Source organism: Bombina bombina, chromosome 1 (assembly GCF_027579735.1).
Source record: "Bombina bombina isolate aBomBom1 chromosome 1, aBomBom1.pri, whole genome shotgun sequence".
Lineage (NCBI taxonomy): Eukaryota > Metazoa > Chordata > Amphibia > Anura > Bombinatoridae > Bombina > Bombina bombina.
The window spans coordinates 1,480,762,325-1,480,906,503 of record NC_069499.1 but is presented as its reverse complement, the minus strand read 5'-3'; the positions used below and the strand labels follow the sequence as shown (position 1 = coordinate 1,480,906,503).

At 40.4% G+C, this 144,179-nt stretch overlaps 1 protein-coding gene across 1 annotated transcript; it reads right to left on the bottom strand.

Moving 5' to 3' along the window:
- Positions 1 to 40,242: 40,242 nt before the first annotated feature.
- Positions 40,243 to 115,276, bottom strand: LOC128653703 (uncharacterized). Its single transcript, XM_053707153.1, has 4 exons — positions 115,053 to 115,276; positions 101,259 to 101,301; positions 92,223 to 92,423; positions 40,243 to 40,960 (listed from the first exon to the last, which is right to left on the bottom strand). Exons 1-4 carry the CDS (start codon positions 115,101 to 115,103, stop codon positions 40,590 to 40,592), a joined length of 666 nt encoding a protein of 221 aa, XP_053563128.1. The 5' UTR covers positions 115,104 to 115,276; the 3' UTR covers positions 40,243 to 40,589.
- Positions 115,277 to 144,179: the final 28,903 nt, after the last annotated feature.

Here is a 144,179-nt window from a genome sequence, read left to right as displayed (position 1 = left end):
CGCTGCTCCATAACCCTGTCCGCCTGCTCTGAGCAGGCAGACAGGAATTGCCGGAAATCAACCCGATCGAGTACGATCGGGTTGATTGACACCCCCTGCTGGCGGCCTCTGCAGGGGGCAGCGTTGCACCAGCAGCTCTTGTGAGCTGCTGGTGCAATGTTAAATGCGGAGAGCGTATTGCTCTCCGCATTCAGCAAGGTCTTGCGGACCTGATCCGCACTGTCGGATCAGGTCCGCAAGACCTTTGATAAATAGGCCCCTTAATGTCCTCCTTGAGGTAAAACAATGAAAAAATGACAACAACGCCCTTTTAAAGGGAGACTGAACCCAAATTTTTTCTATCGTGATTCAGATAGAGCATACAATTTTAACTCCTTAATGACCAAGGACGTACGCCACACGTCCTCAAAAAAAAAAATACAGTTAATGACCGAGGACGTGTGGCGTACGTCCTTGGTCTGGAAAGCAGCTGGAAGCGATCCTGCTCACTTCCAGCTGCTTTCCGGTTATTGCAGTGATGCCTCGATATGGAGGCATCCTGCAATAACCCCCCTTGGCCATCCGATGCAGAGAGAGCCACTCTGTGGCCCTCTCTGCACCGGACATCGGTGGCCGGTATCGTTGGTGGGTGGGAGCAAGTCTGGGAGGTGGGTGGGCGGCCATCGATGTGCCGAGTGGAGGGAAGGGGGGCGGGATTGGGGGCGGAACCGTCGGGAGCGCGCACGGGAGCGTGCGCGTGCACGGGGGGCGGCGGACGGGCGCGTGCATGGGGCGGGAGCGGGAGGGAACCGCTACACTAAGGAAAAATAAAGCTGTTAAAAGTTAAAATAAAAAGTTTTTAAAGTTAGAAATAAACAGCTAAGGGATCTGGAAGGGGTGGGGGGTTGGTCTTGGGGGGGGGGGAAAGCTACACTACAGAAAAGGGCATTTTTTAAAAAAAAAAGGCACATTTGTTACTAAAATGGGTACTGGCAGACAGCTGCCAGTACCCAGATGACACTCATTAAGGCAGAGGGGGAGGGTTAGAGAGCGGTTTGGTGGGGGATTAGTGAGGTTGGGGACTAAGGGGGGATCCTACACAGCAGCATATGTAAATATGCCAAAAAAAAAAAGCCCAAGTATAGCTTTTATTTTAGTACTGGCAGAGTTTCCGCCAGTACTTAAGATGGCTGGGACAATTGTGGGGTGGGGGAGGGAAGAGAGCTGTTTGGGAGGGATCAGGGGGTCTCATGTTTCAGGTGGGAGGCTGAGCTCTACACTAAAGCTAAAATTAACCCTGCAAGCTACATAATTAACCCCTTCACTGCTAGCCATAATATATGTGTGAAATGCAGCGGCATTTGGCGGCCTTCTAATTACCAAAAAGCAACGCCAAAGCCATATATGTCTGCTATTTCTGAACAAAGGGGATCCCAGAGAAGCATTTACAACCATTTGTGCCATAATTGCACAAGCTGTTTGTAAATGATTTCAGTGAGAAACCTAAAATTGTGAAAAATTTAAAGTTTTTTTTAATTTGATCGCATTTGGCGGTGAAATGGTGGCATGAAATATACCAAAATTGGCCTAGATCAATACTTGGGGTTGTCTACTACACTACACTAAAGCTAAAAGTATCCCTAAAAGCTCCCTACATGCTCCATAATTAACCCCTTCACTGCTGGGCATAATACACGTGTAGTGCGCAGTGGCATTTATCAGCCTTCTAATTAATAAAAAGCAACGCCAAAGCCATATATGTCTGCTATTTCTGAACAAAGGGGATCCCAGAGAAGCATTTACAACCATTTAAGCCATAATTGCACAAGCTGTTTGTAAATAATTTCAGTGAGAAACCAAAAGTTTGTGAAAAAATTAGTAAAAAAGTGAACGATTTTTTGTATTTAATCGCATTTGGCGGTGAAATGGTGGCATGAAATATACCAAAATGGGCCTAGATGAATACTTTGGGATGTCTACTAAAAAAATATATATACATGTCAATGGATATTCAGAGATTCCTGAAAGATATTAGTGTTCTAATGTAACTAGTGCTAATTTTGAAAAATAATGGTTTGGAAATAGCAAAGTGCTACTTGTATTTATGGCCCTATAACTTACAAAAAAAGCAAAGAACATGTAAACATTGGGTATTTCTAAACTCAGGACAAAATTTAGAAACTATTTAGCATGGTGTTTTTTGGTGGTTGTAGATGTGTAACAGATTTTGGGGGTCAAAGTTAGAAAAAGTGTGTTTTTTTCAATTTTTTCCTCATATTTTATAATTTTTTTTATAGTAAATTATAAGATATGATGAAAATAATGGTATCTTTAGAAAGTCAATTTAATGGCGAGAAAAACGGTATATAATATGTGTGGGTACAGTAAATGAGTAAGAGGAAAATTACAGCTAAACACAAACACCGCAGAAATGTAAAAATAGCCTTGGTCCCAAACGGACAGAAAATGGAAAAGTGCTGTGGTCATTAAGGGGTTAAGCAACTTTTTAATTTACTCCTATTATCAAATTTTCTTCATTCTCTTGGTATTTTTATTTGAAAAACAAGAATGTAAGTTTAGATGCTGGCCAATTTTTGGTGAACAACCTGGGTTCTTGCTGATTGGTGGATAAATTCGCCCACCAATAAACAAGTGCTGTCTTGTGTTCTGAACCAAAAATTGCCTGGCTCCTTAGCTTAGATGTCTTCTTTTTTAAATAAAGATAGCAAGAGAACGAAGAAAAATTGATAATAGGAGTAAATTAGAAAGTTGCTTAAAATTGCATGCTCTATCTGAATCACAAAATAAAAAATGTGGGTTCAGTGTCCCTTAATTGGACAAAAAAAAACTGAAATTTACAATGAATCCATTGGAAATCATTTAGGAAAATATTTATTTTTGCTAAAAATGTGCCTTTTAAATGTTTTAAATGTTAAATGTGTGATATATTTTTCTGTGCAAGCAATCCTAAACCAAAATGGCCATACATCATGTAAATTCTGCATAAGCATCATGTCCCCAGCAGCAAGACTTCTGATTGAGATAGAAAAACATAAATTTAGCAACCCTATTGTTTTCCTATAAAGTTAACAGCATTTCTTTTTTTAATTGTTTTAATTTTGCACCATCATAATAAAAACACAAAAATATGATTGCTGAGTAGGACAATGCCTTTTAACAAGATTTAAAGTGATGGTAAACTTCAGACTAAAAGAATGTTGCAAAAAAAAATATATTAGTTTGCAAGTAAAACCACATATATATTTTTTTTAAGTCTATATATATTTTATAATAAAAGATTTATAATCCTAATTGGTATTGTCTGTTTGTATGTATAGAGCAGTCCAATCAAGATTTCAAGATTCTCAAATAGCACACATGTGGATTGAACGTTCACTGGATTTGTCATTAAAAATAAAAAAAGTGAATCCATGTGGGCTGCATAATATTGCAATAGAAGCATTATTATATGAACTAATTTAACCGTTTCACAGATGGATTAAAAACAAAAAAAACATACCTTTTAAATGGCAAATAATACATTTATGGCATTTGATTATTTAAAGTTTACCATCACTTTCATGCTCTTAGCAATGATCATATGTGCGCAAGAAAATAAAAATACAACAACCATGGGCCCGATCCGATATGCGGCGTCGACCGCAAAAGCCGGCGATGCCGAAATTTGCGCTGGTTTGGTATCCTATATATGGCGTAACCTAGAAGTTACGCCCGTATATTTCTGCCTTCGCCCGTAGTTTTTTGAGCCATAGGCAGGTATACCAAACCAGCGCAGTTTGGTATCCAATATACAGCGTAAGGACTTACGTGGCGAAAATGGAGAAATCTTACTCCATTTTCACCTCGCCACAAAATGCAGCCGTAGTAAGCCTTACGCTGAGTATTGGAGCCCCGTAACTCCCTAAACTGGCTGCAAAATAAACCTAACTCCTAACGCAATGTCTATCTACCTGTCAACAGCACTCCCCCGCCACAATCCCTAATAAAGTATTTAACCCCTAAACCGCCACACAAGGACCCCGCCGCCAGCTATATTAAATCTATAACCTCCTAATGTGATCCTCCTACACTGTCGCAAGCTACATTACATACCCCCTAATGTGAGTCCCTTACACCGCCGCCATCTACCTTACCTACCCCCTAAAGTGAGCCCCTACCCCGCCGCCATCTATCTTACCTACCCCCTAAAGTGAGTCCCTACCCCGCCGCCATCTATCTTACCTACCCCCTAAAGTGAGCCCCTCGCCCGCCGCCATCTATCTTACCTACCCCCTAAAGTGAGCCCCTACCCTGCTGCCATCAATCTTACCTACCCCCTAAAGTGAGCCCCTACCCCGCCGCCATCTATCTTACCTACCCCCTAAACTGAGCCCCTTACACTGCCGCCATCTATTTTAGAAATATTAACCCCTAATTTAATCCCCCTACACCGCCGCCAGCTATATTAACTATATTAACCCTAATTATATTAGGGTTAATATAGTTAATATAGTTATTATATTATATATATTAACTATATCAACCCTAATTATATTAGGGTTAATAAGAGTTCGGCCCGGCTGGGTGAAGACAAGGTAGGGAGATCTTCAGGGGGGTAGTGTTAGGTTTTTTTAAGGGGGGTTTGGGTGGGTTTAGAATAGGGGTATGTGGGTGGTGGGTTGTAATGTTGGGGGGTGGTATTGTGTTTTTTCTTTACAGGCAAAAGAGCTGTTTTCTTTGGAGCATGCCCCGCAAAAGGCCCTTTTAAGGGCTGGTAAGGTAAAAGAGCTTTGAATGTTTTTAATTTAGAATAGGGCAGGGAATTTTTTTTATTTTGGGGGGCTTTCTTATTTTATTAGGGGGCTTAGAATTGGTGTAATTAGTTTAAAAATCTTGTAATTTTTTTTATTTTTTGTAATTTAGTGTTTGTTTTTTTTGTAATTTAGTTTAGATTATTTTATTGTATTTTAGTTTAGATATTTGTAGTTTATTTAATTTATTGATAGTGTAGGTGTATTTGTAACTTAGGTTAGGATTTATTTTACAGGTAAATTGGTAATTATTTTAACTAGGTAGCTATTAAATAGTTATTAACTATTTAATAGCTATTGTAACTAGTTAAAATAAATACCAAGTTACCTGTAAAATAAATATAAACCCTAAAATAGCTACAATGTAATTATTAATTACATTGTAGCTATCTTAGGGTTTATTTTATAGGTAAGTATTTAGATTTAAATAGGAATATTTTAATTAATAATATTAATATTAATTAGATTTATTTTAATAAGAATTTAGTTAGGGATGTTAGAGTTAGATAGGGTTATTATACTTAATATATATATATATATATATATATATATATATATATATATATATATATATATATATATATATATATATATATATATATATATATATTATAATAACGATATTAACCCTAATATAATTAGGGTTGATATAGTTAATATATAAAATATAATAACTATATTAACCCTAATATAATTAGGGTTGATATAGTTAATATATATAATATAATAACTATATTAACTATATTAACCCTAATATAATTAGGGTTAATATAGTTAATATAGCTGGAGGCGGTGTAGGGGGATTAAATTAGGGGTTAATATTTTTAAAATAGATGGCGGTGGTGTAAGGGGCTCAGTTTAGGGGGTAGGTAAGGTAGATGGCGGCAGGGTAGGTGCTCACTTTAGGGGGTAGGTAAGATAGATGGCGGCGGGGTAGGGGCTCAGTTTAAGGGGTAGGTAAGGTAGATGGCGGCGGGGTAGGGGCTCAGTTTAGGGGGTAGGTAAGGTAGATGGCGGCGGTGTAAGGGACTCACATTAGGGGGTAGGTAAGGTAGCTTGCGACGCTGTAGGGGGATCACATTAGGGGGTTATAGATTTAATATAGCTGGCGGCGGGGTCCGGGAGCAGCGGTTTACGGGTTAATACATGTTTTATTGTTAGGATAAAGAAGGGGGATAGCGGATAGAGGGTTAGACGTGTCGGGCTATGTTTGGGAGGCGTGTTAGACAGTACGGGGGATTTAATAACTTTAGTCAGGTTTTGTAGGCGCCGGCAGTTTCTAAAGTGCAGTAAGTCACTGTCGACTCCAGAAATTTGTGCTTACGCAGATTTCTGGACATCGCTGGTTTATCCGACTTACGGCACTTTAGCCTCTGACGGCGCCGTATATAGGATAGCTCGAGTTGCGAGCTGAAACTGCGGGCGGCGGGGGTTCCCTCGCTTGCACCGCAAACTACGATCTTTATCGGATCACGCCCCAGATGTGTCACATGAAATATAATTTGTTTAATTTTTCAGTATACTCCCTTATCTGTATATACTCAGGCAAACACAGATCTATGGGATCAGCACAAAATGTGAGTAGATATTGCTGCCAGGTGATTATTATTACAGAAACAGCTATAGGGACTTGAATAACCTTTCCCCCTATCAAATGAAGGGTTTTAGAACATATTTATATGCATAGAGTGATGTTAAAGCGTCTTTGAACCAATTTACAAGTGTATTACTGCTGTGAAGTTTGTGATCCATTACAGCAGTCACCGGAAATAATTGAAGGACATAAGAATGCTCATTTAGAAAGAAAGAAAAAAAAAAGATGGAACCTCATCTTTATATAAAGTGATCTCACATTCCTCTGTGCATTGCAATAGGTGGGGGAGAGGGAGGATACCCACTCCCATGGTTATGTTATATATGCGTGCGGTTGTATAAGGTGATGCTATTGCTGTGGTGATCATATGATAGATAGAAAAGACTTACCTCTTTCTTAATAAGGGGTTACTTGCCCCATTTTGGTCTTTAACTGATCCGCTAGTACTTATTAAGGCCCACAATAATGTAAAAATAAGCAGAAGGTGGTTGTTATTTCTGTATGAGTCATCTGCATTGCATCTCCCCATCTATATTATTATTATTATTGTATGTGTAATGTGCCAATAGCTTTTGCATTGCTTTATAATGGTACAATAAATAAAAAGAAGACTGGGAATGAAGATTGGGACAGAAGCATTACAGTGTCTTGATCTCTAGAGAGCTTGCAATCTATTAAAAACACTTTAATAGGAATTAGCCAACCAATGAGAGGAGCACAATCTCACTCACTCATGTTATGTTTATAGGGGATATGGGCTTTGAAATATTAAACTCTTCACTGATGCCTAGTGGATGGAACAGGTATTATGTATTAATAGTGGTAATTACCTGCATTGTAAAAGGACTTAAAGGCTCGATTTATCAAGCCCCTCTCCTCCCTTTGACTGCAGGATCACACAAGAGATCCTGTCACCATGATTTATCTAGCAGCGGTCATCAGACCGCTGCTTCCCTAACCTGTTCTCCACTTCTTAGGTGGAGAATTTCAAACTCCCCAGTCTCGTCTGACCAGGAGATTGACAGCTCCTGCCTGCACGCAGCCAATCAGGGGGGCGAGATCGCACACGATCACAAAGGAGCGCTTACGTGCAAGGATATATTCTGGCAGCGGATTGCTGCCCACCAGGGGAGAGCTTGGGAAGACAGGGGCAAATATGTATGCCTCTGCCCGCCATGGATTGATAAATCAAGCTCTAAAATATGATGTCTTTCTGTACAGATGGATAAGTGGAAGGTTATTTTGTGGTTTTCAAAAAGCCAAAATGGAAAGTTGACAACTGAAATAAATAAAATGTTAACAAACATACTGCTAGTATATGTAAATGAGAAGACAATGATATGTGTTCACAAGAGATGTTGTAAAAACATTTTACACTGCCAGTTTGCTAGTACAATTGACAAGTTTGCACTTTAAGAGCAGCTTAAAGGGACACTTAACCCAAATTTGTTCATTTGTAATTCAGATAGAGCATGCAATTTTAAGCAACTTTCTAATTTACTCCTATTATCAATTTTTCTTCGTTCTCTTGCTATCATTTTTTTAAAAAGAAGGCATCTAAGCTTTTTTTTTGTTTCAGTACTCTGGACAGCACTTTTTTATTGGTGGATGAATTTATCCACTAATCAGCAAGGACAACCCAGGTTGTTCACCAAAAATGGGCCGGCATCCAAACTTACATTCTTGCATTTCAAATAAAGATACCAAGAGAATGAAGAAAATTTGATAATAGGAGTAAATTAGAAAGTTGCATTAAATTTCATGCTCAATCTGAATCACGAAATTAAATTTTTTTTGGGTACAGTGTCCCTTTAAGGATATACCCCTTAAAAAAACATGAAGTAACCTGACAATAGTTAACTTAAATTGCACTCAAGCAAACGCATTTACTTTTTACTTGTTATACCAGCGCAATTTAATCTGCACACAAAAGAATGCGAAAACCCGATATCGCTAGCGGAATCTGGCCCTAAATATTTAATTATATGTAGTAAAAAAGTAGAAACCTTTGCAATATATTTTTTTAGATTGTTCCATTTTACGTCATTTAATTCCAAAAATATGGGCTTTCCAATTCCTTTTAGACTCCAGAAGTAACACGGCTATACCCCACACACTTGTTGCAACCCATTTATTACTCTCCCTAAACTTACTGACACTAAACTTTACACCTATTTCTTAAAAAAAAAAAAATTTAATCTGCTCATTATGCTAGGCTAACTTTTGCTTTGAATATATAACTCTGCCTAACATTTATTTAGTGTTGAATGTCCCTTTAAGTATGATAGAGAAATTGCAGCCCCTCTGAGGGGAGGGGGAAAAAGACACTTAAAGGGACAGTAAAGTAATAATTAGACCTCCATGATTTATACAGGGCATACCATTTTAAACAACTTTTCAATGTACGTGTACTTATTTTATTTAATTCCCCTCCTTCTCTTGTTATCCTTTGCTGAAACATTTATCTATGTAAGCTCAGGAGCAGCAAATAACCTAGGTTCTAGCTGTTGATTGGTGGCTGCATATATATACCGATTGTCATTGGGTCACCCATGTGTTCAGAAAGAAACCACCAGGAATGCATTGTTGTTCCTTCAACAAATGATATCAAGAGAATGAAAGAAATTTGATATTAGAAGTAAACTGGAAAGTTGTTTAAAATTGTAGGTTCTACCTAAATCATGAAAGAAAAATGTTGGGTTTAATTTCCCTTTAATGTATTTTACAGCAAAAATAGATATAAAACTATGCACATTATAATGTTGGTTTATTTTTCTTAATTTCAAATTTTTTAGTGCTATAATGTCCCTTTAAGGATAGAAGGCTCAGAGGAAGAAATCACTTGAACTGAAAAATATTCCCAGGCTTTATAAATGATACATTTTAACTGTGGTATGTACAGGCGAATAAACATGAAAACAATACAAATTTGAATAGGGTAAATTGTTTTTTTATTTGTAAAATTTGAATTAATTTCAGTATTTATGGCAGCCCTACGGAACTTAAAAAGTCAAATAAAACAATGCTAGCTAAAATATATCTTTACTCATAAATTAGTTAAATTATCTTTGAATGAGAGTAATATATGATTATTTGAGGAATTAAACCTCTACAATCTGAAAGGGACAGTGTACTGGAAAAATGGTTTTTCCATAATGCTTTTCCATTTGCTTGTTATAGCAGCTGCATACATATATGGGAATGGCTTGTTTAGCTTAATTTTTGTATGTGAAATAGACACTTTTTATTTGAAAATGGGCTGAGTTTGCAGGGACAGCAGATGTCCTTACTGTATCAATCTCTATAAACACAAAGGCTTCCTTATAACTGTATACACAAGACCTCGATTCTGAAGTATAAAGGTTCTAAAATCAAAGCATAAATTTCCTAACTTTTGGTATTATAGAGAATTTAGAGAGCCTGTTGCTAAAATATCTGAATCCCACCACTGGTAATATATAAGTTCTCAGAACAAATGAACACTCATGAGCCTACCACAGTATACTCTTAGGTAAAGCAGCTAAAAATACCAAGAGGCATATTTGATAACAAAAGTAAAGTGGAAAAAATAACCACATTTTATACAATGAGGCCTAGTTATCAAGCCGACAACCTCAAATACGCTGGAATTCCGCAGCGTATTTGTGGCGAGGCTGATTCGCCTAAGTTATCAAGCCCTACACACCGGCAAAAGTAGAATTTAGTGACGTAAGCTTCGATCCGCCGGACTCAGTCCGACACAGATCGATTCTTACGTCACTCCAGATGTTCCGCACACAAATTCAGCACAATCTGACTACTTTTGCTAGTTATCAAATGACTACTAGGTACGCTCGGCACTTTTCCGGCCCAGCGTACCTGGTTTTCAATCCGCCACCCTGGAGGTGGCGGATCCCATAGGAATCAATGGGAGTCTGACCATAGCAAAACTTGATGTTCTCTGCTGCCAGATATCCCATTGATTCCTATGGGAGATGTCTACACCTAACACCCTAACATGTACCCCGAGTCTAAACACCCCTAATCTGCCCCACCTACACCGCCGCAACTAAATAAATGTATTACCCCCTAAACCGCTGCTCCCGGAGCCCACCGCCACTCTAATAAACTGATTAACCCCTAAACCGCCGCAACTATAATAAACTTATTAACCCCTAAACTGCCGCTCCCGGACCACGCCGCAACTATAATAAACTTATTAACCCCTAAACCGCTGCTCCTGGACCCCGACGCCACCTATATTAAACGTATTAACCCCTAATCTGCCCCCCCTACACCGTCGCCACCTATAATAAATTTATTAACCCCTATCCTGCCCCCCCCTACACCGCCGCAACTATAATAAAATGATTAACCCCTAAACCTAAGTCTAACCCTAACACACCCCTAACTTAAATATTAATTAAATATCTAAATATTATAACTCTTATTAACTAAATTAATCCTATTTAAAACTAAATACTTACCTTTAAAATAAACCCTAATATAGCTACAATATAAATAATAATTATATTTTATCTATTTTAGGATTTATTTTTATTTTACAGGCAAATTTCAATTTATTTTAACTAGGTACAATAGTTATTAAATAGTTAATAACTTATTTAATAGCTACCTAGTTAAAATAAAGAGAAATTTTCCTGTAAAATAAAAACTAACCTAAGTTACAATTACACCTAACTCTACACTATACTTAAATAAAATATTCCTATTTAAAACTAAATACTTACCTGTAAAATAAACCCTAAGATAGCTACAATGTAATTAATAATTACATTATAGCTATTTTAGGATTTATATTTATTTTACAGGTAATTTTGTATTTATTTTAGCTAGTTAGAATAGTTATTAAATAGTTATTAAATATTTAATAACTACCTAGCTAAAAGAAATACAAAATTACCTGTAAAATAAATCCTAAGCTAAGTTACAATTAAACCTAACACTACACTATCATTAAATTAATAAAATAAATTACCTACAAATAACTACAATTAAATACAATTAAATAAACTAACTAAAGTACAAAAAATAAAAAAAACTAAGTTACAAAAAAATAAAAAAAATAAGTTACAAACATTTAAAAAATATTACAACACTTTTAAGCTACTTACACCTAATCTAAGCCCCCTAATAAAATAACAAAGCCCCCCAAAATAAAAAAATGCCCTACCCTATTCTACATTAAAAAGTTAACAGCTCTATTACCTTACCAGCCCTTAAAAGGGCCTTTTGCGGGGTATGCCCCAAAGAATTCAGCTCTTTGCCTGTAAAAAAAAAATACAACCCCCCCAACATTAAAACCCACCACCCACATACCCCTAATCTAACCCAAACCCCCCTTAAATAAACCTAACACTACCCCCCTGAAGATCATCCTACCTTTAGCCGTCTTCAGCCAGCCGACCACCGATGGAACAGAAGAGGAGATACGCAGCGGCCGAAGTCTTCATCCAAGGGGCGCTGAAGAAGTCTTCCATCCGACTGAAGTCATCATCCAAGGGGCGCTGAAGAAGTCTTCCATCCGATTGAAGTCATCATCCAGGTGGCGTCTTCAATCTTTATCCATCCGGAGCGGAGCAGAGCCATCTTCAGACGAGCCGACGCGGAGCCATCTTCTTTCACCGACGACTGAACGACGAATGACGGTTCCTTTAAGTGACGTCATCCAAGATGGCGTCCCTCGAATTCCGATTGGCTGATAGGATTCTATCAGCCAATCGGAATTAAGGTAGGAAAAATCTGATTGGCTGATTAAATCAGCCAATCCGATTGAAGTTCAATCGGATTGGCTGATCCAATCAGCCAATCAGATTGAACCGTCATTCGTCGTTCAGACGTCGGTGGAAGAAGATGGCTCCGCTCCGGATGGATGAAGATTGAAGACGCCGCCTGGATGATGACTTCAATCAGATGGAAGACTTCTTCAGCGCCCCTTGGATGATGACTTCAGTCGGATGGAAGACTTCTTCAGCGCCCCTTGGATGAAGTCTTCGGCCGCTGCGGATCTCCTCTTCTGTTCCATCGGTGGTCGGCTGGCTGAAGACGGCTAAAAAGGTAGGATGATCTTCAGGGGGGTAGTGTTAGGTTTATTTAAGGGGGGTTTGGGTTAGATTAGGGGTATGTGGGTGGTGGGTTTTAATGTTGGGGTGGTGTCAGGGTTGGCTCCTGTACCTTTAAACCGAACTTATTTATTCCTACTCCTCCCCCTTCCACCTGCCGATTAATGTTTAGTCTACCTGAATCTCATGTGAGAGGAAGCATACTCTGAACGTCCTGGCTATTTCTACAAAAGATATCTAAAGTACTGACTTATTTTCCTTCTACTAAGGACCTAAGGATTTATCCTTTCAAGATCTGTTTACAGTTTAAAGCAAAGCCGACTCGGCTCTAAATCCAAAGTTCTCCGCACTCTAACTGCAAACTTAAACCATTTCCACCTGTGGGTTAGATTCCATACAAAAGACTCACCGCTACCATATTCCCACTACAGTAGGATTACAATTGTTGTTCACGGGTGATACCCGCTCTCGATAAACACTGTGCTTGCTTTAGCACCGTTCTGCCTGCCAGCAAATCCTGCACTGTGACTGGAGTACAGCAACACACCTCCCGGTCTGTACACGCTTACTACCACATAGACCCGGTCGAGGCACATCCACGCTGACTGCCTGCCAGCTAATCCTGCACTGTGATTGGAGGAAGATCACACAGGTACAAGACTCACGCTGCAGCTGCTGCACGGACACCTCTCCCATTTACAAGGCATACAAGGTACGCTCACACTACGAAGTTGAACTGTTTGCTTGTCACTACTGGTCGATATAACATATATATATAAATAACAAGGTTAAGCATTGATAAGAACTCCTAAAGACTGTACCACTTATTAAGGATTATTTGTCAACACTGACATAAGGGAATTAAACAGACATTCATTCAGTAATACAGGAAGTTTCCAGATTACTCCTGTAACAAAGAAATATATATCACTTCTCAAGTTTGACATCAACTCTTTACAGAGCTAGTCTGCAGTTGAGATCCTTCAAAGTTGTATTAGGGGTTACTGCACCCTGACATATTAATCGGCCTTAACCATGGATCCAGCAGACCTGCCTACGGTTGTGTATAACCTGTCACAGAGGGTTGAACAACTCTCCCAAGGCTTAAGGGAACTTCAGTTGCAAAACGATAGTCTCAGAGCTACAGTTAGGGATAACACCCCTGAACCTCAGGTCTGTCTACCTGAACGCTTCACAGGAGACAGGAAGCTTTTCAGACAGTTCAAGAACGCCTGTTATTTATTGTTCCAGATGAAGCCTAGGACATATAACACTGAAAGAATTAAGGTTATGACAGTTATCTCTTTCCTCACGGGAGAGCCCAGGGTATGGGCGGATACCTTTCTAGAGAATGAAGACCCTATCTTGGGTTCACTCACTGATTTTTTCTCTGAAATGAGCTCCTTATATGAAGACACCCAAAAACAACTGACAGCAGAGGCAAAGATGCGCTCCCTCAGACAAGGTAGACGTCCTGTCGAGGAGTATCTTTCGGAGTTTAAGCTCTATACAAAAGATTCAGAGTGGAGTGAGATCGCTCTCCGTAACCAATACCGGATAGGACTATCTGACAGTCTTAAGGACGAGTTAGCCCGAATTGAACTTCCAAGATCCCTAGAAAATCTCATGGCACTCAGTGTCCAGATAGACAGGAGACTTCGAGAAAGAAGATCCGAACGCCAACAGGCAGAGGGAACCCAAAGGTACTACCCAGCACCCCAACCCAAGGATACCACCACTCCTATGGAGATTGGGTTTACCAAAGGACCACTCACGGTCGAAGAGAGACACAGAAGACAACAGAAGAATCTCTGTATGTACTGTGCAGCTCCAACCCATCTTGTAAAAGAATGCCCACTACTACAGCGTCAGAAAAGAAGTAAGCCAAAAAATGTATATCATTGCTTGACTAACAAAATCTTGAACGCTGCTTACTGTACCATGTCTCTCTCTTTACAGTGGGATCAGCAAGTGCTACAAGCTGAAGCAATCGTTGATTCAGGAGCTTACTCTAATTTCCTTGACCTAACACTTGTAAAAAAGAATAAAATTCCACTAATTCTGAAAGCAAAACCCGTCTCCATTCGTGTTATTGATGGCACCTATGTTACCTCTGGTCCTGTAACTCACCACACTATCCCTCTTAAGGTCACAACTGGAGAAGGTCATATTGAATACATCACCTTTGATGTCATTCCTTCTCCTCTTTATCCAGTAGTCTTGGGTCTCTCATGGTTGCAAAAACACCATCCCACCATTTCTTGGCAAACTCTACATGTTGATCTAAATTCTACATATTGCCTCAATACCTGTTACCCTCATCAACAACTCCTCCACACTTCACAAGGGGCTATACCCCAAGAATACGCTGAGTATATGGATGTGTTCAATAAAAAACAAGCTGAACACTTACCGCCCCACCGTATATACGATTGCCCTATAGACCTACTACCGGGTTCTGATATACCCTATGGGCACATTTACCCTCTCTCCCAGCCTGAATTAGAACATCTTAAGGAATACCTCGAGGAGAACCTCAAAAAGGGGTTCATCAGACCATCTACCTCTCCTGCTGGAGCAGGCATATTCTTCGTGAGGAATAAGGATAAGTCCCTACGCCCTATAATCGACTATAGGGAATTGAACAAACGGACCAAGAAGAATAGATATCCCCTTCCGCTTATACCCGAATTAGTCGAGCGGTTAAGCAAGGCAACTGTCTATACGAAACTGGACCTCAGGGGTGCCTACAATCTCGTACGAATCAGGGAGGGCGATGAGTGGCTCACCGCATTTCGGACCCGTTATGGGCTTTATGAGTATATGGTGATGCCGTTTGGGCTCTGTAACGCCCCGGCCACGTTCCAGTATTTCATTAATGACATCTTCAGGGACTTATTGGACGTGTGCCTTGTCATCTATCTTGACGACATCCTGATATACTCCGACAACCTGCAAGACCACAAGAAGCATGTACGGTGGGTCCTAGAACGCCTAAGAACACATCAATTATATGCCAAGCTTGAAAAATGCACCTTCCATACCTATGAGATTACCTTCCTCGGCTACAAGATATCCTTTTCCGGAGTACAAATGGAGGAAGGAAAAATTGAAGCTATACAGAAGTGGCCCACACCCACTTCCAAAAAGGATGTTCAAAGGTTTCTAGGATTCGCCAACTTCTATAGAAAATTCATCAAAGGGTTCTCCAATATCGCCAGACCACTCAGTGCCCTTACAGGCTCTCAGTCACATTTCCGTTGGAACGCAGAAGCACAATCAGCTTTTGATAGTCTCAAGACATCATTCACAACAGCTCCTATTCTCCAATTCCCAGACACTGGGTTACAGTTCATCCTCGAGGTGGATGCCTCAGATTATGCTCTGGGTGCCATACTGTCCCAAAGGAAATCTCCCTCTGATCCGATACATCCTGTCGCTTTTTATTCAAGACTGATGACTCCTCCTGAACGTAACTATCCCATTGGGGAGAAAGAGCTTCTCGTTATAAAGGCATCTTTAGAACACTGGAGACACCTACTTGAGGGAGCTTCGTTTCCAATTCTCATATATACGGATCACCGTAATCTCGAATATCTCCAATCAAGCAAAGCCCTCTCGGCACGTCAAGTCCGTTGGAGTCTCTTCTTCACAAGATTCCAATTTCATATCACATACAGACCAGGTGCAAAAAACGGTAAGGCAGACTCACTGTCCAGACAGTTCCCTCGTCCAAGCCAATCTTCACCGGTACAACCCATACTCTCGCCCCAAACATTCATTGGTGTAGTTGAAGATTCCACCCAAACCTTGAAGACACATCAAAGGAATGATACGACTCTCCCAAATCATAACCAACAAGTGGATTCCAGGGGTATAGCTCATGTACAAGGAAGGATTTACATACCCCCGGCATTAAGGGATGACATACTCCACGATCATCATGATTCTCCTCTAGCGGGACATCCTGGGATCAATAAAACAACTGATCTAGTCAAGAGAAACTATTGGTGGCCTAACATTCAACAATCTGTTGACCAATTCGTCAAGAGTTGTCGTGTATGTGCTGTGTCGAAATCCGAAAAGGCTAAACCTTATGGTATGTTAAACCCTCTTCCTATCCCAGACAGACCCTGGCATACTGTAGGGATGGACTTCATAGTTGATTTACCTGCATCCAATCAATCAACTACGATCATGGTGGTTGTGGACATCTTAACCAAAATGGCACACTTCCTACCCTACAAGAAATTACCCACCGCTGCAGAAACCTCCAATTTGTTCCTCTCACACATAGTCCGCATACATGGCTTGCCGTCCGTTATTGCATCCGATAGAGGTTCACAGTTTACCTCAAAGTTCTGGAGGCAATTGTGTAAAGTTCTCAAAATTGACCATCGCTACAGTACGGCATTCCATCCCCAAACAAATGGTCAGACGGAACGTGTCAACCAGTGGATTGAACAATACATTAGGTGTTATTGTTCCCACCAACAGGATCAGTGGCTGTATAACTTACCTATGGCAGAGTTTGCCTACAATAACACACTCAACAGCTCTACTAAGATTACTCCGTTCTTCGCCAACTATGGGTATCATCCAACCTTTCATCTCCACCCTCATCTCAACACTACATCACCTGTAATAGATGACACGACTAACACGCTTCTTGAAGTGTTCACCTTCCTAAAGGAGAATGTTAGGGCAGCCCAGCAGAGACAAAAACATTACTTTGATAAGAAGAGACGTCCTCCACCCAGATATCAAGAAGGTGATATGGTTTGGCTGTCAACTCGGCATATGAAGCTGAGAACTCCTAGTCGGAAGTTTTCTCATCTCTTTATTGGACCTTATAAAATCATCAAGATCGTTAATGTAAATGCTGTGACCCTTGAACTACCACCTGAAATTCCTGTTCATCCCACATTCCACGTTTCCTTGCTGAAACCTTATGTACCTACTCGTCAACAGGTTGCTTCTTCCGGCTCCCCACCTGTGATACAGGAGGAAACAGTTTACGAAGTGTCTGACATTCTCGACTCAAGACTTTCCCGTGGAGTGTTACAGTACCTCATTCGTTGGAAAGGATACTCCCAAGATGAGGACTCTTGGGAGCCCTCCTCCAACATCAATGCCTCTCGTTTGGTTAGGCGTTTCCACATGCTTCATCCAGATAAACCTGCTCTCTCTGCTGCGGTGCAGCACCTTTGACGGGGGGGACCTGTCAGGGTTGGCTCCTGTACCTTTAAACCGAACTTATTTATTCCTACTCCTCCCCCTTCCACCTGCCGATTAATGTTTAGTCTACCTGAATCTCATGTGAGAGGAAGCATACTCTGAACGTCCTGGCTATTTCTACAAAAGATATCTAAAGTACTGACTTATTTTCCTTCTACTAAGGACCTAAGGATTTATCCTTTCAAGATCTGTTTACAGTTTAAAGCAAAGCCGACTCGGCTCTAAATCCAAAGTTCTCCGCACTCTAACTGCAAACTTAAACCATTTCCACCTGTGGGTTAGATTCCATACAAAAGACTCACCGCTACCATATTCCCACTACAGTAGGATTACAATTGTTGTTCACGGGTGATACCCGCTCTCGATAAACACTGTGCTTGCTTTAGCACCGTTCTGCCTGCCAGCAAATCCTGCACTGTGACTGGAGTACAGCAACACACCTCCCGGTCTGTACACGCTTACTACCACATAGACCCGGTCGAGGCACATCCACGCTGACTGCCTGCCAGCTAATCCTGCACTGTGATTGGAGGAAGATCACACAGGTACAAGACTCACGCTGCAGCTGCTGCAAGGACACCTCTCCCATTTACAAGGCATACAAGGTACGCTCACACTACGAAGTTGAACTGTTTGCTTGTCACTACTGGTCGATATAACATATATATATAAATAACAAGGTTAAGCATTGATAAGAACTCCTAAAGACTGTACCACTTATTAAGGATTATTTGTCAACACTGACATAAGGGAATTAAACAGACATTCATTCAGTAATACAGGAAGTTTCCAGATTACTCCTGTAACAAAGAAATATATATCACTTCTCAAGTTTGACATCAACTCTTTACAGAGCTAGTCTGCAGTTGAGATCCTTCAAAGTTGTATTAGGGGTTACTGCACCCTGACATATTAATCGGCCTTAACCATGGATCCAGCAGACCTGCCTACGGTTGTGTATAACCTGTCACAGAGGGTTGAACAACTCTCCCAAGGCTTAAGGGAACTTCAGTTGCAAAACGATAGTCTCAGAGCTACAGTTAGGGATAACACCCCTGAACCTCAGGTCTGTCTACCTGAACGCTTCACAGGAGACAGGAAGCTTTTCAGACAGTTCAAGAACGCCTGTTATTTATTGTTCCAGATGAAGCCTAGGACATATAACACTGAAAGAATTAAGGTTATGACAGTTATCTCTTTCCTCACGGGAGAGCCCAGGGTATGGGCGGATACCTTTCTAGAGAATGAAGACCCTATCTTGGGTTCACTCACTGATTTTTTCTCTGAAATGAGCTCCTTATATGAAGACACCCAAAAACAACTGACAGCAGAGGCAAAGATGCGCTCCCTCAGACAAGGTAGACGTCCTGTCGAGGAGTATCTTTCGGAGTTTAAGCTCTATACAAAAGATTCAGAGTGGAGTGAGATCGCTCTCCGTAACCAATACCGGATAGGACTATCTGACAGTCTTAAGGACGAGTTAGCCCGAATTGAACTTCCAAGATCCCTAGAAAATCTCATGGCACTCAGTGTCCAGATAGACAGGAGACTTCGAGAAAGAAGATCCGAACGCCAACAGGCAGAGGGAACCCAAAGGTACTACCCAGCACCCCAACCCAAGGATACCACCACTGCTATGGAGATTGGGTTTACCAAAGGACCACTCACGGTCGAAGAGAGACACAGAAGACAACAGAAGAATCTCTGTATGTACTGTGCAGCTCCAACCCATCTTGTAAAAGAATGCCCACTACTACAGCGTCAGAAAAGAAGTAAGCCAAAAAATGTATATCATTGCTTGACTAACAAAATCTTGAACGCTGCTTACTGTACCATGTCTCTCTCTTTACAGTGGGATCAGCAAGTGCTACAAGCTGAAGCAATCGTTGATTCAGGAGCTTACTCTAATTTCCTTGACCTAACACTTGTAAAAAAGAATAAAATTCCACTAATTCTGAAAGCAAAACCCGTCTCCATTCGTGTTATTGATGGCACCTATGTTACCTCTGGTCCTGTAACTCACCACACTATCCCTCTTAAGGTCACAACTGGAGAAGGTCATATTGAATACATCACCTTTGATGTCATTCCTTCTCCTCTTTATCCAGTAGTCTTGGGTCTCTCATGGTTGCAAAAACACCATCCCACCATTTCTTGGCAAACTCTACATGTTGATCTAAATTCTACATATTGCCTCAATACCTGTTACCCTCATCAACAACTCCTCCACACTTCACAAGGGGCTATACCCCAAGAATACGCTGAGTATATGGATGTGTTCAATAAAAAACAAGCTGAACACTTACCGCCCCACCGTATATACGATTGCCCTATAGACCTACTACCGGGTTCTGATATACCCTATGGGCACATTTACCCTCTCTCCCAGCCTGAATTAGAACATCTTAAGGAATACCTCGAGGAGAACCTCAAAAAGGGGTTCATCAGACCATCTACCTCTCCTGCTGGAGCAGGCATATTCTTCGTGAGGAATAAGGATAAGTCCCTACGCCCTATAATCGACTATAGGGAATTGAACAAACGGACCAAGAAGAATAGATATCCCCTTCCGCTTATACCCGAATTAGTCGAGCGGTTAAGCAAGGCAACTGTCTATACGAAACTGGACCTCAGGGGTGCCTACAATCTCGTACGAATCAGGGAGGGCGATGAGTGGCTCACCGCATTTCGGACCCGTTATGGGCTTTATGAGTATATGGTGATGCCGTTTGGGCTCTGTAACGCCCCGGCCACGTTCCAGTATTTCATTAATGACATCTTCAGGGACTTATTGGACGTGTGCCTTGTCATCTATCTTGACGACATCCTGATATACTCCGACAACCTGCAAGACCACAAGAAGCATGTACGGTGGGTCCTAGAACGCCTAAGAACACATCAATTATATGCCAAGCTTGAAAAATGCACCTTCCATACCTATGAGATTACCTTCCTCGGCTACAAGATATCCTTTTCCGGAGTACAAATGGAGGAAGGAAAAATTGAAGCTATACAGAAGTGGCCCACACCCACTTCCAAAAAGGATGTTCAAAGGTTTCTAGGATTCGCCAACTTCTATAGAAAATTCATCAAAGGGTTCTCCAATATCGCCAGACCACTCAGTGCCCTTACAGGCTCTCAGTCACATTTCCGTTGGAACGCAGAAGCACAATCAGCTTTTGATAGTCTCAAGACATCATTCACAACAGCTCCTATTCTCCAATTCCCAGACACTGGGTTACAGTTCATCCTCGAGGTGGATGCCTCAGATTATGCTCTGGGTGCCATACTGTCCCAAAGGAAATCTCCCTCTGATCCGATACATCCTGTCGCTTTTTATTCAAGACTGATGACTCCTCCTGAACGTAACTATCCCATTGGGGAGAAAGAGCTTCTCGTTATAAAGGCATCTTTAGAACACTGGAGACACCTACTTGAGGGAGCTTCGTTTCCAATTCTCATATATACGGATCACCGTAATCTCGAATATCGTCAAGTCCGTTGGAGTCTCTTCTTCACAAGATTCCAATTTCATATCACATACAGACCAGGTGCAAAAAACGGTAAGGCAGACTCACTGTCCAGACAGTTCCCTCGTCCAAGCCAATCTTCACCGGTACAACCCATACTCTCGCCCCAAACATTCATTGGTGTAGTTGAAGATTCCACCCAAACCTTGAAGACACATCAAAGGAATGATACGACTCTCCCAAATCATAACCAACAAGTGGATTCCAGGGGTATAGCTCATGTACAAGGAAGGATTTACATACCCCCGGCATTAAGGGATGACATACTCCACGATCATCATGATTCTCCTCTAGCGGGACATCCTGGGATCAATAAAACAACTGATCTAGTCAAGAGAAACTATTGGTGGCCTAACATTCAACAATCTGTTGACCAATTCGTCAAGAGTTGTCGTGTATGTGCTGTGTCGAAATCCGAAAAGGCTAAACCTTATGGTATGTTAAACCCTCTTCCTATCCCAGACAGACCCTGGCATACTGTAGGGATGGACTTCATAGTTGATTTACCTGCATCCAATCAATCAACTACGATCATGGTGGTTGTGGACATCTTAACCAAAATGGCACACTTCCTACCCTACAAGAAATTACCCACCGCTGCAGAAACCTCCAATTTGTTCCTCTCACACATAGTCCGCATACATGGCTTGCCGTCCGTTATTGCATCCGATAGAGGTTCACAGTTTACCTCAAAGTTCTGGAGGCAATTGTGTAAAGTTCTCAAAATTGACCATCGCTACAGTACGGCATTCCATCCCCAAACAAATGGTCAGACGGAACGTGTCAACCAGTGGATTGAACAATACATTAGGTGTTATTGTTCCCACCAACAGGATCAGTGGCTGTATAACTTACCTATGGCAGAGTTTGCCTACAATAACACACTCAACAGCTCTACTAAGATTACTCCGTTCTTCGCCAACTATGGGTATCATCCAACCTTTCATCTCCACCCTCATCTCAACACTACATCACCTGTAATAGATGACACGACTAACACGCTTCTTGAAGTGTTCACCTTCCTAAAGGAGAATGTTAGGGCAGCCCAGCAGAGACAAAAACATTACTTTGATAAGAAGAGACGTCCTCCACCCAGATATCAAGAAGGTGATATGGTTTGGCTGTCAACTCGGCATATGAAGCTGAGAACTCCTAGTCGGAAGTTTTCTCATCTCTTTATTGGACCTTATAAAATCATTAAGATCGTTAATGTAAATGCTGTGACCCTTGAACTACCACCTGAAATTCCTGTTCATCCCACATTCCACGTTTCCTTGCTGAAACCTTATGTACCTACTCGTCAACAGGTTGCTTCTTCCGGCTCCCCACCTGTGATACAGGAGGAAACAGTTTACGAAGTGTCTGACATTCTCGACTCAAGACTTTCCCGTGGAGTGTTACAGTACCTCATTCGTTGGAAAGGATACTCCCAAGATGAGGACTCTTGGGAGCCCTCCTCCAACATCAATGCCTCTCGTTTGGTTAGGCGTTTCCACATGCTTCATCCAGATAAACCTGCTCTCTCTGCTGCGGTGCAGCACCTTTGACGGGGGGACCTGTCAGGGTTGGCTCCTGTACCTTTAAACCGAACTTATTTATTCCTACTCCTCCCCCTTCCACCTGCCGATTAATGTTTAGTCTACCTGAATCTCATGTGAGAGGAAGCATACTCTGAACGTCCTGGCTATTTCTACAAAAGATATCTAAAGTACTGACTTATTTTCCTTCTACTAAGGACCTAAGGATTTATCCTTTCAAGATCTGTTTACAGTTTAAAGCAAAGCCGACTCGGCTCTAAATCCAAAGTTCTCCGCACTCTAACTGCAAACTTAAACCATTTCCACCTGTGGGTTAGATTCCATACAAAAGACTCACCGCTACCATATTCCCACTACAGTAGGATTACAATTGTTGTTCACGGGTGATACCCGCTCTCGATAAACACTGTGCTTGCTTTAGCACCGTTCTGCCTGCCAGCAAATCCTGCACTGTGACTGGAGTACAGCAACACACCTCCCGGTCTGTACACGCTTACTACCACATAGACCCGGTCGAGGCACATCCACGCTGACTGCCTGCCAGCTAATCCTGCACTGTGATTGGAGGAAGATCACACAGGTACAAGACTCACGCTGCAGCTGCTGCAAGGACACCTCTCCCATTTACAAGGCATACAAGGTACGCTCACACTACGAAGTTGAACTGTTTGCTTGTCACTACTGGTCGATATAACATATATATATAAATAACAAGGTTAAGCATTGATAAGAACTCCTAAAGACTGTACCACTTATTAAGGATTATTTGTCAACACTGACATAAGGGAATTAAACAGACATTCATTCAGTAATACAGGAAGTTTCCAGATTACTCCTGTAACAAAGAAATATATATCACTTCTCAAGTTTGACATCAACTCTTTACAGAGCTAGTCTGCAGTTGAGATCCTTCAAAGTTGTATTAGGGGTTACTGCACCCTGACAGGTGGTTGTATTTGTTTTTTTACAGGCAAAAGAGCTGAATTATTTGGGACATGCCCCGCAAAAGGCCCTTTTAAGGGCTGGTAAGGTAATAGAGCTGTTAACTTTTTAATGTAGAATAGGGTAGGGTATTTTTTATTTTTGGGGGCTTTGTTATTTTATTAGGGGACTTAGATTAGGTGTAAGTAGCTTAAAATTGTTGTAATATTTTTTAAATGTTTGTAACTTATTTTTTTAATTTTTTGTAACTTATTTTTTTTAATTTTTTGTACTTTAGTTAGTTTATTTAATTGTATTTAATTGTAGTTATTTGTAGGTAATTTATTTTATTAATTTAATGATAGTGTAGTGTTAGGTTTAATTGTAACTTAGTTTAGGATTTATTTTACAGGTAATTTTGTATTTCTTTTAGCTAGGTAGTTATTAAATAGTTAATAACTATTTAATAACTATTCTAACTAGCTAAAATAAATACAAAGTTGCCAGTAAAATAAATATAAATCCTAAAATAGCTTCAATGTAATTATTAATTACATTGTAGCTATCTTAGGGTTTATTTTACAGGTAAGTATTTAGTTTTAAATAGGAATAATTTATTTAATGAAAGTGTAGTGTTAGGTGTAATTGTAACTTAGGTTAGTTTTTATTTTACAGGTAAATTTCTCTTTATTTTAACTAGGTAGCTATTAAATAGTTAATAACTATTTAATAGCTATTGTACCTAGTTAAAATAAATTGATATTTGCCTGTAAAATAAAAATAAATCCTAAGATAGCTACAATATAATTATTATTTATATTGTAGCTATATTAGGGTTTATTTTAAAGGTAAGTATTTAGTTTTAAATAGGATTAATTTAGTTAATAAGAGTTATAATATTTAGATGTATTTAATTAATATTTAAGTTAGGGGGGTGTTAGGGTTAGGGTTAGACTTAGGTTTAGGGGTTAATAATTTTATTATAGTGGCGGCGGTATAGGGGGGGCAGGATAGGGGTTAATACATTTATTATAGGTGGCGACGGTGTAGGGGGGCAGGATAGGGGTTAATAAGTTTAATATAGGTGGCGGCGGGGTCCGGGAGCGGCGGTTTAGGGGTTAAACAATTTATTTAGTTGCGGCGGGGTACAGGATCGGCAGGATAGGGGTTAATAAATTTATTATAGGTGGCGGCAGTATAGGGGGGACAGGATAGGGGTTACTAGGTATTATGTAGGTGGCGGCGGGGTCCGGGAGCTTCGGTTTAGGGGTTAATCAGTTTATTAGATTAGCGGTGGGCTCCGGGAGCGGCAGTTTAGGGGTTAATACATTTATATGAGTTGCAGCGGGGTCTAGGAGCGGCGGTTTAGGGGTTAATAACTTTATTTAGTTGCCGGGGGTGCCGGTATAGGGGATAGAACAGTATAGTAAGTGTGGGTGCTTAGTGACAGCTTGTCAATAAAGCTGTAAAAAAGCCGAAGAGCAGCGAGATCGGATGAGTGATAACTATCACAGTCCGCTGCTCATCGCCCCGTACTTGGTGCGCGGCTTTTTGACAGCTTTATTGATAACTTTGGCGAAATTTTTCAGGTCCCTGGCGGCGATGGTAGGCGAGCTTAGGCGGGCGTATTGGGCCGGGGATGGAAAGTTAGTAGACACGTTGACAGTATGACATTTTAATTTGGACTTTTGCCATTTAAAGGGATAGTCTAGTCAAAAACATAATTTATGTAAGAACTTACCTGATAAATTAATTTCTTTTATATTGGCAAGAGTCCTTGAGCTAGTGACGTATGGGATATACAATCCTACCAGGAAGGGCAAAGTTTCCAAAACCTCAAAATGCCTATAAATACACCTCTCACCACACCCACAATTCAGTTTAACGAATAGCCAAGTAGTGGGGTGATAGAAAAAGGAGTAAAAAGCATCAAAAAAGGAACTAAAAATATAATTGTGCTTTATACAAAAAAAAATAACCACCATAAAAAGGGTGGGTCTCATGGACTCTTGCCAATATGAAAGAAATTAATTTATCTGATAAGTTCTTACATAAATTATGTTTTCTTTCATGTAATTGGCAAGAGTCCGTGAGCTAGTGACGTATGGGATAGTAATACCCAAGATGTGGAACTCCACAGAAGAGTCACTAGAGAGGGAGGGATAAAATAAAAACAGCCATTTTCCGCTGAAAAAATTAAATCCACAACCAAAAGAATAAGTTTTTCTTATAATTGAAAAGAAAAAAAACTTAAAACATAAGCAGAGGAATCAAACTGAAACAGCTGCCTGAAGAACTTTTCTACCAAAAACTGCTTCCAAAGAGGCAAATACATAAAAACGGTAGAATTTAGTAAATGTATGCAAAGAAGACCAAGTCGTTGCTTTGCAAATCTGATCAACTGAAGCTTCATTCTTAAAAGCCCACGAAGTGGAGACTGATCTATTAGAATGAGCTGTGATTCTCTGAGGCGGGGCCTGACCCAACTCCACATAAGCCTTATGAATCAAAAGCTTTAACCAAGATGCAAAGGAAATGGCAGGAGCTTTCTGACCTTTCCTAGAACCAGAAAAGACAACAAATAGATTAGAAGTCTTCCTGAAATCTTTAGTAGCTTCAACATAATATTTCAAAACTCTTACAACATCCAGAGAATGTAAGGATCTCTCCAAAGAATTCTTAGGATTAGGATACAAAGAGGGGACAACAATTTCCCTATTAATGTTGTTAGAATTCACAACTTTAGGTAAAAATTGAAATGAAGTCCACAAAACTGCCTTATCTTGATGAAAAATCAGAAAAGGTGACTCACAAGAAATAGCAGATAATTCAGAAACTCTTCTAGCAGAAGAGATAGCCAAAAGGAACAACACTTTACAAGAAAGTAGTTTAATATCCAAAGAATGCATAGTCTCAAAAGGAGGAGCCTGTAAAGCTCTCAGGACCAAATTAAGACTCCAAGGAGGAGAGATTGATTTAATGACAGGCTTGATATGGACCAAAGCCTGAACAAAACAGTGAATATCAGGAAGTTTAGCAATCTTTCTGTGAAATAAAACAGAAAGAGCAGACATTTGTCCCTTCAAGGAACTTGCAAACCTTTATCCAAACCATCCTGAAGAAACTGTAAAATTCTAGGAATTCTAAAAGAATGCCAGGAGAATTTATGAAAAGAACACCATGAAATATGTCTTCCAATCTCGATAATAAATCTTCCTAGAAACAGATTTACGAGCCTGTAACATAGTATCAATCACTGAGTCAGAGAAATGTCTATGACTAAGCACTAAGCATTCAATTTCTATACCTTCAAATTTAATGATTTGAGACCCTGATGGAAAAACAGACCTTGAGACAGAAGATCTGGTCTTAAAGGAAGTGGCCATGGTTGACAACTGGACATCCAGACAAGGTCCGCATACCAGAACCTGTCAGGACATGCTGGTGCTACCAGAAACACAAACAAATGTTCCATGATGATCTTGGAGATCACTTTTGGAAGAACTAAAGGCGGGAAGATATAAGCAGGTTGGTAAAACCAAGGAACTGCTAACACATCCACCGACTCCGCCTGAGGATCCCTGGACCTGGACAGGTACCTGGGAAGTTTCTTGTTCAGATGGGAAGCCATACGATCTATTTCTGGAAGACACCACACCTGAACAATCTGGAAAAACACATCTGGTTGGAGTGACCACTCCCCCGGATGTAAAGTCTCCACCCAAGCAAGTATCCGAGATACTTCTTTCATAGCCAGGGGACTGCAAGTCCCACCCTGATAATTGACATATGCCACAGTTGTGACATTCTGTCTGAAAACAAATGAATGGTTCTCTCTTCCATAGAGGCCAAACCTGAAGAGGCCTCAAAATAGCAATGAGTTCTAAAATATTGATTGGTAACCTCGCCTCTTGAGATTTCCAAACCCCTTGTGCTGTCAGAGATCTCCAGACAGCTCCCCAACCTGAAATACTTGCATCTGTTGTGATTACAGTCCAGGTTGGACAAACAAAGGAGGCCCCTTGAACTATACGATGGTGGTCTAATCACCAAGTCAGAGAGAGTCGAACATTGGGATTTAAGGATATTAATTGTGATATATTTGTATAATCCCTGCTCCATTTATTCAGCATACAAAGCTGGAGAGGTCTAATATGAAAAAGAGCAAAAGGGGATCGCGTCCAATGCTGCAGTCATGAGACCTAAAACTTCCATGCACAAAGCCACTGAAGGGAATGACAGAGACTGAAGGTTCTGACAAGCTGAAACCAATTTTATTTGTCTCTTGTCTGTTAGAGACAGAGTCATGGACACTGAATCTATCTGGAAACCCAAAAAGGTGACCATTGTCTGAGGAATCAAGGACATTTTTGGTAAATTGATCCTCCAACCATGTCTTTGAAGAAACAACACTAGTTGATTCGTGTGAGATTCTGCAGAATGTAAAGACTGAGCAAATTGATATTTGCCTGTAAAATAAAATAAAAATAAATCCTAAGATAGCTACAATATAATTATTATTTATATTGTAGCTATATTAGGGTTTATTTTAAAGGAAAGTATTTAGTTTTAAATAGGATTAATTTAGTTAATAAGAGTTATAATATTTAGATGTATTTAATTAATATTTAAGTTAGGGGGGTGTTAGGGTTAGGGTTAGACTTAGGTTTAGGGGTTAATAATTTTATTATAGTGGCGGCGGTATAGGGGGGGCAGGATAGGGGTTAATACATTTATTATAGGTGGCGACGGTGTAGGGGGGCAGGATAGGGGTTAATAAGTTTAATATAGGTGGCGGCGGGGTCCGGGAGCGGCGGTTTAGGGGTTAAACAATTTATTTAGTTGCGGCGGGGTACAGGATCGGCAGGATAGGGGTTAATAAATTTATTATAGGTGGCGGCAGTATAGGGGGGACAGGATAGGGGTTACTAGGTATTATGTAGGTGGCGGCGGGGTCCGGGAGCGGCGGTTTAGGGGTTAATCAGTTTATTAGATTAGCGGTGGGCTCCGGGAGCGGTGGTTTAGGGGTTAATACATTTATATGTGTTGCGGCGGGGTCTAGGAGCGGCGGTTTAGGGGTTAATAACTTTATTTAGTTGCCGGGGGTGCCGGTATAGGGGATAGAACAGTATAGTAAGTGTGGGTGCTTAGTGACAGCTTGTCAATAAAGCTGTAAAAAAGCCGAAGAGCAGCGAGATCGGATGAGTGATAACTATCACAGTCCGCTGCTCATCGCCCCGTACTTGGTGCGCGGCTTTTTGACAGCTTTATTGATAACTTTGGCGAAATTTTTCAGGTCCCTGGCGGCGATGGTAGGCGAGCTTAGGCGGGCGTATTGGGCCGGGGATGGAAAGTTAGTAGACACGTTGACAGTATGACATTTTAATTTGGACTTTTGCCATTTAAAGGGATAGTCTAGTCAAAAACATAATTTATGTAAGAACTTACCTGATAAATTAATTTCTTTTATATTGGCAAGAGTCCTTGAGCTAGTGACGTATGGGATATACAATCCTACCAGGAAGGGCAAAGTTTCCAAAACCTCAAAATGCCTATAAATACACCTCTCACCACACCCACAATTCAGTTTAACGAATAGCCAAGTAGTGGGGTGATAGAAAAAGGAGTAAAAAGCATCAAAAAAGGAACTAAAAATATAATTGTGCTTTATACAAAAAAAAATAACCACCATAAAAAGGGTGGGTCTCATGGACTCTTGCCAATATGAAAGAAATTAATTTATCTGGTAAGTTCTTACATAAATTATGTTTTCTTTCATGTAATTGGCAAGAGTCCATGAGCTAGTGACGTATGGGATAGTAATACCCAAGATGTGGAACTCCACAGAAGAGTCACTAGAGAGGGAGGGATAAAATAAAAACAGCCATTTTCCGCTGAAAAAATTAAATCCACAACCAAAAGAATAAGTTTTTCTTATAATTGAAAAGAAAAAAAACTTAAAACATAAGCAGAGGAATCAAACTGAAACAGCTGCCTGAAGAACTTTTCTACCAAAAACTGCTTCCAAAGAGGCAAATACATAAAAACGGTAGAATTTAGTAAATGTATGCAAAGAAGACCAAGTCGTTGCTTTGCAAATCTGATCAACTGAAGTTTCTTTCTTAAAAGCCCACGAAGTGGAGACTGATCTAGTAGAATGAGCTGTGATTCTCTGAGGCGGGGCCTGACCCAACTCCACATAAGCCTTATGAATCAAAAGCTTTAACCAAGATGCAAAGGAAATGGCAGGAGCTTTCTGACCTTTCCTAGAACCAGAAAAGACAACAAATAGATTAGAAGTCTTCCTGAAATCTTTAGTAGCTTCAACATAATATTTCAAAACTCTTACAACATCCAGAGAATGTAAGGATCTCTCCAAAGAATTCTTAGGATTAGGATACAAAGAGGGGACAACAATTTCCCTATTAATGTTGTTAGAATTCACAACTTTAGGTAAAAATTGAAATGAAGTCCACAAAACTGCCTTATCTTGATGAAAAATCAGAAAAGGTGACTCACAAGAAATAGCAGATAATTCAGAAACTCTTCTAGCAGAAGAGATAGCCAAAAGGAACAACACTTTACAAGAAAGTAGTTTAATATCCAAAGAATGCATAGTCTCAAAAGGAGGAGCCTGTAAAGCTCTCAGGACCAAATTAAGACTCCAAGGAGGAGAGATTGATTTAATGACAGGCTTGATATGGACCAAAGCCTGAACAAAACAGTGAATATCAGGAAGTTTAGCAATCTTTCTGTGAAATAAAACAGAAAGAGCAGAGATTTGTCCCTTCAAGGAACTTGCAAACCTTTATCCAAACCATCCTGAAGAAACTGTAAAATTCTAGGAATTCTAAAAGAATGCCAGGAGAATTTATGAAAAGAACACCATGAAATATGTCTTCCAATCTCGATAATAAATCTTCCTAGAAACAGATTTACGAGCCTGTAACATAGTATCAATCACTGAGTCAGAGAAATGTCTATGACTAAGCACTAAGCATTCAATTTCTATACCTTCAAATTTAATGATTTGAGACCCTGATGGAAAAACAGACCTTGAGACAGAAGATCTGGTCTTAAAGGAAGTGGCCATGGTTGACAACTGGACATCCAGACAAGGTCCGCATACCAGAACCTGTCAGGCCATGCTGGTGCTACCAGAAACACAAACAAATGTTCCATGATGATCTTGGAGATCACTTTTGGAAGAACTAAAGGCGGGAAGATATAAGCAGGTTGGTAAAACCAAGGAACTGCTAACACATCCACCGACTCCGCCTGAGGATCCCTGGACCTGGACAGGTACCTGGGAAGTTTCTTGTACAGATGGGAAGCCATACGATCTATTTCTGGAAGACACCACACCTGAACAATCTGGAAAAACACATCTGGTTGGAGTGACCACTCCCCCGGATGTAAAGTCTCCACCCAAGCAAGTATCCGAGATACTTCTTTCATAGCCAGGGGACTGCAAGTCCCACCCTGATAATTGACATATGCCACAGTTGTGACATTCTGTCTGAAAACAAATGAATGGTTCTCTCTTCCATAGAGGCCAAACCTGAAGAGGCCTCAAAATAGCACTGAGTTCTAAAATATTGATTGGTAACCTCGCCTCTTGAGATTTCCAAACCCCTTGTGCTGTCAGAGATCTCCAGACAGCTCCCCAACCTGAAATACTTGCATCTGTTGTGATTACAGTCCAGGTTGGACAAACAAAGGAGGCCCCTTGAACTATACGATGGTGGTCTAATCACCAAGTTAGAGAGAGTCGAACATTGGGATTTAAGGATATTAATTGTGATATATTTGTATAATCCCTGCATCATTTATTCAGCATACAAAGCTGGAGAGGTCTAATATGAAAAAGAGCAAAAGGGGATCGCGTCCAATGCTGCAGTCATGAGACCTAAAACTTCCATGCACAAAGCCACTGAAGGGAATGACAGAGACTGAAGGTTCTGACAAGCTGAAACCAATTTTATTTGTCTCTTGTCTGTTAGAGACAGAGTCATGGACACTGAATCTATCTGGAAACCCAAAAAGGTGACCATTGTCTGAGGAATCAAGGACATTTTTGGTAAATTGATCCTCCAACCATGTCTTTGAAGAAACAACACTAGTTGATTTGTGTGAGATTCTGCAGAATGTAAAGACTGAGCAAGTACCAAGATATCGTCCAAATAAGGAAACACCGTAATACTGCGCTCTCTGATTACAGAGAATAGGGCACCGATAACCTTTGCAAAAAGTTCTTGCAGCTGTTGCTAGGCCAAATGGAAGAGTGACAAATTGGTAATGCTTGTCTAGAAAAGAGAATCTCAGAAACCGATAGTGATATGGATAAATCGGAATGTGAAGATATTCATCCTGTAAGTCTATCATGGACATATAATGACCTTGCTGAACAAAAGGCAGAATAGTCCTTATAGTCACCATTTTGAAAGTTGTCACTCTTACAAAACGGTTAAAAATTTTCAGATCCAGAACTGGCCTGAATGAATTTTCTTTCTTTGGGACAATAAATAGATTTGAATAAAACCCCAGACCCTGTTCCTGAAACGGAACTGGTATAATTACCCCTGAAAACTCTAGATCTGAAACACACTTCACAAAAGCCTGAGCCTTCACTGGATTTGCTGGAACGTGTGAGATAAAAAATCTCACAGGAGGTCTCATTCTGAATCCTTTTCAATACCCTTGAGAGACAATGCTCTGAATCCAATGATTTTGGACAGAATCTGCCCAAATGTTCTGGAAATATTTTAATCTGCCCCCCACCAGCTGAACTGGAATGAGGGCTGCACCATTATGCAGAAGTGGGGGCTGGCTTTGCTTTTTAAAAGGCTTGGATTTATTCCAACATGAAGAAGGAATCCAATTGGAACCAGATTCCTTGGGGAAGGATTTGGTTTCTGTTCCTTATTCTGTCACAAGGAACGAAAACGATTAGAAGCTTTAGATTTACCTTTAGATCTTTTATCCTGAGATAAAAAAAAAACTCCCTTCCCCCCAGTGACAGTTGAAATAATGGAATTCAACTGGGAACCAAATAAATTATTACCTTGGAAAGAAAGAGATAGTAATCTAGACTTAGATACTATGTCAGCATTCCAATATTTGAGCCACAAAGCTCTTCTAGCTAAAATAGCTAAAGACATAGATTTAACATCAATTTTGATGATATCAAAAATAGCATCACAGATAAAATAATTAGCATGTTGAAGCAAGTGAACAATGCTAGAAAAATCAGAATCCATTTCCTGTTGCGCTAAGCTTTCCAACCAGAAGGTTGATGCAGCTGCAACACCAGCTATAGAAATTGCAGGCCTGGGAAGATAGCCAGAAAATAAATAAGCTTTCCTTAGATAAGATTCAAGTTTCCTATCTAAAGGATCCTTAAAAGAAGTACTATCTTCCATAAGGATAGTAGTACGTTTGGCAAGAGTAGAATTATCCCCATCAACATTGGGGATTTTTTCTAAATACATATATTTAGAAATTTACATTAATACGTAAAGTGCCAAAACTGAGAGTGTCTTTAAGAAATAAAAACATACTTACCGAAAGACACCCATCCACATATAGCAGATAGCCAAACCAGTACTGAAACAGTAGAGGTAATGGAATATGAGAGTATATCGTCAATCTGAAAAGGGACATAGGAGATGAATCTCTACGACCGATAACAGAGAACATATGAAAAAATTTCCCGCAAGGAAAACCATAGAATTCAATAGGTGATACTCCCTTCACATCCCTCTAACATTCACTGTACTCTAAGAGGAATCGGGCTTCAGAATGCTGAGAAGCGCATATCAACAAAGAAAATCAAGCACAAACTTACTTCACCACCTCCATAGGAGGCAAAGTTTGTACAACTGAATTGTGGGTGTGGTGAGGGGTGTATTTATAGGCATTTTGAGGTTTGGGAACTTTGCCCCTCCTGGTAGGATTGTATATCCCATACGTCACTAGCTCATGGACTCTTGCCAATTACATGAAAGAAATTAAACTTTCATGATTCTGATTGAGCATGCAATTTTAAGCAACTTTCTAATTTACTCCTATTATCAATTTTTCTTCGTTCTCTTGGTATCTTTATTTAAATGTAAGCTTAGGAGCGAGCCCATTTTTGGTTCAGAACCTGGGTAGCGCTTGCTGATTGGTGGCTACATTTCAAACACCAATCAGAAAGTGCTACCCAGGTGCTTAACCAAAAATGGTCCGACTCCTATGCTTACATTCTTGCTTTTTCAAATAAAGATACCAAGAGAACGAATACAAATTGATAATAGAAGTAAATTAGAAAGTTGGTTAAAATTGTATGCTTTATCTGAATCATGAACATTTAATTTTGACTAGATTATCCCTTTAAAGATAGACAACCTTTGTTACCAATAGAAACAAATGTGGATGCTCATAAATGTTCTGTTTTATTGTATTACCATGGATCCTTATCACTTGTGAAGATATTTTTGTGTAACTATGGAAACTTTTCTTTGTTTTGTTTTTGTCCCAATGAACCTGTGTGTGTGTGTGTGTGTGTTACTAAGCATTTTTTTTACTACAAAGCTGGGTGTCCCTATGATTCAGTGTGTGTATTTCTAAACTCAGTAAATCTACAAACATTACATTCTTCTTTATACATTTTCCAGTTACACATCATGTTCCATAAAAAAAAAAAGTTGGAGCCCACCTGGATTTATGTTGTTCCATGACTCACTAACAATAAGAATAATTTGAGCCCATAATAGTGTTGTTTGTTGTGTTGTTCTTCATATATGTGTTGGTGAATTTCTCTTTTTTGTATGTTCGTAGCCCGAAGAATGCACAGTTCACTACATCAATGTGATTTTTACAAGACTTTTGCCTACTGTGAAGACACATGGGCCATAAAATACTATTTAATTGATATAACAAAAAAGTCTGAAAGTTCCTGCAAATTCCAGACAGTATGGAAACTCTCTGTAAAAAGTCCAGAAACTAACAATGAAATATGTACTCTAACAGTAGCAAAATATACAAAGGATTGCTACCGAACATCTGTCATTTTCACATCAGGATTCCAAACCCCCCCTGTATTTCATGATTGTTGTTTTATAACTGTTAGATTTTAAAATCTCCCTATGTTTTAAAGATATAGGGCTAGATTATAAGTGGAGTGCTAAATATCGCTTCCATGAAAATGATATTTGCAATCCACTTAGTAATACCAGACCACGCAAATGTGCACTGGTATTAGTAAGTTAGGCGCAATGCGAACGCAACCTCACCAGAGCATGCTTCCATAGGTAGGGTTGCCAGGTGTCCAGTATTCATCCTGACAGTCCAGTATTTTACCAAGCTGTCTTGTAAAATGTATGCAAAATACTGGACACATAAAAAGTCTCTGAGTGTTAGTGAAATATAAAAGTCTCCTAAATCCTTTAATGCATTACACTTATAGAGCATAAAGAGTGAATTCAATTGGATTAAATCACTACTGTTTACATGTTACTGGCAGTTAAAGAGGTAATATAATGTATTTGTATGTTACTGGTAACCAATGGGTAAATTTACTTCTCAGTTTTGAGTCAACAACAGATTGTCCAGTATTTTTGTGAAGGACAGGTAGCAACCCTATCCATAGGCTCCAATGGGAGCCTCGTTCCCATGCAGTCAGACATAGCTGGAGAACTAGCGCAGTGAATAGGGTAAGTCGTGCAGCAATGGGCAACAGATTGTAAATATATATGTATATGAATATATACATATATATGTGTGTGTTAATATGTGTATATACACATATTAACACATAAATATATATGTATATAAGCATATACATATACATTTACAGGGAACACACAGTTCCCATAGACCGCTATGTAAAGGCACTTTTCAGTACCATTTTTTTTTCTAACACTTCGCACCTGCCAACTTTAACCCCTGATAACTGCTTTTTTTTTTTTTTTTTTTTTAAATGCTACTTTTTGTTTTTTAAATTAAAAAAAAGAAAGAATATTCTTTATTTTTGAGGCAATTGGGGGTTATTTTGAAAATTAACCAGGAGGTCTGACCTCTAGCTAATTTTCTGAGCGCTAATTGCTACCGCAAGCTCGTGATAGCAATAACCAGCCACTTGTAATGCACGCCAATAAATGTGTAATTCACTCTGCTTTGAATTTAGACCATAATGTCCATAATATTTGTTAGATAATTTATTTCTCTTTTTTTTGCACTGAGTCTGTTACACATTAAGATCTTATGAAATATATAAGCAAATATTTTAAATCTCTGAGGCCTAGATTTAGAGTTCGGCGGTAGCCGTCAAAACCAGCGTTAGAGGCTCCTAACGCTGGTTTTGGCCGCCCGCTGGTATTTGGAGTCAGTGATTAAAGGGTCTAACGCTCACTTTACAGCCGCGACTTTTCCATACCGCAGATCCCCCTACGCCATTTGCGTAGCCTATCTTTTCAATGGGATCTTTCTAACGCTGGTATTTAGAGTCGTTTCTGCAGTGAGCGTTAGAGCTCTAACGACAAGATTCCAGCCGCCTGAAAAAAGCAGGAGTTAAGAGCTTTCTGGCTAACGCCGGTTTATAAAGCTCTTAACTACTGTACCCTAAAGTACACTAACACCCATAAACTACCTATGTACCCCTAAACCGAGCTCCCCCCACATCGCCGCCACTCGATTAAAATTTTTAACCCCTAATCTGCCGACCGCCACCTACGTTATACTTATGTACCCCTAATCTGCTGCCCCTAACCCCGCCGACCCCTATATTATATTTATTAACCCCTAACTTGCCCCACACAACGTCGCCGCAAGCTACTTAAAATAATTAACCCCTAATCTTCCGACCGCAAATCGCCGCCACCTACGTTATCCCTATGTACCCCTAATCTTCTGCCCCTAACATCGCCGACCCCTATGTTATATTTATTAACCCCTAATCTGCCCCCCGCAACGTCGCCGACACCTGCCTACACTTATTAACCCCTAATCTGCCGAGCGGACCTGAGCGCTACTATAATAAAGTTATTAACCCCTAATCCGCCTCACTAACCCTATCATAAATAGTATTAACCCCTAATCTGCCCTCCCTAACATCGCCGACACCTACCTTCAATTATTAACCCCTAATCTGCCGACCGGAGCTCACCGCTATTCTAATAAATGTATTAACCCCTAAAGCTAAGTCTAACCCTAACACTAACACCCCCCTAAGTTAAATATAATTTTTATCTAACGAAATAAATTAACTCTTATTAAATAAATGATTCCTATTTAAAGCTAAATACTTACCTGTAAAATAAATCCTAATATAGCTACAATATAAATTACATTTATATTATAGCTATTTTAGGATTAATATTTATTTTACAGGTAACTTTGTATTTATTTTAACCAGGTACAATAGCTATTAAATAGTTAAGAACTATTTAATAGTTACCTAGTTAAAATAATTACAAATTTACCTGTAAAATAAATCCTAACCTAAGATATAATTAAACCTAACACTACCCTATCAATAAAATAATTAAATAAACTACCTACAATTACCTACAATTAACCTAACACTACACTATCAATAAATTAATTAAACACAATTGCTACAAATAAATACAATTAAATAAACTATCTAAAGTACAAAAAATAAAAAAGAACTAAGTTACAGAAAAAAAAAAAATATTTACAAACATAAGAAAAATATTACAACAATTTTAAACTAATTACACCTACTCTAAGCCCCCTAATAAAATAACAAAGACCCCCAAAATAAAAAATTCCTTACCCTATTCTAAATTTAAAAAGTTACAAGCTCTTTTACCTTACCAGCCCTGAACAGGGCCCTTTGCGGGGCATGCCCCAAGAATTTCAGCTCTTTTGCCTGTAAAAAAAAACATACAATACCCCCCCCCCCAACATTACAACCCACCACCCACATACCCCTAATCTAACCCAAACCCCCCTTAAATAAACCTAACACTAAGCCCCTGATGATCTTCCTACCTTGTCTTCACCATGCCAGGTTCACCGATCCGTCCTGGCTCCAAGATCTTCATCCAACCCAAGCAGGGGCTAGACATCCACTGAAGAAGTCCAGAAGAGGGTCCAAAGTCTTCCTCCTATCCGGCAAGAAGAGGACATCCGGACCGGCAAACATCTTCTCCAAGCGGCATCTTCTATGTTCTTCCATCCGATGACGACCGGCTCCATCTTGAAGACCTCCAGCGCGGATCCATCCTCTTCTTCCGACGACTAGACGACGAATGACGGTTCCTTTAAGGGACGTCATCCAAGATGGCGTCCCTCGAATTCCGATTGGCTGATAGGATTCTATCAGCCAATCGGAATTAAGGTAGGAATTTTCTGATTGGCTGATGGAATCAGCCAATCAGAATCAAGATCAATCCGATTGGCTGATCCAATCAGCCAATCAGATTGAGCTCACATTCTATTGGCTGTTCCGATCAGCCAATAGAATGCGAGCTCAATCTGATTGGCTGATTGGATCAGCCAATCGGATTGATCTTGATTCTGATTGGCTGATTCCATCAGCCAATCAGAAAATTCCTACCTTAATTCCGATTGGCTGATAGAATCCTATCAGCCAATCGGAATTCGAGGGACGCCATCTTGGATGACGTCCCTTAAAGGAACCGTCATTCGTCGTCTAGTCGTCGGAAGAAGAGGATGGATCCGCGCTGGAGGTCTTCAAGATGGAGCCGGTCGTCATCGGATGGAAGAACATAGAAGATGCCGCTTGGAGAAGATGTTTGCCGGTCCGGATGTCCTCTTCTTGCCGGATAGGAGGAAGACTTTGGACCCTCTTCTGGACTTCTTCAGTGGATGTCTAGCCCCTGCTTGGGTTGGATGAAGATCTTGGAGCCAGGACGGATCGGTGAACCTGGCATGGTGAAGACAAGGTAGGAAGATCATCAGGGGCTTAGTGTTAGGTTTATTTAAGGGGGGTTTGGGTTAGATTAGGGGTATGTGGGTGGTGGGTTGTAATGTTGGGGGGGGGGTATTGTATGTTTTTTTTTACAGGCAAAAGAGCTGAAATTCTTGGGGCATGCCCCGCAAAGGGCCCTGTTCAGGGCTGGTAAGGTAAAAGAGCTTGTAACTTTTTAAATTTAGAATAGGGTAAGGAATTTTTTATTTTGGGGGTCTTTGTTATTTTATTAGGGGGCTTAGAGTAGGTGTAATTAGTTTAAAATTGTTGTAATATTTTTCTTATGTTTGTAAATATTTTTTTATTTTCTGTAACTTAGTTCTTTTTTATTTTTTGTACTTTAGATAGTTTATTTAATTGTATTTATTTGTAGCAATTGTGTTTAATTAATTTATTGATAGTGTAGTGTTAGGTTAATTGTAGGTAATTGTAGGTAGTTTATTTAATTATTTTATTGATAGGGTCGTGTTAGGTTTAATTATATCTTAGGTTAGGATTTATTTTACAGGTAAATTTGTAATTATTTTAACTAGGTAACTATTAAATAGTTCTTAACTATTTAATAGCTATTGTACCTGGTTAAAATAAATACAAAGTTACCTGTAAAATAAATATTAATCCTAAAATAGCTATAATATAAATGTAATTTATATTGTAGCTATATTAGGATTTATTTTACAGGTAAGTATTTAGCTTTAAATAGGAATCATTTATTTAATAAGAGTTAATTTATTTCGTTAGATAAAAATTATATTTAACTTAGGGGGGTGTTAGTGTTAGGGTTAGACTTAGCTTTAGGGGTTAATACATTTATTAGAATAGCGGTGAGCTCCGGTCGGCAGATTAGGGGTTAATAATTGAAGGTAGGTGTCGGCGATGTTAGGGAGGGCAGATTAGGGGTTAATACTATTTATGATAGGGTTAGTGAGGCGGATTAGGGGTTAATAACTTTATTATAGTAGCGCTCAGGTCCGGTCGGCAGATTAGGGGTTAATAAGTGTAGGTAGGTGTCGGCGACGTTGTGGGGGGCAGATTAGGGGTTAATAAATATAACATAGGGGTCGGCGATGTTAGGGCAGCAGATTAGGGGTACATAAGGATAACGTAGGTGGCGGCGGTTTACGGAGCGGCAGATTAGGGGTTAAAAGTGTAATGCAGGGGTCAGCGATAGCGGGGGCGGCAGAATAGGGGTTAATAAGTGTAAGGGTAGGGGTGTTTAGACTCGGGGTACATGTTAGAGTGTTAAGTGCAGACGTAGGAAGGGTTACCGCATAGCAAACAATGGGGCTGCGTTAGGAGCTGAACGCTGCTTTTTTGCAGGTGTTAGGTTTTTTTTCAGCTCAAACAGCCCCATTGTTTCCTATGGGAGAATCGTGCACGAGCACGTTTTTGAGGCCGGCCGCGTCCGTAAGCAACTCTGGTATCGAGAGTTGCATTTGCGGTAAAAATGCTCTACGCTCCTTTTTTGGAGCCTAACGCAGCATTTGTTTGAACTCTCGATACCAGAGTTAAATTTATGGTGCGGCCAGAAAAAAACCCGCGGAGCGTTAACAGCCCTTTTACCGCCGAACTCTAAATCTAGGCCTGAGAAAGTTACAGGAAAGAATACAAATTGCACAGTACACGACTGCTTCATACCCTCATTTATTTTCTTGAAAGCTCTAAGACTTCATTATAGTTTAGTCAATTTGATGTCTAAAAGATGTTGCTTTCTTAGATATAAACTAGTGATCTTTTAGAAAGCAGAAGTCGCAAGGGTGGTGCTTAATAAAACAGGTTTGCTCAATATAGGGTCTTAGAACTATGGAGATATTATCAAAAATGGGATTCTTTACTAAGATGGACATATAACTCAAATGACATATAAGTCAGAATCTTTTCTTCATTTAGCTTAATCTCTTTGTCTAGATATTGAAAAACCATGATACAGTGAACTGAAGCATACACACTGCTTGTGAGATTTTGGAAGAGTCCATCAATCTGCGGAGCCAGATAGGTTGGCAATTTCTTTAAGAACTTTATTTGCTTCTTCCTCGTACTCCTTGGACAACTGTTTAGCTTTATTTATATTTTGGAAATTTGCTACCAGATTGTCTCTAAATCTTATGTGGTCCAAGTGACCTACATTAAGAGTGTCAATCTTGTCTTCCATCTCTGTCTTGTTGCGCATCAAAGAGTTGATCATTTCTTCCAGCATAGTTTTGTTTCTGTTAATAAGTTTGGCTGCACGGCTCAGCTTTTGGATGAGCTCTTGGGCTTGTTGCAGGTCTTCTTTAACATGGTTTTCTGGGTTCACCACAAGAGAAAAATTAAATCCTTCCATGTGTACCTTGATGTCACAGTCATCTAAAAAATTTAAAATGACAGGTTAGGTTCCACCATATCGGCTGGTTAATAAATAACTGTGATAATGATACAGCACACATCTACAATTTGTATATACAACATATACACTATCAGAAGCGGTTAGCCCTTAGTATATTTTTAGCTTAGTAAGAAGTACAAAGTCTATGAAAGTTGTGCCTATCCATTATTAAGAGAGTGCAAGATGGAAGGTAATCTGAGAGACACCCCCAAGGTGAAAGCCTAATAAAAATGTACCACTGCTGGGGAGAAATTAATATACAGAACATATACTAAAGAACTTAAAAAATACATTATGTTAAGACATCTGTAGCACCATAGATGGTCTTATACTATCTAGATGTTAAGGTACTTGCATGCAGCAAGGTCAGTACAATGTAAGTTTGGCATCTACCTCCCAGGGATTAGATTTAGGCAGATCGTGAAAGTGCCTAACTAGATTCAATCTCATTATCTAGTACACACTGGCTTCAAAGTAATGTATTACTCCACTCTTTACCAATGTAATTAACAATAGGTTCATCTTGCTATAAAATGTATTGTACATAACAAATACTCTTCCCCTGGCTCTTTTACTCTTAATATGCAATTTTAGGCTTTACCTTCATCATAAAAAAGTATTTTCCAAAACAAGTAGAATATTGCTACCCACTAATCAAAATCACATGTACAGTATAGTGTGAAATAACTAGTGAATGTTTCCACTTAAACAACATTTACCTGGACACATTGACAGGAAACAGTATAGAGTTATAATTACTCACACCTTAGGCACCATATTGTATCAAATTGCTATTAAAAAATCAAATGGAAGAGTCTTGGCCACACAAACATGTTTTAGAATGCCATTGTTAGTAATGAGGCAAAGAGAGCCAAGATAATGGAACAAATAAGGGATTAAATAACAAATAAGGGATTTAATGCATCATATGAACCTGAGTTACTCTAATCAATAACTCTAACCATCAATATCCTGCTGTAACACCTTTTAAATTAAACACACATATACAGAAAATCGGGGAAAGACCATCTAGGTTAAGTTTTTTTTAACAGGCAACAATATTAATTTTAGGTTTTCTAACAAAAACCCATACTCATATGGTCAGCAGCCCAGGTGTACAGCTCATATGGAGCCCACCTTCACTCTTCCAACTCTGTCCACACCTCGGAATCGACCGACCGCTTAAATGTAAATAAAAACACACACCTTTAGTAGGGCTAGACATAAATCCTGCTAAAGCTCAAGGGAGCCTAACAACTTTCCCAGACTTAACAAAAGCTGGGATGACTAACCATGTTCCTGCTCTGGATAGCAATAGCAACCTAAGGAAGATGTTCATTTGTGAGCCACCGCCGCCAAGCCACGGGAGGGTGGGAAATTCTTTAGCTCACTGGAACAAAAGAGGACTACTGCTAAGTGGTGTATTTAGGTTTTGTGCTGCCATAGGCACTCAAATTCTGCTGCCCCCACCAGGTTTTAGGCTTTTTTGGCTATAATATTTGTTGGTGAGGGTGTAATGTGACTTTTTTTATCATGGGATCTCCAAATTAAATGTTCATGTTCAAGTGTGTGTGTGTATATATGTATGTGTGTATATGGTGAGTGTGTGTGTAGTGCAAGTGTGTGTAGAGCAGTGAGTGTGTAGCGTAGTGTGCATGTATGTGTGAGTGTGTATAGTGTAGACTCAAAAACTGCTGCCCCCCCGCAAATCTAGGCAAGTGCCTTGTTTGCCTGGGCCAATATATGCCCCAGCTAACGCTTCATGCACAAGTGTTGCTTTCCCACACCTTACCTTTCAACAATGTTTCATGCACTCTATTCCTTACTCAGGGCCTTAACCCTTATGTTTATTTAACGTTAATTTCACCCTACACCCCACTGATTCATTATAAGAGTGTGTGGTTTTGCACAAGCATATAAGCTTGTACATGATTTTCACACATAGTGCTGCATTTTCTATTGGTGTACAATATTCATCCAAGTGAATTGCATGTTGAAAAACAATCGCCTAGATTTAGAGTTCTGCGTTAGCCGTCCAAACCAGCGTTAAGGGGTCCTAATGCTGGTTTTTACCGCCCGCTGGTATTTAGAGTCAGTCAGGAAAGGGTCTAACGCTAACTTTGCAGACACGACTTTTCCATACCGCAGATCCCCCTAGGCCATTTGCGTATCCTATCTTTTCAATGGGATCTTTCTAACGCCGGTATTTAGAGTCTTGGCTGAAGTGAGCGTTAGAAATCTAACGACAAGACTCCAGCCGCAGAGAAAAGCCAGGAGTTAAGAGCTTTCTGGGCTAACGCCGGTTCATAAAGCTCTTAACTACTGTGCTCTAAAGTACACTAACACCCATAAACTACATATGTACCCCTAAACAGAGCCCCCCCACATCGCCGCCACTCTATAACATTTTTTTAACCCCTAATCTGCCGACCGCACACCGCCGCAACCTACATTATCCCTATGTACCCCTAATCTGCTGTCCCTAACACCGCTGACCCCTATATTATATTTATTAACCCCTAATCTGCCCCCCCCAACGTCGCCGCCACCTACCTACAATTATTAACCCCTAATCTGCCGACCGGACCTCACCGCTACTATAATAAAGTTATTAACCCCTAATCCGCCTCACTCCCGCCTCAATAACCCTATAATAAATAGTATGAACCCCTAATCTGCCCTCCCTAACATCACCAACACCTAACTTCAAGTATTAACCCCTAATCTGCCGACCGGACCTCACCGCTACTCTAATAAATTTATTAACCCCTAAAGCTAAGTCTAACCCTAACACTAACACCCCCCTAAGTTAAATATAATTTTTATCTAATGAAATAAATTATTTCTTATTAAATAAATTATTCCTATTTAAAGCTAAATACTTACCTGTAAAATAAACCCTAATATAGCTACAATATAAATTATAATTATATTGTAGCTATTTTAGGATTAATATTTATTTTACATGCAACTTTGTATTTATTTTAACCAGGTACAATAGCTATTAAATAGTTAAAATAATTACAAAATTACCTGTAAAATAAATCCTAACCTAAGTTACAATTAAACCTAACACTACACTATCAATAAATTAATTAAATAAAATACCTAATATTATCTACAATTAAACCTAACACTACACTATCAATAAATTAATTACATACAAATACCTACAAATAAATACAATTAAATAAACTAACTAAAGTACAAAAAATACTTCAGCCGGATGATGGACCTCTTCAGCCCGATGATGGACCTCTTCAGCCCCCGCTTGGGCTTGGTTGAAGACTTCGGAGCCTCTTCTGGACGGATCAGTGATACCCGGCATGGTGAAGATAAGGTAGAGAGATCTTCAGGGGCTTAGTGTTAGGTTTATTTAAGGGGGGTTTGGGTTAGATTAGGGGTATGTGGTTGGTGGGTTGTAATGTTGGGGGGGTATTGTATGTTTTTTTTTACAGGCAAAAGAGCAGAATTCTTTGGGGCATCCCCTGCAAAAGGCCCTTTTAAGGGCTGGTAAGGTAAAAGAGCTTTTCAATTTTTATTTTAGAATAGGGTAGGGCATTTTTTTTTATTTTGGGGGGCTTTGTTATTTTATTAGGGGGCTTAGAGTAGGTGTAATTAGCTTAAAATTGTTGTAATATTTTTATAATGTTTGTAAATTATTTTTTTATTTTTTGTAACTTAGTTTATTTAATTGTATTTATTTGTAGGTATTTGTATGTAATTAATTTATTGATAGTGTAGTGTTAGGTTTAATTGTAGATAATATTAGGTATTTTATTTAATTAATTTATTGATAGTGTAGTGTTAGGTTTAATTGTAACTTAGGTTAGGATTTATTTTACAGGTAATTTTGTAATTATTTTAACTAGGTAGCTATTAAATAGTTATTAACTATTTAATAGCTATTGTACCTGGTTAAAATAAATACAAAGTTGCCTGTAAAATAAATATTAATCCTAAAATAGCTACAATATAATTATAATTTATATTGTAGCTATATTAGGGTTTATTTTACAGGTAAGTATTTAGCTTTAAATAGGAATAATTTATTTAATAAGAAATAATTTATTTCGTTAGATAAAAATTATATTTAACTTAGGGGGGTGTTAGTGTTAGGGTTAGATTTAGCTTTAGGGGTTAATAAATTTATTAGAGTAGCGGCGAGGTCCGGTTGGCAGATTAGGGGTTAATACTTGAAGATAGGTGTCTGTGATGTTAGGGAGGGCAGATTAGGGGTTAATACTATTTATTATAGGGTGATTGAGGCGGAAGTGAGGTGGATTAGGGGTTAATAACTTTATTATAGTAGCGGTGAGGTCCGGTCGGCAGATTAGGGGTTAATAATTGTAGATAGGTGGCGGCGACGTTGGGGGCGGCAGATTAGGGGTTAATAAATATAATATAGGGGTCGGCGGTGTTAGGGGCAGCAGATTAGGGGTACATAGGGATAACGTAGGTTGTGTACAGAGCGGCAGATTAGGGGTTAATAATAATATGCAGGGGTCAGCGATAGCGGGGTCGACAGATTAGGGGTTAATAAGTGTAAGGCTAGGGGTGTTTAGACTCGGGGTACATGTTAGGGTGTTAGGTGCAGACTTAGGAAGTGTTTCCCCATAGGAAACAATGTGGCTGCGTTAGGAGTTAGGAGCTGAACGCTGCTTTTTTTTTCAGCTCAAACTGCCTCATTGTTTCCTATGGGGGAATCGTGCATGAGCACATTTTTTAAGCTGGCCGCGCCCGTAAGCACCACTGGTATTTAGAGTTGCAGTGGCGGTAAATTATGCTATACGCTCCCTTTTTGGAGCCTAACGCAGCCCTTCTATGAACTCTAAATACCAGCTGTATTTAAAAGGTGCGGGGGAAAAAAAACATGCGTAGCTAACGCACCCCTTTGGCCGCAGAACTATAAATCTAGCTGAATGAAAATATGCTTGAGCCATGTGGACAAAATATTGCAGCACAATATTTGTGTGCTCACGTGCAATATCTTTATGGATCTAGCTGTAAGTTATACTGAAGAGAATTACATGCTTAAAGGGACAGTCTACTTGAAAATTGGTATTGTTTAAAAAGATAGGCAAACCCTTAATAAATTATTCTCCAGTTTTGCATAACCAACATTGTTATATTAATACACTTTTTACTTCTTTGAGTATCTTGTATCTAAGCTTCTGCAGACTGCCCCCTTATCTCAGTTTTTTTTTTTGATAGGCGTGCATTTTAACCAATCAGTGCTAACTCATAGATAACTCCACGGAGCATAATGTTATCTATATGGCACATATGAAAAAGTGTCAAAATGCACTAAGATAAGAGGTTATTTGCAAGGGCTTACAAATCAGTTTATGAGCCTACCTAGATTTAGATATTAACAAAGAATATCAAGAATATATATCAAGAGAACAAAGCAAATTTGATGATTAAAGGAACATGGAACCCATATTTTTTCTTTCATAATTTAGAAAGAGCATGCCATTTCAAGCAACTTTCTAATTTACTTCTATTATCTAATTTGCTTCATTCACTTCACATTCTTTGCAGAAAAGCATATCTAGATAGGCTCAGTAGCTGTTGATTGGTTGCTGCACATAGATGCCTCGTGTGATTGGCTCACCAATGTGCATTTCTTTTTTTTTTTTTATTCTCTTTTTATTGAGTTTCCGCATAATTACAAACAAATACTTTGTCCAAATACGGTGACAAAAGAAAAAAGCAAAAACAAAAACATACATACAATAATCAAGTTAATATCGTACATCATAGGCTATACATTTTGTGAACCAAAGAAAAACATATTCATCATAAGTCCTTAGTGGGGGAAAAATGAATAAAGTGCTGTGTAAAAAAACCCCACTATATAGAAACATATCTGTCCGTGTATTAAAATATGAGAAAACATTTACACTAAACAAATTACCTTCTTTCTTAACATAAAAGTAGTAAAAAACATTGATTATACACAAATCCATACATCATTAGATATCAACAACAACTAAAAAACCTAACCAAAGAGCCAATAGTGTCCATGGCTAAATAAAAAAAAACAGTTCTTATTACCCTCTATTAAAGTGAACATTAAGAGTTGGCTGAAATTGTGTAGTATAACCAACTAGCCCTGGGTAAACTAGTTATGCTTTCTTCGACTCAGTGCTTATCTCGTCTTCTATCCCCACATTATATGCACGGTGATCAAATATACAATATAGCCAGAAAGTCAAATCCCCCAACCCAACACACAAAACAACAAAAAACAAAGAACAAAAAAAAAAAAAAAAAAAAAAAAAAAAAGGGAGATGGGAGACGCTCCTCTCTACCCCCCACCCCCATCCCCACCCCACCCCCAAGCACTCACTCAGTGTCCATTGCCCATTCGCCAGGGAAGTGACCTGCCAAGATGTTCACCTGTAAATATTCCGAATTACTAAAAGGTTTAATTAATTTTTTTTGATGCAATAAGGGTAATGATCTTAAAAATATCTCCCATTTCTTGAAGAATACTACTAGATGTTTTTCTTGTGGGTAGGGTAAGTTAATTTGTTCTATTATGAACTGCTCAGTCAAAGCCCTTTTAAATTGTGCCATTGTAGGTAAAGCAGCTGCTTTCCATGTCTTAAAAATAAGACTCCGTGCAGTTAGTATGATAGTATTTATCAAGTTATGATTCTTAATTGTATGCCGATATTTTACCAGAAAAAAGATCTCGACTGGGGATATTTTATAACCCACCTTTAAAACAACTGTCATCCAAAATATGATTTTCCCCCAATATTGCAATACCTTGGGGCAACTCCATAAACAATGGAAGAGATCAGCACCAGTATTTGAACATCTAGGGCACAGAGCATTTATTTTATACCATTTAGCTAACACCGCAGGCGTAAGATATCTCTGTAACCCGATTTTTATCTGGGACTCTCTCCAAGATGTCGGGACCCAGGGCTGTTGCGTTATTTTAAAGCTCTCTATAATACTCTGCTCATCTAAATCCGAGAATAGATTAGCCCATCTACCAACCATCTCGTCTACTTGCGCTTTTGATGATTTCTGCTTTAATAGTAAATATAAAGGGGAAATTGCATATATTCCTGCGGCGTACATTGAAATCCTAGACTGCAGCTCGCCCAGGGACCAATCATTCCCATATTTCGTGATTATCTCTTGGAGAAAGTGTCTAACTTGGAGGTAGGCATAGAACTCCCGTGGCCCTATATCAAACCGAGATACAATTTCTTGGAATAATAATGTATGCCCTCCAGTGTCCCGTATCTGACATAAGGTTTGGAGGCCTTTAGATTCCCAGTCTATGAATATCCGATTTAAGAGGCCAGGACTAAATTCTGGGTTCCCCGCTATAGGTAGATATTGTGAAACATAGGGTGAGTTGCCCATTTCTGTGCATAGTCTTTGCCAGGCAATAATGACGTTTTTCAGGGTGTCTAAGTAAAATATATTAGAAGGAAGTGAGGTGAGTGGACAGTGTAACAGAGCTTTCAATTTAAATGGGGCCACGAGCTGTGATTCCCACATAAATGACGTGATTTGCTCCTTCCCAGTCAACCAATCAAATGCGAATCTAGCTATTATGACCAGGTTATATGTCTGAATATCGGGGAGTGCCAAACCTGCTGATGTCTTAGAGTTCATAAGCCTACCTACAGCAATCCGCGGTCTTTTGCCATTCCATAAAAATTTGGAACAGGCCTTATTATATATAGTAATGTCTCTCTTATGTAGGAACCATGGAATGTTTTGCATGATATAGAGGAGCTTTGGAAAGATGATTGTTTTAATCAGCGTCACCCGGGCTGTTAGTGAAATAGGAAGCCTAGTCCATTCATCTAGTTTACTCTTACAGGAGTCCAATACTGACCTATAATTTAGTCCATACCATTCCTCCGGGTTCCTAGATAGTCGTAAACCCAAATATGTAATCTGCGGGACTTCCCTAAAAGGGTGATTCAGCTGCAGTGCAGGATTTTTATCTATCCACATAAGCTCAGATTTAGATGTATTAATCTTAAATCCTGAGATTTCCCCGAACTCTTGGGTGATACTCTGTAGGATAGGTAATGACACTGCAAGATTAGATAGGAATAGGAGGAGATCATCTGCGTAGAGAAGAAGAATCAACTTCTCGCGCGCTAATGAAATACCCTCTAGTTCTTGCCGTATTAGAATAGCCAGTGGTTCTATACTGAGATTAAACAAGAAGGGGGAAAGTGGGCAGCCCTGTCTAGTCCCTCTGAATAAATTGAATCGCTGAGTAGAGGTATTATTAATAATTACCGCAGAGGAGGGGGTACTGTAGATTAAACGTATATAATTGTTAAAGGGACCCGAAAACCCAAATTCGTCCAATGTAGAAAACAAATGATCCCAACTGACCCTGTCGAAAGCCTTTTCTGCGTCAACTGTCAAAATAGCCTTGTCAATGCTTCCATAAGATTCCTCAGTTTTATATATATTCCAAAAAGATTCAATCAGGATTAATAATTTCCTTATATTCCTTGTCGACTTACGACCATGCATAAAGCCAGACTGATTCTCATGAATTAAATCGCCCATATAAGGTTTCAATCGTAGGGCTATGATAGACGCAAGCAACTTGTAGTCGGTATTTAAAACCGAAATAGGTCTATAGGAACTTGGTAATTCAGGGTCTTTCCCCTTTTTAAGGATCAGTGAGATATTTGCAGCTGTGAAGGATGTGGAACAACTCGTATTCTCGGAAAAATAAGAATTAAATAACTTAACTAATATAGGAAGCACCTGGGGTTGGAGGATTCTATAGTATTCTATAGGTAGGGCATCTGGACCAGCTGCTTTATTAGGTTTCGCGTTTTTAATTGCCCACACTATTTCTTCTTCCGTTATAGGAGCATTGATGGCATCTCTAGCTTCTATAGATATACGTGGGGTTTTAATCTTCCCCCAAAATGTCTCTTTTTTCTGTAGATTAATAGGCTCTTGAGTATATAGATCCTGGAAAAAGTCAAAGAATACTTTTTCTATATCAGAATGACTTGTGTGTCTCAAGGTTCCTTGTTTAATAGCGGTAATTGCGTATCTCGGAGAAGATTTAGTTAACCTTGCTAGAAACTTTGCTGATCTACCCGTGAACCCTCCATACCTTGCTTTCATTCTGAGTTCTTCCTGGGCACTAACCTGTTTCAGGAATAAATCCCGGAGTGTCTTCGCTGTGACATAGGCATCCCAACACTCTTTCGTGTGCCTAGTAATATACGCTCTATATGTATTCTTCACGCGGTTAGCTAATTGTCTAGCCCCTATACTACTACTTTTTGACAGGTAAAGTGTATAGGACTTAATCTCTCCGCGTAGAACGGCTTTAGAAGCCTCCCAGAATATCTCAGTCTTATCTATATAATTATGATTATTATTGAGATATTCAGCCCATTTCAATCGAAGAAAATTCTGAAATTTAATATTATTACTCAGATATCTAGGGAAAGAAATGTAGTTCTGACCAGGCCGTCCTCCTGCGGCCCTAAGCCCCAATACAATAACCGCATGGTCCGAAATAGCTATGTCTTCAATTCTGGTGGTCCAGCTCTGCGTTAACATGGTTTCTGAGATCAAAAAATAGTCTAGTCTGGAAAAAGATCGCTGCGCATGCGAAATGCAGGTATAAGAACGCACATCCGGATTCTGAACTCGCCATAAATCAACCATCCCCAGATGAGAACATAATCTCTGAAATATTCTCATTTTTTTTCCTCTGCTGTTTATCATCTTGTTATTAGAGTTATCCAAAAAGGGATCTGCTAGTAAGTTAAGATCACCTGCGATAATTAGATTCGCTCCTATGAAGCTGTGTAATTTTACCAATAGGACGGACCAAAAAGTTTGGTCAACTTGATTAGGGCCATATATATTACAAAGTGTATATTTAATGCCTTTAATTTCCAACTCCAATATTAAAAATCTCCCTTCAGAGTCACGTTCAACATTACCTATCCTGTATTCTAGCTTACGACTCAATAATATTGCCACCCCCCTCTTTCTGGAAGTAAATGGCGCTGCCACCACTTCTCCCACCCACTTAGATTTAAGTTTAGGTATTTCACTAGCTTCAAGATGCAATTCTTGTAGAAAGACTATATCCGGATTGAATTTACCCAAATGTTTTATTACAGTTTTTCTTTTAATAGGTGAATTGATGCCCCCTATATTCCAAGACAAGAAGCTAAGATTAAACATCATCAGTACTATTCATCATCATCGGTACTATTCATCTTACTGATCTAATATCAATCATGGTGGGAAAAAAGGATTCACAGCATTTTTCTTCCTAATGCAATGGAGACCCATCCCCACAATGGACCATGACCAAAACCCAGGGAGGAGGAGGGAGATAAGCGAGGGAGTAGGGGGGAGAGAGAGAGGAAGCAGAGAGGGAGAGATAAAAAAAAAAAAAAAAAAAAAAAAAACATAAACAAACAACACAACAATTGGACACGACCCACACGGACCCCGAGACCAACATAAAAAATACCATTTCTACAACTATCCTATTCTTAAACTCCAGAACCATACTACTCATTCCATTAACTCATAAATAATAAAAATATTCAGATTCTATGAACAAAAACCTTCTTCCCATTGTGTTCAAGACCTACTCATGGGACCCCTGCCTCCCTACAAAAGGTCTCGGCCTCCATGACATTGTTAAGAGTGTGTGTACTGCCGTCTTTCTGCACTATTAGCTTTGCTGGGTAAATTAACCTAATATTGTAGTTCTCTTTCTGTAGCCTCCCATAGAAAAAGGACATATCTCTTCTTTTGGTTAACGTTTCTGAAGAGAAATCCTGAAACAATAATAGTTTGTGTGAGCCCAGAGAGAGAGAACCACATTTCCTGTAATGCCTGAGAAATATTAATTTGTCCTGAAAATTGACAAATTTAAAGATTACTGGCCTAGGTCTCGAGACCTCAGTCTGTTCGCGCCTTTGGCCTATCCTATGAACCCTTTCAATCAGAAAGGGAGCAGCAGGAGCCGGGATCTGCAGGGCCTGTGGTAGTGTGACAGTGACAAAATTCATCAAATCTTGAAACTCAGAAGACTCGGGCAAGCCAATTACTTTGAGGTTATTACGCCTCGAACGATCCTCAAGATCTTCCACTTTGGCTTGCAACGCGAGAATATCTTTGCTATGCGTGTCCATTATCGGATCACTGACATTAAGTCTGTCTTCTAAATCTGAGATCCGATTTTCTATTTCATCTAGCCTAGATGAAAACTGTCTAACCTCCAAAGTGAGGCTTGATATCTCATTTCTGATCTCCTGTTTGATCAAATCAAATTGTGGCGTCAATATTTTAGCTACTTCAGCTGCAAATTCCATCAAATTATTGGGGGAGGGATTGGAGACACTCTTATCCAGAGGGGATACCGTGCTAGAGTCCAAGTTCCTGCTGCTCCCCTTCTTTTCTCTAGATTTGGGGGGCATATTGGAAGGAGAACTCCTTTGCTGCATGTACTTATCCATGAATAGAGTACAACCAATGTTTATCTGAGAAGCGCTAGGTATCTAACTGGAAGATTTGGCACAATGGTGCAAAAAAAAAAAAAAAAAAAAAAAAAAAAAACACACACAAACTAACAATACCTTAGTAGCTTGTCTTTAAGTGAAACTCTTTGTGTAGCCCTGCTTTGAGTACTAGCTCTTAGTATATATTATTACAATTTATTCTCCAGAAAGTGATACAATATTTTAAATCAAGAGTCGCTGTTAATCTTCAAATCTCAATGTTTTAATTTAATCCAGGGTGTGGGAAAATTATCCTTTACTTCTAAACCCTTTTAATTAAGTGAAACAGAAGCCAAAAAAAAAAAAAAAAAAGATGTGTGTCAATGTGAGTACCCGGTTTCCAATCTAGAACCCCACAATAGCTGATACCCAATACAGATTGTGTATGTCTGAACACTCTAATATATAATTCTAAACTTAATTTGCTAAGATGTGGACCAATGCCTAATATTTAAGGTTATTAATTCGTCAAGGATACACCTATAGAAGCCTTGGTGATATTAAGAGAGAGTTACATATAGCCACTGTATTCTAATAACTATTACCCTTCTGTAATCACCTTTTTATGTTTATTTTATCTCCCTTCAGCCTGCAGTCAAACCAAAGCAGTAATTTGAGACAAGAGATGGTTTGTACTTGCTACGGGGTATATATAGATACTATATAGATAATACCAACAAACATCTAGATAGAGAGAACTGTGTTAAGGCAGACTATGCATGCATAAACGGTCCTCAACTTTCTCCTAGTGCAATTCACTTCAGATTATGATGTTTTTACAGCAGAGTCTTTACTGCCTTCACAGTCAATCTTTTCAGACGGTCTTAAGCTGTCCAAACGCTCTGTGGCTCCAACCACAAGGCCCAATAGGTGGAATGAGAAAGGCTTTAGGACACTTAAGCAGGCTGTATATGTACGTTCAGTGTACCCATAGAAATTAGTCCGGGCCAGCATATATTCAGAAATGTCAAAGTACAGTACCTTGCCGCTGTTGCTCTGCCCAGGTGCCTTGCCGGTCTGTTCAGACTTCGATGCCCTGCGCTCACAGCAAATCCCCACTGCTTTCCAATCTGACAAACCTCTGCAAGGGGGAACTTGCAGCCTGACAAGCGAACAGCCCTGGTACTCCTCCACAGCAGAGATGCCGGTCCTCGGCGAGGGGGGGACCGAGCACACCACAACCAGGGCCGATGTACTGCGTCGCCCCTCGATGACTCGGGTTGAAGGGGGCGGGATCACCTCCGCTGTCTGCCCAACCAGGGGGCCGAGATTCCTTGCGTCGGTCCACCGCTCCACTCTCAGCCCTAGAGGGAGACTCCCTCCTCGCCTGCACCGGGAACTCCAAATGCCCCAGACAACACCACCAACTAGCGGAGAGACCGCCGCCAGGTGCACCGCGCACTCAACCAGGTGAGTGCCAGAATCCTCGATCTGTGACCTGTATGACGGCGTGAAGGTATGCTCAATCAAGAAGACAGCTCTTGTGCAGGTGAGCTTAGAGTCTCTCCACAGACGGCCTTTGGGTGTAGGGTATAGTAGGTAAAGAAGTTGACAATCACTGGTGTAAGGCCTTAGATATAAAAGAGGGTTTATCTTGAAATAGTGATATTTTATCAGCTGGGAGTTTTTTGTAGAAATGGCGTGCACCAGCCACCGTGCACTTTTAGGCTGCAACTCGGACTTCCCATGCTGGATCGTAATCCATGTTCCCAAGCCTGGATATGGCCAAGGGAAACCAGTGCATCTGTTGGAAGTTGATTTGGGCCTCTCCCAGAGGCACGGAGCGTCCTCAGCACCTGCAGCTACCTGCAACCACCTGCATGCCCCGCCTCCAACAGGAAGTCGAGTATATTCGCCAATGTGCATTTCTATTTCTTCAACCAAGTATATCTAAATAATGAAGCAAATTAGATAACAGAAGTAAATTTGAATATTGTTAAAAATTGTATTCTCTATCTGAATCATGAAAGAATATTTTTGAGTTTAATGGCCCTTTAAAGTAAATTGTAAATTTATTTAAAATTGAATGCTCTATCTGAATCATAAACGTTTAATTTTGACTTGACTGTCCCTTTAATTTATATATCAGTAATAACATTTTTATAGTATTTTGAATCAACTTCACTAAATAATGATTTTATTGATGTTGAGATCACTTAAATAACACTTGTCATTGGCTAATCATCTAAACTTTAGTGAAAAGTAATTTCAATAACAAATGTAAGTGATTGTCTAATTGTAACAATGATTCTAATCCCTGGATACATACATGACATGGTTAATCTGTAAACTAATCCTACAGAAAATCTCACACAAAAAAATATAAACTAAACATGTTTATTACAGGCAGTGTCTGAATATTAATTGCAGAATTCAAGAAATTCAGCTTTTATCAAAATTCAACTCATAGGGCCCCCATATACTAAGGGCCGTGCAGACAAGGTTCTCAACTAAAGCTGTGCATCGAATGTGAAGTGTATGTCTGCTGTCCGGATATATCATTACATACTTGCCTGAATGTATAATGCTGCCCCCTTCTCTTGCATGACTAATCACGTGAGCGAAGGGCCTGTCAATCACCCCGAGTAAGCGTGTTCAGAGTGATTTCAATATGCCACCTCAGAGATCTCAGAGAGTGCCGTTTCTTACATAGTGGGAAGCACGCTCGCACGTGCCCAGCAAAGGCTCAAAAGCAGCTTATGCTGCTTAGTACATTGTTACATAATCCTAGTTTACTTTTCAAATAGTTTACAACTCTAAGCATTAAAACATAACAACAACAACAAAAAAAAGCAGCTTTAGTTTGTTTTTCTCTTAAAAACACCAAGATCAGCTCTATATGGGGCAGATTTATCAAGCAGCGGATGCTTCAATCTACCCCAGATGTTTCCGGTTCGCTGGAAACAAGTGTTAAGAAGATGCTCCTTAACTCGTCCGCTTACCTCTGAGGTGGCAGACCGCAATCATCCCAATCAGATATGATCTGGATTATTGACACCCCCTGCTAGTGGCCATTTGCACCCTGCTGTCGGCATTTAGTGATGCCGGGCGGACATGATTTGCTGCAGTGAATAATGTCCGTCCGGCATTTGATAAATCGGCCCCTATGTGTCAAGTGCCAGTTTAGGTGTTTACATTGGGCAGTGAGGGGTGGGCAGTCTCAGTTGGCATCTAGGGGTGCTTTGGAGATGCCCATAATACACTATATAAAAAGTGTCCTTTAACATAATTTTCTTTATTCTCTTGGTATCCTTTGGTGAAGTGGTTGGTTCCATATAAAACTGTGGGTTTAATCCCAAACTGTTCTTTAATGATTCAGATAGAGCATGCAATTATAAACAACTCTCCAATTTACTTCAACTAGCAAATTTACTTAAAGGGACATGAAACCCAAACATTTTCTTTCATGATTTAGGTAGAACAAACAATTTTAAACAACTTTCCAGTTTACTTCTATTACCAAATTTGATCATTCTCTTGGTATTTTTGTTGAAGGAGCAGCGATGCACTACTGGTTTATAACTGAACACATGGGTGAGACAATGACAATCGGTATATATATGCAGCCACCAATCAGCAGCTAGAACCTAGGTTATTTGCTGCTCCTGAGCTTTCCTAGATAAACCTTTCAGCAAAGGATAACAAGAAAAGGAAGCAAATTAAATAATAGAAGTAAAATGGAAAGTTGCTTAAAATTGAATGCTCTGTCTAAGTCATGAATGTCTAATTATGACTTTACTGTCCCTTTAATTCCTTTGCTATTCTTTTTTGAAGGAGCAGTTATGGACTACAGGAAGCTAGCTGAACACACTGGTTGAGCCAATGACAAGAGGTATATAAGTAAAGCAACCAATCAGCTACCAATAGTACATTGTTGCTCCTGAGCATACCAAAGTATGCTTTTCAACAAAAGCTACCAAAACAAATTAGATAAGACATAATTGGAAAGTTGTTTCTGAAACTTGAAAGAAAATTCCTTTTAATTTTGCCTTTGCTGTTCTTTTTAAACATCTCATCTTATATAAGACCCACCGCATTGTGTTCTTTTAAAAAAATGTAGCACCAGTAATAAAAAAAAAAAACCCAGCAAATCTGATAAAGAATGTTCAGAGGAGTTGTAGAAACGAGGAATTACTTAGGTCGTCTTGGAAGAAGATCTGTGAAATAATTTTTCTGTTTGCGGCACAACAGCGGCTAACAAGGAAGCAGCCGTACTCTTTATTCCAACGTGTTTAAGACATAATCCTCTGACTTTGCCATCATTCTGGGTAATTAATCAGATGGCCGACTAGAACGTTTTCCTCCGTGTATTATAAGCTAACTAAATGGAATTGCTTCACAATCCACGAGGAGCAATGCAATGTGGTGGTTTGTTTTCTTTAAAGCGGGTTTGTTTAAGAGTTGTATGTATTTTGGCCACATGTTCGCCTCTTTCTGTGACTGGCTGGACAGATTTATGGCCAGCGAAAAAGTTTTGATTTGTAACAAGCTCTAAAATAAAAAAGAAAAAACCCTATAAACTGGACTGAAATAAGGAAAATATGAGATTGCTAAAAAGCCCCCTTGAGTCTTATATGAAAAAAAAAAAAAAGATGCTTTACTGCCATAATACTACACAAAGTGGTTATGGATGTATTGAAAGACAAATTTACAGATAGGCAGTAAGAATAGGCAAATGTTATCGCAAATTCGTTAACGATAACTAACGTGATCTCATTCGCTCATTCTAAAAGATTGGCCAAAAGAAAAAATATTTCTTCTCTTATTCAAAATAACACTAAGTTGACAAATGTAACATTTAACGGTTTGTTCTCATCAATATGATCAATCACCAATATTTACATGTTACATGGAATATTCTAATATATTTGAACTGGACATTAAACGTTAAAATTACACCCTTCATCAACCCTTAGTAGATAGATTTAAAAAGATAATAATAAATAATGTGTGGACAAGCAAAAAAAATGTTTATAATGATTTTTTGATTCCTCAAATATTCTGCCATGAGGTTGTTTGGAATTAATCTATAATGAAAATTCATGAGTACACTATTTGCTAGGCTTAAATGGACAGTCTAGTCAACATTAAACTCATGATTCATGATTCAGATCGGGCATGCAATTGTATACAACTTTATATTTTAGTTTTATCATCAAATTTGCTTTGGTCTCTTGGTATTCTTTTGTTGAAACCTAAACCTAGGTAGACTCATATGCTAATTTCTAAGTCGCTGAAGGCTGCCTCTTATCTCAGGGCATTGTGACAGTTTTTAGCAGTTAGACAGTGCTAGTTCATGTGTGCCATGTAGATAACATTGTGCTCACTCCCGTAGAGTTATTTATGAGTCCGCACTGATTGACTAAAATGCAAGTCTGTCGAAAGAACTGAAAGAAGGAGCAGTTTGCAGAGGCTTAGATACAAGGTAATAACAGAGGTAAAAAGTATCACCTAGATTACGAGTTTTGCGTTAACAGGGGTGCGGTGCTAACGAGCAGTTTTCCCTCACCGCTCACCTACAGACAACGCTGGTATTACGGGTTTTTAGAAGCCCTAACATTAACGAACCCTACATTATATTTATTAACCCCTACTCTGCCGCCCCCATTGTCGCTGCAACCTAACTACATTTATTAACCCCTAATCTGCCGCCCACAACGTCGCCACCACTATATTAAAGTTATTAACCCCTAAACCTAAGTCTAACCCTAACCCTCACCCCCTAACTTAAAAATAATTTAAATAAATCTAAATAAAATAACTACAATTAACTAAATTATTCCTATTTTAAACTAAATACCGATAAAATAAACTCTAAGATAGCTGCAATATAACTAATAGTTACATTGTATCTATCTTAGGGTTTATTTTTATTTTACAGGCAACTTTGTATTTATTTTAACTAGGTGCAATAGTTATCAAATAGTTATTACATTTTTAATAACTACCTAGCTAAAATAAAGACAAATTTACCTGTAAAATAAAACCTAACCTATGTTACAATTACACCTAACATTACATTATAATTAAATTAATTACCTAAACTAAATACAATTAAATACAATTATCTAAAGTACGAAAAAAACACTAAATTACAGAAAATAATAAAATAATTACAAGATTTTTAAACTAATTACACCTAATCTAATCCCCCGAAAAAAATAAAAAAGCCCCCCAAAATAATAAAAAGCCCTATCCTATACCAAATTACAAATAGCCCTTAAAAGGGCCTTTTTGAGGGGCATTGCCCCAAAGTAATCAGCTCTTTTACCTGTAAAAAAAAAAGTACAAATCCCCCCAACATTAAAACCCACCACCCACACACCCAACCCTACTCTAAAACCCACCCAATATCCCCTTAATAAAACCTAACAGTAACCCCTTGAAGATCACCCTACCTTGAGAAGTCTTCACCCAACCGGGCCGAAGTCCTCAACGAAGCTGGGCGAAGAGGTCCTCCAGGCAGGCAGAAGTCTTCATCCAGGCGGCATCTTCTATCTCCATACATCTGGCGCGGAGCGGCTCCATCTTCAAGACATCAGACGCGGAGCATCCTCTTCAAACGAAGTCCAACTGAAGAATGAAGGTTCCTTTAAATAACGTCATCCAAGATGGCGTCCCTTGAATTCTGATTGGCTGATAGAATTCTATTAGCCAATCGGAATAAAGGTAGAAAAAATCCTATTGGTTGATGCAATCAGCGAATAGGATTGAGCTCGCTTTCTATTGGCTGATCCAATCAGCCAATAGAATGCCAGCTCAATCCTATTGGCTGATTGGATCAGCCAATCGGATTGAACTTCAATCCTATTGGCTGATTGTATCAGCCAATAGTATTTTTTCTACCTTAATTCCGATTGGCTGATAGAATTCTATCAGCCAATTGGAATTCAAGGGATGCCATCTTGAAAGACGTCATTTAAAGGAAACCTTCATTCTTCAGTTGGACTTCGTTTGAAGAGGATGCTCCGCGTCGGATGTCTTGAAGATGGAGCTGCTCCACGCCGGATGGATGAAGATAGAAGATGCCGCCTATATGAAGACTTCTGCCTGTCTGGAGGACCTCTTCTTCCCAGCTTGGATGAAGACCTCTGCCCGTCTGGAGGACCACTTTGCCCGGCTTCGTTGAGGACTTCGGCCCGGTTGGCTGAAGACTTCTCAAGGTAGAGTGATCTTCAAGGGGTTAGTGTTAGGTTTTATTAAGGGGGTATTGGGTGGGTTTTAGAGTAGGGTTGGATGTGTAGGTGGTGGGTTTTAATGTTGGGGGGGTATTGTACTTTTTTACAGTTAAATAGATGTTTACTTTGGGGCAATGCCCTGCAAAAGGCCCTTTTAAGGGCTATTTGTAATTTAGTATAGGGTAGGGCTTTTTATTATTTTGGGGGGATTTTTTATTTTATTAGGGGGATTAGATTAAGTGTAATTAGTTTAAAATTCTTTTAATTATTTTATTATTTTCTTTAATTTAGTGGGGGGGTTTTCCGTACTTTAGATAATTGTATCTAATTGTATTTAATTGTAGTTATTTTAGGTAATTAATTTAATTATAGTGTAGTGTTAGGTGTAATTGTAACTTAGGTTAGGATTTATTTTACAGGTAAATTTGACTTTATTTTAACTAGGTAGCTATTAAATAGTTAATAACTCTTTAGTAAATATTCTACCTAGTTAAAATAAATACAACGTTGCCTGTAAAATAAAAATAAATCCTAAGCTAGCTACAATGTAACTATTAGTTATATTATAGCTATCTTAGGGTTTATTTTACAGGTATTTAGTTTTAAATAGGAATAATTTAGTTAATTGTAGTTATTTTATTCAGATTTATTTAAATTATATTTAAGTTGGGGGGATGTTAGGGTTAGACTTAGATTTATCGGTTAATAATTTTAATATAGTTGCGGTGACGTTGGGGGCGGCAGATTAGGGGTTAATCAAATTTAACTAGTGTTTGCGATGCGGGAGTGCGGCGGTTTATGCGTTATTATATTTTTTATAGTGGCGGCCGGTTCGGCAGATTAGGGGTTAAAAATTTTATTTTAGTGTTTGCGATATGGGGGGGCCTCAGTTTACGGGTTAATAGGTAGTTTATGGGTGTTAGTGTACTTTTTAGCAATTTAGTTAAGAGTTTTATTCTACGGCGTTAGCCCATAAAACTCTTAACTACTGACTTTTAAATGCGGTATCAGTCTTGACAGGAGAGGCTGTACCGCTCACCTTTTGGAAGACTCGTAATACTGGCGTTAGGCAAGTCCCAATGAAAATATAGGATACGCAATTGACATAAGTGGATTTGCGGTATTTTCGAGTCTGGCCAAAAAAGTGAGCGGTGAGCCTGTCATTTCAAGACTCGTAATACCAGCGGGCGTAAAAAAGCAGTGTTGGGACCTCTAAACGCTGCTTTTTAAGGCGAACGCAAGACTCGTAATCTAGCCAAGGATACGCAATTAACGTAAGTGGATTTGCGGTATTTTTGAGTCTGGCCAGAAAAGTGAGCAGTGAGCCTGTCATTTCAAGACTCGTAATACCAGCGGGCGTAAAAAAGCAGCGTTGGGACCTCTCAACGCTGCTTTTTCAGGCTAACGCAAGACTCGTAATCTAGCCGTATATTAATATAACTGTGTTGGTTATGCAAAACTGGGGAATGGCTAATAAAAGGATTATTTACCTTTTTAAACAAAAACATTTTTTTTTCAAGTACACTGGACAGCAGCTTCAATGGACAAAGTACTGTAAAACTGGATTCCCTTTAATGTGTTTCCAATTAATTGTTTTAACAGCAGAAGAGTATATTGGGGAATTGCTGCTTTTAGTTTTATTTTTGCATATGAGCTAGCTGCTTTTGTTCTTTGAGACCACAACCCATTAAAATGTTTTAAAATCAATTGCAGAGAGATCAATTATCCTTACCTTATCACTTTTGTATACAAACACACTAAGCCTTCTTATTTCTGTCTGTATGCTTAGAGAAAACAATTGAAAATGAACATTTTAGTACTTAGCTCTTCTACCTCCCATCCCTCTAGCAGTGTAATTTCTTCTTCTTTGGTTATGTTTCTATAGCTTTTCCATAGCCAATGCTGCAAAAGCATATATATATATATATATATATATATATATATATATATATATATATATATATATATATATTTTTTTTTTTTTTTTTTTTTAAATGAAAAAAATAAGACTGAAGAAGTTATTTCGAATCAAGGTTTTTACACTCCCAGCAGGTAAAATAGAATTGGGGACACATAAAAGGGGAAAACTTTTATATACACTGTAGCAGCTGGTGCACATGATGAGGAATCCTTGTCATGCACATCACAACCTGCACATGATGAGCCCTTTTCTTCATGCAGGGGTATTGCCGTTCACAGGCCGGGGATCATTGGTGGTCTAGTGGGTGGCACTCCCAGGCTTCATGGGAAAACTAGTGTATGGAGCATATGTGAGGGGAACGTCATAAGGGAGGGGCTGCTGGGGGAGAACAATAGGAGAGTAAGGTGTGCCAGGTGTGGGGGATTGTAGCGAGGAAAAGAAGAAAGGCATTGGAGAAGGGACCGGGGAGGGGCAGAGAAAATGTGATATAAGGAGGGGGACTGCAGGAATGAGTCACTAACCTTTTTTCTTTGTTTCCCACCCACCCACCCTAGAAGCAGCAGAGCACAATGCAATTATAGGAGAGGTCACGTGAGAGAGCAGTAACAGAACGGCTAAGGGCAGGACGTTGACTAATTGGTTGAGTCGCAGTAAGGCCGCCCAGGCTCCTCAATAAGGGGAAGAACACAGCACAACCGAAGGACAGCAGGTGACCTGGCGGTCTACGCTGGCTGGAGGATAGAAATCAACAGCTGTTTTTTAGTTTTGTAGTGGGCGATGCAATCGCAGCAGGCGGTAAAGTTTGGGTCTGGCACTTGGGCGGGGCAGAATGGGGGGAGGGAGGATCCCGCGGCATACCCAGTCCTCAGGGGTGATCCGGTGTTCTATCTAGGGGGAGGGCTATGCCGTGGGTTCTCCCTTCTCCACCTGCCCTGCTAGGGGGGTAAGCTGGGAACACCCCCCCTACTAAACGTGGTTCCCAAAATTCTGGTTTAATGCAGTGGCATTTGTTTGGTGTTTAAAGTTGATTTATGGCTGAATTTTGCAATATAAAACTTAAAGGTGGCAAAATTCAATTAAGAAAATAAATCGTGACCTTTCCATATTTCGCCATAACTCCTGTGTCTGTGTGTTTATTTTTAGATAAGATTTAGATAAGAAAAGGGGGGGAGCTGCAGCCTCCTGACCTTATGCTGTTGATGTCACCACGTACGCACATGGCGACATCACAAAGGGGGTGAACTGGAAGGATTAGTGTAGTTGCAAAGGAGCTGGATGGATGGAGGTTTTTCAAAACCCTTCAACCTCAGCTCCTTTAGCATCTACAAACCTCCAATACCCCTCATTTGAAAGAGAATAGTCTTGGAGCAGTAATACAAAAAATATGCTTTGAAAATAAACAAAATAAAAAAGAACAAAACATTTTTTTGGCTTACAATGTTTTGATGTAGGTAGCAAAAAAAGCTCCAAGCTCACCACTGGGGTTTAAAAAAGGATTAGCAGTGAAAGAGTTAATGTTATCTGTATTGTCAAGAACAAAAGTAAAGATTATGGGGTAGATTTATCATAGAGCGAGCGGACATGATACAATGTAGCATATCATGTCCGCTGCACATCGATAAATGCCGACAGCATACACTTTTATTCAGACAGAGCATGCAATTTTAAGCAACTTTTTAATTTACTCCTATTATCAATTTTTCTTCGTTCTCTTGCCATCTTTATTTTAAAAGAGGGAATCTAAGCTTAGGGTTTGCTGATTGGTGGCTAAATGTAAGGATAGCAAGAAAACAAAGAAAAATTGATAATTGGAGTAAATTAGAAACTTGCTTAAAGGGACAGTCAACACTCGAGGTAACATTATGCGATATTGAAAAATAAAAAACGAAGATCCGCCTGCACCATGCTCCTTTTGCCTTGCCTACTTGCTTCTTGTAGTAATCATCGTCGATAACTTCTCTAATACGAGGTAAATATGGCAGCCTAACTCCCCCCACTGTTACGTAGCAACCTTCTTCTTCAAATGATCAGCCAATCAGAATCCAATCCTCAGTCAGAAATTGCAAGCGCGTGCAATTTCTGACTGAGGATTGGATTCTGATTGGCTGATCATTTGAAGAAGAAGGTCGCTAGTATCGCTATGTAACGGTGGGGGGAGTTCGGCTGCCATATTTACCTCGTATTAGAGAAGTTATCGACGGTGATTACTACAAGAAGCAAGTAGGCAAGGCAAAAGGGGTATGGTGCAGGCATATCTTCGTTTTTTTATTTTTCAATATCGCATAATGTTACCTCATGTGTTGACTGTCTCTTTAAAATTGCATGCTCTATCTGAATCATAAAATAAAAAAATGGGTTTAGAATCCCTATAAACTTGATTTTGAAACTATGTGCACAAAAGGCACATTTTAAAATAATTTACTACTGGTATTGTTACAATTTACAATAAAATCTACAATCAATTAATTTCTCATAAAATAAGCAGAAAAACAAAACAACCTTACAAAATGCTAGAATGCATCCTACAGTAGTCAGAATTGACTCTACAATTTGCTAAACAGTGACTGTTTGATCATATATATATGTCTCTAATTAGCCACAGTAAAGACATCAGTACACGGGGTGTGTGTGAAAAATTTGAAATTTGCTGTAAACAAAACAGTTTTATAAGAAGCTTTTAAACCATTTATTTTACATGCATATATTTTGAAATGTGGTGATAAAATTGCTTATATATATATATATTGTGCATAATAAATGAAGAAAAAAAGTAAACAGTTTTAGTCATCATAAAAATAATATCATAAAATATCCCTTTTGAAAATATTTTAACAAACTAAAACAAAAAATCTAAAAAGAAAATGAATAAAAACTTTCTTGGTGTTACCTATTATTGAATCTGTTAGTTTTGGAGATATAAAAGATTGGAGAATATTTCGGATTATGGTAGGGAATTATAGGGCTAAACAGTCTCTCTAGAACAGTGACTCATTCACAGCATGCAACAGAGACACCGTTACAAAAGGTAATTAACCTGGTGACTGCTATTAAGCCAAGGATGCTGTATTCATCACTCACACACACAGCCTGGCTATGTTCTCCAGTAGACTAAATGCTGTTTAGGGAGTTCCGTATAGTAATATGCCCTGTAGCACTATTTTCTTGAATTTTATTTTCTTTAAATAAAAAAAAAAAGGACGTTTAATAATTGTACAATGGCCAAAGTAAATTTAAGAATTGGCTACCATTTGTGGCTCCAGTTACAATCCTTCAATGCTGGAGACACCATTGCAGAATTCAATGCAAAAAGAGACTGGAAAGAAGGCTGAATTTCTTGTTACTATTTATTTAAAGAATTGTTTAATGTCTATTACATATAAGGAGTATAGGGAGAGAGTTACTCCCAGCAGTAATAAAGGGATCGTGGTAGAAAAGACCACATCTAAGTTCAAAAAAACTTGTCATCAATAGAAAAAAGAGCTAATATAGATCTACTTTTTACACTTCTGTGTGTTATTGGTGGATGATGTTATATTTAAAAAACAATGGTGTACTCTAAATGTTCTCTACTTGAATATGTTCCTGATGATTTGTTTTACAAATAGCTCCTTTAACTCTTTTGTCATTTAAAATAGTTATGTTTGCCTTTTGAAACCACCACCTATACTGAAAATATAAATACTTTAGTATTTTTCATATAAGAGACAGCAAGCTTCAATCAAGTTCACAGTAGGTGGTGGAAGAGAAAGGTATTACAAATTTCCTTTTCAACTGGTCTCTCTAACCATTGGTCATTGGGTAAAGACAGAGATATAAGATAAGGAGGATTTAAAGGGATATGAAACCCACATTTTTTCTTTCATGAAAATTAATAATAGGCGTAAATTAGAAAGTTGCTTAAAATTGCATGCTGCATCTGAATCATGAAAGAAAAAAATGTGGGTTTCCTATTACTTTAATATATATAAAGAAATTAAGATAGATAAGATTAAGAAGTCTTCTATTTCTTGTGGCTCAACTCATTTATATAGGGATGTTTTTAGGAACAATGGATTGAGGCTCCAGTCAACAAAATAACTATTTCATATACAAAATAAACCAAAAGGAGTGATTTCCCATACTCTGCAGCTACATAAAAAAAAAATGTATCAAAAATTACTTTCCCCTCCACTTTTAACTCACAATCTTCTCTCTGGGGTCCCTGTGCTTAAAACATTGACGGGCCATCTGGAAACTGCTTTGACTGCCTCGTCTGAATATTCTAAGAAAATATGGCGTGTCTGAGTGATGCCGGCGAGCGGTAATATCTCTCCCATATAAGTCAATAGCAGCATGACGTCACCGCACACATCGACAACTTAGCCGCTCATCTGCATTATACTTTGGAGGAGGGACTTATTTAAAGTGTGCCTACATGGCGCAAATAGTGCGCTCACAGAAACTAAAATTAGTTTTCGTGTAGGTACACTTCAAATATTGCCGTGGGAACCTATGTTTTTCCAATATCTACTCTAACTAGCTCAGGCAATGTTGTCTCAGCAGTTGATAGCTAGTGAGACGAACATGGCCGCTAGCCTCCTCACAAACTGCACTTGTCTGCTTTGAACATATCGATCTTGTGTCAATGTATTCCAAGAAAAGTGCAGGCCATTCCCACTACCATGCCTCTCTATCTCCCCCTAAATGCCTATAACTACATAACATCTAAGCTACACTCCCCCTGCTCAACCTTGCTACCTCCCACCGACCGCCTACGTCACAGCTAACATACACTCCTCCTATGCTGCCCAGCTAACTCCCCTTGACCACCTACACCTATGTCACACCTAACCTACACCCCCCCGAATGCCCAGCTAGGTCCCTAATACTGCCTACACTTACATCATATATAACCTACACTCCCCTGGAACATCCAGCTAACTGCCTACTATCAAAAAATAAATTACTATAATAATCTATACTATAAGTAATAAACCTCCTTATTATAACTATGAAGCTATGTTGCTAAAGTTATCAATGTTTAAATAATGTGTCACAGAGATACGCTAAAACGCTTGCCCTATCGGGGCTCCTGGAACTCAGTGCTGGCCTGGTATTGAGCCCCGGACTGCAGGCGGCTGCCAACCACCAGAAGACTGGCAAAACCTTCGCAGCCTATGTGGGCTCCTGGAACTCAGTGATGGACCGGAATTGAGCCCCGGTCCACTGGCACTCGATCGACACCCCTTTTAAGAAGCGGTCTGTCATGAGATGCAGGACATATGCAGGACACAGCAATGATGGTACAACTCTATTTTATTACAGAGCATAGCAATACACATCTAGACAGGTTGATTGTACTAAACTAACTGCGACACAGACACCGGACCTAAGCCCCGCCCACAAACTAGTGGCATCACATCCTGCTCTCATCACATCTTCCCTTTTTTCAAAGGCAAAGCATACATTTGCATATAACAAATAACAAGGTACATCAACAGGGTATACAACAACATTTTTGTTTTTGAACATTATAAAAACAAACAGGTTAGAAAACATGAACAGATAAATTACATCCTGACTTGGACATCGGGGTAGACTACCCTAGTCCACAGTGACCATGGGAATATTCTGCCCATACTTCCGGTCACTGTTCTAGCTAAAGTCAGTCCCTATATCGGGCCGGAAGTTTCACCACTCTTCCGCTTGATGTAACTTTGCATGAACTGTCCCCTGATACAGAAGATGGTGAACAAGAGTCCGCTGGAGGCAAAGATATATCCCCGTTGTGGTCTTGCTGAGGGGAAGGCACCTCTCTTAGAACAGGGGATCCCACCGGCGGTGGTACTGAGGCATCCAGTTCCAGACTCTCAGGTACAGACTGAAGATGTCTTCGGTTACGGCGTGTAACCGTCCCTCCCTCCGTAAGGACTGTATAAGACCTTGGTTCTGGAGAGCGGCCAACTACCGTAGCAGACGTCTTCCATTTCTTCTCATCGCCCAGTTTAATTCTGACACTTTGGCCCGCTTTTAGTTCCTGTAAGGGCCTGACAGAATGTCTCCTGTCGTAGAAGAAACTATAACCCTTTTTGACCTCTTCATCCCTCCTAAGGACTTCGTCCCGAGGAACAGGGCCAGGCGGCTTGAAGACACCCACTGAGGGTAAAGTGGTGCGAATCTGGCGTCCTAGCATCAGCTGTGCCGGGCTAAACCCGGTGGCTTGAATGGGCGTCGCCCTGTATGACAAGAGGGCTAGGTACGGCTCAGATTGTTTTAGAATGAATTTTGTTGTTTGAACTGCCCTTTCAGCCATTCCGTTGGCCTGCGGATAATGTGGACTTGACGTGGAATGTACAAAATCATATTCTCTGCTGAAAGCACTGAACTCTGTAGAAGCGAACTGCATACCATTATCACTCACCAGCTCCATTGGAATGCCCCAGCGGGCGAACAAGCTCTTCAGGCGAATGATAACGGCCTGACTTGTGATATCATTCAGGGGTGCAATTTCCAAATACCTGGAATAGTAGTCGATCACAACAAGAAACTTTTTCCCGTGCAGTTCGCACAAATCAGCAGCTATTTTCTGCCACGGCCCCGCAGGCAGCGGAGTAGACATTAAGGGCTCCCTTCTCTGAGTAGGCCAGCGTTCCCGGCAAAAGGCACATTTAGACACATGATTTGCAATGTCGGAGCTGATCCCAGGCCACCACACAGCTGTAGCTGCCCTTTCTCTGCACTTTGTAATGCCTAAGTGGCCATCGTGAATCCTGTTTAACATCTCTTTCCTTATGCTGACAGGAATTACAATGCGGTCTTGGAACAGCACCAACCCCTCCAGCTCCGTGAGCTGCGACCTCTCTGGCTGGTAAGCACTTAAAGACATCCAGGCTGCCCGGCTCTCGGGCCAGCCTTCTCTTATGTACCTTATAACTTCTTGCAGATCTGTGTCCAAATATGTGTCTCTCTTTATCTCTTCCAGTTTCCTTGAAGAAATGGACTTAGAGGCCAGAACTGAATCAACATACACTTTCACATCCGATTCTGTGGAGGATTCTTCAGCAGCAGCCAGCGGGAGCCTGGATAGTGTATCTGCCACAACCAGCTGTTTCCCCGGCACATGCACTGCCTGAACATTGAACCTGAGCAGTCTCATTAAAAGTCTCTGGCATCTCAAGGGTGTTTTGTCAATGTCATAAGAATTGATTAGAGGGACTAGCGGTTTGTGGTCAGTTTCCAGACTAAATTTCTCCAAACCCACTAGATAACGCTGAAAGCGCTCACAGGCCCAAACTGCAGCCAGGCACTCTTTCTCAATTTGAGCGTTTTTTGACTCCGCAGCCGTTAGTGTGCGGGAACAGTAGGCGATGGGCTGTAGTTTGTTGTCATTCAGCTTCAGGAGTGCAGCCCCCAACCCATAACTGCTTGCATCAGCACTAACCACAGTCTTTTTTCTTGTGAAGGTCCCCAGACCCAGGCAACGTCTTTCTTAAGCAACTCTGTGACAGGGTGTAAAACTGTTGATAAATCTGGAAGAAACTTGCCCACATAATTTACAAGGCCCAATATCTGTCTCAGCTCATGTACATCAGAAGGGCTCTTCATCTGTTCAATACCACAAATTTTCTCGGGGTCTGGCTTGATGCCATCCCCGTTGATGATATGCCCAAAGTAGCATAATTCAGTTTTCCTAAAATGACATTTTTCTTTATTCAGCTTCAGCCCAGACTGTTTGATAGCCTGTAGCACACAACTTAAACGCTGATCATGCTCCTCCGCTGTAGACCCATACATTAGAATGTCATCCATGATGACCGCTGTGCCCACGTGGTCACTCAGGAGAGAACTCATTTCCCTTTGAAAAATTTCAGAAGCGGAGGATATCCCAAAGGGGAGTCTGCAGAAGCAGAACCGACCTACCGGTGTGATAAAGGTAGTCAGTTTGCGGCACTTTGGATCCAAGGGGATCTGCCAAAAGCCGCTAGAAGCGTCTAATGTGGAAAAGAACTTCGCCCCAGCCAACTTTGGAGCTATATCTTCCAATGTCGGCAGCACAAATCTCTCTCTCTTCACTGCTTCATTCAACCTTTTCAGGTCCACACAGATGTGCACCTTTCCGTTTTTCTTTGCAACTGGAACAATGGGGGCACACCAATCAGTCGCTTCAACAACCTCTTCAATAACCCCCATAGACTTCATGCGCATAAGCTCTTTCTCCACTTGAGGCATGAGCGGGAACGGAATTCTAAGAGGGGTAGAAATACTGTATGGGACTGCATCACTTTTAAGTTCTATACGGACAGGTTTGCAGTTCAGTAGGCCCAACTCGCCAAACATATCTTCGGAAATCTTCACTCTGGCCACGAGGCCCAAGTCACAGGCTGCTTTTCTGCTCAATAAACTGTTAACACACTGGCCTCGGATCACATGCACCCACATGGTGAACTTCCTCTACTTGTACTCACAACTGGAAAGAAATTTCCCCACACAATCAATGCGGCCACCAGGACTATGGACATTTGTAGTAACCTTCGCCAGCTGGGGCTGTTGAGGCAGTTTCATAAATTCGGCAAAAGACATTACAGTGATATCTGCTCCTGTGTCAATCTTAAAATCAACTTTGGCTCCCATTACAGTAAAAGTAACTTTCCAATCTTCCTCTGAGCTTGTCCGTTCCACAACAGACCCCACAAAAGACACTTCCTGACCCTCCTGGTCACTGTCCACCTGCATCTCCTTAATGTATTCAGTTTTACACACCACTTCAAAATGGCCTATTCTGTTACATTTTCTGCATCTTTTATCTCTGGCCGGGCATATAGCACTCTGATCATGAACCGTGTGCATCGGCCATGTTGCACCCATCCACTTCTAGGCCTTTCCAGTACTTTAGATCTACCGCTCACGCTGTGCCTTTCACTAGTAGTTTTCCTAGACTGTTGCACTTCATCCACAATACTCTCAGACCTCAGATCAGCACTTTGCTTTTTCACCAGTTCACTCTGGCGGGCCATCCTAATAGCCCCATCTAACATTAAATCAGGCTCTAACTGCAGCTTCAGGGAGACTTCAACATCTGCAATTCCAATAACTATTCTGTCTCTGATTTGCTATTCTTTAGCAACACCAAACTCACAGAATTCAGCTAATTCATACAGGCTGCGCACAAATGACTCCACAGATTCTCCCACACGCTGATTACGTTTGTGAAAACAAGCTCTCTCATGAATCACATTTCTTTTGGGCACAAAGTGGGCACTGAGTTTATCCATAACTATATCAAAGTTAACTTCTTCCCCTTCTTGGAAAGTAAAAGCATTGAACACTGGCTCCACATCTTTCCCCATAGAGTATAAAAGAGAATTAACTTGTACTTCACCACTCTCCTTGTTCAGTTTGGATGCAATCCTGAAGCGCTGAAACCGCTGACGCCATGTGGGCCAAGCTGCAGGCTGAGAAAAGTCAAAAGGCTCAGGTGGGGTAAACTTTGACATTGCAATCGATCAGGAACAGAAGCGCAGTCCAGAACTTCTGACACCATGTCATGAGATGCAGGACATATGCAGGACACAGCAATGATGGTACAACTCTATTTTATTACAGAGCATAGCAATACACATCTAGACAGGTTGATTGTACTAAACTAACTGCGACACAGACACCGGACCTAAGCCCCGCCCACAAACTAGTGACATCACATCCTGCTCTCATCGCACGGTCTTCTGGTGTTTTCCTTATCTCAATGACAAAATATGCATGTACAATTTAGATTATTTAAAGTATTAAAAATATCTTAAAAGGGATTCAATGGTTGATTGCTATTATTTCAAACTTAAATATATATTTTAAAATATATGTTTAGGTATAAAATAATATTAAGCAATTATTAAATCCTTTTATAGATATCTACAATAATTTAAATAATACACATTGTACATGACTATGCATATTATTTAAACATTGACCCCTAATCTGAAATAAACTAAAACTAACTGTAGAAGTTAAGGCACATAACATAAAAATTCAATATTTAAATGATGATTTGTTATGTGCAATACATTATGTTTAAATATTTGCATATACATTAAAATATATATATAATTAATGACAGTATAATTAGCATTATAGATCTACATAACTGCATGCCTGTTATGTAAATATATAATTTAATGACTACTATGACATAAATATATAGTAACATTATATATATATATATATATATATATATATATATATATATATATATATATATATATATATATATATATATATATATATATATATTATCACTAATAAAACACAACAAGCTTACATAAACACATTTCAATTAATATACAATACTTAAACCATTATGCAATATACATGCATAACTGTTTAATATCAATGCAAGTTCTGACTATGTTATATCTACAATCTTTGAAATAAAATGCATGGTCATGTATAATGCATATTGGTTTAAGTATTGGATATATAAATTGAAATGTAGATATTCTAGCTTGATGCTTTTATTTTTGTAAATAAAAATATATTATTTAAAATAAATAATTTATGTTATAAAAGACATTTGCATTATAATTATAGTACCACATAACTGCATGCCTGTTACAAAAGGCATTATTGTTACAATTGTTTTATTGCAACATGAATATACATTTTAAAATATATAATTATATTTAAAATAAAAAGCACAAGAAAAAATAAAAAATATTACTTTATATACAATAGTTAAAAGAAAATATGCATCATAAATAAGAATACATAATATCTTAAAAATTGTAGATAAATGCACTATTAACCCCTAAGCTGCCCTAACTTAATCACCTAATCAACCCACATACAGGTATGAGGGGTGGTCATTTGATTAAGGCCTAATAAATGGTAACAATCATTAAACACCTCTCGGTGATGCAGATATGTCGGGAGCTTGGAATTTTTCGACAGGCTACATCGACATAGCAGCGGATCTCTCAGAATACCTCATATCACTTTCGATTTTGTGTTTTAAAATGCAAATATTATCTATATAGCTAATTACTTGTACGTTATTTTCACTGCTCACTTTTCATAGCGCTTCTATTACAGGTTTACAAAAAGCAGGCTTGTGCGGGCGAAATGGTGGCGTTGAGCTCCATAACTCACCCAAATACAAGCGCTGCTTTGACGTGCTCGTGCACGATTTCCCCATAGACATCAATGGGGAGAACTGGCAAAAAATAGCCTAACACCTGAGATCACGGAAACAAAAGCTCCGTAACTCAGCCCCATTGATGTCTATGGGCAAAGAAAAAGTTAAATTTAACCCTAACATAAACCCCACATCTAAACACCCCTAATCTGCCGCCCCCGACATTTCCGCCACCTGCATAATGCTATTAACCTCTAATCTGCCGCCCCCAACATCGCCGCCACCTACATAAAACTATTAACCACTAATCTGCCGCCCTTAACATCGCCGCCACATAAATAAAACTATTAACCCCTAATCTGCTGCCCCTAACATAGCTGCCACTTACATTAGTTATTAACCCCTAAACCACCGCCCTCTCGCATCGCAAACACTATTTAAAGATTATTAACCCCTAATCTGCCGTCCGCCCGCACCGCCACTATAATAAACCTATTAACCCCTAAACCTAACCCTAAGGTAACCCTAAAACCCCCTAACTTAAATATAATTAAAATAAATCTAACTAAAACTTACAATTATTACCTAAATAATTCCTATTTAAAACTAAATACTTACCTATAAAATAAAACCTAAGATAGCTACAATATAACTAACATTGTGGGGCATTACCCCAAATAAATCTGCTCTTTTACCTGTAAAAACACAAAATAAAAAAAACGAAATTATCAAAAACAAAAATGAATTACTAATCTAATAGCCCTATCAAAATAAAAAAAAAACCTAGCCTACACTAAACTGCCAATGGCCCTTAAAAGGGCCTTTTGCGGGGCATTGCCCCAAAGAAATCAGCTCTTTTACCTGTAAAAAAAAATACAAACAACCCCCCAACAGTAAAACTCACCACCCACACAACCAAACCCCCCAAATAAAAAAATATCTAATAAAACCTAAGCTAAACATTGGCCTGAAAAGGGCATTTGGATGGGCATTCCCCTTAAAAGGGCATTTAGCTCTTTTACTACCCAAACCCTAAGCTAAAAATAAAACCCCCCAATAAACCCTTAAAAAAAAACCTAACACTAACCCCCAACGATCCACTTACAGTTTTCGAAGACCGGACATCCATCCTCATCCAAGCGGCAGAAGTCCTCATCGAAGCCAGCAGAAGTCTTCATCCAAGCGGGCAGAAGTCTTCATCCAGACGGCATCTTCTATCTTTATCCATCTGACACGGAGCCGGTCCATTTTCTAGACATCCAGTGCAGAGCATCCTCTTCTTGCGATGGTCAATGAAGAATGAAGATTCCCTTTAAGGTACGTCATTCAAGATGGTGTCCCTTACATTTCGAATGGCTGATAGAATTCTATCAGGCAATAGGAATTATTAAAGGGTAAAAAATCCTATTGGCTGTTGCACTCAGCCAATAGGATTGAGCTTTCATCCTATTGGCTGATTGCATCAGCCAATAGGATTGAACTCACATTCTATTGGCTGATCCAATCAGCCAATAGGATAAAAGCTCAATCCTATTGGCTGATTGCAACAGCCAATAGGATTTTTACCCTTTAATTCCTATTGGCTGATAGAATTCTATCAGCCAATTGGAATGTAAGGGACGCCATCTTAGATGATGTACTTTAAAGGGAAACTTCATTCTTCATTGACCATAAGAAGAAGAGGATGCTCAATTCCGGATGTCTTGAAGATGGACCAGCTCTGCACTGGCTAGATGAAGATAGAAGATGCCGTATGGATGAAGATAGGAGATGCCGTCTGGATGAAGACTTCTGCCCACTTGGAAGAAGACTTCTGCTGGCTTCAATGAGGACTTCTGTCGCTTGGATGAGGATGGATGTCCAGTCTTTGAAAACTGTAAGTGGATCGTTGGGGGTTAGTGTTAGGTTTTTTTTAAGAGTTTATTGGGTGGGTTTTATTTTTAGCTTAGGGTTTGGGCAGTAAAAGAGCTAAATGCCCTTTTAAGGGCAATGCCCATCCAAATGTCCTTTTCAGGGCAAAGTTTAGCTTAGGTTTTTTTTTACTTGGGGGGGGGGGTTTGGTTGTGTGGGTGGTGGGTTTTACTGTAGGGGGGTTGTTTGTATTTTTTTTACAGGTAAAAGAGATGATTTCTTTGGGGCAATGAGTTTACGCCGGGGTTAGGTTCCAGAAGGAATGGTTATAAATCGAAACCATTGTAAATTGAAAGCCAGCTTATAATGCAAATCAATGGAAGTGAGGGAGTTAGGTTCCAGGCCCCTCTTAAAATTGTCATAAGTAACACCTAATACAATATTTTTAAAGCTTTGAAATAAGGACTTTAAATGCTAAACAGCATTATAAACCTAATTCAATAATCACACAACACAGAATATATAATTAAACTTAGTTAAATGAACAAAAACATTTGCTAAACAGCATTATAAACCTAATAAAATAATCACACAACACAGACTTTACTTTCATTTTTCTGCAAACAGTTCTTTCTATGCATTCCAATCTGGTCTGATTTATAGACAGGGAAATCTTGTTCCTTTGAAATCTGCTCGATAGCTCAGGTCTGGTTAAACTGATTAATTTCAGCTTGCTTGGCTTGCATATATTTGCTGCAACACAAGCGGACAGCTCCACCTACTGGCTTTTTTAATCAATGCACTGCTTCTCAATGCTTTTCAATAGCAGTCACATGACTGTTATTCTTAAACAGTGCAAATTGAACCGTTGTAAACCGAGGACCACCTATATTAGCAAGAGCACTATTTCCTGTCATGCAGAACTCCAGGCATGTGCACGCTACCTATCTAAATTTCTCTTTAATAATAACATAAGAAAGAAGCAAATTTAATAATAGCAGTAAATTGTAAAAATAGTATTTTCTATCTTGGTGCAAAATTCATAAAAGAAATAAATTGGAAAGTTGTTTAAAACTGAATGCTGTATCTGAATGATGAAATAAAAATGTTGGGTTTAATATCCTTTAATGTATTATATTGCAAAGGATCTGCTAACAAAATGAATGTGTTAAAATGATTAAATACCCATTTTTCTATCACAACCAAAAGTGTTTTGCAATACAAAAGTATGTTTGGAATAAATTCCTTAAAGGGACAGTCAAGTCCAAAAAAAACTTTCATGATTCAGATGTAATTTTAAACAACTTTCCAGTGTAACTTTATCACCAATTTTGCTTTGTTCTCTTGGTAATCTTAGTTGAAAGCTAAACCTAGGCGGTTCATATGCTAATTTCTTAGACCCTGAAGACTGCCTCTAATCTGAATGCATTTTGACCACTAGAGGGCATTAGTTCATGTGTTTCATATAGATAACTTTGAGCTCATGTACGTAAAGTTACCCTGGAGAGAGCACTAATTGGCTAAAATGCAAGTCTGTCAAAACAACTGAAACAAGGGGGCAGTTTGTAGAGGCTTAGATACAAGGTAATCACATAGGTAAAAAGTGTATTTCTATAACAGTGTAGGTTATGCAAAACTGGGGAATGGGTAATAAAGGGATTATCTTTCTTTTTAAACAACAAAAATTCTGGTGTTGACTGTCCCTTTTATAAACTTGAGAGAGTGAGTTCCTATGAAAGGAGAACATACAGAGGTGCCTCTAAATACAATATCATCAGAGTATATGGGAAAAGATAAAGCCAAATGTACACTCACAATAATGCAAATGGGGCAGACCGAGACTTCTGAGCTGCTCAGCTGACTCAACATCCAGAGCTTTCAACAGATGGTGGACAAGGGTTCTGATTCATACACTACTCACAGCCTTTAGTTGGAAGCCCAATAGCTGGCAACTGCTCCTGGCTGTTCAAGGAGTCTCACCGGTCAGGATGCAAGAATCGCAAAGGTTATCTAAAAAAACCTCCAAAGACCAGAGCAGTAGCGGGTGCATAAAAAAGGTTTAATATTAAAACAATGTTAAAACAGTGACGCGTTTCTCATCGGTCAACGCCGTTTCCTCAGACTGTCTGAATAACGTTACCAAACATGTTATGCAATACTTACATAGAAATATGGTTGTTATTTTTAATATTCATTTAAACGTGACAATACGGGACACAAAGCTGTAACATACTTTTGTCTAATCTTAACTGAAGGAGTTCAACAAGATAAAAATAATCTTCTGAGTTCACAGTCTAAATAAATGAATGTAGGCAAAAATGCTAAATGTGCAACAGCTGGTCTGAGAACAAAAATAGGCCAATGAATTGAAATGTACAGCAACCTATACCTGAGCCTACAATCCCTCTACCAGCTACATTACTAATATTAAAGGGACATTAAACACTAAATACATTTTATGCATTTCCTTCTAATCATGGGTGCTGCCATTTTGGAACCAGGGTTTCAGTGCAGGCATCTGAAGGAGATATTGCTGCACATGTGCAAACACATTAGCACTGGAATGTAGTGAAAGGTAGATTTCAACATGGTGGCACCCATGACTAGTTGGAGGCAGAGACTTTGTTAATGGTGTAATTGACTATTGTAGCTGGAAATGGCTGATTTTTAATGGAATATCTACATAGGCATACAGAGGTCCATTATCTGCAACCATCTGTTCTGTGTTCCAATGGCACATTGTGTTTGCTAATCCAAGTTTATCATTTCAAAAGGCTTATTAATCATTAGAAAACCCTTTATGTTGGCACAGTTGTTGTGCTGATTAAAGAAGTAATACAACTGGCTTTCATTAGACTAGTTGAGTATCTGGAGCATCAGCCGTTGTGGGTTCGGTTACAATCTCAAGATGACAAGAAACAAATAATTTGTCAGTCTATTCTTGTTCTGAGTAGTGAAGGCTATTCCATGGAAGAAATTGCCAAGAAACTGAAGATCTTGAACAACACTTTGTACTACTCCCTTCACAGAACACTGCAAACTGGCTCTAACCAGAGTAGAAAGAGGAGTGGGAGGCCCTGGTGCACAACTGAGCAAGAGGACAAATACTTTAGAGTGTCTAGTTTGAGAAACAAATGCCTCACATATCCTCAGTTCCTCACCTTGCAGCTTCATTAAATAGTACAAGCACTATGTCTATGGTCAGGGATGGGAAACCTTGGCCCTCCTGATGTTTCAGAACTATATTACCCATGATGCTTAGGCACTCTGAAGTCCAGTTGAACATCATGGGAAATGTAGTTCTGAAACATCAGGAGGGCCAAGGTTCCCCATCCCTGGTCTATGTCAACAGTGAAAAGGCAACTCCAGGATGCTGGCCTTCTAAGCAGAGTTGAAAAGAAAAAAACATATATTAGACTAACCAATAAAAAGAAAAGATTAAGATGGGCAAAAGAACACAAACACTGGACATAGAAAGATTGCAAAAACGTGTTATGGACAGAAGAAGTCTAGTCTAAGTTTGAGGTGATCGGATTACAAAGAAGAAAATTTGTGAGATGCAGACCAAATGAAAAAATGCTGGAGTGCTTGATGCCATCTGTCAAGCATGGTGGAGTCAATGTGATGGTCTGGAGGTGCTTCGGTAAAGTGGGGGATTTATACAGGGTAAAAGGGACCTTGAAGAAAGAAGGTTACCACTCCATTTTGCAATGCCATGTCATACCCTGTGGATGGCGCTTGATTGGAGCCCATTTCCTTCTACAACAGGACAATGACCTAAAGTATGCAAATGCAAAAACTATTTAGGGAAGAAGCAGTCAGTTGAAATTCTGTCTTTAATGGAGTGGCCAGCACAATCACCAGATCTCAACCCTTTGGAGCTTTTGTAGGAGCATCTTGACCGTTTGGTATGTAAGTGCCAATCAAGCCAATCCAACTTGTGGGATGTGCTTCAGGAAGCATGGGGTGAAATCTCTTCAGATTACCTCAACAAATTGACAGCTAGAATGCCAAAGGTCTGCAAGGCTGTAATCGCCGCACATGGAGGATTCTTTGATGAAAGCGAAGTTTGAAGTACACAATTATTATTTCACATGAAATTCATTATTTCTAACCTTTATTATTATTATTACTATTATCAGTTGTTTATAAAGTTCCAGCAGATAATAAAACATTACAGGGATGCATTACATACACAAACAAGTACAGTAAGGGTAAATTACACTTGCAGGTGCAATAATTGAGTTATACAAATGGAGAGGAATCCCCTGCCCTTGAGCACAACCAGTAGTAGTTCACTTAAATACAAAGTGGCCTATTCAAACTCATTTCATGTATGTTTTCATGAAAAATAAGGAAATGTCTAAGTGACCCCAAACTTTTCAACGCCAATCAATGTACCTATATCATATCATATTCTTTGGAAATGCAGCCCAACTGTCAGCCACATACCCACATCACACCAGATAACCATAAACAAAGTCTTACAAAATTGAAATTTTAAAATGCTGAAACTCATAGCTGAGAAAATTGTGCAAATAATTTCATAGAGTTCATACTATGCATGAGAAAAGCTTTGCAGATGGGAGTGGGGAAAGATAAGAAGAACTGAGAATTAAAGTTTGGACATAGTGAAAAGAGGAAATCTGGGGAATGTTAGCAAACATTAAAAGTAAAATTGTACAGTGCTGTAAGGACTTTCTTACAGTTTTAAAATTTGATATACAAATTACCAATTCAGTCTTACAGATTCTCAGTGTGTCTAACATATTTTTGTGTGTGCATGTGTATATTGGGAAAAAGGCACATCTCAGTATAATACATTCATCTATTTTGGCTGTAGCCCTAAATAACTATGTAAAACTTTATCACCTAGATTTAGAGTTTTGCGTTAGAAGGGCTGCGTTAGCTACGCATGTTTTTCCCCCCCCCCCCGCACCTTATAAACAACGCTGGTATTTAGAGTTCTCTGAAGGGCTGCGTTAGGCTCCAAAAAGGGAGTGTACAGGCATATTTATCGCCACTTCAACTCTCAATACCAGCGTTGCTTACGGACGCGGCCAGCTTTAAAAACGTGCTTGTGCACGATTCCCCCATAGGAAACAATGGGGCAGTTTGAGCTGAAAAAAAACACCTGCAAAAAAGCAGCGTTCAGCTCCTAATGCAGCCCCATTGTTTCCTATGGGGAAACACTTCCTAAGTCTGCACCTAACACCCTAACATGTACCCCGAGTCTAAACACCCCTAACCTTACACTTATTAACCCCTAATCTGCCGCCCCGGCTATAGCTGACCCCTGCATTTTATTATTAACCCCTAATCTTCGCTTCGTACACCGTCGCCACCTACATTATCCCTATGCACCCCTAATCTGCTGCCCCTAACATCGCCGACCCTATATTATATTTATTACCCCCTAATCTGCCCCCCCCCAACGTCGCCGCTACCTATCTACACTTCTTAACCCATAATCTGTCGACCGGACCTCACCGCCACTATAATAAATGTATTAACCCCTAAACCGTCTCACTCCCGCCTCAAAAACCCTATAATAAATTTTATTAACCCCTAATCTGCCCTCCCTAACATCGCCGACACCTAACTTCAAGTATTAACCCCTAATCTGCCGACCGGACCTCGCCGCTACTCTAATAAATGTATTAACCCCTAAAGCTAAGTCTAACCCTAACACCCCCCTAAGTTAAATATAATTTTCATCTAACTAAATAAATTAACTCTTATTAAATAAATTATTCCTATTTAAAGCTAAATACTTACCTGTAAAATAAACCCTAATATAGCTACAATAAAACAAATAATTATATTGTAGCTATTTTAGGATTTATATTTATTTTACAGGCATCTTTGTATTTATTTTAACTAGGTACAATAGCTATTAAATAGTTAATAACTATTTAATAGCTACCTAGTTAAAATAATTACAAAATTACCTGTCAAATAAATCCTAACCTAAGTTACAATTAAACCTAACACTACACTATAAATAAATTAATTAACTAAACTATCTACAATTATCTACAATTAAATCAACTAAACTAAATTACAAAAAAAAAAAACCCACTAAATTACAAAAAATAAAAAAGATTACAAGAATTTTAAACTAATTACAAAATAAAAAAAATGCCCTACCCTATTCTAAAATAAAAATGTAACAGCTCTTTTACCTTACCAGCCCTTAAAAGGGCCTTTTGCGGCGCATGCATAAACATTGGCTGATCGGAACAGCCAATAGAATGCGAGCTCAATCTGATTGGCTGATTGGATCAGCCAATCGGATTGAACTTGAATCTGATTGGCTGATTCAATCAGCCAATTAGATTTTTCCTACCTTAATTCCGATTGGCTGATAGAATCCTATCAGCCAATAAGAATTCGAGGGACGCCATCTTGGATGACGTCACTTAAAGGAACCTTCATTCGTCGGGAGTCACCGGAAGAAGAGGATGGATCCGCGTCGGCTGCTTCAAGATGGTCCCGCTCTGCGCCGGATGGATGAAGATAGAAGACGCCGCCTGGATGAACATGTCTACCGGTCCGGATATCCTCTTCTTGCCGGATAGGATGAAGACTTCGGACCCTCTTCTGGACGGATCGGTGATACCCGGCGTGGTGAAGATAAGGTAGGGAGATCTTCAGGGGCTTAGTGTTAGGTTTTTTTAAGGGGTGTTTGGGTTAGATTAGGGGTCTGTGGGTGGTGGGTTGTAATGTTGGTGGGGGGATTGTATGTTTATTTAAATGCAAAAGAGCTGTTTTCTTTGGAGCATGCCCCGCAAAAGGCCCTTTTAAGGGCTGGTAAGGTAAAAGAGCTGTTAAATTTTTATTTTAGAATAGGGTAGGGCATTTTTTTTTTATTTTGGGGGGCTTTGTTATTTTATTAGGGGGTTTAGAGTAGGTGTAATTAGTTTAAAATTCTTGTAATCTTTTTTATTTTTTGTAATTTAGTGGGGGTTTTTTTGTAATTTAGTTTAGTTGATTTAATTGTAGATAATTGTAGATAGTTTAGTTAATTAATTTATTGATAGTGTAGTGTTAGGTTTAATTGTAACTTAGGTTATGATTTATTTGACAGGTAATTTTGTAGTTATTTTAACTAGGTAGCTATTAAATAATAGCTATTGTACCTAGTTAAAATAAATAAAAAGTTGCCTGTAAAATAAATATAAATGCTAAAATAGCTACAATATAATTATTCGTTATGTTGTAGCTATATTAGGGTTTATTTTACAGGTAAGTATTTAGCTTTAAATAGGAATAATTTATTTAATAAGAGTTAATTTATTTCGTAAGATAAAAATTATATTCAACTTAGGGGGGTGTTAGTGTTAGGGTTAGACTTAGCTTTAGGGGTTAATACATTTATTAGAGTAGCGGCGAGGTCCGGTCGGCAGATTAGAGGTTAATACTTGAAGTTAGGTGTCGGCGATGTTAGGGAGGGCAGATCACGGGTTAATACTATTTATTATAGGGTTTTTGAGGTGGGAGTGCGGCGGTTTAGGGGTTAATACATTTATTATAGTGGCGGCGAGGTCCGGTCGGCAGATTAGGGGTTAATAAGTGTAGTTAGGTAGCGGTGACGTTGGGGGGGCAGATTAGGGGTTAATAAATATAATATAGGGGTCGGCGATGTTATGGGCAGCAGATTAGGGGTACATAGGGATAATGTAGGTTGCGGCGGTGTGCGGTCGGCAGATTAGGGGTTACATTTTTTTATTAAAGTGGCAGCGATGTGGGGGGACCTTAGGGGTTCATAGGAAGTTTATGGGTGTTAGTGTACTTTAGAGCACAGCAGTTAAGAGCTTTATGAACCGGCGTTAGCCCATAAAGCTCTTAACTCCTGACTTTTTTCTGCGGCTGGAGTCTTGTCGTTAGAGTTCTAACGCTCACTTCAGCCAAGACTCTAAATACCCCATTGAAAAGATAGGATACGCAATTGACGTAAGGGGATCTGCGGTATGGAAAAGTCGCGGCTGGAAAGTGAGCGTTAGACCCTTTCCTGACTGACTCTAAATACCAGCGGGCGGCCAAAACCAGCGTTTGGACCCCCTAATGCTGGTTTGGACGGCTAACGCAGAATTCTAAATCTAGGCGTATGTGTTTTACTTACATACTTAAATGTGTGCCCAATGACCTGTTGATGTATATTGAATTGTTCACTAATATTTCATATACTTTTATTTTGTAAATTTAAAACAGTTTTTTTTTAGTTAAAACCACTAACTATACAGCAAATTTCTGTCTATAGAAGAGGTTTGTAAACAAGTAACAGCAGCAGAAATCAGACTCCCAGTGGGAGTTAAAGAACAGACAGCCAGATTACGAGTTTTGCGTTATGGCTGGCTCGCTACTAACTTGCAAGTTATTACCACTGCTCACCTTTCATAGCGCTGCTATTAGAGGTTTTCCAAAAAACGGCATTTGTGGGCAATATGGCAGTGTGAGCTCCATACCGCACACAAATACAAGCGCTACTTTGAGCTGCTTTGACGTGCTTGTGCAAGATTTCCCCATAGACATCAATGAGGAGAGCCGGCTAAAAAAAAGCCTAACACCTGCAATGATGGAGCGTAAAGCTCCATAACGCAGCCCCATTGATTCCTATGGGGAAAGAAAATGTATGTTTAAACCTAACACCCTAACATAAACCCAGAGTCTAAACACCCCTAATCTGCCGCTCCCAACGTCGCCGCCGCCACTATAGTAAAGTTATTAAAGGGACAGTCAAGTCCAAAAAAACTTTCATGTTTTAAATAGGGCATGCAATTTTAAACAACTTCCCAATTTACTTTTATCACCAATTTTGCTTTGTTCTCTTGGTATTCTTAGTTGAAAGCTAAAACTAGGAGGTTCATATGCTAATTTCTTAGACCTTGAAGACTGCCTCTAATCTGAATACATTTTGACCACTAGAGGGCATTAGTTCACATGTTTCATATAGATAACATTGAGCTCATGCACGTAAAGTGACCTAGGACTGGGCACTGATTGGCTAAACTGCATGTCTGTCAAAAGAACTGAAATAAGGGGGCAGTCAGCAGAAGCTTAGATACAAGATAATTACAGAGGTAAAACGTGTATTATTATAACTGTGTTGGTTATGCAAAACTGGGGAATGGGTAATAAAGGGATTATCTTTCTTTTTAAACAACAAAAATTCTGGTGTTGACTGTCCCTTTAACCCCTAAACCTCTGGCCTCCCACATCACTAACACTAAATAAATATATTAACCCCTAAACCTAACCCTAAGTCTAACCCTAACCCTAACATAACCCTAACACCCCTAACATTAATATAATTAAAATAAATCGAAATAAAAATTACTATTATTACCTAAATAATAGCTATTTAAGACTAAATACTTACCTGTAAAATAAACCCTAAGCTAGCTACAATATAACTAATAGTTACATTGTAGCTATCTTAGGTTTTATTTTTATTTCACAGATAAGTTTGTATTTATTTTAACTAGGTAGATTAGTTAGTAAACAGTTATTAACTATTTACTAGCTACCTAGTTAAAATAAATACAAAGTTACCTGTAAAATAAAACCTAACCTGAGTTACACTAACACCTAACATTACACTAAAATTAAATAAATTAAAAAATTGTTTTTTTATCTAAATTACAAAAATAATAAACACTAAATTAAACAAAATAAAAAATAAATTATCAAATATTTAAACTAATTACTCCTAATCTAATAGCCCTATCAAAATAAAAAAAGCCCTCCCAAAATAAAAAAAAAAACCTAGCCTACACTAAACTGCCAATGGCCCTTTAAAGGGCCTTTTGCGGGGCATTGTCCCAAAGAAATCAGCTCTTTTACCTGTAAAAAAAAATACAAACATCCCCCCAACAGTAAAACCCACCACCCACAAAACCAACCCCCCCAATAAAATAATAAATTATAATAAAATAATATTTAACTAGTGTTTACGATGCGGAAGTGCGGCGGTTTAGGGGTTAATATGCTTATAATAGTGGAGGCAATGTCCGGAGCGGCAGATTAGGGGTTAATAATTTTATTTTAGTGTTTGCGATGTGGGAGGGCCTCGGTTTAGGGGTTAATAGGTAGATTATGGGTGTTAGTGTACTTTGTAACACTTTAACTATGAGTTTTATGGTACAGCTTTGTAACGTAAATTGCATAACTACTGACTTTCAGATGACGGTACAGATCTTGTAGTTATAGGCTTTACCTCTCAATTTTTGGTCGGACAGGCAAACTCCTAATACCGGTGCTATGGAAGTCCCATTGAAAAAGGACTTTTTGAAAGGTGTGGTAGTTACGTTGCGTGACGGCCAAAAAAGTGTGCGGTACAGCTGTACCTACAAGACTCGTAATACCAGCGGTAGTGAAAAAGCAGCGTTAGACTCATAGCGCAAACTCGTAATCTAGCCGAGAGAGAACCCAGACCATTTGAAATGGTGTTTCTGCAGTTCATATCAACAATATTAACTCACATCAGCTATATGCCTGAGTACATTGTCCCTTTGGACTGGATTTACAAATTTGATATATATACAGTATGTAGTGATTACCAGTTAGAGTAGAAAAGTAAAAACCTGTATGTGTATGTATATGGTTTAAACCTAAAACTTTCATAAAAAGGCAAATGGAAAAGTACATCCCATTAGCAAGGAATGAGGAAGAGACGGCAGCTCCAGATGGAAAACATATATTTTATTTCCTCTGTTAATCATCTCTACTCTTTTGCAGGCTGTCATTATATCTGATCCAGCTAAGGGCCTGTAATCTCTCCCTAATTTTATGGTAGCGCAGTTACTAATCTAATTTCAACGGTTGTTGAATACTAGTGGACACAACGTTTTTAGTGTCTTTTCCAGAGTTATTGAAATAGAAGGTTAAAAAGTAAATAGATTTATACTAGAAATTTGGAATCTACGTCTAAAAAAAAAAAAAGTATCCACTTCTAGATAAAGTGCAAAATTTGCATCTTTGATGTTCCTTCGGTATTTAGGGCCTGATACCTAAAGGTCTTTGGGCTTGCTAGATTCTTTAAGAAATCTCACCAATATTAGTATGAAGCCCCTGGTTGAATTCTCTAAAGGCTGTGCTGGATTCTGTGCCTTGTCTATAGGTATCAGAACGAGGCTCCCATTGGTGCCTTTGGAAGCACGCTCTCATTAGCACAAAGTTTCCATGCAACGTGAACCAGCGCACATTTGCGTGTGCCGTTATTACTGAGTGGAGCGCAAATATCGCGTTCCACATGTAATCTAAACCTTAATGTTTAAATCAGTTGGCAGAGTTCGTCACTGAACTTTTTTTAAAACATTTTTTTTTATAATATACACAGATTTTGTTTCAAATAAGTCACCATTTTGTTTTGAATATGATAACATCAAATGCCCAAAATGTCAGGTCTTGTGTGTTTCTTGCACAATAAGCAAACTTCATCTAAAAAAAACAAGAAACAAACAAACAAAAACAAAAAAAGTCATGACAATTAATGTAGGAGGTTTCCTTCTCAGTATTATATAGACAATAATGGGGACTTATACTCCATGCAAAACTTGTGTGTAATAAACCGGACTGCACGCTCTTCAAGAGGTGTATTCAATATACAGTATATTAGATTTTTGTTTTTTAACAGTGATGCCATGTGATTAAACATTTAAAAAACAAACTACCAATTATTCACTCTACAAGCTGCCTCCTACTCCTACAATTCACTATAGAGCCAAGAGTACATCCCACCCACTTGTCTTCCTTAAAGGGACAGTCTAGTCAAAATTAAACTTTCATGATTTAGATAGGGCATGCAATTTTAAACAGCTTTCCATTTTACTTTCATCATCAAATTTGCTTTGTTCATTTGGTATTCTTTACTGAAAGCTAAACCTAGGTAGGCTCATATGCTAATTTCCAAGCCCTTGAAGGCCGCTTCCTATCTCAGTGGACTTTGACAATTTTGTACAGCTAGACAGCACTAGTTCATGTATGCCATATAGATAACATTGAGCTCACTACTGTGAAGTTATTTATAAGTCAGCACTGATTGGCTAAAATACAAGTCTGTTGAAGAAATTAGATAAGGGGGAAACCTCCATAGGCTTAGATATAAGGTTATCACAGAGGTAAAAAGTTTATTCATTGAACCCTGTTGGTTATGCAAAACTGGGCAAAGGGTAATAAAGTGATTATCTATCTGTTTAAACAATCATATTTCTGGAGTAGACTGTCTCTTTAATGTAATGTCCTTTGCAGCTAAGCCAGAAACAGACTGGAGCTTCACTATATATTTGAAATTGTAGTAACTACCACTACCTTAAATGTATCGTCATTCAGGTAAATAAAGGGTTAACTTTTTCTCTTTCTTTTATGAGGATAATTGTATTAATCCACTTAAACATTCCACATTTTTTTCACTTTTAATAGTGGAATAGACATTGACAGTATTCATGTAACCTATATAAGGTAATTTATAGCAAAGCTAACCTCTGAGAGGTAAGGTCTCCTATTAACATATTTATAGATTTAATAGATGTAACCAAATATTAAACCATTAGACTGTAGTATAATTCTGTCAGAGTTTCACATTATACTGCTAGACTGTAACCCACTATAGATAGGATCTTCAAATACATAAAAACATATTAAACCTGAATAGACAGGGTCTACTATTATGTAATTAAACCAGGGGTTCTAAACCTGGGATCTACTGGGAGATTTCAGGGGGTCCGTGAATTTGGGTGAGAAAAAAAAAAGTTACTGAATTTTTTTTCTAGAACCTTTAATTTAAATGTAGTTTTCCAACAAAGATCACAGATATTTTCAGATCACATTACATTTGTAATATCTTGAAAAATGATTTATGCCTATCACTGCTCATGAATTACAGTAATAATTAAAGCAGCCACCAAACGATGAGGTCACATTATCATATTGACCAGCTCATATTATCATATTGAACAGCTCCTGCCTTGTATCATTACACAGTAAGCTCCATAGGAAAGGAATTCCATTTTTGCACTATATTATAAACTTGTTGGTGCAGATTAAACCATTGTGCCAATAGATTGTAAGAGAGATTGTAAGATTATTTGAACATTGGCTCTAATAATAGAACAAAACTATAATCTCTTTGTGACAAAGCCCCCATTACACCATAAAGTTGATGATCATATGAGCAGTATCTCTTGTTAAGCTTAAACTTCCTTACAATGGGGGTCCACTATGCTACAAGATTGTGAGCACAGGGCCGCCTCAAGCATGGGACCAAGTGGGTCCAATGGACCCAGGCAGCACTTGACAGGGGGCAACACATCAGTGACTGAGTCAGTCACTGACAGACCCAGACCACTCATATCTTCTGTCTCCGTGGTGGAAGCCGCAGGCTCCCAGCAGCATAACTTCATCAAAAGACACACAAAGACACAGAACCAGATGGGACAAGTGCATCTCTTCCCTAACTGCCTTTCTACTTTTTGCGCATAAGCATTGGTTGCATGCAAGTAGGCAGGCTTAGTAAGGTCAGCGGTCAGGCTAGTAGGTTGATATGCTATTCAGTAATTCTACTACTGGAGGGCATCATTGCATTCTCTGACCCAGGCAGCACAAAATCTTCAGTGGTCCCTGTGTGAGCGTATAAGTACAAGATTGACATCTGCCAACAGAATATAGGCATCTTACTAAGGGTCTCTTATTATTCCAGTAAACTGTAGAATCCTTGAGGTTATTTTGAATGCTTAGAAAACTGGATTGCTAACATAACGTGGTTGCTGACATTATAAAGTCTGCTTTGCTCGAATATTGTCTTGATCCTGGGATTCATGTTATTTAGGTCATGAATTCAAAACCCCCAATCGATCCCAAGAGAAGCCAGATAAAGACAGTGATTGTCTTCTCCTCTTAAGTCACAGAGTAATGATTAAATCTACATAGCAGAAAAACATCCCCTGTGTTAGCCATCTATCCGCAATTCCCAATTGTTATTTTTCATCTGGGCTAATTAATGAAAACAGAGCCTTGGCAGTGCAGTCGGTTTCTCCTGTAGAATCCATTTATTATGCCCAGTTGCAGAGGGATTACAGATGACAGGGGAGGCAGAGAGAGTGCTGTGCAAAATCTGGTAATTGTGGTCAGCTCTACAGCTGCGTCACCCACGGCAAGTCTGCGGCGAGCTTCCCATTCACAGACTCGTACTTATTTTTCAGGTTATTAAACCGCTAATCTTTGAGGTTTTATAAAATGAAGGTTTATTATTACTTTTAAGCTATTAAAATATATTTTTAATGTTTCATGTATTATACTATAAGATTCACATCCATATCACTGAATCACAATCTTAACCATAACATTTAAATAAAATAGATTTGAAGGTTTTTTTTTGCTCTGACACCATTGATGTACTCCTAAAATGTCCAATTTATCTGTCTATATAGATACATAGATGTAGATATAAATATACACACATACAATATATGGTCACCACAAAAAAGTATCAAGTAATATTTAATAATTATGAACAATGGTATTTTTAGCATCATCCCTAATTATTTGAGACACCCCTAACAGAGGGTTCTGACAGGGGTGCAACTACCAATAAAGGTAGAAATTCCAGCAGCACAGCAGCAAATATTTAAACAAGAAGTTTTTATTCCTTCACATCATATAGGTACAGCACATAGAATAAACGTCTGACGCATTTCGCGCCCTCTAGTGGCGCCTCATAATAGACTAATGATATTACACCTGTGGCCATCTTATATAGTGGTCACAGGTAATTACCATATTAACTCTTTAATGTAATACATGATTATAACACACCATTAAAAGCAGTAAATGTCACAGATTATTCAAGTCCTATTTTTGCTGAATGACAAGTTAAGGGAAGAATACAAACAAGTCACTCAAATGTTAATAACAATAATAACTAAATAATTTACATTATAAGCCCCCTCAAAAGTGCTGAGGGCGGCCCATAGCAGCCACTCTATACATAGGTGTGTAGAATGTGTACAATCCTAATACAGGGGAGCCTTTTATTAGTTGCAGGTCCATCCATCCATCTATATATCTGTCCTCAAAATCATTATACAGAACAGCATGTATATTATTACTATTGCTTTCTACTTAGTTACCTTTTAAGGCAGCCCCCCAAAAAGGTTCCTGTTTTGGTCCAGTTACCTGCTGTTTTCCCTGCCTTCATATGCTTCACTTAGTAAAACTGGGGACCAGTTAATTTTAACCCATAAATATCAAGTCATGCCCCTGACTAGCCTCTTTTTTAAGGCCACGTTACTTTGTGTATAGCGTTACATCCATGGTATACGTTTGAAATATGTTCCACATATATTTAGTTTATATGATTACGTAATTTTTATGGTTTTGGGAACTGGGTTTTAAGGTATCGCTTCTGTACTGGGGATTGTATCCCTTCTTTGCATAGCTATAACTTTATTCAGGTTATTTCCTGTACGCTATTGGTTATAGTCATTTGCGTGAAATATGTTCAACAATGACTTACTATTTGCCTGATTTTACTTTATTATTTATTTAACAATAGTATTGTTTAAGACTAGGGGGTACGATACCATTGACCTTGTGGGATTGTGTCCCTGCTTTAATATAGATATATTATTGGCCCAGTTTTCTCCTTAATATATATATTGGGGTGTTTTTTCACCTCTTATATTAGTACTCACTGCAGATTAACGTTATACACCTTATTTTTAATATTCCATTTTATCTCATGGTTGAGGGGTAATCCTTTTTATTTTACTTCTAATAAAGGTTATATTTTATTTCTTCGTTTTTCTTTCTTATCATGTTGTGTGTCGTTAATCCCTTCATTTCATATTAGTATTTAAGTGAGTGCTCTTTATGGTGTATATTTTCTGTACATTAAATTATTTACACTGAGCACCCTCCTCAATTCTCTACTTTGGGGATATAAATTGGTAACTGAACTTTTCACACATACTTCCCATTTAGCCTCTTTCTGCCCTGACTTCCAGCTGGAGTGCCCTGTCAGTCACCAGATCAGTCAGACACACCCCTGGCCACTAAGACTCCAAGTTTTGAGGCATGATATACCAGGGTGTTCAGACAGAGAAAAAGCAGGTTATAGTCACATTACAAAGTTAACTACTAATTCTTATTATGTACACAAAGAAATATTTAATTCCTTAAAAACATAAAGGCAATATAATGAAGATGTTGCACACCATGAATATAACATGATAACCTTTTTAAAAATAGATATGCGCATGGGAGGAGAATTTGATTCTTCAAAAAATGTTCGGTTCGGGTTTTTACATTTTGGCTGCCGACATGCTGGTTCAGCCTGAATATTCAGGAGAGAATTTAGTTTGAGCCAAAATTCATTAAATCCCATTAAAGCCTATGGGAAGCCTGTAAAACATTGCTTTTACCAACAAAATTACACTGCTAGGAATTGCAAACAAATCCAATTCTTCATTGTTATCTGGGACACGAGAACATTTAGGGACTGGAACACGTTTTATAAAGAGAATTTAAACATAACAAGTTTGTAGCTAATAATTCGAAGACTTTTTTGAGAGAAGATCAGGAACAGGAGAGGCAGTAGCAGGAAGCAGATTAATCGAACTAGGATTCTGATAATAATAGACTAATAGTACATAAACCCCAAAAATACACGTCCAAGGAAGGAGCACAAACAAAATGAATGCACTAATAAACACGCACATTTTTTTCAAACCCATTTCAAACCAATTTCTATTCATCCCCTCAGTATGTCACTGAAGGCAAGAATAGATCAATATTCAGCCGAATACGTTATCAACCGAATACGTATACACATGTCAATTTAAAAGGTGTAAGATTTTTTTTAGAATATTGTTTACAAATCTTTCTGAACTTTCGTTTTGTTAAATATTTTAAATAAATGCCAGAAAACATTGGTTATGCTACTAGAATATATATAGGCAGAATTTCCCAATTAATCTTTTAAGGGATACTAAACCCAATTTTTTTTATGATTCAGATAGAGCATGTAATTTTAAGCAACTTTCTAATATACTCCTATTATCAATTTTTCTTTGTTCTCTTGCTATTTTTATTTAAAAAGCAGGAAGATTAAACTTAGCAGCCGGCTCATTTTTGGTTCAGACTTGGGTTATGCTTGCTTATTGGTTTGCAAAATGTAGCCACCAATAAGCAAGAGTTATCCAGGGTGCTGAACCTAAAATGGGCTGGCTCCTAAGCTTTTCCTGCTTTTTAAATAAAGATACCAAGAGAACGAAGAAAAATTGATAATAGGAGTAAATTAGAAAGTTGCTCTATCTGAAAGAAAATATTTAGATTTAGTATCCCTTTAACTATTAATCTCTTTGATCTTAATACCACTAGAATACAAGCTCCCTGGAAGACATGCTTCAATTAAACTACAATATTGTAAGTTATTTAGGACAGTCTCACCAACAGACTGTAAGCTCCTTAGGCAAATGGTTTAACATAACATCACTAGATTGTAAGCTCCTGGGAACATTGTATACCATTTTGCTAATAGATGGTTAACTTCATAGAAATTCTTACAATACAACTTAATTACAATATGTTTGCTAAAAACCATGCCAATAAATAATTGTATTGATCTTTGCTTACCATGTCTTTCCTGCAACCTCCTTAAGCAGCTAGAAAGACTGGGTTCTGAACAACTAATGTCTGCTAATCCAGAGATGCAGTCATTTATAGTTCTGCAGTGCTCCACCTGCTCATTGTAGGCAACAGCAACATTTGTAAATGTTTGGTCGATATCTGTCACATTTACATTCCTGATTAAAAGCGTCTCCCCTTTGCTTAGCTCTGAAGAAAAAAAACAGTAAAGAAATGTATAGTTTTCATAAAAACGTAATTTAAGAGAGAAATTAATTTCTTATTATAAGGAGATGATAATGCAATAACATGATAACATAAACGTAAAAATTAATTAGACAACCAATAACACAAGTATCCAATTTTAGACAGATCAGCATTAGGGATGGGCAAATGTGTTTATATTCGAATTCGAATGTTAGAACAAATGTTATTGTAGAAATTCGATTTACATAATAGAATGTTGATAAGAACGAATATGACCCCCCATTTTTGAGTTCGCTCCAACCCACCTCAAATAACGACACAACCACTAGTTATGGGAAGAAAAGGCCGCAGCTTGTTTATTAACCAATAAACAACAAGTTCAACTTTATATCAACATTATCAACCTTTCATATCTTAACAGTTTTCCCAATGCTTGCTCCTGTCCTCTATAAGCCCCCACCCCTTTCAGGGCGGGGCGTCAACCATCACTTTTCCCTTTCTGTTCCCGACAGAAGTACTAGCCATTATCCATCAGGCGTAAGCCTCAACAGACCACAGCAAGCACCCCGCCATAGCTGCGACATACACCATCTTCATCTTATTATAGGGAGGGAGGGCGGGAAACCTTCTTGCTTCCGCTGCTCCTACTCTGCACTGACACTGTAAGCCTGGGAGGGATATTTATCTCCTCCCCTCTCTCTCCACCCCCACAGCGGAGCCTACCATTGCTCCCGCAAAGTAGGGGTCAAACTGCCCTTCACTCCAGCCGTCGCCCGGGCTGTTCTTGACCCCCCATTTTTGAGTTCGCTCCAACCCACCTCAAATAACGACACAACCACTAGTTATGGGAAGAAAAGGCCGCAGCTTGTTTATTAACCAATAAACAACAAGTTCAACTTTATATCAACATTATCAACCTTTCATATCTTAACAGTTTTCCCAATGCTTGCTCCTGTCCTCTATAAGCCCCCACCCCTTTCAGGGCGGGGCGTCAACCATCACTTTTCCCTTTCTGTTCCCGACAGAAGTACTAGCCATTATCCATCAGGCGTAAGCCTCAACAGACCACAGCAAGCACCCCGCCACCACTCGCCTTCAGCGAGTACCGCCACACACAGCTAAGGCCTTTTCTATCCCTTCTTTAATGGTGAAATTAAATAGGTGTAACCCTACCTCATTCAAGTGGACACCGTCCTTCAGGTAGAAACACCTACCCGATTCACCCTCAAATTCCACATGCCTGAGCCCCACTCCACCTAGTCGTCTGACGTACCCACTCATAGTTCTATTCACTTTCCTCCTAGATAACTCCAATTTTTTTAAATCCCATGCCGAACGCCACTCCAACCTGCTCTCTATCTCCGACCACACCAACGTCAGACCCGGAAACAGTTCCAGCAACCTATCAAGCCCATTCTTCATTCCCCATAACAAATCCTTTTGTGACATATACCCCAAGTCATTTCCCCCCACATGAAGGACCAATATCCTAGGGGGATTAAACATTCTGGCCAACTCCGTAACCTTCCCAATCACCTGGGCCCACTTCATCCCCCTTATCCCAAACCACCTTATCTGCACCTGCTCCTTTGAAAAACCCAACTGCAACCCATTCGCTTTGACAGCAGCCGCCTTCCTCGCCCAAAAAACATATGAGTGTCCCAAGATCCAGCACTCCGTCGACCCTGTCAAGCAAATAAGATAGCCACTCATCAACGACTCTCCAGCTGCGCAACCATCCCTTGTCTCACATACCCCCGGAACCTTTCAGACCTCCACCTGCCAATCTTTCTGATCACCCCCGCGTCCAGCCCCAAATTTGCAGCTTCCGTTGCCGCCCCAATCCGAAACGAATGAGATCCAAAATCTTCCCCTCTCAAACCCATCGCCACCAGCGCCTTCCTCACCAACGCCACAAATTGAAATCTAGATAATGGGGTACCATCCGCATGAACTAGCAATGGCCCTGACGTATAGCCTGACACCTCCAAAAACTCCCTTACCGCTCGCACCGGGCAACATCGGCCCCCGATCCCTCGCAACACTACCATCGCCCCTCTACCTTCCTGATCCGTCTTGGACCTCCTCACCCATATCTCTACTGATTCTTCCTTCAACACCACCTCTTGCCTTCCCAGTCCCTGCCTATCCTGCTTGTTCACACCCATTAACTCCGAGACCCTAAAGGCTCCAAAAAAGGCCAGCACACAGGCCACTCTAAACAACAGCTCCTCATAATGCGAAAAACAGAGAGCTCCTAACTTCTCAACCACCCCTTGCAGTACTGCAAACGTCAACGGCCTCCGACCATCAGCCCGCGCCCTTCTCCTACACAAACCCCTGACCGCCATCCGCACCGCAAAGTTCTTAGTTATATCTACACACCCCAACATTTGAAACAAAAAGGCCAACGCCGCCATTCTCTTCCGAACCTCTGAGGGCGACAGCCCTTCTCTCCTCCAACACCCTAACCATTCCATTAAAATTCTCATCCATTCCACAACACCTTCCTGACAGGCCTCCATCTCCATCCTATTCCGCCACATCTTCCACACTCGGACGTATGCCCTCCATGTGGTAGGGGCTAACGCCCCTTGCACCAGATTCAGCGTTCCTGGCAGCCAAGCTGCCACAGATCCTCCGGACATTCCGCGCCCTCCACGTCCGCCCCTGGGGCCGCCTCTCGGAATCGATCCCACTGAAACCGGGATAAAGAGTCAGCAATTACATTAAAGCGCCCAGGGACATGCACCGCTCTCCAAGAAACATTGCATCGCAAGCATTCCAATACAAATGCCCGAAGTAATCGAATCACTGCCGGGGAGTTTGCCGTCAGGCGATTAATCGCCCAAACCACCCCCAGGTTGTCAGAATGAAAACAGACTCTCTTATTCCTAAGTTCCTCTGGCCAAATTCTTAAGGCCACCACGATCGGGAACAGCTCCAAAAATGTCAGATTCTTGGTCAGTCCCCATTGCGCCCACGCTTGCGGCCAAGCCCCAGCGCACCACCTGCCATTCAAAAATGCCCCGAAACCGTGGGCACCCGACGCATCAGTAAACAGACACAATTGGTCGTCCGACCACCCGAGTTCTTGAATCAGCAAGCTCCCGTTAAAATCTTCCAAGAAGATTTTCCAGATCCTCAAATCCTCCTTTACATCTACCGACAAACGGATATGGAAGGTTGGATTGGTCACACCAACAGTCGCCAAAGATAACCGGCGACAGAAAACTCTCCCAATGGGAATGATACGCCCTGCGAAATTCAACTTCCCCAGTAACGATTGTACTTCCCTAAGCAACACTTTTTTGCGGACCAGAACCCTGTCAATTACCTCCCGCAGGTCCCGGATTTTGTCTTCTGGAAGCCTGCATTCCATCTTGATTGTATCCACTTCGATTCCTAAAAAACTCAGCACCGAAGTGGGACCCTCAGATTTGTCGGCTGCTACGGGAATACCAAACTCCCGAGCGACCTCTTCAAAAGATTCCACAAGCCGTTCACATACCTCCGAACCCGCCGGGCCCACAAACAGGAAGTCGTCCAAGTAGTGCACTATCGAGACTTTCCCTGATTTTTTCTTCACCACCCACTCCACGAATGAGCTGAACCTTTCAAAATATGAACAGGAAATTGAACAGCCCATCGGGAGGCAGAGGTCCACATAAAACTGGCCCTCGAACTTACATCCCAACAGGTGATGGCACATCGGGTGTACCGGCAACAACCGGAAGGCCGATTCTACATCAGCTTTCGCCATCAGGGCCCCCCGCCCGGCCACCCTCACCAACCCAACCGCCTTATCAAAAGATGCATACTTCACCGATATCAGCTCGGGATCAATGCCATCATTCACTGAAACCCCTTTCGGGTGGGATAAATGGTGTATCATCCTGAACTGACCCGGAGTCTTTTTCGGTACCACCCCCAGAGGGGATACCCTTAAATCCGGAAGTGGCGGTTCCCTGAACGGGCCCGCCATTCGACCAAGTCGAACCTCCTTCCCCAATTTTTCCCTCAGCACATCCGGAAAGTCCCTTACCGATTTCAGATTACCTGCAACCACTGACCCCTGCTGCTCCCTAAACGGAATTACAAACCCTGTGCTAAATCCCGTTAAGAGCAACTCCGCATCCCCCGCATGTCCCCGCTCACGTGCGTACACCTCTAGCCACGGGACCATCTTTCTTACCTTCACCGGCGTCCGCGCCCGATGTACCCATTTCCCCTGGCTTGGTTCCAATTCTGCCCTTCCGGAAGCATTTTGCCCCGGAATGCACTCCCCCACATACTGAGCACTCATGCTTGTATTTGCAGGAGCTACCGAACCTACAATGCCCCTCATTAAACTGGAAACAGAGTCCCTTGCGTATGGCTGTTCCAGGTACGGCACCGGATCCGCCACTACCTCCGACCTGCCCGAAACTCCGAAAGGAATGATTCCCCCGCAGTGGAGTCATCATCTCCAACCAAATCCCCATGTCCCTGTCGTCCCAACGCATCTCCGGGCGAACTGCCATCCGCTGGCGGAACCCCTCATCGTACCTCCACCACGCCATACCGCCATATGTGCTATACGCCCCTGCTATCTCATCATAATAGCAAAAAAGAGATGCTCCTTGTTCCGGGAACTTCTCACAGAACACGCTAGCTAATATACGGAAAGCCCGGGACCAATTCCCAAAAGTCTTGGGCAATTTCCTCCACCGTTTCTTTCTCTCCTCCTCTTCTTTCTTACCCTTGTCTTTCTCATCCTCCTTCACTTCCAATACATGTTCCAGAGGCAACAGGGAGAATATCTCCACAAATTCCCTCTTCCCTATTTTTTCCCTCAACTCATTCGTTAGATGGATTCCTAACGGCCCCACCGAACATAGGCACGGCCTCCGAAGCGCCCCTTCGGGTACCCTAACCACTTCCCCCGTTACCACCGTCGCGGCCCCCCCTTGGCTCGCGACCCCGCCACTCTGTTGTACCACTCCCGATGTCGCTTGCGCTACCCCCGACAACCCCGTCACTGGGGCCACCCATGCCGCTGCTACCGGGACCCCTGAACTACTAGGCTTCTCAAGCGCGGCCAAAAGTCCCTTCAAACCTGCTACCAACGTCTCTCTTTCACCACTCCCCGCCGCATTCATTCCTGGCGCTCCCCCAGCCATCACCTCACCTGCAGGCTGCTGCACCGTCACCGGCCCCTGAGTAGGACCCGACACCTGTTCAGTCCTCTGTTCTCTTCTTGGACTTTCCCGGCTTCTGCTGACCTCCAGCCTCCTACGTACTCCACTCCGTCTGGCAGGAGACCGCCCCCTGCCGTATCTGCTCCTTTCTCGATCCCTTTCTGACCGTGCTCGAAATGGCGAATCCGGCCTGCCTCCGCCTTGAGGCCGCCGTATAGGTGATCTGGATCTCCGGCGGCCGCCGGACCCTGCAGCTCTTACTACGGGCGAAGTGCCCCTCTCTCTCCTACTTCCTGCACCTAATGACTGTGAAGAAGACATCGTAACAACATCCCTGTCCCCACCTCGCTCCCCCCTTGTTCCCCGAACTGCTTCCCCTAGCCCCTCTCCCTCCCCTCCCCGTTGTGGAGACAACAATTGAAGAAGCTGCACCAGGTCCGCCATGCCCCCTACCTGGCCAGCCGTCCCTCCTGCCGCTGAAGTCCCTTCCACTGGATCCTCCTCGTCCAGATTGCCACTGGCATTCAACTCCAATGGGGGATCCGTAAGCCGCTCCTGCAGCTCCCTACTGCCTCCTCCCGTGGCTTGCGGAGCCTCCACACCCCTCCTGTCCGCCCCACTGGAACCTAGAAGATTTACAAAGTTAATGCCAAATCAACACCCTTCCCTTTTTGCCTCCCACCAAACCAAAACCCCCCTCCCCGCTATAGCCCCCCCCCCCCTCCCCTACTGAAACTACCACATTGACAACACACCACCCACACCCCCCCCTCCCTCCCGCTACCGCCGCGGAGCATACTCCACAAACTATTCCCCTATACCACCCTCCCTTTACACACCAACCCCTTGCCACCTACTTCAACTGCCTCGCCTCAACCTCCCAGCTACCCACCCTATCTAACCACTGCCAACTCCCCTCCCTCCTGCTACCCGACCGAACGCTAGCCCCTCCTATCTGCCCGAGCCCAATCCCAGCTCCACACCGAAAAAACCCCCCCTTAACTTATCCTACGGCCGCGACACGGCCCTGCCCCCCCCTTCTGCCTCCCCTCCTACTCCCTGAGTCCTGTCCGACTCCTCCTCCTGCCCCACAATTTTTTACTAATCCTAGCCCCCTTCACTACCACCACCTAGCCTGTATGGTAGCCCCCCCCCCCCCTGCCACCAAAACCATCAAAATTGCTCCCCTAATCTCTCAGCCTTATCCCGGCTCACCAACTGCCCACCCCTTTCTCATCACCCCCCCCCCATCCCAACCTTTAACTTTGTAGTCTCTGACCCAAATGCCGCACACCACCCTACCTAACAGACAAAAACCCACTGCTCCCCTGAGCCTTAACCTTGCTCCCTTATTGCCTACAGCCGTGCCCTGGCTACCCTGTTCCTACCCTAATTACAGCTTGCGCCCTTACTGCCTCACCCATGAGCCTCATCCCGGCTCCCCAACAGCCTCACCTCACAGCCTTATAACGCTCCCCCCCCCCTTGCTTGTGTCCTAACTACCGCTTGCAGCTACACCCCGGCGCCCCCCCCGCTAGCTAATTTCCCTTCCTAACCTGCCATTTGCGGCCTCACCCCATTACAAACCTACCTAATTACAGCTTGCACCCTTGCTGCCACACCCTTGAGCCTTATCCCGGCTCCCCGACTGCCTCACCTCACAGCCTTATCACGCTCCCCCCCTTGCTTGTGTCCTAACTACCGCTTGCAGCCACACCCTGGCGCCCCCCCGCTATCTAATTCCCTTTCCTAACCTGCCACTTGCATTCCACCTTGTTTCCCGCCTGTACCACCTCATAAACCCAACCGCAGCCATGCTTCCCTGCATGCCCCTTTTTCCTTTCCCGCCTTCGGGAACCCTCTTCGATAGCCCAGCTACTAAGGGGATACTCTTCGATAACTCAGTGCAACTTACCTGCTTCCGGACCGCTAGTCCTATTCCTCAGCGACCTCCTCCTGCCGCGACCGGCGCCCGGTGTTTCCTGACGTCGCCCGACCATGACGTCATCCACCGGCCCCGTGGTAGGCCGCGACTCAGCCTCCGTTGCAACCTGCCGTCCTCGTCCGCCATCCGCCATTCCGCTCACCTCCGCTGGACGCCCAGGCCCTGCGCCACCTCTGCTGGACCTGGCGCCGTGAAGATCCGGACTGAGTCGCTCTGGTGGCCGCGACCTCCTGGCCGGCCGTCCTCTGGTCCTGTTCGTCGCCGCTCCTCCAGCTGGAACCACCGCCGTACCGCCGCTCAACCGCTCTCGGATCCACTCCTCACCATTCTGCCTGGCGACCGCCAACAGCTGTGACAACAGAGCCTCCATCAGGTAAGTGCTGACTACGATCTCCAGGTAAGTGCTGACAAAACCTTCTTGCTTCCGCTGCTCCTACTCTGCACTGACACTGTAAGCCTGGGAGGGATATTTATCTCCTCCCCTCTCTCTCCACCCCCACAGCGGAGCCTACCATTGCTCCCGCAAAGTAGGGGTCAAACTGCCCTTCACTCCAGCCGTCGCCCGGGCTGTTCTTTCTTAAAAATTAAATTTTCAAATGTTATTTACAGTTTTCGAATATTACATTTATAAAACACTATGTTGAATTCGAATGTCACATTTGAATCGAATATCACATTTGAATTTGAATATTACATTAATAAAACACAGTATTCCAAGGAAGGAGCACAAACAAAATGAATGCACTAATAAACACGCACATTTTTTTCAAAAAGAATATTTCCAAATTTTTTCTTTCACGATTCAGATAGAGCATTCAATTTTAAGCAACTTTGTAATTTACTCCTGTTATCAATTTTTCTTCGTTCTCATGCTATCTTGATTTGAAAAAGCAGGACTGTAAGCTTAAAAAACGGCGCATTTTTGGTTCAGCACCTGGGTAGTGCTTGCTGATTGGTGACTAAATGTAGCAAACCAATCAGCAAGCCCTACCCATGTGCTGAACAAAAAATGGGCCGGCCCCAAACCTTACATTACTGCTTTTTCAAATAAAGATAGCAAGAGAACAAAGAAAAATTGATAATAGGAGTAAATTAGAAAGTTGCTTAAAATTGCATGCTCTATCTGAATCATGAAAGAAAAATTTGGGTTTAGTATCCCTTGAACAAATTACATTTTAATGTAACTTATCTAAACCAAGTTTAATGTTTACTTTTTACTTCAATGTTAACTTCTGCATAAAATCCTCAAAATGTCCCTATTTGAGTGGGACAGTCCTTAGTTCTAAGCTCTGTCCCTCTCAGACAGCCATATGTCCCTATTTGCAAAATTTTCCTTTGCTCCAGCCATAGAATACATAGACCTCTCACACACACAAACAGGCATGCCCACCAATCAAACAGACGTGCCCTTTATCATGCTGCTTATTCACCTGTGACCAAACCCCCTCACTCACACATTGACAACACAGCTCCTCAACCTTATGAGTCCCTAATATGTGTACAGACAGTGTATTTATAGCTTCATTATTTACCCTGGAGAAGTCTAAAATAGATAATACATTAAGCAAATAATAAACACCAGAGAAGTTTGCTATCATTGATATATAATGAGCCATAGACCTATTTGAAAGGAAATGGAATCAATGAAGATAAAACACATTTCTTCAGAATTATTCTGGCATATGGAGCTAAATAGCTTTATATATACATTACCTTTGCTTGTCTTTAGAGGCCTGGCTTGTGCAATTGGTTCTCTCTGTAAAATGTAACAATATGTTTGTAATATGTGATACAACAAATCTGTGTAAGTAAATGTAGGCTATGTACATAATACAAATGCATGCAGTCGTATATCCGATGGATATTGGGGTCCAGTGCTGGTCCCACAATGAAAAGTATAATAATAATTATAATGATTAAAATAATAATAACAATAATAATTTTAATGATTGGTAAACTGGATTATGTATAACACAGATAGAGTAATATTTTATTTACTTACCAACACAGAGAAAACAATTTGGTAACCCAAATCGCGCTTAAAGTCGAAAATCCTGATCGAGTTTTCGCATTCCCCCATAGAAGTCAATGGAGAAAAATAGTGGAAAAAATAAAACCTAACACCCACTCTCTCGCACAAACACTATAGCATTTTCGCAATTGCGCTAACCCAACATGAAAATATGAGTATGAGTATTTCATATTCCAATGTTCTTAACATGACGGAATATGTTCTATTTATTCATAATTAAATATTTCTACATATATCTGTTTTTAAACAAATATATATATATATATATATATATATATATATATATATATATATATATATATATATATATATTTATTTGTCAAATATTTACAGTAAATACAAGGTTAAACATATCTATATACATACAAATACACCTTTAGCAATGTATCTGTATGTATCTCTATACTAAAGTACTTTGGCGACTTTTTGTTTTCTAACACCCGAGAATACATATGTTTGAGCCCTCTGGCTCCGAGCTTATGGTCTTGGGCCAGGGGGCCACCCTAGCAGAAGCCCTGGCAACAGGGCAGAGAGCCGCCGGCCTCTGCCCTGCCCCTGCAGCAGCTCTGGCAAACCAGGGAAAGGAGGTAGTCGTCCTCCCTGCCCTTACACAGAAACCCTTGCATGGAGAAACGGATGCCGATAACTCTCCCCAGCGGCAGAACCCTTTCCCGGGAGTAGAGACAGCGGTCTCTCTCCCCAGCGGCAGAGCTATCCCTAGGGAGAGGAGGTAGTCGTCCTCCCTCCCCTTACACAGAACCCCTTCCTGGGAGAGGAGACAGTCTGTCTCTCTGCCCAGAGGCAGAGCCAGGAGCAGGGAGAGGAGACAGTCGGTCTCTCTCCCCAAAAGCAGAGCCATCCCCTGGGAGTGGAGGTAGTTGTCCTCCCTCCCCTTACACAGAACCCCTTGCAGGGATAGATGTATGTCGATAACTATCCCCAGCAGCAGAACCCCTTCCCGGGAGAGGAGACAGTTGGGCTCTCTCCCCAGCGGCAGAGCCAGGAGCAGGGAGATGAGACAGTGGGTCTCTCTTCCCAGAGGCAGAGCCATCCCCTGGGAGTGGAGGTAGTCGTCCTCCCTCACCTTACACAGAACCCCTTCCTGGGAGAGGAGACAGTCAGTCTCTCTCCCCAGCGGCTGAGCCAGGAGCCAGGAGAGGAGACAGTCGGGACTGGAGGTAGTCATCCTCCCACTCCATAAGCAGAACCCCTTCCAGGGAGAGGAGACAGTCAGTGTCTTTCCCCAGTGGCAGAGCCATCCCCTGGAAGCAGAGTTAGTCATCCCCCCTCCCCTTACACAGAACCCCTTCCTGGGAGAGGAGACAGTCAGTCTCTCTCCCCAGCGGCAGAGCCAGGAGCAGGAAGAGGAGACAGTCGGTCTCTCTTCCCAGAGGCAGAGCCAGGAGCAGGGAGAGGAGACAGTCGGTCTCTCTCCCCAGTGGCAGATCCATCCGCCGGCAGCAGAGGTAGTCATCCTCCCTCCCCTTACACAGAACCCCTTGCAGGGAGAGATGGGTATCGATATCTCTCCCCAGCAGCAGAATCCTTTTCTGGGAGAGGAGACAGTTGGTCTCTCTCCCCAGCGGCAGAACCCCATACAGAGAGCAGAGACAGCCGGTCTCCCTCCCCAGCGGCAGCACAGTATCTCAGGGAGCCGATGTAGTCGGCCTCCCTCCCCAGCAGCAGCTACAAGGGTTACAAGGGTTAAACCCCTACCCTACAATTTCTGGAAGCTTTTTGTTTGCTTTTTGTTGGCTTGTTTTTGTGCTCTAAACTTGTTAAGAGAAGAGCTGGTCTATGACTGGGAAAACCCTCCTAGGCTGGACAGGCTCCTGGAACTCCCAGTCAGCCGCCTCACAACGGACCCCCGTCTAACCCCTCTCAGGCTGGCCGGGCTCCTGGAACTCCCGGTCGGCCACAGGACAGCAAGAGCAAGAGCTGGGGGAATTATCGGAGGGGAGCTCCTTTAGGAACCAGGGGTTTTGGACACCCCTAACCCCATAACTTCAATGAACTGTAACTCCGAGAGCTTTAAAATGACAATGGAATCACCCCGAAACCGCCACCCCTAGGTACTGGGATTCTGTGGGACTGTGGCTGCTATGGAGGTGCCGGTAGGTCTGGAGGGGCGGGAATGGCGGGAAAATTGTGGGATTGTCCAGGGTCTTATCAAGAAGAGCTAAGTGTATAAAAGGAGTGTATGTTTTACAATAGAGTTCCTGTTTCACCTGAATGCTAGTATGTCTAGTTATTTGGTTGGGCTCCTGCTAAAATCACTTTCCTGGGCTACATAACAGCCTGTTCCAGGCAGAGGAAGGACCCTCTGGCAGAGCTACTTAGTCTGGGTAGCCGGAGTCTGTCACAGGGTGGGACCCTGAGTACTGGTGCTGTCGGGCATCAGGGGAGGCTACAGGCTGTGGTCACTTGCCAGCTACATAGCTGCAGTCGGCAGGGAGGAAGCAGGACCCGTTTGGCGGAGCTACCCAGTTGGGGTAGCCGGGGTATCCATCACAATACTAAATAATAAAAATCTAATACAACATTGCTTATAGCCCATTTCTTTTTAACCCCTACCTATTAATAAACTATATGACACAAACTTAAATGAATCTCATTTTGACTATATTTAATTTTATTCAATCATATCAGTGTCTAACTTTAGTCCATACTTGTTCCACACTGTCCCCTACTGTAGATGTATATGCTTATTATCTCACATGATTTTATGGGAAATTAGATATTTAGTTAACTTATGTTCTGTTATGTAATGATCTTCCTTAGTTCTACACTATAGTGTTACCAAAGTGATTTTAAAAAGATTATGACACATCTTGTCTTTAGGCCTAAAACACCTCATTAATAGCAAATGTATATGTATCTGCATCTAAAAGGAACCATCACCAGGAACTGTATGATCTATAACAATATTTTCAGTATAACTTCCTCCAAGCCTAGTATTAGTTCCAAAAATTGATTAGATCATAGGACGAGTTTAAGTCTTTTGGATACCTTGTCTGTAACTGGAATATCCAGTAAACCTCTCTCTTTGCCAAATATTGGTCCCTGTCCCCTCCTCTTTTCCCCACGTTAACTACTTTGAAATGGTCCATTTAAAACTCTTATCGTTTTTATTATGGAATCTATTAAAGTGTTTGACTAGGGGGGTGGTCAGGGTAACCACTTTAATGTTTGAGAGGTGTTCCCTTATACGCAAATGTGTGACTGTGAGTGACAGCCTACACATATACGCCTTTGCCTGTAGATGCCAACACAAAGTGTGAGTTGATTCATGTTGGGTATTTTGTTGTTGATTTATTTGTTTGCAACTCTACTTCAGACACCTACATTATAGTGTAACCTAGATTCCAAAATGGCAGAACGAGGGGCACGCTAAACTCTTGTAGAATTGAGATGTGAGATATTCATTTTTCATGTAGGGTTAGCATACTTGGTTTAACGCAAATTGGGTTTGAACGAGTATGGATGTTAGTTTTTTCAAGTTTTCACACTCCATTGAATTCTGTGAGGGAATATGTTAACGTGATCACGATATTCTAAGTTTGGCTTTTTGAAAATATTTTCCTGCTTGGTGAGAAATTATAGTGCAGACTTCACAGGGGCTAAACCCACTGAATGCTATAAGAAAAAGAGCGGAATATGGAAGTTCCACAGGGATGCGTCCCATAAACCTCTCCACTCAGATGGGATGATCTAAAATGATCCTCCAGCACTGAGAGACCTCTCACAAGACTCTATAGAGGCACATTTTTCTATACTTCTCTAAGGGGCATTGCATAACATAAAAGTTTGTTAGCTTTACATTTTGTACTTTACATTTTATATTGACTCTCACAATTCTCATAAAATACTTTAAGCAGGGAGACATGCTGGTCCCACTGATTAATCTCGCCATCTCTATGCAGGTGAAGTATGCTTAAAATTCACAATACACTTATTTAACTGACAGAAGAGTAAAATATGCCAAACTAGGGGGGCGGAGCCAGCCTTTGAAGAAGCAAGACATGTTCCGATGAAGCTCCTGACATTATCTACTTTCCATCAGCTAATATCCTCAAAAACTATCCCTAAATTTTATTAATTTGAATCTCAGAAGGAATTGTAGTGAACACTGAGCTGAGGAAACATCAGAGGAGTGGAGATTTGAGGGAGGTTTTTGCACTTTTGCCAAGGAACAACCACGCGACATTGCATGTCATAAACTAGAGAGCCAGCCGTTAACGTGGCTTATATGCAGCAGTAAACCTCTCAGTGAACACTCATATTGCTAAAAACAGCAACAACGCTTAATTTAACCACCCATACGGATAACTCCTCATAAAGGCTGTTATTGTGCAATAGAGCTGAATCCTAACCAAGATAGCGACGGTCCTACTTTTATTACAACAGCTGGAGGCTAAGATGGACACCCACTTCTTTAAGCTGCATGAAGAACTTGTGTTGGAGAGAAAAACTGCAGGAGAGGACTGCGGACCCTTCACAAGGCAACCTCCTTATCTAGATGATTTCTCAGCCGTCTCCTCCTCCTTTCAAGCGCAGGGGCTCGAGTCTGAAAACAGCCTCACCCATACAAGCATGGGCGCTCACTTACCTATCACCTTAGAGGGTATAGTTTGGTCTACAGGGAGCACACGCAGCCTAGCAGAGACGCCGGATTCCGACTCCAGCAGCAGTGAGCACCTCGCAGAGCTTGGAGACACTCCCGACCCCTTTGTTCGCAGTGACTCTGGAATTGCCTCCCCAATTTTACTAGCCGTCGGAAGCAAGGTTATAGGATGTGAACTGAGATCGTCGGTATACTTCACTACAGGGACTAATGGATACATACCGCAGACATCTCTCTCTTTGTTTGGGTCATTGGCCGCTGATCTCTCCAACTCTTCATATCATTCAGAGGCTGAGGAGTACAGCCCTTAAGCCGTCTTTGATCTTGGAGGGGGATAGCACGCTGCAGTGTCACTTTGATAATTCTTTGCCCCCTACAGAGTTCCAGTCGCTGATACTTTGATTTAGGTTAAAGGTCTTCAGCGACAAAGGGCTGAAAAGAGGTGTCGGCTGAAACCCTTGAGACATAATACCCTCTTATTGGTATCTTACACCATAGGACTACCGTCATTATAAAGTTAAGTGAATTTAGTGCAGTATATTTTAGTCATTCTTTATGCCTTTCAGATAGTTATATATCTCCACAGTAGTTACTGTTGACTACTCTAAACATATTGAACCTGAAGTAAGGTAGTGACCTGTTTTGAAGTTCTCTTGCATGATTTTAGTCATTTTTTTTTTTTTTAGCTTTTTATCTAGTAATCGTTGAATATTCATGGACAACTGTAATTATTCTTTATCCTGCTAATTGTGGGGAACATATAAGTTCTAATACATTAGGAGACCAGACTCTTATCTGGTATATGGGCTGTCAACGAAAAATCAGAACCTAAGACTCATGCCTCCAGTCAGATGGGTGTGTTATATAAGTCTGGTGCACAAAAGGACACTGAGATTGAGATTTATATTAGAGTTTGGATTGGTCCTATGTTGCTAGAAATGTTTTCTTTACTTATGCTCCCACCCTCTGTAGGTCTATTCCTTACCCATCTGGAATTTTTTCTCTTTTTTTTTTTTAATTGAGCAGTCAGGGGCATAAGAGAAAACCTTTAGATTTAAATAGTTGTGGGTAATGAGGATTCTTACCATTTTAATATAATACCTACATTCTGTCAGTGACTATGATAGGTACATGGAGCTCTCCTAGAACACAATCCTCCCGTACCCCCCACCCTGACCCAAAGGCATCACAGTTTTTATACCTTACACCCATTCCTTGACATACCCGCATCTGTCTAGTTAAACCACTCTGCTGATAATACTTCAACATCTCCATACAGCTCACATACTGGGGTCTCAGTTGTTATCTACTTCATCTCTAGGGGAGCTTTTCCCCTACTAGTTTACTACTGACCTCCATAGTTTCTTTTTTCTGTTTGAGGATATAACAATACTATATAGTTTAGAGTGCAACCGTTTACGTGACATTAGCTAAACTCATAGATCTTCACATGACAGTGTTGCTTGCAGTAATATGACTTGGGGCAATGTCTATATCTTAAAGCCATATGCTGGGACCTAGAAGAGTGGTCTCCTGGGAAGTAGAGATAGGGAATCGCCTCTTATTATAATACTATCCCCTCCGTCCACCTATACATTTACCTATAGTTCCTCTCTGTTCTCTCTCCCTCCTTTCCTGTCGGCCCTTATTGCCTACGGGTCATATCCCATGTCCCTTTTACCTCACTTGCTCAAAATAGAGCACCTGCCCCAGGAGAGAGACAGTTCACTGACAACTCTTATAACCCCCTAATAAACCATAGCCCCCAGGTGACCGTCTTGATTATATAAGGCTGAGTTCATGTTATTATTGTGTCATTACTGTTGTTTTCTCTGGTTAGGCTGCGATGTGTTTCTGATATAACTTTTATGCCTCTGACTAGTTTCACTAACGAGACACAGAAAGATTTATTTTATGTCATAATCTATTCAGTTTTACGCTCCACATCAGTTACTAGTGAACTACTTATACCCTGATCTCCAACTGCAACCCATCTTATTTAATCCTCTATTATTATTTTTTCAAACAGAGTTAAACATATATTTCCATTACTCGCCCCCACACTTGGCATAGATAGGAACTCCCCTTATCTGTTTTGTCCTTAAAAACTCAGAGGTACACAGCGCTCTTAGGTTTGACATGCTTATTGGCTCCGCCCCCCAATCTCCTCTACCCCCCCATCCCCCCTATTTTTGAGCGGCTCTTGCCCGCTGCTTGTCCCTCCCCCAAACAAAAAACTATGAAGCTAACCCCCAACTTGCCTTAATCTTCATGGAGCAAGATAACCTTATGCATACTATCTATTACAAGGAGGGGTCCATTTATTGTGTATAATGTTATATGAAAAAAAAAAAAGAGAAAAGCTAAATGTGAAAAGCAGCATTTTTGTGAGGTCTGGAGATAGTTGAGATTATTACCTATCTATTGCATTTCTCCTTTCATATGTTAGGATATTGGAAGTCTTTACTTAGAATATGTTGAAAATTATTTGGAAACTTCTCCTGTAACATGTTTATTATTGTTGTTTATTTTAATGGGATTTATCTCACTCACGGAATTGTTGCATATTTTTGTTATCTTGGAATTTTCTCAATAAAAAACTATTTAAAAAATAAATAAAAAATAAAATAAAAAATGCCAAACTAGCAGAAAAAGCAAATCAAATTGTAGTTAAAACATTTCAGTTAAATTAAAATTTGTATTTGCTGTAAACTGAGACTTTATATCAGTCTCAGGTTAACTCTCTCCTGTTAAATTCACTATCCCCTGTTAAATTCTGTATCCCAGAGAGCCTCGTTACTTCTTTGGAAAAACATATTTTATCTCTCTGGGACTTCCATGTTCCTCCCTTATAGAATGAATTAAGTTCAACCCTGTGAAGTCTGCACTATAATTTTTTCTCTAAACTAGAGAATCTTTGATCATCAGACCCGTAGAAAGTAATGAAGCTCGTTGGGAAAGTGAAGAAACTGTAAAAGCGTAACCAGAATTTGTAAAATCACAATCCTCAATACACTACTGTATTCAGAATCTATATGTATCAAAATAAAAAAGAGAAAGTGCAAAGTTTAAATGTAATAAAACGTAATCTGAAGTATAAAGTATAAAATGCAAAGCACAAAATATAAATGCGGCAAAACTCTGATGTCATGCAGTGCCATATTGTATTGGGCTTGTCTCTCCTTCACATCCAAAAATGCAGGGAACGCCCATTGGAGAATTATATCAAAATCTGGCATTTAAGAATCTTGTGAGGGATCTCACAGTACTGGAGAATCATTTTATATCATCAAGCCCTAAGTCACAAGGATAGATGAACTCTGAAGTTTGCAAAACACACTGCGATGCCAAGCTTGTAAAAAGTGATTGAAGGGCATTGTATCTAGAGCTCCATTAAAACCTTTAAAAATGTTCTGCAGTTTTGTAACTTCTAAAAGAATTCTAAACCCAGAGTGATAGCTTTTGACATTTTTATGTACTATACATATCTGAATAAAGTGGAACCCCCTGGAAGAATCTTTGCTTATTTATTGAGCACAGGTGCAATTGAGACCAATAGAGGTCTCAATTGAGACCAGGTCCACACCTCTAGGAATGTCATTAGTAACATTGCTTCAGAGGGCCTTGTGGGGCTTGGAGACCACCTGCATCATGTCTGGCCCCTCTGTGTGCTCCCTCCTAAAAAGGCCTCACAGTTTAAAGAAAGTGAAATAATTTTATAATATGGTAACAGGATTTCCAAGATGGTGTGATAGTGTTACTATATAAAGAAATATGCCACCACATTTGTACAAGATGTAGAAGTGCATATCCTCTAGTACAGACTAACCAAGGTGGAAATATGACCTATAATCACAGAGAAGGAGCCCCCTATTCTCCTGCCAAATCTTTTGCCCAGGGGGAATACCAAGGTCTAGTTACACCCCTGATTGAGCAAATGCCTTAGAGATATTGTAACTCCAACTTGTGTGAGTACTACATCTACATCTCTGCAACAGACCTATCCTCTTCCTTACTGACTTGTGTCACTAATTGTCTTTCTAATATTGTATCCTGAATGTCCTCTCACTACCTTAAGCTAAATCTCTCAAAAACAGAGCTCCTTATGCCCCCCTTTATTCCAAAATCTCTACCCCCAACCTTCTCTAACTGTTGATAAAAACATCATTACCCCAACCCCACATGCCCGATGTCTTGGGGTCACACTTGACTCAGACCTCTCTTTCCCTCCCACATCCAGTCTTTGGCCAATTCTTGCCGCCTCCAACTTAAAAACATCTTTAAAATTTGCCATTACCTCACACAAGACACAACTAAGACTTTAATCCACTCTCTACTCATTTACCACCTTGACTATTGCAACTCCATCCTCTCCAGCCTTCCTAGCCGCCATCTATCTCCCTTACAATTCATAATTAATGCCTCTGCAAGACTGATCTTCCTTACACATCGCTCCTCATCTGCTGCACCTCTCTGCCAGTCCCTTCACTGGCTTCCTCTAACCTTCAGAATAAAACGTAAAATCCTGACTAACTTTTAAAGCTCTCAAAAACACTGCTCCACCCTATATCTCTGATCTATTCTCTAGATACTCACCCTCTCGTTCCCTTCGCTCTGCTCCTGACCTCCTCCTCTCCTCCTCTCGTTACCTCCTCAAATTTCTGTCTACAAGACTTCTCCAGACTGGCCCCTATTTTGTGGAACTCTCTCCCTCGCTCAACACGACTCTCCCCTAGTTTTCAAACTTTCAAGCACTCCTTAAAGACTCTACTGTTTAGGGATACATACAATATTCACTAATATTTTTTTATCTTAGTCCCTATCCTCTTAAACCCCCTTAGCATGTAAGCCTACGAGCCTAGCTGCTTTGTAGCTCACTTTCATGAAAGCTGATTTATAGCAGTGAAACTCTTGGCAGGGTCAGGGACACTCTATCACAGTGTCTCCCATAAATGTCACCTTGCATATTAGACCCATGTCTAGTAATGCAGAACCTGTTGGTGCTCTACAAATAACTGATAATAATAATACTATTTCTAGTATTCCAACACTGCAAGTCCATACAGTATTATGCTATGGAACTTTCTCTTGTTTGTTTGATTTGAAGTTTCCCCGCACCTACAGGAAGAATCTGACCAGTTTCTGCATATTTTTAAAAACTAGACATCTGACTGCATCATATGAGGGTTTCATTGTGTTTATTTGTTTACACTTTATTTGCTTACAATTTGTTGATACGTCATTCTATAGCAAGACAACAGCAATGTTGTGTAAATACAAGATGTTTACTGTCCCTTTAGCAGTGAAAATTGTTTTTTCCTGATGAACTGGAATTTCAAATTGGCTTATTGGGCATGGGAGCCCTATTCAATAAGCTAGCAGCACATGTAAACATTGTGTGTAGGGTTGTCACCTCGGCCATGTTTTCCTGGACACTTATGAGTTACACATACTGCAGGGTAAGCAGGGAGGAACATGAATAGTGCTGTTCATCACATGATGTCCAAAGACACAATATATGTTCCACCCTGCTTACCCTGCAGCATGTGTAACTTATACGTTTCCAAGAACACATGGCCGAGGTGGCAACCCTAATTGTGTGTGACCTTTGTTTTGGCTTCTAATATCACCCATGCTCAGTTCACGTTTCAGCCACACCCACATCCTGTTAAAAAACAAACTTTTAAACATGAATTATGTTAAAAAATATCACATGATTGTTTTGTAAATGTAATAAAGTAATCAATTATATATTGACATAAAATGGTTAGGAAAGGGTAATTAGTTATGCATATCAACAGCTTTAAGGGCTGAGTCCCCATTTGTGACATAACCCTCAAAACCCAACTATCACTCTTTATTATGGGCCATGACCTCCAATTATTAGGAGATAATATGCACACAGCAACTGCAACCTATGAAACCCTCGACTTTAACTTGCAATATAGTTGCTACACCAAACACACACACTAGGTTTACATGTCAGCTATGGTACAAGGCTTTAAATTGTGTTGCAGGAGAAAAGCTGCTTTACAATACCATTATCTTTAAAATGAGGGTACATTTTTGCATAGTGGTTGATCAATATGGGGGTTAAAGGGACAGTCTACACCAGAATTTTTATTGTTTTAAAAGACAGATAATCCCTTTTTTACCTATTTCCCAGTTTTGCATAACTAAAACAGTTATAATAATATACTTTTAACCTCTGTGATTATCTTGTATCTAAGCCTCCTGCAAACTGCCCCTTTTTTTAGTTCTTTTGACAGACTTGCAGTCTAGCCAATCAGTGCCTGCTCCCAGATAACCTCTCGTGCACGAGCACAGTGTTATTTATATGAAATACGTGAACTAACACCCTCTAGTGGTGAAAAACTGTTAAAATGCAATCTGAAAGAGGTGGGCTTCAAGGTCTAAGAAATTAGCATATGAACCTCCTAGGTTAAGCTTTCAACTAAGAATACCAAGAGAACAAAGCAAAATTGGTGATAAAAGTAAATTGGAAAATTGTTTAAAATTACATGCTCTATCTGAGTCATGAAAGTTTATTTTGGCCTAGACTGTCCCTTTAAGTAAGAGGTGTCTTAGGCCAATGTTGAAATAAGGTTTATCAAAGAAGGTAGATATAAAAAAAATAAAAAATAAACACAAAACAAAGAGTAAGTATTGCTTTTTATAAGAAAGTGAGGAAAAGGCCTCAATCGCCAAGTTCAGCTAATAATGATAATTGAAAAGATACAAGACATAATTCATTTATGTTAAAATAGAAAACTAAATCTAGAAAAAAATTAATAAATAAACAAAAACAAGGCCAGACCAGGTTCTGGGGGGCACCAGAAGCAGATGAGCTGCTAATTGGGTCACCAGCAGTATCTACTTCAGACCAGCAGGTTTCTGAGTGGTACTTTAACTATGTGTTTAACTCCTTTGTGAGGTCACTAGTGATACATGAATTAGAACAAGTAATTATTTTTCTAGAATGTCCCTTTAATCTATAAATAGATTATTTTCTCAATTTGTTAACTAGTGATGATGACTCATCTTTTCATTTACAAATGACTTCTCACTGGGCAATATCGGTCAACTTTGTTTTCCTACATCTAAAAGGGGCTATTTTAAAATGTAACTTCGAATTCTAGTATCAGCCAGTAACGATTAGTAGAAAGTATTCTCAAGCAAAATATTATTCTCATTATATGTAAATGCTGCTCTTCCATATACATGATATAAAAAATGTGTTCAATGTATATTTAACTAGTAATGAAAGTTTCAAAACTACACATGCAAGTAATATATATATATATATATAATTTGTATTTCATTCCTACAACAAAAGCAGCCACAATCTCTAGATTCCTTGTCACTGATTTATATCAAATGTTGTTTATTCCAATACACAAGATGTAATCCTGAAATTATCCAGTTAACAAGTTAATTCCTGCCCTGCATTTACCACACTGAAATAGAGAATATTATTAAAGGGACATTAAACACTAAATGCATGCTAGATAGAATGATGCATTCAAAGAAAAGATTAGTCCATAACTAACGTGTAGATGTATTTTTTAAAGTTTCATTAGTTGTTTAAAAAGTGACAAAATAAGAGTAAAGTTTTAGTGTCTATAAAACACTGGGAGCTGCCATGTTGTAACTTGTGTTACCTTCTCTGCTGTGGCCAATTAGGGACAGTTATACATAGGTCATTAGAGTGTGCAGCCAATGGTTGTGCTGGATTTAACAGTGTTCTGCACTTTCATTTCAAACAAGAACTGAAAAGCTCATAATTTCAGAATGGAATTAAAGGCAAAGAGGACAAAATAAAAAATGAAAGTATATTGCAGAGTTGTTTTATATATACAATTTATCATTTTATATTACCATCTCAAAGTGTTTAATGTCCCTTTAAGGCAAATGAGTGAATATTGCTTATCAAGTCTGTGCAGAATGTCTAGAACGTTTCATCACAGGACCTAAGTCTGTTTACCCTTGCACTTGTGATGTATAGTCATGCATATGTTACTTCCTATTAACCCCTCCACTTCCTGCACATTTTGCAAAAGTACTTTACATCTGATTAGTAGCCAGTTATAGGTTAAGATATTAAAGTGAAGCCAATTAATTATTGGGGGAGGTTAAACTAATTTAATCTATAAATGCTTTACTAAAATCCATACCATTTACTGAATGGAACATCATATTTATATAAGAGAAAGTGGCATTTTATACAACTGACTTTAAAACATTAGAATTCCTCTTTGGTGACTTGATATATTATGATACATGTATCACACAACATGGACAGAATACATTGGAAGAGCACCCAGGTAGATATATTCTCAGAACTTCACTAAGCAATTCATTACAATTCATAAACTTTTCACAGTTTTCTAGCATAGCTGGGACTTACAGAAACAAACATTAAAAATACAGAACAGAGAATTAGTTGCTGGTCAAAGGTGGTCCACACCCTACTCCTGTCCTGTTTAGGCCTCAGGGAAACGAATGCAAGCTAAACTGCTTTGTTGTTTATTTAGTCTGTCACAACATTTGGCAGGGAAGAAGTTAACTATTTTCTATCAGGTTCAGCTCTGCAGCTGTCTAAGAGAAATATGTTTACAAAAAAAATAGAAAATTAGATTTTTAAGTGCACACACATATTGTATTGTGCTGTGTGTGTTATTATTTTTCAAAATATCACTACAGTCGTACAGCCAGGAATTGCCTGAATGTTCCTTTAGCAAACACCTGCTGCGTTTGTTTTTATATTAAAAAAAAAAAGTACAATACAGTAAAAAGAATACATAAGCCAGTAAACAGTGCTGCTGTATATGTGATTTCAGGTATGTCCTACCTCTTCCTTGCTGGCTTCTACACAGCAACCCCAGCATGAGAAGACAGACATGATGATCTGAGAAAGTGCTCGGATTATAACCTCAACCGTCACGTAGTGAAAGAGAGAGATTGCTCAAATCACAAGACCATCAGTATGAAAGTTCCTGGAGCACAAGTGAAGTGACAAGCGTTTGTGAGAGGACAATGATATGAGACAAACCGGTTTCCTGTCCATGGGAGGCAGCCAGTTTCTCCAGCTAGGTTATTAACCCATTATGTACTGCAATTTAGGTTGTAAATGTTATGCAATTGCTATCAGAGATAAGAGCTTAGCACTTAAAGGGACACTAAACCCAAAAAAATTTTTTCTCATGATTCAAGTAGAGAATACAATTTTAAACAACATTCCAATTTACTTGTATTATCTAATTTGCTTCATTCCTTAGATATCGTTTGCTGAAGAAATAGCAATTCACATGTGTGAGCCAATCACACGAGGCATCTATGTTCAGCAACCAATCAGCAGCCACTGAGCCTATCTAGATATGCTTTTCAGCAAAGTATATCAAGAGAATTAAGCAAATTAGATAATAGAAGTAAATTAGAAAGTTGTTTAAAATTGTACTCTCTTTCTAAATCTTGAAAGAAAAAATTTTGGTTTCATGTCCCTTTAGGGGTTCAAACAGCATGTAGGAATAAAAAAATAAAAAATAAAATACTATTTATTTGTGCTTAAGTTTCTAAAATATTCCCCCCCCCCCCACCAGAAAATTATACTCAAGCTGCAGTTGTTATATGGAATAGAATACTTATTAAGCAATAACTTAAAATTAACAGAACTTTAAACATATAATTCAGTCCCTATAAGTGCTTCAAAAGTAAAAGAGAATATTGCTATATACAATAATGATGTATTTTGTCAGTTTTGCTATAGATTTTTGTTCCCTTTATCAGACCCAACTTCATCATCAGGGATATTAAAGTACATTTTTGTTTATTTATGTTGCATCTAAAAGAGTGGACTTTAAAAGATATTAGTGGTTTTGAGCAGGGGTGGAACTTCCATTGGTACAGCAGGTGCAGTGGCACCAGGGCCCAAGAGCTGGAGGGGGCCCATAAAAGCCAGTCTATACTTAGGTGTGTACAATTCTAGTGCAGGGAAACATTTTATTAGTGCAAGCAGCAGGTCCATCTATCTATTCTCAAAATCATTATACAGAGCAGAATGTATTTTATTATCTTTTTCTTTTTACTAAGTTACCTTTGGGTGGCCCAAAACAATCTTTCACCAGGGCCCTCTGTTGAGTAGGTCCGCTACTGGTTTTGAGCAACCAGCTGCAACACTAAAATGACTTTTGTTTTTATGCTCAAGGACCCTTCTGCTCACCACCTATAAAGGCCGGATTGGCCTACCAGAACACCAGGAGATTTCCCGTGAGGGCTTCAACAGCTGGGACTAACCAGCTACAGTTTATTGGGTGGTGCTGCTGGGGCAGTGCAACTTATCACCTCTCTGTTCTCATCTGAGCTATACGTATTAAGATCACAAAGTATTTCCTTGTAAGTTTTATTTCCTAGACTATGTACCATTTTAGCAGCAATCGTTTGAATGTTTTTTAGTGTCTAGTCAAGTCACACTGTGAGACAGAGTGACACACTCTTTTGAGTGTCTTCTCCAGATCACACTATAGTGGTAAATGTATTAAGCTGTGTTCGCAGCTTTTCCCGCTTTTTGGAGCAGGTTTGCATTAGGGAGCCTGCTGCCACATATTTAAGAAGCAAAAACTGCTTCTTTTTTATATCCGGCACCTCAAAAGTTGCGAAATCAATCACCCCAACACTCTCTCGTTTGGAGGGATTGGCATTACCACCTCTAGCCCAATTGGTTGTGCCGGAGCAGAGGGGCGGCAGTGCATAAGAATCCTCTTGTGCAATGATACATTTCTCTGTGTGATGAAACATCACAAGTGGAGATTGCAGGTTTCAAAATTTTCCAGGGCTGCTTTTAATTCCAAGTCCGGTGGAAAATAAGTATTTGGTCACCTACAAACAAGCAAGATTTCTGGCTCTCACAGACCTGTATCTTCTTCTTTAAGAGGCTCCTCTGCCCTCCACTCATTACCTGTATTAATGGCACCTGTTTGAACTTGTTATCAGTATAAAAGACACCTGTCCACAACCTCAAACAGTCACACTCCAAACTCAACTATGGTGAAGACCAAAGAACTGTCGAAGGACACCAGAAACAAAATTGTAGACCTGCACCAGGCTGGGAAGACTGAATCTGCAATAGGCAAGCAGCTTGGTGTGAAGAAATCAACTGTGGGAGCAATAATTAGAAAATGGAAGACATACAAGACCACTGATAATCTCCCTCGATCTGGGGCTCCATGCAAGATCTCACCCCATGGGGTCAAAATGATCACAAGAACAGTGAGCAAACATCCCAGAACCACACGGGGGGACCTAGTGAATGACCTGCAGAGAGCTGGGACCAACGTAACAAAGGCTACCATCAGTAACACACTACGCCACCAGGGACTCAGATCCTGCAGTGCCAGACATGTCCCCCTGCTTAAGCCAGTACATGTCCTGGCCCATCTGAAGTATGCTAGAGAGCACTTGGATGATCCAGAAGCGGATTGGGAGAATGTCATATGGTCAGATGAAATCAAAGTAGAACTGTTTGGTAGAAACACAACTCTTCGTGTTTGGAGGAGAGAGAATGCTGAGTTGCAACCAAAGAACACCATACCTACTGTGAAGCATGGGGGTGGCAACATCATGCTTTGGGGCTGATTCTCTGCAAAGGGAACAGGACGACTGATCCATGTACATAAAAGAATGAATGGGGCCATGTATAGTGAGATTTTGAGTGCAAACCTCCTTCCATCAGCAAGGGCATTGAAGATGAAACATGGCTGGGTCTTTCAGCATGACAATGATCCCAAACACACCGCCCGGGCAACAAAGGAGTGGCTTCGTAAGAAGCATTTCAAGGTCCTGGAGTGGCCTAGCCAGTCTCCAGATCTCAAACCCATAGAAAACCTTTGGAGGGAGTTAAAAGTATGTGTTGCCCAGCGACAGACCCAAAACATCACTGCTCTAGAGGAGATCTGCATGAAGGAATGGGCCAACATACCAGCAACAGTGTGTGACACCCTTGTGAAGACTTACAGAAAAAGTTTGATCTCTGTCATTGCCAACAAAGGATATATAACAAAGTATTGAGATGAACTTTTGATATTGACCAAATGCTTATTTTCCACCATAATTTGAAAATAAATTCTTTCCAAATAAGACAATGTGATTGTCTGGATTTGTTTCCACATTTTGTCTCTCATAGTTGAGGTATACCTATGATGAAAATTACAGGCCTCTCTCATCTTCTTAAGTGGGAGAACATGCACAATTGGTGGCGGACTAAATACTTTTTTGCCCCACTGTATATATACAGTTGTGCTCATAAGTTTACATACCTTGGCAGAATTTATGATTTCTTGGCCATTTTTCAGAGAATATGAATGATAACAGAAAAACTTTTCTTTCACTCATGGTTAGTGTTTGGCTGAAGCCATTTATTATCAATCAACTGTGTTTACTCTTTTTAAATCATAATGACAACAGAAACTACCCAAATGACCCTGAACAAAAGTTTACATACCCTCGTGATTTTGACCTGATAACATACACAAAAGTTGACACAAAGGGATTTGTGATCTGTTTTCTTGTAATTAGTGTGTGTGTGTATAAAAGGTCATTGAGTTTCTGTACTCCTGCAGACCCTTCCATCTTTCATCCAGCGCTGCACTGACGTTTCTGGATTCTGAGTCATGGGGAAAGCAAAAGAATTGTCAAAGTATCTGCAGGAAAAGGTAGTTGAACTGTATAAAATAGGAAAGGGATATAAAAAGATATCCAAGGAATTGAGAATGCAAATCAGCAGTGTTCAAACTCTAATCAAGAAGTGGAAAATGAGGGGTTCTGTTGAAACCAAACCACGGTCAGGTAGACCAACTAAAATTTCAGCCACAACTGCCAGGAAAATTGTTCGGGATGCAAAGACAAACCCACAAATAACTTCAGGTGAAAAACAGGACTCTGAAAACATGTGGTGTGGCTGTTTCAAGATGCACAATAAGGGGGCACTTGAAAGAGGTTTGGGCTGCATGGTTGAGTTGCCAGAAGAAAGCAATTACTACGCAAATGCCACAAAGTATCCTGCTTACAATACACCAAACAGCACAGAGACAAGCCTCAAACCTTCTGGCACAAAGTCATTTGGAGTGATGAGACCAAAATTGAGCTTTTTGGTCACAACCATAAACACTACATTTGGAGAGGAGTCAACAAGGCCTATGATGAAAGGTACACCATTCCTACTGTGAAACACGGAGGTGGATCGCTGATGTTTTAGGGATGTGTGAGCTACAAAGGCACAGGAAATTTGGTCAGAATTGATGGCAAGATGAATGCAGTATGTTCTCAAACAGAACCCCTCATTTTCCACTTCATGATTAGAGTTTAAACACTGCTGATTTGCATTCTCAGTTCCTTGGATATCTTTTTATATCACTTTCCTGTTTTATACAGTTCAACTACTTTTCCCCCACAGATCCTTTGACAATTCTTTTGCTTTCCCCATGACTCAGAATCCAGAAATGTCAGTGCAGCACTGGATGAAAGATGCAAGGGTCTGTCATGAGTCCAGAAATGTATTGACCTTTTATGCACACACACTAATTACAAGCAAACAGATCACAGGTGAGGATGGTTAACTTTAATAGCCATTCAAACCCCTTTGTGTCAACTTGTGTGCATGTTATCAGGCCAAAATCCCCAGGGTATGTAAACTTTTGATCAGGGTCATTTGGGTAGTTTCTGTTGTCATTATGATTTAAAAAGGGTAAACACAATTGATTGATTGATAATAAATGGCTTCAGCCAAACACTAACCATGAGTGAAAGAAAAGTTTTTGTGTTATCATTCATATTCTCTGAAAAATGGCCAAAAAATAATAAATTCTGCCAGGGTATGTAAACGTATGAGCACAACTGTGTATATATAGTGTGTGTGTGTATATATATATATATATATATATATATATATATATATATATATATATATATATATATATATATATATACTGTATTTATTTAAAATGTATTTATATAATAGAATAAATTTTATTTGGAAAGTAGAAAAATATACAAGGAATGCTTCATGGTGCAAAATGTTTCAGATGACAATGAACATATACAATCACAGTGTAAAAATCTAATCGTTATACATATATATATATTTTTGAGGATTAATTTTACTATTGAACAACAACCATGTTCTCAATGAACCCAAAAAACTCATTAATATCAAAGCTGAATAGTTTTGGAAGTAGTTTTTAGTTTGTTTTTAGTTATAGCTATTTTAGGGGGATATCTGTGTGTGCAGGTGACTATTACTGTGCATAATTATTAGGCAACTTAACAAAAAACAAATATATACCCATTTCAATTATTTATTTTTACCAGTGAAACCAATATAACATCTCAACATTCACAAATATACATTTCTGACATTCAAAAACAAAACAAAAACAAATCAGTGACCAATATAGCCACCTTTCTTTGCAAGGACACTCAAAAGCCTGCCATCCATGGATTCTGTCAGTGTTTTGATCTGTTCACCATCAACATTGCGTGCAGCAGCAACCACAGCCTCCCAGACACTGTTCAGAGAGGTGTACTGTTTTCCCTCCTTGTAAATCTCACATTTGATGATGGACCACAGGTTCTCAATGGGGTTCAGATCAGGTGAACAAGGAGGCCATGTCATTAGATTTTCTTCTTTTATACCCTTTCTTGCCAGCCATGCTGTGGAGTACTTGGACGCATGTGATGGAGCATTGTCCTGCATGACTTCTTCCTGTACCACTGCTTGAAGAAGGTGTCTTCCAGAAACTGGCAGTAGGACTGGGAGTTGAGCTTGACTCCATCCTCAACCCGAAAAGGCCCCACAAGCTCATCTTTGATGATACCAGCCCAAACCAGTACTCCACCTCCACCTTGCTGGAGTCTGAGTCGGACTGGAGCTCTCTGCCCTTTACCAATCCAGCCACGGGCCCATCCATCTGGCCCATCAAGACTCACTCTCATTTCATCAGTCCATAAAACCTTAGAAAAATCAGTCTTGAGATATTTCTTGGCCCAGTCTTGACGTTTCAGCTTGTGTGTCTTGTTCAGTGGTGGTAGTCTTTCAGCCTTTCTTACCTTGGCCATGTCTCTGAGTATTGCACACCTTGTGCTTTTGAGCACTCCAGTGATGTTGCAGCTCTGAAATATGGCCAAACTGGTGGCAAGTGGCATCTTGGCAGCTGCACGCTTGACTTTTCTCAGTTCATGGGCAGTTATTTTGCGCCTTGGTTTTTCCACAAGCTTCTTGCGACCCTGTTGACTATTTTGAATGAAACGCTTGATTGTTCGATGATCACGCTTCAGAAGCTTTGCAATTTTAAGAGTGCTGCATCCCTCTGCAAGATATCTCACTATTTTTGACTTTTCTGAGCCTGTCAAGTCCTTCTTTTGACCCATTTGCCAAAGGAAAGGAAGTTGCCTAATAATTATGCACACCTGATATAGGGTGTTGATGTCATTAGACCACACCCCTTCTCATTACAGAGATGCACATCACCTAATATGCTTAATTGGTAGTAGGCTTTCGAGCCTATACAGCTTGGAGTATGACAACATGCATAAAGAGGATGATGTGGTCAAAATACTAATTTGCCTAATAATTCTGCACTCCCTGTATATATATATATATATATATATATATATATATACTGTATATATATATATATATATATATATACTGTATATATACACCCAAATACACATTTATGTATATATAAACATATACATACATACACATAAATAAATATACACACACTACACATATACATATAAAGAAACACAGCAATATCCTACTATTTTGTTTGACTTGATAATGCTTATAAATTGAAGAATAAAGATATAGGGGCATATTATTATTAGTATTCGTATTACTCTTTATTTATAAAGCGCCAACAGATTCCGCAGCGTTGCCCTTGGGTACAAGGATAAAAGTACAACAGAGAAACAATACAATAAAGACAACATTTTACAGACAAATACAGGGGGAGTTGAGGGCCCTATTCCCGTGGGAATTTGCAATCTATATGGGTAGGAGGATGGGATATTAGTGAGGAGATAGATGATGGCAGCTGTTAGGTTAGTGAAGTTCATTTGTTAATAAGTCGGGTGATAGGCTTCCCTGAACAAAAAAGTCTTTAGGGAACGTTTAAAGGAGGAGAGGTTAAGGGAGAGTCTGACAGCTCGAGGAAGTGCGTTCCAGAGGGTTGGTGCCACACAAGAGAAGTCCTGTAGCAGGTCATTGTTAGATCTTAGGGGGCGGGCTGGAGTATATTTGTTGATGAGTGAGGACAGGTAGGGTGGGGCAGCATTGGTGAGGGCTTTGTAGGACAGGGTGAGAATTTTGAATTTAATTCTGCTGTGAATGGGGAGCCAGTTAAGAGACTCACAGGGAGGTGCAGCAGAAACAGAGCATCGAGAGAGGTGGATTAGCCTGGCAGATGCATTTAGGATGGATTGAAGGGGAGAGAGGCGGGAGAGAGGGAGGCCAGTTAGCAAGTTATTACAGTAGTCAAGTCAGGAAATTACCAGGGAGTGGATTAGCAGTTTAATAGTTTCATCACTCAGAAACGGATGAATTTTGGAGATATTGCGTAGGTGGTGGCAGCAGGATGAAGAGACCAATTGGATATGGGAAATGAAGGACAGATTTGAGTCAAGTGTGACTCAGAGGCAGCGGACTTGGAATGATGGGGAGATAGTGGTGCCGCCAACAGTGATGGAAAAATTAGAAACTGTTGTAGAGTTAGAGGGGGGGACTAGAAGTAGTTCGGTCTTGGACATGTTTATTTTTAGGTGGTGAGAGGCCACCCAGGAGGAAATGCCAGATAAGCAGTCGCTGATGTGAGAATTGACAGAAGGAGAGAGTGTAGGGATGGAAAGGTAGATCTGGGTATCATCAGCATAGAGGTGGTAGTTGAAGCGATAGCTGTTGATAAGTTTACCCAGTGAAGAAGTGTAGATAGAGAAGAGTAGAGGACCCAGGACAGAGCCTTGAGGTACTCCAACAGACAGAGGCAATGGAGAGGAGGAGTCACCAGCAAAAGAGACAGAGAAGGATCTGTTAGAGATAAGAGTAAATCCAGGAGAGGGCAGTGTCACAGAGCTCAAGAGAGCTGAGAGTCCGTAGGAGAAGGGGATGGTCAACAGTGTCAAAAGCAGCAGAGAGACATAATTATCAAAGTGTGAGCGGACATGATACAATGTAGCATATCATGTCCGCTGCACAACAATAAATGCAGACAGAATGCACTGTGGGGAAAGCTCGCACAGTGTAAGAAGCTGCTTCTTAGAAGTCACCCCGAATATGTTTGTTTATGGTAATTGACAGGCCTTTCTCTCGTGTGATTGGTCACGCTCTAAAAGCAGGTGGCATTACAGTAATGAAGCTCTCTGGGATAAAAAAAAAATCACACAGTAGAGAGAAAGTAACTGGAGAACACCTGTGGCTGATATTAGGGGCCGATTTAAAATCCCTGTATTGAGTCTAATGTATCTGTTTTTTATACAAGCCTTCAGGCTCTCTGGAAACGGTTAAGAAGCTCCTTAACTCTTCCGCCACCTCTGAGGCAGCAGACAGCAATCTGTCGGATTGCATACGATCGGGTTGATTGACACCCCCTGTTAGCAGCCAATTGGCCGTGAATCTGCAGGGGGCGACATTGCACAAGCATTTCTAGTGAAATGCTTGTACAACGATAAATGCCGACAGCGTATGCCCGCTCTTTAATAAATTGGCCCCAAAGGCTCAGTTTACATCAATTATAAATTAAATTAAACTGAAATGTTTTGTCTACAATTTAACTTGATTTTGTCTATACTATAGTATGTATTACTTTTCTGTTAGTTAAAATTAGTGTATTGTGAATTTTGAGTAAACTTCTCCTGCATACAGCTGGCGAGATAAATCAGCGAGACAGGAATTGTTAGAGAGCTTCAGACATACCCTGGAAAATCCCCTGTTCAGCTCAGGGAAACTGCTTTGTCCCTGCCACTTTCTGAAACTTTCCGTTTTAGTTTAAAATAGAGCAAAAACAAAGTGCAATGATACACAGAAATATACAAAATATGATCCTAATTTGTTAAAGTAACAAAGTAACTTTCAAAACATAATTATTGCTGCATCTAAATCTAAATGTTTAAAATTAGTGATGTCGCGAATAGTTCGCAGGCGAATAGTTCCCGGCGAACATAGCTTGTTCACGTTCGCCGCAGCGGGCGAACATATGCAATGTTCGGTCCGCCCCCTATTCGTCATCATTGAGTAAACTTTGACCCTGTACCTCACAGTCAGCAGACACATTCCAGCCAATCAGCAGCAGACACTCCCTCCCAGACCCTCCCACCTCCTGGACAGCATCCATTTTAGATTCATTCAGAAGCTGCATTCTTAGTGAGAGGAGGGACAGTGTATCTGCTGCTGATTTAATAGGGAAATCGATAGCTAGGCTAGTGTATTCAGTGTCCACTACAGTCCTGAAGGACTCATCTGATCTCTGCTGTAAGGACAGCACCCCAAAAAGCCCTTTTTAGGGCTAAAACATCAGTCTGCTTTTTTTTTTTCCTATGTAATCTAATTGCAGTTGCCTGCCTGCCTGCCAGCGTGTGTGTCAGGCTCACAACGTATACTGTGCCCACTTGCCCAGTGCCACCACTCATATCTGGTGTAAGTAGTGTACATTTTAAAAAAAAAAAACTTTTTTGACTGTGAAATAATAGCAGTCAGTTTCCTTCACACGTGTGTGTTTCAGGGCCTGCCAGGGCACAGTGTCACACCAGTGCAACTCATATCTGGTGTACCAGTAGTGTACATTTAAAAAAAAAAAACACTTTTTTGACTGTGAAATAATAGCAGTCAGTTTCCTTCACACGTGTGCGTTTCAGGGCCTGCCAGGGCACAGTGTCACACCAGTGCAACTCATATCTGGTGTAACGGTAGTGTACATTAACCCCTTAAGGACCAAGGCCATTTTTCAATTTCTTTCCCTTAAGGACCAGGGCTACATTTCTGCGGTGTTTGTGTTTAGCTGTAATTTTCCTCTTACTCATTTACTGTACCCACACATATTATATACTGTTTTTCTCGCCACTAAATTGACTTTCTAAAGATACCATTATTTTCATCATATCTTATAATTTATTATTAAAAATATTATAAAATATGAGGAAAAAATGGAAAAAACACACTTTTTCTAACTTTGATCCCCAAAATCTATTACACATCTACAACCACCAAAAAACAACCATGCTAAATAGTTTCTAAATTTTGTCCTGAGTTCAGAAATACCCAATGTTAACATGTTCTTTGCTTTTTTTGCAAGTTATAGGGAAATAAATACAAGAAGCACTTTTCTATTTCAAAACCACTTTTTTTTCAAAATGAGCGCTAGGTACATTGGAACCCTGATATCTGTCAGGAATACCTGAATATCCCTTGACATGTATATATATATATTTTTTAGAAGACATCCCAAAGTATTGATCTAAGCCCATTTTGGTATATTTCATGCCACCATTTCACCGCCAAATGCGATCAAATAAAAAAAAATTGTTCACTTTTTCACAAACTTTAGGTTTCTCACAGAAATTATTTACAAACAACTTATGCAATTATGGCATAAATGGTTGTAAATGCTTGTCTGGGATCCCCTTTGTTCAAAAATAGCAGACTTATATGGCTTTGGCGTTGCTTTTTGGTAATTAGAAGGCTGGTAAATGCCACTGCGCACCACACGTGTTTTTTGCCCAGCAGTGAAGGGGTTAATTAGGGAGCATGTAGGGAGCTTGTAGAGTTAATTTTAGCTTAAGTGTAGTGTAGTAGACAACCCAAAGTATTGATCTAGGCCCATTTTGGTATATTTAATGCCACCATTTCACCACCAAATGCGATCAAATTTAAAAAAAACTTAAATTTTTTCGCAATTTTAGGATTCTCACTGAAATTATTTACAAACAGCTTGTGCAATTATGGCACAAATGGTTGTAAATGCTTCTCTGGGATCCACTTTGTTCAGAAATAGCAGACATATATGACTTTGGCGTTGCTTTCTGGTAATTAGAAGGCCGCTAAATGCTGCTGCGCATTACACGTGTATTATGGTTAGCAGTGAAGGGGTTAATTAGGTAGTTTGTAGGGAGCTTGCAGGGTTAATTTTAGTTTTAGTGTAGAGATCAGCCTCCCACCTGACACATCAGACCCCCTGATCCCTCCCAAACAGCTCCCATCCCTCCCCCACCCCACAATTGTCCCGGCGATCTTAAGTACTGGCAGAAAGTCTGCCAGTTCTAAAATAATTTTTTTTAAATTTTTTCTTTATGTTTTTTTTTGTTAAACATATTTACATATGCTGTGATGTAGCATCCCCCCTTAGCCCCCAACCTCCCTTATCCCCCCCAAAACAGCTCTCTAACCCTCCCCATCTGCCTTATTGGTGGCCATTTTGGGTACTGGCAGCTGTCTGCCAGTACCCAGTTTTCAAAAAAAAAGTAGGCCTAGATTTAGAGTTGGGCGGTAGCCATGAAATCCAGTGTTAAAGGCTACTACCGCTGGTTTTTACCGCCCTCTGGCCTAGATTTAGAGTTGGGCGGTAGCCGTCAAAACCAGCGTTAGAGGCTCCTAACGCTGGTTTTAGGCTACCGCCGGTATTTGGAGTCAGTCAGGAAAGGGTCTAACGCTCACTTTGCAGCCGTGACTTTTCCATACCGCAGATCCCCTTACGTCATTTGCGTATCCTATCTTTTCAATGGGATCTTTCTAACGCCGGTATTTAGAGTCGTGGCTGAAGTGAGCGTTAGAAATCTAACGACAAAACTCCAGCCGCAGAAAAAAGTCAGTAGCTTTATGGGCTAACGCCGGTTTATAAAGCTCTTAACTACTGTGCTCTAAAGTACACTAACACCCATAAACTACCTATGTACCCGTAAATCGAGGTCCCCCCACATCGCCGCCATTCGATTAAATTTTTTTAACCCCTAATCTGCCGACCGCCACCTACGTTATACTTATGTACCCCTAATCTGCTGCCCCTAACACCGCCGACCCCTATATTATATTTATTAACCCCTAACCTGCCCCCCACAACGTTGCCGCCAGCTACCTACAATAATTAACCCCTAATCTGCCGCTCCGTAAACCGCCGCTACCTACATTATCCCTATGTACCCCTAATCTGCTGCCCCTAACACCGCCGACCCCTATATTATATTTATTAACCCCTAATCTGCCCCCCTCAACGTCGCCTCCACCTGCCTACACTTATTAACCCCTAATCTGCAGAGCAGACCGCACCGCTACTATAATAAAGTTATTAACCCCTAATCCACCTCACTCCCGCCTCAATAACAAATAGTATTAACCCCTAATCTGCCCTCCCTAACATCGCCGACACCTAACTTCAATTATTAACCCCTAATCTGCCGACCGAATCTCGCCGCTACTGTAATAAATGGATTAACCCCTAAAGCTAAGTCTAACCCTAACCCTAACACCCCCCTAAATTAAATATAATTTAAATCTAACGAAATAAATTAACTCTTATTAAATAAATTATTCCTATTTAAAGCTAAATACTTACCTGTAAAATAAACCCTAATATAGCTACAATATAAATTCTAATTATATTATAGTTATTTTAGGATTTATATTTATTTTACAGGTAACTTTGTATTTATTTTAACCAGGTACAATAGCTATTAAATAGTTAAGAACTATTTAATAGCTAAAATAGTTAAAATAATTACAAAATTACCTGTAAAATAAATCCTAACCTAAGTTACAATTAAACCTAACACTACACTATCAATAAATAAATTAAATAAAATACCTACAATTACCTACAATTAAACCTAACACTACACTATCAATACATTAATTCAATACAATACCTACAAATAACTACAATTAAATAAACTAACTAAAGTACAAAAAATAAAAAAGAACTAAGTTACAAAAAATAAAAAAATATTTACAAACATTAGAAAAATATTACAATTTTTTTTTTTTTCCAATAATTTTTTTATTGAGGTTATATTGATACATACAAAAGATATAGAATACCTCATAACAGAAACAACAGCATAGTCAAATTTACAGTAGTTATTGTTATACATGCAATAACATAATATTTTTGTGCTAGGTATATATTAAGAACCTCTATTTTCATATTATATTCTTTACTGATTTCCTCAGATATAACAACTGGCCACTTTTGGACCTGAAGAGAACAAAAACAAATATAGACTGGAGGAAAATTAGTATGACATTTTTAGCTTCAGAGATATAAGGGGGGGGGAGGAGATTCAGCGGGTAAGCACCGCTATTCAAATATGGGGGTGTGTGGAGGGGCGGAGCCTTATAGGAGGGCAGGCAGAAAGATGTAAGGAGGCTTTTAGATTATATACTGGAGAGTTAGGGGTATATCAGAGAATCAGCTGAGATCATATGAGATTTAGCATCTAGTGCTGCTCAGTGACCTAAGAGAAACCATAGGTTCGGGGAGACATTACCTCGTCCTCAGGCAATTGGCTGGAGAGATTATGGATAACATAACTATAATATATTTACAAGACTCACTGTAAACTATGTCACTTGCGTTAAGATCTCAATGATACTATTGGGGACAGGCAAGACATAAAATATATTTAAAGTATAAATAAGGAGCAGGATAACACATAACATCAACATATTTCTAAAGGACTTCTAATGGTTTACTAGAGACAAACACTCAAACCTTAAATTACAAACTCTATCTGTAATGATTTGTCTTTAAAACTTGCTCTAACCTTATAGTGCTGGATACTGAAATATGAAAGCAATGCATCTTTTATCATTCTATATCAATGACTAAGTGTCAGCCAAAGAAGTATACCTAAGAAGATAAAAAGCAACCTATGAGCTATCTGTGAAACTATAGTAGTTTGATCATGACCATATGCAAAGGATCTAGATGATCAGTTAATGGTATTACCGCAATATATTGTAAAATGAGAGATGATCCCACGTATAATGTCTCCCGGCCACTGAAACTAGCTTATATTTATAATGTTAGCAGGCCTAGATGCACATGCAGCATGCTGTTGCAGGTAGAGGACATGTTAGAGTATATAATTCAGTAAGCAAGGCTACATCTCTCTTTTTTAGATAGCTATAAGTGGCTACATTAGTGATTAATGTATTTAGTACAATATATTTATAATATAAGGTGTTAGCAAGCATATGCATTCGAGCCTGTAGAGAGAGCCATAAGACATATTCAGACATTGAAAGATAGCAGGCGACAATGAGCTAATATATGGAATGTACAACAGTAAGAACATATAAGCATAAGCCTCATAAAATATAATTATTGCTCAAAACTAAGACCACTGAAATAAAAAGTGTTGCTGATTAACATAGGAAGTGCAGCTGCTCCTCAATAGGAGAAGTAGAGATTGATGTGTAAATTATATCTCTCATGCGAACTAATGAATAGAACTAAATAAATTCAGTAGTGACGGCTAGACACACTGCTAACTAGTCTAAAATAATTACAGAACAATTCCTAACCGGGTATCCCCGTGTTTATATTAGCATATAAAGGAGCATGTTATATTCACCGCAACACAAAGTAACTGTGAAAATGTGAAAGTATATTACATAAGAAAGTTTAACCTATCTCCAATTTTATATTAGGCATGTGAACATTCAATTGCAACGAAGATAAAGCTAAGTCAGCTATATAAGCCGATTTGTTTTAAATTTAAAGGGGAAAAGTGTGGAGGACGGTCAGTGGAACTATAATAGTATATGTTAAGTTAATATATCTGTGTCAATTATTACCTATTCGTTATAGGGTATGAACAGTACCTGACAAAATATCCTAATAAGTATTCAACCAAATGGTATATGATAGCACAAACTAGCATAACAATAGTAGGGTGTAAAAAATATTCATATCAAGCCCTTGAAAATATTGAATGCATTATGCACAGAAAACATTAAAGTAACCTGTTATATATATGGTTGGATTATATATTTGTTATCTGAGTTTCAAATTGCTCCAGTATCTAAAACATCTAAGAGCAGTAGGAATCTTACCCTAAAAACAAACTGAAAGCAATGTGAATTAGAAATAGTGCTATACGCTTGTATAGATCTAAGGAGCTGAAGTAACATATATGTATATATAGCGACTAACTGAGATTCAGTTCCTAAATATTCCAGGACATTTTACACCTTCATAATCCTAGTACCATCAATCCAAGCAACAAGGAGGCACAGACCACTCAAAACGTATATTAGTAAAGGGCAAAATAGGTGACACGAGTACCCTAAACAGATATAAAACGTTTAACTCTTCTTATATACATCAAATCGTCCCAATAATAGAGAAGTAGGCATTAGTTATACCCTGAGCAGTTCAGATCTTATCCTACGACTTGTAGGTAGTCAAACGTTCATCTGAGCCTTTAGATCTGTGCTGCAAGTCCAAATACCTCAGCCGATGCCTTCTCTCATATCACGACTGCTAGTAGTAGGGCAGCCAAACAGGTCTAGGTACCTTTGTGGATGGTGCTGATGACTATGGGGAATCAGATAATTCAAATCACGTCTATAGCCAACCAAGTTCCCTTTAGTGGGCCACCATGCTGTAACTTTTGCTGGGCTGTATTCCAGCTTGTGTAGAAAGTGCACTTCCCGCTGCCTGGGCTCCGTTTTAATGGCGGAGGGCTGTGGGGCACTGCGCTGTTCAGAGAAACATGTTTGCACTAAAATCTTGTTACTTGCGGTCTGATTTGCCATAGTCCCATTCTGGGGGAGTCCCACTTGTTGTAAACTGTCGGCAGTTATGTGAAGCTCTTTAGCTGCGTGGGACCAATCTGGGTCCTCACCAGTAAAAACACTGGCTGAACCCCCTCTGGGCTGCCTCTCCTGCAGTCGGTCAGTAGGATATCGAATAAGCTGTGGGTCTTCAGCCTGAGCAGCCGCATGGTCGCCTGAGCAGGGCAGGGAAGCGACGCCATCTTGGTTGCGGAGCTCCACAAATATAGATTGCAAGCTGAAAAATTGGCTGTCAGCTCTCTCTAGTAAGTCCTGCAGCAAAAGAGTAAGGTGCCTGGAGGAACCCTCCATACTGAAAGCAGGTTGAGGAAAAGATATAAGTGTTTAAGGCTTCAAAAATCGAAGTTCTAGAAAACAAGCATCAGGAGCTCTGTTAGAGCACGTCTTTCCTCTTAGGCAGTTGGCTCCGCCCCCAAAATATTACAATTTTAAACTAATTACACCTACTCTAAGCCCCCTAATAAAATTACAAAGCCCCCCAAAATAAAAAAATGCCGTACCCTATTCTAAATTAAAAAAGTTCAAAGCTCTTTTACCTTACCAGCCCTGAACAGGGCCCTTTGCGGGGCATGCCCCAAGAAATTCAGCTCTTTTGCCTGTAAAAAAAAACATACAATACCCCCCCCAACATTACAACCCACCACCCACATACCCCTAATCTAACCCAAACCCCCCTTAAATAAACCTAACACTAAGCCCCTGAAGATCTTCCTATCTTATCTTCACCTCGCCGGGTATCACCGATCGGTCCTGGCTCCGATATCTTCATCCAACCCAAGCGGGGGCTGGCGATCCATAATCCTGCGGCTGAAGAGGTCCAGAAGAGGCTCCAAAGTCTTCATCCTATCCGGGAAGAAGAGGCGATCCAGACCGGCAACCATCTTGATCCAAGCGGCATCTTCTATCTTCATCCGATGAGGAACGGCTCCATCGTGAAGACCTCCAGCGCGGATCAATCTTCTTCCGACGACGTCCAACTGAAGAATGATGGTTCCTTTAAGGGACGTCATCCAAGATGGCGTCCCTCGAATTTCGATTGGCTGATAGGATTCTATCAGCCAATCGGAATTAAGGTAGGAAAATTCTGATTGGCTGATGGAATCAGCCAATCAGAATCAAGTTCAATCCGATTGGCTGATCCGATCAGCCAATCAGATTGAGCTCGCATTCTATTGGCTGATCGAAACAGCCAAAAGAATGCAAGCTCAATCTGATTATTTTTTGTAACTTAGTTCTTTTTTATTTTTTGTACTTTAGTTAGTTTATTTAATTGTAGTTATTTGTAGGTATTGTATTTAATTAATGTATTGATAGTGTAGTGTTAGGTTTAATTGTAGATAATTGTAGGTAGTTTATTTAATTTATTTATTGATAGTGTAGTGTTAAGTTTAATTGTAACTTAGGTTAGGATTTATTTTACAGGTAATTTTGTAATTATTTTAACTATTTTAGCTATTAAATAGTTCTTAACTATTTAATAGCTATTATACCTGGTTAAAATAAATACAAAGTTACCTGTAAAATAAATATAAATCCTAAAATAGCTATAATATAATTATAATTTATATTGTAGCTATATTAGGGTTTATTTTACAGGTACGTATTTAGCTTTAAATAGGAATAATTTATTTAATAAGAGTTAATTTATTTAGTTAGATTTAAATTATATTTAATTTAGGGGGGTGTTAGGGTTAAAGTTAGACTTAGCTTTAGGGGTTAATACATTTATTAGAGGAGCGGTGAGCTCCTGTCGGCAGATTAGGGGTTAATACTTGAAGTTAGGTGTCGGCAATGTTAGGGAGGGCAGATTAGGGGTTAATACTATTTATTATAGGGTTATTGAGGCGGGAGTGAGGCGGATTAGGGGTTAATACATTTATTATAGTAGCGCTCAGGTCCGGTCGGCAGATTAGGGGTTAATAAGTGTAGTTAGTTTGAGGCGACGTTGGGGGCGGCAGATTAGGGGTTAATAAATATAATATAGGGGTCGGCGATGTTAGGGCAGTAGATTAGGGGTACATAGGGATAATGTAGGTGGCGGGGGTGTACGGAGCGGCAGATTAGGGGTTAAAAATAATATGCAGGGGTCAGCGATAGCGGGGGCGGCAGATTAGGGGTTAATAAGTGTAAGGTTAGGGGTGTTTAGACTCGGGGTACATGTTAGAGTGTTAGGTGCAGACGTAGGAAGTGTTTCCACATAGAAAACAATGGGGCTGCGTTAGGAGCTGAACGCGGCTTTTTTGCAGGTGTTAGGTTTTTTTTTCAGCTCAAACAGCCCCATTGTTTTCTATGGGGGAATCGTGCACGAGCACGTTTTTGAAGCTGGCCTCGTCCGTAAGCACCGCTGGTATCGAGAGTTGAAGTTGCGGTAAATATGCTATACGCTCCTTTTTTGGAGCCTAACGCAGCCATTCTGTGAACTCTAAATACCAGCTGTATTTAAAAGGTGCGGCCAGAAAAAAGCACGCGTAGCTAACGCACCCCTTTGGCCGCAGAACTCTAAATCTAGGCGGTAGTTTTTTCTGTTTTTTTTCTTTTCTTTTTCTGTAGTGTAGCTTCCCCCCCCCCACAGACCAACCCCCACCACCTGCCTGATCTTTTTTTTTTTATTCCTTTTTTTTTAAAAAATTTATACAAACTTTTTCTGTAGCGTAGCGGTTCCCACCCGCTCCCTCCCCGTGTACGCGCCAGCCCCCGCCCTCCCATGTACGCACATCCGTGTGCGCCTCCAGACATCCCCGCCCACGATCCCGCCCCCCTCCACATCACCGATGGCCGCCACCCGCCTCTCACACAGGCTCCCACCCACCAACGATACCGGCCATCGATGTCCGGTGCAGAGAGGGCCACAGAGTGGCTCTCTCTGCATCGGATGGCCAAGGTTTGTTATTGCAGGATGCCTCGATATCGAGGCATCACTGCAATAACTGGAAAGCGGCTTTAAACCCCTAATGTTATATAGGGTACGTCGCTGGTCTTTTAAGACCAGGTTGTGTGCGACGTACCCTGTACAACACGCGTCGTTAAGGGGTTAAAAAAAAACAACTAGAAATTTGACTGTGAAATAATAGCAGTCAGTTTCCTTCACACGTGTGCGTTTTCAGGGCCTGCCAGGGCACAGTGTCACACCAGTGCAACTCATATCTGGTGTAACAGTAGTGTACATTTAAAAAAAAACTAGAAATTTGACTGAAATAATAGCAGTCAGTTTCCTTCACACGTGTGCATTTCAGGGCCTGCCAGGGCACAGTGTCACACCAGTGCAACTCATATCTGGTGTAACAGTAGTGTACATTTAAAAAAACAACACTTTTTTGACTGTGAAATAATAGCAGTCAGTTTCCTTCACACGTGTGCGTTTCAGGGCCTGCCAGGGCACAGTGTCACACCAGTGCAACTCATATCTGGTGTACCAGTAGTGTACATTTAAAAAAAACCTAGAAATTTGACTGTGAAATAATAGCAGTCAGTTTCCTTCACACGTGTGCGTTTCAGGGCCTGCCAGGGCACAGTGTCACACCAGTGCAATTCATATCTGGTGTAACAGTAGTGTACATTTAAAAAAAAAAAACACTTTTTTGACTGTGAAATAATAGCAGTCAGTTTCCTTCACACGTGTGCGTTTCAGGGCCTGCCAGGGCACAGTGTCACACCAGTGCAACTCATATCTGGTGGGACAGTAGTGTACATTTAATAAAAACAACACTTTTATGACTGTGAAATAATGGCAGTCAGTTTCCTTCACACCTGTGCGTTTCAGGGCCTGCCAGGGCACAGTGTCACACCAGTGCAACTCATATCTTGTGTAACAGTAGTGTACATTTAAAAAAAAACTAGAAATTTGACTGTGAAATAATAGCAGTCAGTTTCCTTCACACATGTGCGTTTCAGGGCCTGCCAGGGCACAGTGTCAAACCAGTGCAACTCATATCTTGTGTAACAGTAGTGTACATTTAAAAAAAAAATACAGTTTTGACTGTAATAGATTGAATAGCAGTTAGTTGTCTGCAAGCGTGTGTGTCAGGCCTACAGCGTCTACTCTGCCAACTTCTGCCAGTGCACAGTGCCACTCATATCTGTTGTCACAGTAGCTTGCACGCTTAGTACCACTAATGGAAAAAAAATGACAGGTAGAGGCAGGCCACCCCGCAGGGGCCGTCGTGGTCGTGGGGCTGTGATTCCCTTTGGCCCTAGAATAATGCCCAGTGTTCAGAGGCCACGTACCCTGAACTCGAAAAGTTCTGAGGACATAGTTGACTGGCTAACACAGGACACCCAATCTTCTACCGCTTCCGCTCGGAATCTTGATGCACCATCCTCCTCCAGCTTAGCTTCGGGCACCTCTCCAGTTACCACCCGCCTGCCACCACCACGAACACTAGCACCACAGCCGCTTCACTTTATCTGTCAGAGGAGTTATTTACACATCTGTTGGAAGAAATGAGTGATGCGCAACCATTATTGCCAGAGGATGTAGATAATAGGGATATGTCTCAGTCAGGCAGCATTACACACACGTACGGTGTGATGATGATGATGTTGTTCCCGCTGCTGCTTCCTTTGCTGAGTTGTCAGATACAAGTGAAGCGGTTGATGATGACGATGCGTCCATGGATGTCACGTGGGTGCCCGCTAGAAGAGAAGAAGAATGGGGGAAAGTTCAGATGGGGAGACAGAGAGGAGGAGGAGACGAGTTGGAAGCAGGGGGAGGTCATCGCAAGGAGCTAGTGGCACAGTCAGACAGCATGAATCGGCACCTGGGGTCAGCCAGACAGCACGCCAATCAACGCATGCTGTTGCCACCACCAGAATGCCGTCATTGCAGAGCTCAGCAGTGTAGCATTTTTTTTGTGTGTCTGCATCTGACAACAGCGATGCCAAAAGAAACTGAGTCGTGGGAAGTCCAACACCCACCTAGGTACAACTGCTTTGCGAAGGCACATGATCGCACATCAAAGACGCCTATGGGATGAACACATGAGTACAAGCAGCACACAAACTCAAAGCCGCCATCCTCCTCCTGGTCCAGCATCTTCAGCCACGTCAACCACTGCTGTTCTCCTTGCTCCCTCTCAACCATCCGCCACTCCGTGTCTCGCCTTGAGCAGTTCCTGCTCATCTGCCCACAGTCAGGTGTCTGTCAAGGACATGTTTGAGCGTAAGAAGCCAATGTCACCAAGTCACCCCCTTGCCCGACGTCTGACATCTGGCTTGTCTGAACTCTTAGCCTGCCAGCTTTTACCATACAAGCTGGTGGAGTCTGAGGCATTCCAAAATTTGTAGCTATTGGGACACCGCAGTGGAAGGTACCCGGGCAAAATTTCTTTGCACAAAAGGCAATCCCCAACCTGTACTCGATTGTGCAAAAGGAAGTAATGGCATGTTTGGCACACAGTGTTGGGGCAAGGGTCCATCTGACCACTGATATCTGGTCTGCAAAGCATGGTCAGGGCAGGTATATCACCTACACTGCGCATTGGGTAAACCTGATGACGGCTGCCAAGCATGGAATGCGTGGCTCTGCAGAGGAGTTGGTGACACTGCCACGACTTGCAGGCAGGCCTGCTGCCACCTCCTCTACTCCTCCTACTCCATCCTCTTCCATAACCTCCTCGGCTGAGTCCTCTTCCGCTGCTGCGTCTTCCTCCACATCAACGGCACCCCCCCAGCTCCCCAGGTACTATTCCACATCCCGGATACGGCAGTGTCACACCGTCTTGGGGTTGACTTGCCTGAAAGCAGAGAGTCACACCGGACCAGCACTCTTGTCCGCCCTGAACACACGGGTGTATCAGTTGCTGACTCCGCACCAACTGGAGATCAGCAAAGTGGTTTGTGACAATGGAACAAATTTGTTGGCGGCATTGAATTTGGGCAAGTTGACACATGTGCCGTGCATGGTACATGTGTGTAATCTGATCGTACAACGCTTTGTGCATAAGTACCCAGGCTTACAGGATGTCCTGAAGCAGGCCAGGATGGTGTGTGGCCATTTCAGGCGTTCCTACACGGCCATGGCGCACTTTTCAGATATCCAGCGGCGAAACAACATGCCAGTGAGGCGCTTGATTTGCGACAGCCCGACACATTGGAATTCAACACTCCTAATGTTCGATCGCCTGCTCCAACAAGAAAAAGCCGTTAATGACTATTTGTATGACCGGGGTGCTAGGACAGCCTCTGCGGAGCTGGGAATTTTTTTGCCACGCTACTGGACTGTCATGCGCAATGCCTGTAGGCTCATGCATCTTTTTGAGGAGGTGACAAACCTAGTCAGTTGCACCGAAGGCACCATCAGCGACATCATACCATTTGTTTTCTTCCTGGAGCGTGCCCTGCGAAGAGTGCTGGATCAGGCCGTAGATGAGCGTGAAGAGGAAGAGGAAGAGTTGTGGTCACCATCACCACCAGAAACAGCCTTATCAGCATCGCTTGCTGGACCTGCGGCAACGCTGGAAGAGGATTGTGAGGAAGAGGAGTCAGAGGAGGAATGTGGCTTTGAGGAGGAGGAGGAAGACCAACCACAACAGGCATCCCAAGGTGCATGTTGTCACCTATCTGGTACCCGTGGTGTTGTATGTGGCTGGGGGAAGAACATACCTTCAGTGAGATCACTGAGGATGAGGAATGGGACATGAGTAGCTCGGCATCCAAACTTGTGCAAATGGGGTCTTTCATGCTGTCGTGCCTGTTGAGAGACCCTCGTATAAAAAGGCTGAAGGAGAACGACCTGTACTGGGTGTCCACGCTACTAGACCGCCGGTATAAGCAGAAAGTGCCTGAAATGTTACCGAATTACCGCAAGTCGGAAAGGATGCAGCAGTTCCAAAATAAATTAAAAAGTATGCTTTACACAGCGTATAAGGGTGATGTCACAGCACAACGGGAATCTAACAGGGGAAGAGGTGAAAGTAATCCTCCTCCCACGACCACGCCGGCAAGGACAGGACGCTTTTCAGACATGTTGTTGATGGAGGACATGCGGAGCTTTTTAAGTCCTACGCATCGCCACAGCCCTTCGAGGTCCACCCTCAGAGAACGACTCGACCGACAGGTAGCAGACTACCTCGCCTTAACTGCAGATATCGACACTCTGAGGAGCGATGAACCCCTTGACAACTGGGTGTGCAGGCTTGACCTGTGGCCTGAGCTATCCCAATTTGCGATAGAACTTCTGGCCTGCCCTGCTTCAAGTGTCCTGTCAGAAAGGACCTTCAGTGCAGCAGGAGGTATTGTCACTGAGAAGAGAAGTCGCCTAGGTCAAAAAAGTCTAGATTACCTCACCTTTATTAAGATGAATGAGGGATGGATCCCGAAGGGACTGACAGTGGGCGATACATTCAACTAAAAAAGGCCTGATGAGATGAGCTGCCTTGGGCTAAAAATGGTCCACACGCTGCTGTATTTTATCTCTGAATGCCGGATGACTTGCGTGACTTATCCGCCACCAACTAGGGTTCAAGCCGCAATGTTTTAGGGCACTTTCTGCCTGGGAAACAAACATCAATTTTTCTGGCCGCTGCTACAGCAGCGGCTGCAACAATACCTAATTTTTCAGGCATGTGTACATGCCTAATTTTTCTGGCCTCTGGTGCTGCACTGTGGCTTCAAAAACCAAACCAAAACAAAGGCACATAACAGGGATTAAACTGATAGGAATAGTACTACTTAACACACCTTATAATAATGCAGAGAGAGGCAATGCAGAGAGAGGAGTTTGAAGAAGAGGAGTCAGAGGAGGAAGGTGGCTTTGAGGAGGTGGAAGACCAAACACAGCAGGCGTCCCAGGGGGCTTGTTGTCACCTTTTGGGGACCCTTGGTGTTGTAGTGGCTGGGTGGAGGAAGAGACCTTCAATGACATCAGTGAGGACAAGGAACGGGACATGGCTAGCTTGGTATCCAACCTTGTGCAAATGGGGAGTTTGCGGTTGTGCAAATGGACTGTTTGCGGTTGTTTGCGGTGCGTTAAATGGGGAGTTTGGTCTGTCACTGTGAAGCGGGCGTAACCCTTACACTATCTGATCGATACAACATCATACCTGATGTTTTAAAGCACGTTATTCCAAACAATTTAGGAATGTTAGGTGATTTATGCCCTTTATGGATTAAAACCAGACTCTGCATGAACTATGTAATTTTCCATGGGAGTTTTGCCATGGATCCCCCTCCGGCATGCCACAGTCCAGGTGTTAGTCCCCTTGAAACAACTTTTCCATCACTATTGTGGCCAGAAAGAGTCCCTGTGGGTTTTAAAATTCGCCTGACTATTGAAGTCCATGGCGGTTCGCCCGGTTCGGCCGTTCGCGAACATTTGCGGAAGTTTTCGTTCGCCATTCGCGAACGGAAAATTTTATGTTCGCGACATCACTATTTAAAATAGAAAGTGCTAAGCTTAAATGTAATAATACTGAAAGTATCCAGTCTGAAGAGTAAATTAATATAAAATACAAAGCACAAAATGTAAGTGTAACAACACTCTCTCATATAATGCGTTTCTATATTACACTGGTCTTGCCTCTATTTCACATACAGAAATGAGAGAGATCTCACAGTGCAGGAGAATCCCACCCTTTTTCTTTTGAGCATTCAGTGAGTTCAGTCTTTTTGAAGTCTGAACTATAATTTCTCTCCAAGATGGAGAATCATTTGATCATCAGGCTCATAATGAGTACCCTAGGAGCTAAATGGTAATTAAGTATTGTTATTATTATTATTATTATTATTATTATTATTATTATTATTGGAGTGCCAGTGATGATGATAATTATATAATATTGTATAAATAAACACCATTTGTTGGTAGTGTGCTGGGGATGTAAACATATTACAGTGGAGCAGCTGATGATTGGTAAGCATGCTCCTTCCAAGGCACATACCTACCAGTGTATGCTTGTACCTGGCATATGCACCAGGTCCTGTTGGGACCTTGTTTCTCTGAGCTTATTAAAATTTGCAGGTATCCATATATGTATAAGAATTGGATAAGTGTAAAACTAGATGACATGTTCTGGGATTCCATATAGGATGGATTCTGGTGCCATTATCTTAAATTTAGTTTCTTTAAAAATAAAAAATACTGCACTAATATACACCTAGATTACGAGTTTTGCGTTAGAGGCTATGCGGTGCTAACGAGCAGTTTTCCCTCTCCTCTCACTTACCTGCAGCGCTGGTATTATGAGTTTTCCAAAAACCCATCGTTAAAAGATAAGAAGTGAGCGTTGAACAAAATTTCGCTCATTACCGCACTCCAATACCAGCTCTGCTTAAGTCAGCGGTGAGCTGGTGTAACGTGCTTGTGAACGATTTCCCCATAGGAATCAACGGGGAGAGCCAGCTGAAAAAAAGTCTAACACCTGCAAAAAAGCAGCGTAAAACTCCTTAACGCAGCCCCATTGATTCCTTTGGGGAAATAAAAGTTATCTTTACACCTAATACCCTAACATGAACCCTGAGTCTAAACACCCCTAATCTTACACTTATTAACCCCTAATCTGCCGCCACCGACATCTATATTATATTTATTAACCCCTAATCTGCCGCTCCGGACACCGCCGCCACCTACATTATACTTATGAGCCCCTAATCTGCTGCCCCCAACATCGCTGCCACCTACATTATATTTATTAACCCCTAATCTGCCGCTCCGGACACCGCCACCACCTAGATTATACTTATGAACCCCTGATCTGCTGCCCCCAACATCGCTGCCACCTACATTATATTTATTAACCCCTAATCTGCCGCCACCCAACGTCGCTGTCACTATATTAAAGTTATTAACCCCTAAACCTAAGTCTAACCCTAAACCTAACACCCACTAGCTTAAATATAATTTAAATAAATCTAAATAAATATTCCTATCATTAACTAAATTATTCCTATTTAAAACTAAATACGTACCTATAAAATAAACCCTAAACTAGCTACAATATAACTAATAGTTACATTGTAGCTAGCTTAGGGTTTATTTTTATTTTACAGGCAAGTTTGTATTTATTTTAACTAGGTAGAATAGTTATTAAATAGTTATTAACTATTTAATAACTACCTAGTTAAAATAAAGACAAATTTACCTGTAAAATAAAACCTAACCTAAGTTACACTAACACCAAACACTACAATATAATTAAATAAATTAACTAAATTAAATACAATTACCGAAATTAAATTAAATTAGCTAAAGTACAGAAAAAAACAAACACTAAATTACAGAAAATTGTAAACAAATTACAGAAATTTAAACTAATTACACCTAATCTAATAGCCCTATCAAAATAAAAACAGAATTTATGCTTACCTGATAAATTACTTTCTCCAACGGTGTGTCCGGTCCACGGCGTCATCCTTACTTGTGGGATATTCTCTTCCCCAACAGGAAATGGCAAAGAGTCCCAGCAAAGCTGGCCATATAGTCCCTCCCAGGCTCCGCCCACCCCAGTCATTCGACCGACGGACAGGAGGAAATATATATAGGAGAAACCATATGGTACCGTGGTGACTGTAGTTAGAGAAAATAATTCATCAGACCTGATTAAAAAACCAGGGCGGGCCGTGGACCGGACACACCGTTGGAGAAAGTAATTTATCAGGTAAGCATAAATTCTGTTTTCTCCAACATTGGTGTGTCCGGTCCACGGCGTCATCCTTACTTGTGGGAACCAATACCAAAGCTTTAGGACACGGATGAAGGGAGGGAGTAAATCAGGTCACCTAAACGGAAGGCACCACGGCTTGCAAAACCTTTCTCCCAAAAATAGCCTCCGAAGAAGCAAAAGTATCAAATTTGTAAAATTTGGCAAAAGTGTGCAGTGAAGACCAAGTCGCTGCCTTACATATCTGGTCAACAGAAGCCTCGTTCTTGAAGGCCCATGTGGAAGCCACAGCCCTAGTGGAGTGAGCTGTGATTCTTTCAGGAGGCTGCCGTCTGGCAGTCTCATAAGCCAATCGGATGATGCTTTTAAGCCAAAAGGAAAGAGAGGTAGAAGTCGCTTTTTGACCTCTCCTTTTACCAGAATAAACAACAAACAAGGAAGATGTTTGTCTGAAATCTTTAGTAGCCTCTAAATAGAATTTTAGAGCACGGACTACGTCCAAATTGTGTAACAAACGTTCCTTCTTTGAAACTGGATTCGGACACAAAGAAGGTACAACTATCTCCTGGTTAATATTTTTGTTAGAAACAACTTTAGGAAGAAAACCAGGTTTAGTACGCAAAACCACCTTATCTGCATGGAACACCAGATAGGGCGGAGAACACTGCAGAGCAGATAACTCTGAAACTCTTCTAGCAGAAGAAATAGCAACCAAAAACAAAACTTTCCAAGATAGTAACTTAATATCTATGGAATGTAAAGGTTCAAACGGAACCCCTTGAAGAACTGAAAGAACTAGATTTAGACTCCAGGGAGGAGTCAGAGGTCTGTAAACAGGCTTGATCCTAACCAGAGCCTGAACAAATGTTTGAACATCTGGCACAGCTGCCAGTCTTTTGTGCAGTAAAACAGATACAGCAGAGATCTGTCCCTTTAGAGAACTTGCAGATAATCCTTTCTCCAAACCTTCTTGTAGAAAGGATAGAATCTTAGGAATTTTTATCTTGTTCCATGGAAATCCTTTGGATTCACACCAACAGATATATTTTTTCCATATTTTATGGTAAATTTTTCTAGTTACAGGCTTTCTAGCCTGAATCAGAGTATCTATTACAGAATCTGAAAACCCACGCTTTGATAAAATCAAGCGTTCAATCTCCAAGCCGTCAGTTGGAGGGAAACCAGATTCGGATGTTCGAATGGACCCTGAACAAGAAGGTCCTGTCTCAAAGGTAGCTTCCATGGTGGAGCCGATGACATATTCACCAGGTCTGCATACCAAGTCCTGCGTGGCCACGCAGGAGCTATCAAGATCACCGAGGCCCTCTCCTGATTGATCCTGGCTACCAGCCTGGGAATGAGAGGAAACGGTGGGAATACATAAGCAAGGTTGAAGGTCCAAGGTGCTACTAGTGCATCTACTAGGGTCGCCTTGGGATCTCTGGATCTGGACCCGTAGCAAGGAATCTTGAAGTTCTGACGAGACGCCATCAGATCCATGTCTTGAATGCCCCATAATTGAGTTATTTGGGCAAAGATTTCCGGATGGAGTTCCCACTCCCCCGGATGGAATGTCTGACGACTCAGAAAATCCGCTTCCCAATTTTCCACTCCTGGGATATGGATCGCAGACAAGTGGCAGGAGTGATCCTCCGCCCATTGAATTATTTTGGTCACTTCTTTCATCGCCAGGGAACTCCTTGTTCCCCCCTGATGATTGATATATGCAACGGTCGTCATGTTGTCTGATTGGAACCTTATGAATTTGGCCTTTGCTAGTTGAGGCCAAGCTCTGAGAGCATTGAATATCGCTCTCAGTTCCAGAATGTTTATCGGGAGAAGAGACTCTTCCCGAAACCATAGACCCTGAGCTTTCAGGGATTCCCAGACCGCGCCCCAGCCCACTAGACTGGCGTCGGTCGTGACAATGACCCACTCTGGTCTGCGGAAGCTCATTCCCTGGGACAGATTGTCCAGGGTCAGCCACCAACGGAGTGAATCTCTGCTCTTTTGATCTACTTGAATCATCGGAGACAAGTCTGTATAATCCCCATTCCACTGTTTGAGCATGCACAGTTGTAATGGTCTTAGATGAATTCGTGCAAAAGGAACTATGTCCATTGTTGCAACCATCAATCCTATTACTTCCATGCACTGCGCTATGGAAGGACGAGGAACAGAATGAAGTACTTGACAAGAGCTTAGAAGTTTTGATTTTCTGACCTCTGTCAGAAAAATCCTCATTTCTAAGGAATCTATTATTGTTCCCAAGAAGGGAACTCTTGTCGACGGGGACAGAGAACTTTTTTCTTTGTTCACCTTCCATCCGTGAGATCTGAGAAAAGCTAGGACGATGTCCGTATGAGCCTTTGCTTTTGACAGGGACGACGCTTGTATTAGGATGTCGTCCAAGTAAGGTACTACTGCAATGCCCCTTGGTCTTAGAACCGCTAGAAGGGACCCTAGTACCTTTGTGAAAATCCTTGGAGCAGTGGCTAATCCGAATGGAAGTGCCACAAACTGGTAATGCTTGTCCAGAAAAGCG

Excerpts from the sequence above, each read along its gene's own strand:
- LOC128653703 (XM_053707153.1), bottom strand. The coding sequence starts at position 115,103 with ATGTCTGTCTTCTCATGCTGGGGTTGCTGTGTAGAAGCCAGCAAGGAA. Across the intron at positions 101,302-115,052 it reads TAGAAGCCAGCAAGGAAGAG|AGAGAACCAATTGCACAAGC; the intron begins GTAGGACATACC and ends TACATTTTACAG. Across the intron at positions 40,961-92,222 it reads GAGGTTGCAGGAAAGACATG|ATGACTGTGACATCAAGGTA; the intron begins GTAAGCAAAGAT and ends TAAATTTTTTAG.